General features: G+C 39.3%; 4 protein-coding genes across 5 annotated transcripts; 3 read left to right on the forward strand and 1 right to left on the reverse strand.

The window, feature by feature from the left end:
* The first annotated feature begins 11727 nt into the window (after window positions 1-11727).
* UPK3A (uroplakin 3A) lies at window positions 11728-18605 on the forward strand. The gene is made up of 6 exons (XM_059817169.1): window positions 11728-11782; window positions 12614-12769; window positions 15457-15736; window positions 16963-17045; window positions 17526-17658; window positions 18518-18605. Exons 1-6 carry the CDS (start codon window positions 11728-11730, stop codon window positions 18603-18605), a joined length of 795 nt encoding a protein of 264 aa, XP_059673152.1.
* Window positions 18606-51190: 32585 nt separating this feature from the next.
* Window positions 51191-66441, forward strand: FAM118A (family with sequence similarity 118 member A). Of its 2 annotated transcripts, none has more exons than XM_059816296.1 (8): window positions 51191-51216; window positions 54366-54421; window positions 55658-55910; window positions 57176-57397; window positions 58032-58160; window positions 58908-59193; window positions 62561-62593; window positions 63855-66441. In XM_059816296.1, exons 2-8 carry the CDS (start codon window positions 54375-54377, stop codon window positions 63953-63955), a joined length of 1071 nt encoding a protein of 356 aa, XP_059672279.1. In that variant the 5' UTR covers window positions 51191-51216; window positions 54366-54374; the 3' UTR covers window positions 63956-66441. The 2 variants fall into 2 exon arrangements, with proteins under 2 accessions (XP_059672279.1, XP_059672281.1); XM_059816298.1 differs by lacking the exon at window positions 51191-51216 and adding an exon at window positions 51841-51849.
* Window positions 66442-67967: 1526 nt separating this feature from the next.
* SMC1B (structural maintenance of chromosomes 1B) lies at window positions 67968-104879 on the reverse strand. Its single transcript, XM_009817065.2, has 25 exons — window positions 104771-104879; window positions 103084-103272; window positions 102428-102540; window positions 101086-101289; window positions 100467-100705; window positions 99764-100022; window positions 98156-98296; window positions 95806-95888; window positions 94548-94755; window positions 91506-91691; window positions 89212-89391; window positions 88045-88191; window positions 87313-87450; window positions 86708-86824; window positions 83481-83587; window positions 81666-81807; window positions 80097-80242; window positions 78700-78853; window positions 77184-77282; window positions 76123-76279; window positions 75209-75363; window positions 72512-72663; window positions 72198-72267; window positions 68353-68463; window positions 67968-68078 (listed from the first exon to the last, which is right to left on the reverse strand). Exons 1-25 carry the CDS (start codon window positions 104877-104879, stop codon window positions 67968-67970), a joined length of 3717 nt encoding a protein of 1238 aa, XP_009815367.2.
* Window positions 104880-105279: 400 nt separating this feature from the next.
* RIBC2 (RIB43A domain with coiled-coils 2) lies at window positions 105280-120491 on the forward strand. The gene is made up of 7 exons (XM_059816949.1): window positions 105280-105396; window positions 109528-109609; window positions 111143-111487; window positions 112093-112211; window positions 117424-117651; window positions 119202-119368; window positions 120342-120491. Exons 1-7 carry the CDS (start codon window positions 105280-105282, stop codon window positions 120421-120423), a joined length of 1140 nt encoding a protein of 379 aa, XP_059672932.1. The 3' UTR covers window positions 120424-120491.
* The last annotated feature ends 3372 nt before the right edge of the window (window positions 120492-123863 follow it).

Consider the following 123863-nt stretch of genomic DNA (forward strand, 5'->3'; position numbering starts at 1 on the left):
TATGTAATTCTAAATGCTTGTCCTTGGCCACGACTGCACTTGTAATTTGCTTTGCTGTGAGCTGGAGTATTTTCTGTAACTCAGTACTTCTGTGTGGATTACCGTTCTGACTTTCTCCTTTACCATCTTACCAGCTTGTAAGTTTGAAATGCTTCCTACAGCCGCACTGTTTTTATTCAACACCGCCTGAGATGTGTCGCGTTACCACAGCCTGGCTGAAGGCACAGCACTGCTTTAGCATTACCCGCTCTCTGCTCCCTGACAGTGGAAAGGGGCATGGGGGAATTGTAGTGCCAGCTACAGGCATGCTACTTAGGATGTCTTCGCTGCTCCTCTGCTTTCTACTTGTTGCTTCAGGAGCAGGTCCCTGTGTTTGGGATGCGTAAGGTAATTTGTTGACAAATAGGTAGAGAAAACCTGACTTGGTACGTGCTGGCTTTCTTTTCACATTGGTCATGGAGAGCTTTGTCTCTTTTTTGTTTCTGACATCATGGTGCTTTTTGCTTTGGTTCTCATCTTTGTGTTTTCAAAATCTTCATTCTACCACCTTCTCTCCCCCAGTTCTCTTCAGCAAGTTCTGCTCTGGTCTCTCCTCTCCTATTTAACAGTCCTTTTTAAAGAATTACTGACAGCATCAAGGAACACAAGGAACACCTGGCATATGCAGTTCATTCACTTTTTCACCCCTTTTCCAAGGAAAGGTTTGTGCATGCAGAGTTAATGCTTTATTTCAGGAAGGCTTTGCTTGCATTTCTTATATATGTGGTGCTACATATGCTGTGCTCTTGGATGGAAGGACGTTCATTTTCTGACAGTTATTAGTTTTCATGGAAGTCTATTATGCAGGCTGAGAAATCTGTCTCCCTCACATATGTGCTGTATCATGTCTTTCATCAAACCTTTCTCTTTAGAGGAAATACAGCTCTGCCTTCCCATTCCCTGTGTCTTCCCCTCTCATTGTTTGCAGAACACTTAAAAGAGACTATGATCAATTAAGAGGGATTACTGCTTGGAGGACACTACAGATATAACACTTGGTATAAATCTATGTAGCTCCCTTGCGTTCAGCTCATTTTGGCTTTGTAAGTGGTATTCACGTTTATGATGTTGGATTTATGGTGCTATCCTCCTGGATGATAGATGTGTATTACTATGTGGTAATACAGCTGGGATGGTGGTAACGACTTGTTATGAAACTAGATGGATTATATACTTTAAAATGTATTTTTGCTGCCCTGATCAGTGAGGTACTTTAGTATTTAATGTAGAAAGCCACGCATGATAACATTAGGCCTGTGTTACAAATGTTCTCCAAATTCTGGCATGTCCATGTCACTAGTCAGCTTTTAGCAGAGAAATTGCTTTGACAAAGCAGGACTATGGCTGTGTAATACAGCTGCAAATGCCTGAGCTGCTGGTTGGTTCTCATTAAATATCTACGTTGTGTCCCATACATCCATTGCATTTAGGAGAACTTACTCTAAAGAAGAGACTTTAGGCCTATGTGAGCTATAAATGCACTTACAGAAAGCTTGATGGAATAAAGATCTATAATAAGCAATCATCCTTGGGATGTGCAATTCTTTGTTAATAGGAGAATTGAGATTAATGGAAAGTAGAGCAAAAATGGGTAAATAACAGGAGCCAAAATGCAGCCCTCTAGTAGGTGAACAAATAAAAGGATTGCCATGTGAGATAAGCATCAGAAGATAAATTAAGCTTTGCCCAGTCGAGATCTGAGTACAAGTTTGGAGCTTTTCTTTGGGTTTTTTGTAGCTGCCTAAGTCTTGCCACTACTAGACAGGGCACTGAAATAGCAGAGCTATTGACTCGAAGTGGTCAGGTTGGATGAGTGCTAAGCTAAATGGAATCCTTTTTTAAGCTAGAAGAACTAGGAAATCCATTAACCTTGCTCAAACTTTTCACTTCAGGCTACCAGTGGGATCAATGTGTGATCCATATTTATAGATAGTTGCAAACGATCAAATTTCCCTATTTCAATGCTCTACTATTCACCGAATAATACACAATAATTGTCAGTGTAATGTGCTCTTGCACTGCTGCAGATGTGTAATGAAACATGACATGTTAAGTGGTTTAAATTAACTCATTTCACTCCACAATTGCAAAGGCCTGGGAGACCACATACATCCAGCTCACATGGCTCAGCTGACAAGCTGGAAGCTGGTAAATCACAGCAACCAACTGATTACCTGTGATTACCTCTACGCAGTCACCAGGTGACACATTCATCATACCAGTTGCTGTGAAAGAAGAAACTGGGTTTATTTCGTTCCCAGTTTTAAAAGTATTTAAGGCTGGAATAGCACATCGTTCCTTAATGTTTATCATGACATGGGATGCTGGACTTCTAGAATTACCTCTGCTCAAATTTAGTAATTCTACCAAACAGAAATGGCCTCTTGGAGCTATGCTTTTCTCTTGGATGTTTAACAACAAAGATAGGGGAAAATATCTTAAAAATGTAAGATGTAGAAGACAGCAATGAACCATTCTGGCCTTTCTGGTAGAACAAGAATTACAGCCAGACTGAAAGAGGGTGAAAAGCTCTTATGCATTTGACAAAATCTATTTAGTACCTTTTCATTCTCATTCTCAGGACTTTTGTACTAGGGACATGCTTTAGCAGGCACTGTGTATGAACGTTTGCCATTAATCCCAAACCCAGCATAACAAATGAAGAGCCGAAGTCATCTGCTTTCCTTCTTGTCTTTGCATGAGGGACAAGGATGACCAAAGATGAGTTCTCAAATAAAATTTTACATGCTCTATTCCTGATTTTGTGAATCAGGTAGTCTGCTCTGGTCTAGATTACAGCAGTTTTGGTCCACGTAGCTTCACATGGGCATTTTCTAATCTGACTTGTTTGATTATCCTGACTGCAGTATACTTAAAAATAAATTCACATCGTGCTGCATTGTAGCCTTCCTGACAAAGCATTTCTAAATCACTTGAATGAGTTTTAGAGAAAGCCTTTTCTTCTTAGTTAGTTGATTGTTTATACTGCTGATGGGCATCCCTTTGTACAGAGTCCAGTAACTCCAGTTTGTCCTGTCTTTCCACGTGCTTCTTCCTTTGGCTACCTTCTTGTTATAGGCCCCCTCCCATCAGGTATTTATATGCATTGATCAGGTCCCCCCTGAGCTTTCCCTTTTCAAGACTAAAAACCTGCAGCACTCTCAGCCTCTTCTCTTATGCCAGATGCTCCAATCCTTTAATTATCTTAGTTGCCCTTCCCTGAACTCATGCCAGTAGCTCCATCTCTCTCTCATAATGGGGAGCCCATGACTGGAAACAGCACTCCAGTTGTGGTCTCACCAGGGCTGAGCAGAGGGGAAGGATCACTTCCCTCGACCTGCTGGCTATGATCTTCAGGCAGCCCTGCGTGCTGTTGGCCACCTTTGCCACAAGGGCACATTGCTTGCTTGTGGTTAACTTTTGGTTCACCAGGAGCCCAGCTCCTCTTCTGCAAAGCTGCCTTTCAGCCAGCTGGCCCCATTGTGTACTGGTGTGTAAGGTTATTCCTTCCCAGGTGCAGGACTTTGCACTTCCCTTTGTGCAACTTCACGAGATTCCTGTTGGTCCCTTCTCCACCATGTCCAGGTGCCTTTGGATGGCAGCACAACCCTCTGGTGTATCAGCCACTCCTCTCATTTTTTTATCATCTGCAAACTTGCTGAGGGTGCACTCTGGTCTATCACCTACGTCGTTAATGAAGATGTTAGACAGTATTGATCCTAGTATTGACTCCTGGGGTACACCATTAGCGACTGGCCTCCACCTGGACTTCATGCTGCCGATCACAACTCTCTGAGCCCAGCCATTCAGTCCACCTTGCTGTCTGCTTATCTGCTCTGCTCTTCACCAGCTTGTCTATGAGGATGTGCATATCCATATATACATAGCTTAAACCTTGAGTTTCAGAGTATGAACTCTTGGTATGTGGCGATACTGAAACCAAATTGCTCAAGAATCAAGCCCTGTCGTGCAACAAAATGCTATGTGTATGAAAAAAATCAGTTGGGTCTCAGCTCCTGAGCAGGAATATCTGTTTAGACTGTGTTCATATGAAATTCACTCTTGGATGCCAAATGTATTTAAATTATTTCAGCAACTTGTACATATGGCAAGCTGTATAGCGAGGACTTTCTTTCCAGAGGTTCTGTGCACAAATGCTTGGAAACTGAAAGTGAGTTTGAGGGTTATATTCTATGTCTGCCCAAAATTGACCAGTGAATTGTATTACACAATTCTTCTTTTAAAGGCTAAAATAACCAATACACGGACATAGTTAATAAAGAATAATCTTTCCCCAGACACATATAGTCTGAATAGATGACACCAAAAGCTGAGAGTGGAATAATTTTTATTCCTATTTTACAAGAGTGGGCAGCTGAAAAACAGAGATTAAATAGGTTGCTTTCAGAGGGAGCCACTAACTATGCATAATCTTTTGGATCCTCATCCAAGGTCCTAATCACAAAACAACTCTTCCTTAAGGGAGTAATTAACAACTGAGAGCTGAGACAAGTGCACTGCAGTAGTAGGCAGGCTGGAGACAAGGATAAGATTGGAACTGAAGCTGCTTAGAAAACAGATTTCAACAAAATGTCTCTCACTGAGACCCACTACAAGTGCATTGACAGGAGAAAGAGAAGGTTTAAATAGCTTTATATAAGAAAGAACACGTTTCTGCCTACCAGGTTAAGTAAAAATACCTAATCATAAAGCCCCCTGAAATGAGCTTACAATGGAGTCAGCTCAGTCCATTAGATGCTGGACTAGGAGCCATGAGAGTTGAGACATGGGCCTTCTTTACTACTGTTACACACCAGTCAAGTTATTGCGCTTTACCACACATCATTTTCCCCATTTAGACACTGGTCACAGCAATGCTTACTTTTTTCATGTAATCTTGTTATGATAAATATAATTGGATGTGCTCATTCAGTTTTATCTCCCTTTACAGGACTCTAGGTTTAAATCTGTTGACTGCAAAGAAACTTACACCAGCATAGCTGAAATTCTAATAACGTTTTATCTATCGCATCCCTGTCCCAGCAGCTATTTATACTGAATCCTGCCTCTTATTATTAATTATTAATGATTATTAACTTATATTTGCCACTAATATCAGATGAAAACTTAGAACATCAGAAGCATATGAGTCCGGAGAAACATCATCTTCCTTTTCTTGTATTGTTTCTTGAGTGTTTTTTTTCACTTTTCAATGTAAAAAAAAGATATTCTGGGATGTATTTCTGCAAATGCCTTCTACAGCATCAGGTTGACTTTTCTTCCACCTTCAATCACTGACCAAAGGTATTTACTGCCAAGCATATCTACCATGCACATCACCTCAAAGAAGCTGTAGAAAAACACTGAAGCACCTCAGCCTATTGTAAACTGAAACTCATGTTAAACTACAAACCATACAAACACAGCTGGGTCAAGTGCTTCTCTCTCTTTCCTAGAGCGATTGTGAATCACAGTAGTTTACTACATCAGGATCCTTTTTCCCCCCCAATCTCTTGTTCTAGTCATATTCCAACTGTGTTTGTGCACGAGAACTTGCTGTATACCATGTTATCAAACCATGAGAATGCACTCCTTAAAAAAGCAATCTTTTGATGCTGTTCATTGACTTACAGAGATAACTCAATACAGGGCTGGCAGCATTCCTGCTTGACGTGTTCTCATGGCTTCTATTCAATTAAGAGTTGAACAAGAACTCACTACTCAGAAGCATACTATAGTCCTTGGAATACTGAAGAGGAACAGAGATGAAACCGAGCCATTCAAACTTTATCAGTAGGAACCTATATGCAAATTCTATAGAGGACTACATTGTCAAACAACAAACAAAATGAGTGTAAGTAACCAGAAACATGGATGTTGTTTAGAACATAAATTTTGACTAGCAGCAGATGGGCATTCAGTACCTACACTTACAGATTACTCCATCTTCCTGTATAGAGGATCCAGACTAAGCAACATCTGATTCACCTATCTCTTTTTAGGGGGTAGTTCTGGTTTGGGGTTTTTTGTCTGGCTGTTAACTTCAAACAGCATCTATCAGAATTTAGCGTAAAGTATTTCAGCTACAACATCAAGACTGTAGTCAAAAACAGCATACACTTTTTGTTCTTCTGGGAGCAATGAATTAGCTAGTGGGTTACAATTCAGTGAGTAAAGGAAGTCCTAACAGAAAGCTTTTTCCATTTTTAATTACAACATTATGGACCTAATTCATCATTTTGTTAGAAAACTTCTACCCTGGTCTGACTGCAGTGGAATTTGGCATACTGATCAGTACAGGAGCCTCGTTGTGTTGTACTTCACATTCATATAAAACCACAGCTATTGCACCAAAGTTCAGCTGAGTCTCAAGGGTATTAAACTGGCTTCTTAAAGTGATATTTCAGGACTCTAGATTTAGAGAGGTATTCCAAGCTCTAAAAAAATCTTTGTGAGGGAAGAGCCTACTTTTCAGCCATTACAGAGAGATCCTTCTCAATCCTCAAATATTAGTCAAGTTTCATGTCATTAAAATGCATTCTTGCTTGCAAACCCAGAAAGCTAAATTTTATTTACCCGGTAAAATTAAATTAAAAGGGCTCCATTATACAGCTAATCAAGAGCCACCTGAGGACAAAGGTGAGGGATTACACCCACCGCCTAGGGAGGCCTGCTTTCTCACACCAGCCAGGGAAAGGGTCATTGCGTTGACCCACGTCACCCCAACGCAGTCGAGTTACGTTTGCACAAAGCCAGTTAACAGAAACTGCAGCCTAGGGAATGCAGCCAGTTCACAGGCCAGGAAGATTAACTTCATCCCCTGTCATCTTTGCTTAGTTCTTCATCAAAACCCGTGTTACTTTGATCATAGATATAACACACAATTACCCAACCACTCTGAATTACCAAAGATACTTTCTCTTCTTCCTCTTCTACAGCATTGTGACTCCTCATTATAACAGATGTTTAGAACAAGCCCCTCAACCAACAGTGGAGTCACTGAAGTAGGAAAATATTATCATTTTGTAAGTGAAGAAATGTGGGACCAACCTACATTGACCTGCCTGACACAAATGATCCATTGCAAGGGGCAGCTCTGAGAAGGCTGCAGCAAATGGTGCTTGCTTTTATTAGGGACATCTACCCTATCACTTAAGGCCAGGACTTTCATAAAAATGAGTACTTCTTAGTGATTCTTAACAGTATGAGATGAAAGTTCAAGCAGATAACTGTAGATAGTAAGACATTTCCTCAGCAAAGAAAACAATAACTTCTGTGTAACAAAGAGGCCTTTCATTTTAACCCCTGGCTCCTCCAAGCTGCAGATGTTTCAGTGTTCTGCCATTGTTCAGGGTTTACTGCAGTGATAAGATCTTATATGTGATTTCTGAGGGGAATGCAAGAAGGACCGGTTCTTCTGTTCATAAAAAATTTACCTCAATGGAGCCATGCCAATTTATATTAGCCCTGATTTCTTAAGTAGAAAGTTATTTTCCTTTCCTGATGTTTCCATTGCTGACCTTTCAGGTTTGCACAAAATCAATTGTCACCAGATGATAAAATAAATTCCAAGTTCTCATCTTTCTAACTGAGCCTTCATGTTTCCTTATGGACACATGAAAGATTTCTAATTTAAGGAGATCAATGGTTCAGTGAGCCATGCAGCTCCTATCTGTGCACAGATGGGACCCCCACTCAGCACGTAAGTCTGTTCCTGTGCTGAATGTAGGATGGGGCTTATCTCCGTCACACTGGTCCCTTTTTAACAAAGTGGTTTGCAGAGCTCTTCCAGAGATTCATAATCTGTACATGCAAAGAGACTGTATTAGGAAAGGAGGAAGAGAGACCCTGAAAATAAATCCTGAGGCCATGCTAATAGGTGTGTTGGTTTTATGATCGGAAGTGAATGCCCCTTGTGGCAGCAACAAAGGACAGAAATACTTCTCTAGGAAGCCAAAGACATATCAAAGACATTTCAGAACTGCACAACCATACCGGGCATCCCTGTGGCCTTTGTGCAGCAGATCTTGTGAGACGTGAATCTCCTACTGCCTTGAAATATTCTGGGAAGACTTTGAGAGAGAGAAATGTCATAAGAGGTGTTTCACCTCCTGCTTCAGTGAGGAGTTTTATCCCTGGATAAATGGGAAATTTCTTGCTTCTATCTGTAGCCTTATGATATAAATACAGTGCAGTAGTGACTGAAAGTTATTTATCATTAAATGAAAGTTCCCATTGCCAGGATAGCTTGGATTTCCAGACACTGCCCATGACAATCTGTTACTAACACCAGTCCCCAGAACAAACAATTCTGAAGTCTGTAGTAGCTGACCAGTAACTTCTTCAAATAGATTTTTTGGTTTCAGTGCCACTCTCAAATGGACAGACGTTCTTATCATAACAGCAGTACGACAGCTGCTTCCCTTGCGGTTAACCTCTGCAGACCAGATGATGCAGAAGACCGAGCAGTAGATGTGGTTATAGTTCCTGCCAGATCATGTCTGAAGAAGAGTGACTGGACAGAAGGAAAAAATTTTCCATTGTTTCTCATTCCAACTTGTCCTTACTTTCACAATATTTTATAATGCTGCATCTCTGTACTTGCCCATTTTTTAACTGTGTCAGCTCTCCACCACTCTCTCAAACCTTGATCAACTGTTTTATCAACTTTTTTTTAACCATCTCGGCATTCTCTTCCAGATTTCCCATATTCATGAAATGCTTTTTAAAAATTAATTTACAAAAGTATTACTCTTCTCCTCTTTCATTCCTCAAGGTCTACACCCACCAGGTTATCTGCAGGAAATTACAAGCTAATAATAGCTATGCAGAAAACTAGTGAGTGTCTTCAAAATACTTTAAAACAGATTCTATGTTTTATTCGTCTTTCTCACCCTTTGGATTAGATTATCTCTTGACTGGTAGATGTCACCACCATGCTTTTTAATCTCTTTATTAAACACTGTAATGTCTCTACACGCAGCTGGGCTTGCAAGGGGCCCATAAATTTTATCCCATGCAGTGGACCGGAGAGATGGAGCACAGCAGTGTATGGAGGGTTATCTCTGCTACCACACAGCCAACAATGTAAAGAAGGTTAGGAGTTCAGATCCTGGAGGGTTCCATACATTTCATGGCCTTTTGGGACTTCAGGCCTCATCCTCCTCAATCCCTTATGGGCTTCACACAGCCCTGGAAAGCCAAGGCTACAGGCAAGTTTTGTTCTCATGAAGCCATCAATCCAAACTGACTCTGGAGGCTTCTATGAATTACTCCAGAATTGCCCAAAGGCAACACAGAGCAAGAAAATTGGCATTGTTGCTTAAATGAAGACATAGGATTTACATTGATTTCTTCTCTTGCGCTTCCTTCAGGGAACACTGTAATTATACTGAGGTTAAGTTTGTTCATGGTAACATCCTTTAAATTCAGACCAGCTACCCCGACTTCAGTGGAGTTAATATGGATTTACACAAGTATAAGCAAGGATGAGATCTGGTCCTAATTTAGGACACATCTGCCAGCACAGATGGAGCTGAAAGAGTTTACTGTCATGTTAATTTTCTACTTTTGTTTGAGATTCTTCTGAGGATGGAACAAACCCAACAATTTTAAAATCTTGCAACACAGGCAATGTTATCCTCCCTTATTGTGGCTGGTGAATTCCACCAGAGCACAAGATGGCCTTGTGCTCAAGTAAATAATGATGGCTTAAAAAAATAGCCTCATGAAAAATAATGGCTAAAATTTTCATCCTGTAACCACTTTGAAAGGTGATTAACTTTCTGTGATGAGCAGCTCTATTGACATACTTCTGGCTGTTGTAAAATTAATCGCCTGAGTAACAGTTTGCATTACTGTAGCCCAAGGAGCAATTTGCCACACTCTTCATCTAAGCAAGACTCCAAGAAGGTCATGCAGAATTTTGCATGAGTAATATGTGCTGAATTTGTTGTTTGATGGCTGTGAATCTAAAAAGAATAATTGCTACCTTTAAATCAAAAATTTTGTTGTGATTCTGGGCCTTAATCTGTTGATTTTTAAAACTGGTATTTTTTTCTGTTGTCTGTTTTGATGCTTTAAAAAGTGAATGAGGGAGCAGCGGTTTCTTATAAAACTTCGAAGAGTACTTTATAGTACATGCAAGTGGCTTGCATGCCATGAAGTAGAATATTTCTTTTTCTCTGTCATCCACTATGTTGTGGTGCCTATTTTTTTTTTTTAATTAGGCAAATAATGTGTCTATTTTCTGTCTTAAGGAAGAAAAAAGCCACTGCTGATTGCTCTGGAAGGGCTACCTGTCTAAAGAATTCAGGATCTGATTTTACAGCAATCACTATTTGGAGAAAGTATTGATTTTATGATGGAGAAAGAGATCTTGTTGTTGTTAAGCTCTGCTTTTATTGGGGAGTCAGGAACCTTACAGTTTTCGTGCCTTATTATATTGCTTTAAGGGATAAAAACACTCTTGAGCAGATCAGTACCAAGTTTGCACAACGCCCTAGTGTAAATGTTAAAAATCAGATTCCTAGGAATAAAAGACAGAAGGGTAAGATCTTTTCTGGCTTAATCTGATTTACCTGAGTATTTATGCCAGAACAGGCTTAGAGTGCATTGTAGAGTGAGAAGGAATAATACAACTCATTCTTATTCTGTAGCAGTGCAAATCTAGGGTAACTCCTGTACTCAATACTCTCCCTCAAAAGCAGTGTGAGAAAAAAGTCAAACCAAACACACTGAAGATGACGTGCAGAATTTTAAACAAAATGAGACACATATGGGGAGGAAATTGCTTTATAATCATTTGATTACATATTTCAAACAGATTTCTGGGGCCCATGGCATATCCATAAAGGAGATAGATTTGGTAATGTAACTGTAGTGATATTAGTATAAATCTGGAGTTGCTGCAGTGACATCATGTTAGCCCCATTAATTCTATAAGATCTTGCTGATACTTATTTTTTCCTTTCAGTCTCTTTTAAGTGGGTGATTAATAATTTTGTAATCTGAGCTGTTATGTAATACACCATTCATAATAGCAATTACTCATCAAGAATATTCTCAGCTGAACAATTTGGTACAACGGGTCAGATTCAGATTTCCCAGTGGTTTGCTCTTCATGTAGTTGCCCTGAATCACATTAGGGTTAACCAGAAGCAGAAGGCTTATGTTTTTCAGGATGTAACCCAGGAAACACAATTCAGAAGACAACTGTAACCTCTGTTAAGGCTGCCCAAATGTAGAGCTCTGAATCAGAATCATCCATGATGCAGACTGGATGCAGGGTTCAGATATTCAGTTCCAAATTTTCCCTATGTGAGAAATTTTAAGTTTTTAGACAGAAGAAGGTAAAGAACAAAGCCACCTACCAATGACACAGGTGGGGAAAAAAACTCTCTTTACACCCATAGCACTGCTGAGAACTACACTGGTACCTAATATCAGGTGGAAATCAAAGCTGCAACACCCTTCCTCAGCTGGGAGCAGATAATAGCTGGGGGATTGGTGACACCTGAGCAGGAGGGGCAATATGCATATAGGGAGGTGCTGAGGGAGTAGTGGAATCTTGTGGAAAGGAGCCAGTGTGGTTGACTTCAGGGAGGGAGTGGATGCGGGAGCTCTTTGGTGGGGGCTGCCTCACAGCATTGTTTTTCCTTTTGTGGCAGGTTTCTAGAGGGCTCAAGCATGTGTAGCCGTTGGGTTGTTTTAGCCTTTTGCTGCTTGGGACAGCTGTATGCGGGTAAGAAGCATCTATCTGCAGTCTCTTCTCCTTTTTTGTTGCTTCTCTCTTTGTATCTCTTCCCTTTCTGTTTCTCTTACATTTTTTTGTTTTGTCTTGTGTGCCAACTCTCTGCTCTAGGACCTGTGTTGGGAGGGGAGTTTAGGGCTTCAAACATGTATTCTGCTGGAAGATTGTGGAAGTGTCTCTACTGTAGCTAGGCTGGGAAGGAGGAGGAGCTGCTGAATCTCTCCCTTCATTTTTAGTTAATTTTCCCCAGGAGACTGGAGATGGGATGAGCTTGTGTGGGGAGGGGGGAAGTGTCTGACATCAACTTTATTCTAGTATCACTTGCTCTTTCCAGTGCCTCTCCCAGTTTTCCTTTCTGTAAGGTTTTACTAAATCTCTCACTCTGTATGTTAACAAGTCTGGTCTATAAAACCTTGTTAAGACTCCTTATTGATAAAGGATTCAAGAACTGACTGTACTACTTCTGGTGCTGACTCTGGATGGGGGAGGCTGTATGTGGGACCCTAAAGACAGAGATTCAAGTCTCCCCTATAATAAGGCTTTGCCTCTGTCCTTCTGAGGTGATCCATATGTTTGAGGAGCAACATCTCTTACCTCCCTCCCTAAATCCTTGGATTCTCCATTTTGCATTAAAGCAAAACCCCTAACACTCAAACTTTCCCAGGGCAGGTAGGCTGTTTCCTGCTCAGCTGCAGTTCACATCCCCCTTTTATGCTGTAGTGTTTGTTAGCGGTGCCAGATCAAAGTCAGAGTGCCCTTTTGAGTTGCAGGGGGAGAGGAGAAAGATTTTTCAGGCACTTTTTTGGTAACCTTCTCTTCTAGATCAAAGCTTGAAGCCTCAGATTGCATCCCCTCAGCTTGCTACAAACAATCCCACTCTCACTACAGTTGCTCTAGAAAAACCTTTCTGTATGTTTGACAGCTCACTGCGTCCAAATAAATCTTACGTCATCTACTTGTATGCAATGAAGGAATCAGGTGAGTATCCAGCATTACGCCTCTCTGGAAGATAACCATATGATGTGGCCGTTGCGTGTAATTCTTCACAATTTGATGGGAGTGGGTCTGAATGGGGGAAAAGAGAAAAATCTGTAGCTGTAAGCTATGTACAAGCTGAGCCTCTGGTCTCAGTTTTCTCCAGGGTAGTATTATAAAATAAATAGCTGTAGTATTTCAATGGGGCTGATTAACAATAGCAAGTGCTAGTACTGTGTTAGCTGACTTCCAGTAGGTGTGGAGCAGCACTATCAGCTACAAATGTTTGCCCAAATCTTGCTAATGAAACCAAGTGGACCACAGTTCGATACCTTATCTTTGTCTAAACACGAATGCCTTGTATAAAAGCCTGAATTCCCCTAAGTAAGTCTTCTGAGAGAAACTGGGTAACTGCTGCTGTTTGCTTCATAGTTAGGGTAGCCAGCCCATGCAAGGACTAAATTATTTTTTTTGGAGACAGAGGCAAGCCATGCTAGACTTGTGGTCAAAGATGCTTGACCCATGGGTTCATTCATAAAATGAATTTCATAACTGCTTGGCAATGAAACATTGCTGGCAGTGACCAAGAGCTGCCTTCTCTGTTCCCTGCTGCTCTGACAGACCGTTTTGAACGCCAGCTAGAGCAACTCCGTAAGCTGACAGAAATAAATGACTTCCTTATATCACTCCTTCTCCCCTGAAGGCTGTATGCAGCCTTCTTTTCTGAGTGGCGCATAGAAGAGATCTTGAGGGGGGCAGCAGAGAAATTGGCCAACAGACAAAATGGTCTAAAACTTCCACTGCTGATTGTTGCCACTTTGGACAAGGTGGAAGGAGGAGGCCTTGGACGGGTAGAAGCTGTAACCGGAGACACCATCCCATACAGCTAACATAGAAAATTGTGAATGCACAGCCTTCTGAGACACATCCCATTACTGAAGTGCACATCTTCGTATGTCTAAAACAGACTATATGTGCGTTATAATTATATAAAAGGCTACTGATACCTAGTTATACCTGCAAATATGGTATTTTGTGTTAGAACTTACATCAACGACCCCACCTTCTGCAGATTCTGTGGCAAAAGCTTCCTACACAGATGGGTGAACCTCTACAAAGGGGGTTATATACAGAGAAATCTCTTCTGCTGCTTTTAAGGCAAGCAAATGCAAACGTGTTACTTGGCAGACTGGGAGGAATTTTGTTTGGATTTGTCTCTGGTCTGCAGAGAAGCCCATTGGCTTACCCTTGGATGCCTTCTGGAGCCGGGAGAAGGAAAATTTGAGAACTTAATTTTCTTAACACTGTATGTTTAGCTCTGCTGGTAATGAAATGTGTCAGCATACTACAATGCTGAGGGTCTAGCAAATTTCTGAAGAAGTAATGTATTTAGCTCTATTCTTGTTAATGTCACTATCAGACTTGATCTGTTTAGTAAAGTTTTAAAAAAACAACCAAACAAAACCCAACAAACCCTCCCCAAACAAACCTGCTTAGGCATTGGCTCTTACTTGCTCACCAGAGCCAGGCTAAGAGTTATTGATGTCGAGAGTGGGAGAGCAGGAAGGCCTAGCTGTGAGAAATACTGTAATTTGGGGAAGCAGCCTAAGAATAGAGCAGGACTTAGCTAGTATTTGCTTTCATATTATTGGCTTCCATTGAAGAGAGGGGTGTTGGAGCTCAACTAACTTAAGCACTGACCCTTAAGTTGTATTTCTAACCTGTGCTAGAAACTTTTCCCTTTTAAAACAGGCTTAATTTTACATCAGATCATAGTTAAAAACTTCTCATGACCAAGCAGTTGCAAGAACTCTGCTCCAGGAGCACAGCAGAATGCTTCCAAACTGAAGTAGTTCCCAATGTACCGCAACTTTGGAAAAACTGGTGTTCCCTTGCTGCTGACAGCACTGAACAGGTGGAGGGGGCCCCCCAAAAAAATTTAACCTGCAGTTGCAGACCTTGGGAGCATCTCTTGGGACTTGTGCCTTGGCTTTGCAGCAGGAAATGTTTCGGAGCTGCAACTGAGCTTTCAAACTACGTTGTAAGGCTGGGCGCAGATTCACGCTTTGCTTGAAGCTGTGAGCACTTTCGGACTTTGAGGCATGCTGTCTCATGCCATAGTATCAAGAAGCAGTGACACACCTGGCTGGCCAGAAACGCAGATACTGCATCTGTTCATGCAGCCTCTACACATTGGTCTGCATACTGTGCAGTTCTGGGAGGTCCAGCTGCTGCGTGACCAGAGGTCTAAGGGTTTCTGCTCTGGGAGATGGGAGAGTTGTGACTCTGTAGGAACTCTGCCTTGGCCATAGCATCAAATCTGAAATGGCAGGATTTACTGGATGTATATTGGAGCTGTGTGTGGCATGGGGGAAGAGCAGCCTTTGCCACCCTCCCTACTCTATCAGATCCTTCTTGGAAAAGAGGAATTTTGGGAGGGTGGCTACTAAAAAGTACTACTCTGAGATATGCTGTGGATCATTCACAGTTTCTGAGGGACAAGTGTAAAAAGCTTCATCAACAGATAAGGAGGAAGGGGTAAGATCACTACACAGCCAAACTGGTAGCAGATTTTTGGTTTCTCTTTTGAGCGTTTTGGGGTAGAAGAGCAAGTTGCCAAGTAAATACAGGGTGAATGGAAAGGGCTGAACTAGTTCTAACAGCCTTGTTAAAAAGCATCTCTCCTGCAGCAAGTGCAATAAGCTCCCTGGTGTTCGACAACAGCAGCAAACCACTTGACAGCACCTTCCAACAAACAAGCGGAGGACAGCTTGGACCTTACAAGGCTGCCTTGTTCAATGTACCCAATTGTGCATCGCCTCCCAGACTTGCTGATGTAGGAGATATCAACAAAGTTTCTGATGTCCTGAAGCAATACCTCTTCAGAGTCGGGGATGATGGGACTTGTTTGTACGACCCAAACTTCCTAGCTGTCTGTAACCCACCTCTTGCACCAGCCACAACATACAGGTATAATTCTTATTTCTTACAAGGTGATTGCTGCTCTTAGAACACAATAGGAACCAACACTGAGTCTGTAATGTTCCTTTGTTAATGGTATGATGTGAATTACCAGTCCCTAACTGAAATGGTCTATTGCAAGGGTAGTTATGAAGATGGCTTGACTTCGGTCTAGCACCCTGCAGATGGTGCTTTGTGGTGCCTAGTAGTGGTAAGCTCTATCAGGTTAAATTCATGCATTGGTAGGAAAATTCATGTGTGAACTGCTAGATCTATACCTATGTTGGAGTAGGTAATCCAGTGACAGCATCTGATTAGAAACTGCTGGTAGAAAAGGATTTTGACTGGAAAATGATGTTGAGATTATTCACCATGTATTTTGTGTTAGATGATTCTGCCAAATTGCAGACATGGATCTGGCTCTGCTTGCTTTGTTTTGATGGGATTCTGGGGAGCCAAAGTTATCCTTGGTCTCCAGCTCCAGGAAGCCCTGATGTTAGTGGAGACTTCACAGTGAGGGCCAGGTGGCTTGCGGACTTGTCTGATCCCTGTTGTCTGGGGAAGCTGGCCATCTGGGGAATTTGGGCACCCTGACAGCTGCTACCTGAAATGCTTGTTTTGCTGTTGCCAGCTATTTAAAAGCCATAGTAAAAATGGCAGTCACATGGAGCTATATCTGCTGTGGAGACCTAATATGCTTCTGAAACAAAATACTACGGGCTCTTAGGTTTGTAAAAACTCAAAAACTGTCTTGTCTCTTCTTCAGGACGTTTCTGAAAACTCAAATTATCGTGGAATGGAAACTTAATTTCTTTGCCAAACCTGATGTTGGCCTGTCTCTTCAGTACTCTCCTCTAGCAGGGAAAGTGCCAAAGATCTCCATTGTTGGACAAAATCTTTGACTTCCATATGGAAATCAAAACCACTTGCTGCCCTAAATAATGAGGGTCTTCACAACAGGGAATAGCAAGCTGGGAAAACTGTTGTTTGAAAGCTATAATCTGCTAAGGCTCACAAGAACAAAGTGCAAACTGTGCATGCCATAGCACAGAATGCTTTTCCATGATTAATTCTATTTGTTCTTTATAAGGTCTCTGGAAATAGTCAGTTACCTTTGACTGTCTCCATCTAATGCTTTGGCAAAACCTGAAGTCCAACCAGCTAATCCAGTAACTTAAAAATGCTAGTAAGGAAGCCCAAATTTGAAATATCTAATTTAACGCTTTTCCCCACAGGTTTAAATACGTGTTGGTAGATAGCACTGAAGGTATTGTGAAAGACCAAACTCTCTGGTCTGATCCAATGAAAACCAGAAGAGGTGAGTCTGTGGCTTTGCTCAGGTCTTCTGAATAGCTGTGCTTGCCTTAGGACACTATTGCTCCTATGAGCAACACCTAGTCCTTTCCTAAAGTTTTAGCAATTTTGTCAGCCTTTCAGTGTTGGAGTACCAGACTCAAATATGGAATAATTCTCTACTTTTGTGTACTTCAAAAGAATTCTTTGAGTGAACATAAAGTTTGTACATGCAGTTTCAGATTTGATGCATGACATGGTATCTGGTGCTGTTGACATTTCTCAGTAATACAGATACTTGTCATGCTAGCTAACCTGCTGAGGAAACCTTATAAATTCTAAATGTTGACATTGAGCCTTAAACCTGTTTCCCATAAATCATCTAAGACTTTCAAGTATAGACGTAATCAATTTGCCTCTCCTAAATCACCAGATTTCTCTTATTTGGTGGGGGTGTTCATGGTCAAAAATAGATCATAGGAACATTCTTTCCATGCTTTTCTAGTTAAACTTCCCTTGAAAATTGATACCTGGCCTGGTCGAAGGAGTGGAGGCATGATTGTCATTACATCGATCCTAAGTGTTCTTGTGTTCCTTCTGCTTGCTGGCTTTCTTGCTTCTGTGTCCTCTGCTGTCATGTAAGTACTGCTACACCATCCAACTTCCAGTAAGAGTACCTAAACCTTCAGTCATCAGCATTTTTCCCTATGGCTCCAAGCCACTGTTGCTGGTCTTGTTTGAGATGACAGACTAGATGGTGTCCTCCAAATTTTGAAGCTGGTAATGGGAAAAGACTACTTTATCATAATCTTCCTTAAGATCAACAGCTCTTATAATTATTACACAGCCCTAAGCTTATTAGCTACCAGACTTTAGTAAGGAAAAAAACCAGTAAAGTTGCCCATACTTAAAGCCTGTATAGTCTTTCTTATGTATTGCAGCTTTCCATCTATTCGGGAGTTTGGAAACTGTCTTAAGGAGTGCAGGCATTTGTAATGATTACGTAATGTTCTAATTAATGCCTTGATTTTAATTTATTTGCCTCCTCCCCAGGAGAAATGTTACCCCTTCCCATTAATAAGTGAGGCTTTGCTGGAGCTGTATAACTCAAGAAGTCTATGCATGTTCCCTAGTATTCTATGCTCCCTGCTCTAGGAAATCAACGAGGCCTGATTGATTCTGAAACTGAACTTTTGGAGGAAATTAACTAAATTTTAGAAATGGTGGGTATCTGGGCTGCTAACACCCACTTCTTTCATCCACTTGAAAATGATGCAAGTGCTCTGTATTCAGTCAGCTCTGCCAGGCTCTCCTGGATTAAAGATGTGGGAAGCAAAAACTGCATTGCAAATGATTATTTTAAAAAATTTATGGCCTTCTATGGGCTTCTCTGATGTTAAATGATATAAGTAGCAATCAGCCTTTGCAAAACGCTGTGACAGTAGGCTCCACTCAGTCTCTATTGGAACTTAATAAAGCCTTTCACTTGCTCACCAGGGGATCGGAAAAGTCTTCCACAGAGACGAGGCAAATGTCTCAGACTATTCAACAAAACGAACCGAGACCACAGTTAAACTCTGAGTGAACAACCTGGTTCAAGTCAAGGGTGGAAATGCAACTGAATTGCTACTTGTGCTAGACCTATGGGACTGTCTCTCTACTCAATGCTAGTCCAAAACAAGCTACAGAATGCAAACAGACAACTGAAGATGAACGGCATAGATGAAATAAGGACAACTTTTTTGAAGTCTTGCATTATATCCTGTCTTGTCCTAATGAGATTTGATTTAGTTAATTGCCTTGTATAGCACATATCAAATGCCTGCATTGAAGAAAGAATCTTCACGAGAACCTTCAACTTCAGTGGTGTGATCAGAGGTTGTCTAGTACATACATATCATCTGGAGTAAGCATTACTGCACACCTCTCACCTACTTCTCACAATCAGATGAACATGATGTAGCCATTTGTGTTGTAACCTTTCTTTATAGTAACTGATAAGGAATAAAGAAAAACAAGCTGCTTTAGACAAAGATGTTCTTAGAGAAAACTAGGGATTAAAAGGTAGACAACAGGGAGTTACTGCTGCTTCCTCAGGATTTTAGTGACTATTTGTGTCCTTCCCTAGAAGAAAACAAAGTTTCAATTGCCCTGTATGTAGCAGAGAAATTCTGATCTCAAATTCTTAAATACCCTCAAACAATTTTGCAGGGATGAAAGCTAACAAAATTGCTTCAAAGAAGGTTTGTTCTTTCAGAGCTCTGTATAATTTGTTGGTGGGCTAGTGAAGGGGAGATACTGCTTTAGTGGGACACATGAGTATATTCACTGTTGTTAGGCTTAGCCTCATTCCTAACCTTTACCTTAGGCAGCTGCAAGCCAGTACTCGTCACATCTTAGTATCTAGACTGGTGGGATTTTTTTGAGCTAATTCTCTTCCTTCATTTCATGGTCTCAGTTGGTGACTAGAAATAAATCTTTGCCCCAGGTTTGAGTTATGTACTGCTTTTTTCCCTTGATGCCAACTTTCGTATACAGTTTTGTCTCTACAAAATACTTGAGGAAGATCCAACTTCAAAACGGTACCTTATACCTCTTGAGTATGTATAAATAACTGTCCTATTGTAGCAAGCACTTACTTGTAATAAGTACAGAGCTGCCACTTGTTATTACTGATGTCCTGGTTTATCAGTAAATTTGTCTCAGATTATAAATAAGGATTCTGTTTTGACATAGGTAGTTCACTATCACTGTCACGACTGGATGATCTTGCACTGATAATTATTTCAGGGAGTGGGACTTATTCTCTTCAGATTATGAAAATTAAAAAGTTTTGTGTAAAGTCAAACATTGTCAGGAGGGAGTGTTGAGACTGTAGCTTGGTGATTGCAAAATTTGCCACTTTAAGCTTCAGGACTTAGGCCCAAGAGATTTGTAGACAAGCTCTCGGTGTTTGGGTATTCTAACTACAGCATGTTAAAGCTTGCCTGCTCACTGTCTTGGTTTCAGCTACGCAAGGACTCGCAGGGAGAAGGGAGAAAGCACTTGTAAAGGAGAGATGAGTGCTGTGCCTTCTGACTAGAAATAGATGCTGAAGTACCTGGAAGGATATTTTCCTGGTATTGGCCATTGGTGCCTTCCCTGTAATTTTCTGCCATACAGCCTGCTCCAAACACCATTCTGAGGTGCTTTCTCATTCATGTATTGTGTACTACTTGGAAGCAATGGATATTTGAAGAAAAAGGGAGTATGAATTGTATTGTAGGTGTGCAATGCTGAACATTGGAGTACGTGAGAGATCCTTGGAGTGTTTCTCTCCTTTATAAAGCCAAAGTAGTACTTTATTGCTATAGAGGGCTATAACTCCTTGCTCTGGACCCAGTGGAAAAACAGGCTATCTAACAGTAGGCTCAGTAAAATTAATAAACCCAAATGAGCATCCTTTCAACTGCAGACAGTCAATATCTTATGTTGGATGCCTTATCAGTTAATTCTATTACTAGAATAAGTTCTCCTTAATTTTGTTTAAAGGAGTTGCTTGAGACTACGTTAGTATGTACAGCTAGCATTTAAAATATAGCACTAGAATAATTCAACCTGTTTTCTGCCAGTATGTATTAAGACATTCACATCAAGCAGTTTGTCTCTCACTCAACAGATAACTGATTTTAGTTTAATTAACTGATTTCAGGTTAATCTTGCTAATGGGCCTAGTTGAATAGCTTGCATTTCTTTTTGTGCTTCTCTTACATCTTTCATTTAAAAGATCTTCACTTTATTTCTTTATGGAAAAATTCAGAATGTATTATTTTTAGATTTCTTTTTTTTTCTCCACACAAATGAAGCAGAATTAATGGTCTCAGTTGTTCCTATATTGCCATGAATACAAGCCTTGGGTTTTTCCACTTTAACTTTCCAAAACTTCCCCAGCGTTCATAAAGTTTGTGTGAAAAAGAATTTTGCCTTTCACCGCCTTCAGATGTTAGGACATTTCTTTCTCAAAGAACATGGGAAGGAAGAGAAACTCTAATTTATTATGATTTTTATCAAAATTTCCTGTTGAAATATTTTGTTGAAAATGACAATGCAAACTATTTTTTCTATGCAACCCTGCTTTTAGACAGGGAGAACTATACTTGCAGCAGCTTTAGCTCTTCACAAGCTCTTGCATGCCAGTACCCATTCCTTATGCTGTGAACTGTATTTCAGGACTGTGCCCAGCCAAAACAACAGTTGTGATAAATACCAGAACAGGGTCACAACTACTTTTGCCTCTCCATATGGTATTTCCATTGATCTAAATACTGACTTCTTTCTGCTCTGCTTTTGACTCCTTACTGAAGAAAGGGTATGGAAATTCCTGTTTGGAGCCTATCAGAGGTATGTCCTGATTCTTAACCTGGTCATGCAGAAGAAATAGAAAGTATCAATGATTAACTGCATTTCTTTAGTACATAGACTTAAGGAATAGAAAGACTGGGGGGCACTGCTTAATTTTTGAAGGAATGGGTGTGCAAAAAGACTACATCAGACTTTCAGGAGTTGTTACCGACCTTGTCAGTATTTTTGTTCAGATATGCCTTTCACAGTCAGCCTGCCACACCAAAACAAGTAATATGTATGGATAAAACAAAGTTCCTGAGCCTTACATGTATTTACATTAAAAGCATCAACAGAAATAAGACAAAACTGAAAAGTGATATTTGCTAGGTGTTTTCTAGATATTGTACACCTATTCCTAGCTGTTGCTTTGGGCCTGAGTGATAGTTACCATTCCTTCAATGACCCTGCACAATGTATTGAAAATGCTGATTGCAAGTGCTGCTATGTGGTAGAAAATAAAGATAAAAATCGTATCTATGGAGAGAGTCCAGCAACCACTATAGAAGTCTTGCTTACATTTAAGACTTCAAGGTTTTGCTTAGGTTTTATCAATGTTACACGTGATGGTTGTGAACAAGTTGAACTTGAGATATCTTTTTCAAGAGAAGCTCCAAGAAGACTTCGACCCATGCCTGCTGTTCTGCACTGAGATGAATGTAACCCTAATAACATTAAGTTGCCAAGGGTATAGCTGGATACTCCATTTCTGATATCTTTTAGTTGGGTCCTGGTATTTCTCTGGGCAGAAAGCAATAAATAATACAAACTGTGCTGTGGAAAAACTAGTGCTGGGATGAGGTTATTGTACATTTTTTCACCTGTACTCTAGGTTAAGCTTCAAATGCCTGGTCTCCAGGACTGAAAAACAAATTGCATTCAATTCTTTTTGCATCACTCATTACAGTATGCTCTCAGCTGAGGCCCTGGCAGAAATGCTGCTTTAGGTCTGTTTAGCAGATGAACTGACCACACTAAGATTCAGTACAGTTGAACGCTGAAGCTGTCCACTAGCAGCTACATGAACCAACTTGTCTGTGGTGCTGCCTGAGCTTGGATGTGGAAGAAAAGTGGGGAAAAGAGTGGGAGCTAGACAAGATTTGTGTGGTTTGTTTGGTCCTGGGACTGTCTGTGGCTAAAACAAGGCTATGTGAGTGTTGAGTCGGCTAAAAGACTGCTTTCTGTGCCAACTGTAGTAACATTTGTGAGGCATTTATAAGTATATTGTTAAACTGTAGCATGTCAAATAAAAATAACTTTTTAATGGGGGATAAATGACCACAAAGATGGTAAAGACATGAATATGGAGAGCTGTTATGTTGCATTTCTTGAACATGGTGTGTTCATGAAGATGATGCCCTCTGCATCTTCAAACAAGTCTTTTCTACTCTATTTTCACCAGGACAAATGCATAATTAATCAGAATTAATACACTGGCAGGGTGAGGGAAGAGGTCATTTCCTTCAGAAGTATTTGTCATTTATTCAGTAAGCGATTCTGCTGATTATTTAATTGACTTGTCATTAGTAACATTAGAGACGTAAAAAAAAAAATCCCTTCTTAGATAAAGGAGAAAGCAGCTCATTTGGTTGTAACAGGTGAAGTTTTGGGGCAGACTACAGAAAATTAGTATTCTCAGAAGCTCCTGGTAAGAAACTCTGTATTATACTCTCAGTTGTATGAGAACTGGGCTGGGAACCTGGCAGATGCAATATTTAATACTCTTTTTCAGTTAAGTTGGGGCATATAACATTAGGTTGTTTGGATGCTGAAAGAACCATGGCCAGTTTACTGAATTAGCTTTGCTTTTGTTTAGCTTGGGCATAAATGCAGATCACTTGCTAGATATATTTGGAACAGGGGAATGAACCTGAGGAAAAGGATGCTAGTGAGACCCATACTGTAAAGCAGTCACAGTACTTTTTATTGATATTCGTGATAGCTCTGGTCAGCTGTGACCAGGAAATCCACCTCAAGATCAGGACCAAATTGCAAAAGGCATTTATCAATGCCTAATGGTACTAAGCATCAGTACAGTGCTGGATGCTCTTACTAATGAGCAAAGAACCTGACATTTCGTACTAGAAAGAGTTTACAGGCTTGTTCAGGAAAGAAAAACAATTGGAAAACTGAGCGCAAGTTTGCCTGTAGGAGGAAAACTCACTCTAGAAATTAGGTATTCAAAAATCAGTAGCATGGTATTTGAAGCAGTCTGAGCACTCAGGACCTCTTATTTCCTTATGGTTTTAACAACTAAATGTAAAAATCCCTCTGATTTTTTTTTTGTTTTTTTTAAGTGTATGGTACTTTCTCAGAAAAGTACCGACTTCCAAGTGTAGCTCTGCCACTCTGGTCACTGCACTGAGCCATCTTCACGGCTCTGACTGCTCTTTGCGTATATTTTCCTGCTTCTACTGCTTAGTCCATGCCTATGTCACTACAGCAAATATAGTAATGCATGCACAATGTTAAGGTCCATCACTCACTGGTGAACTCCCATTTTGGCCTGACCTACCCTCTGATACTTGGAAACAGGACTAAGATGGAAGACATTGGTCTCAGCAATATATACAACCTTATTACTAAATTTCTATTCTTTGAATTTATTTAAAGTGTTTCTATTCTTTTTCAAATTTTGGAAATTATTTGGGATTTCTGGCTGTAACTGCATACATAGCCTGTTGTTTCAGAGAGACTGTTGTGTATTTTTATTCTACTTAGATGCATGGGCCTATCTCTGGGAAAAAATCCAAGTGCTGTTGTGATATAAACTATAACAGTGTGCTACTGAACAACTGGCACTAGTTTTTCTACTTCGTTACAGTTTAGTTCTGTCTTTGTGAGGTCACAGTCTGATCAGAGAGCAAGACATCTCGCAACTACAGAGGAAAGTGTAACAGTATGGCACGAACACCCCCCAAATCTAAACCCTAATCAACTATAGAAATGAGGTCTTGGCCCTAAGTAAGCAGCTGTCTTCTCACTCCCCTCCCTTCCTGCACCTTGTCCTCTCTCACAACACCTGCCTGGGTAAGCTTGACGTTTAGCTGTCCTGAAGAAAAAAGCATGCTGGATATTACCTGACTGTGAAAAATAGTAACAGGCTGGCACTTCTTTCCTGTACAGCTCATGTACAGCTGAAGCTTTATGACTAAAAATTATAGTAATCACCTGGGTGCTTTTCTGGGAGACAAGTTTCAGTTTCAAGCCATTCCCATTTGAACAAGTGTGCATACACTACACATCCGCTCCTGTAATTAGTACCATTTTTTGCTTTCACTGACAAAAGTCTCAGCAGAATGACCAACTTTCAAATGGTTTTTAAACAGCATTTAAACCTTCTTTGGCTATGCTTGGTAAAATGCACTGGCCTCCATATATGATTTATTGCCGGTTCTGACCCTGGCAAAGTCAAGTATGATAACTTTCAATCCTAATATTGACAGTGCTCCTTGAAGAAATGCTCTGATGTTTTACATATTTGCCTGCAGGGGCTACGTGCCTATCTAAGCAAAATAACTAAATTGAAGGATGATCATGTCTCATGCATATGGCTGTCTCACTGAGTGATTCAGCTTTCACAGTAGGTGAGTCAATGTATAATGAGCTTTTGAAATTGTTTGGATTAAAAAATAATATTTTGGTGTATGCTGAATGCTAGGTAGAGTTTCCCCCCCTTCATAAATAACATAAATTCATGGATAGGTCTCTGAATGGTTACATTGAACCCATTCTGATTCCTTGCTCTATAAGGAAGTTTGCAGCAAGCACCTCTATACTAAGCCAGTTAAGATTTAATGACAGAAAAAGGATGGCAGTATCAACACACCAAAATCACACTTACTGTAAAGGTCCTTTGGGCTGACATCATAAGGGTGACTTTAAGCCATGCTCTCATGTCTTGAAGTTAAAATGCATGAACAAACTTGGCCAATGCCACAGGTGTTCCAGATGTTATGTCTACACAAACTTTTTTGCCTTCCTGTCAGATATGATGTGAACCATGCAATTAAAAATTGCTCTGAATCTGGGAGGATGAGAGTCTACCTGGACAAGGGGAACAAACAGAATAAAATGTAGCCATCTGGATCTGTCAAACAGACCAGTTGCTGGCTCACTGTGTTTATCCGCTCATGGATACTGAGTGAAGGCTTTGCATTAGAAAACAGTACCAAAAAACCTGCACAAACCAACTTTTCTTCCAGAGGCCCTTCAAAGGGTATTGTAGATTGGAGCACAGCCAGCACTGGGGTACAATGTGGTAGACATTCCTTGTTGGCACCATTGTAATGCATTAGAGAGCAGCTTCCCAGGCATGAAAGACCTATAGAGTGAAACTACAAAACACTTTCCAATGAAAGTCATCAAGCTTAAATTTGCTGTTGTGATGTTTATCAAATACCAAGTTTTATCCAAGCATTACCTTCCTCTGTGAGTTTTTTTGTCTTATATCATATCAGGTTGTAAATTCCTCAGGATAAAGACTGTCTTTTGGAAACATACTAGCACAATATACTGCTGTTTCCCATCTGGGCATACTGTGATGCATAACTGTGACAGTTGTTAATACTGTCCACAAGCGTTAATACTCCCAGATGAATTTGCCTTAGCAGAATGTAAGTATCTAGGAGTTATTTGGCGCACTAGTTTTATGCTCCCATCCTGTGATATAATGTTCTATTTGACTGCAAACAATAGCGTGTCATTTACCATCATCCACTTCCTCAACCTTTGGCACCAACATTTTCATCTGGTGCTTTGTCTGCACAGCTCTAGACCTAGCCAGGTTTTAGTAACGTTGATAAATAAATCTGGCATGTCTGATTTTTATTTTCTGGTTTTTTTCCATATAGCTGTATTGTAGAAATATATACTATTGCTTCCCATGCCTCAGTCAGTATTTGAAGGCTGAAGTTATTTGCTATCACTTCTTCCTCAAGCCTTCTAGCATACTTCAACATTCAAAGATGCCAGAAAATACGACTTATTTTCTCTAACAAAGTTGACTATATTATCTGCATTACTACTATAACCCAAAGCTGGATGTAAAGAATAATGTAGAATTCCCCCTAGAAACTTTAATATATCATATTTAGAAAAAAATCCTGAATGCTAGATGGATTTTGCAACACCTTTGGCTGACCCACTGATTGATAACTATCTTCGACAAATACAAAAAAATACAACCCTGATCAGAGGGTAATGTGTTGTTTTCTCATATCTAATTGATAAGGACCTCATTATATTAGTCTTCTTCCAATAACCCTGGTTCTTTCCAGGATAAGGTTCCCAATCCCTTCTTTATATAAATAGTGCACAATATTTGGAAAGAGAAAATGGATGTCACACTTCTAGCAGAATATTACAGTTCTTCCCTACAAACTGTACAAACTCAGCTCAAGTTTCCTCCAGTCCAAAAGTAGTAACCAGGGAACTGCAGAAACTTTTACCCGTATTTGTCTTGTCTTTTCTTTTCCATGATGCATTTCCTGGTGAGATTTTTGACTTGAGAATTTTGGATTGTCTTCTTGAAATGGGATGTGGCATCTTAAAAGCAAATGCTTTCTGTCGAATTGAATTTGTTTAATTTAGAAAAGAAATGCGATTCTGGCTTCTGCTACGACATGGATCTGTTATCTAAGTATCATTTACTGTGAATTATTGAACAAAAGTTTATTAATTTCTGAGCAAGTCAACCATCTTTAGCATTTAATATAAAATCTAAGGTTTCTGTTAAAGGTCTACACGTGATAAAAAGTATTGTCCTAAAAAGTATGTGCATTAGCATTTTTTCTTTCCCTTTTTTGTATCTTCCTCCTTTGCTTCTATTTAATGAATGCAAATCTGTCCCTCTCTCCCATCATGCCAACTCAACAGCCCCAGAACTACCTTTCAATTGATGGACAAGCTGGACTACGTCTCCCACTACGCCTTGGGATAGGAAGGGCTGTTCAGTTTAGACAATGTAATCCTTTTGTCATCTCAGCAGTAACGAATAACATTTGGGTTTTATACCATAAAATACACCAAATTACTATTTGTGTGTTTGGTAAAGAACATGTTGTAACTGAGTAACTGAAATCTAGAGGACGAGGAAATGGCAATGCTTAGTTTTATATTCCGTAGCAATTATTACCTACCTACTTCTGTGTGTATCTATAGCTGTATTGACAGCTGTATTAGAAACTATCATTTATTTCCATTGAAAATAATCATTTGTAAGAGACGTTGGCATGCATTATAGACTTCACATACAACCAAATACTAAGAAAATAAATCTGAAGTATTTCTACTCATGTCAAATTAACTAGCAAGCTGAAGAAGTTCTAGCATATATTTAAACAGTAACTTGTACAATCATTTTTATATTAATAATATCCAAGTAATTGAATTATTCTGGATACATCCAGCTATAAAGCATATTGATCTTTCAAAATGCATAATAATAGCGTACCCACTGAAGAACACAAAAGGACTGAGATGACATCATATGTTACTTCAAAGAAATCATAAAAAAATCTTGTACTTCCCCAATTAACGATGTTAATTTAGCCTGAATACAGGAACTTCTTTCTTCTGAGGTAGCTTGCAAGAGTAAGCTTGGGAAAAGATGTGCTGCCATATAGCAATTTCCCCCAGTCCAAGCAGAATTCAGCAGTAGAGATCTGAAGGTTTAAAAGAACTAGGTGTAGTTTTCCCATGATGAAAGAAGGCAAAAAGTAAAGTCATTTACAATGCCTAGTTCAATATCAACAGGTTCAAGACTAAAAGTGGGTACAGAGGTATATGGGTGTAGCATGTAGGTTTGCTATTTCTATTCACCTGAATTAATTCACCTGAATAGTTTTATTTGTGATTTTACTATGAGAGAGACAGAGATGGCATTATATTCTAGGAGTCTGATATTTTTGAGGGTAATGCTTTGTTTCCTCATTTATCTGCAAGCTAGTATTCATAAGCAGGACCCTGTGACATTCATTATTGCACTTAGTCATATGCTGCTTTATGGCTAAAATGAAGCACCAGCTGAATTCAGTTAGTCTCTCCACTGATTTTTTTTTTTTTTTTTTTTTAATAGCTCTTGCATCATTACTTTGGAGAATGATATATTTTTTTTCAAAACATTGTAAATTTTTTCTGGATGAAAGGAGTTATTTAAATACAATGGATTGTTATTTCCTCAATGGCATGAGTAAGTTTGGGATAGATTCTGTTCCACATTTGCCAGCATAATCCAAGCCAAATCCATTGAAGCCTGTCCATTTTCTCTGCATTTACACAAGCACAGCTTAGCAGCAGAATGTATTCACGATGTACGTATGTATGCAGCCCTTTCTCAGGAAACATCCCCACTGAGATTTGCCAAAGGTTTGAAAGATTATACGCAGTTGGAATCAGTTTCTCAATATACAATTCCTCCCACGTCTCCTCCCACCCCCTGGCATCAGCACAACTGGCCAGAGCCCAGCTAGAGTGCACAAGGACTAGTCCCATAGAAGAATATCACACTGCAGTCTTGCTGAAACGGTGGATCTGCTCTTGGCAGCCACAGGAGAACCCTAGGGTTTATCTCAAATTTGGCTCAGGGAGAGGAATTCTCAGCTTAAATGTCAGTAAAGATTCATACATTACTGATAGCATATGAGGTAATTAGAAGAGAATATGGTGGGGCTAATTCTACATGTTCTTGTATCACATTTAAACTGCAGTTTAATGAAGAGTTTGAGCCTGAACCTAGTTTTAACCATGTGAGTATTGGAAAAAGACTTTTCAATACACAGAATTCTAGCAAAAGATACTGTTTTAATCAGAAATGTGTTTTCACAAGGGAAAAAAAGAACCTGAAAAGTGTCAATGAACATCAAAACACTTTGTCCAAGTTGTTTGTGGGGGTTTTTTTGGGGGGGAGGCAGAAATAATTTCCTAACCAGCTGAAATAGAGATGTTATACTCATCTTTTACTAGATTTCTGTCCATCAGGCATTTGCGTGGAGGAGAATTTGCTGTGATGTTGTCTCTTATTTTCAGCATTGCCTTTCTGTCCACTTATGAACAAAATTACAGCAACAAGAATGGTTATTTCTTATGTTGGTCATATTCCCACCCACACATTTTCAGTTTATACCCAACCACCAAGGTAGCAGTAGCTGCTCTTGCAGATTCAATTGCTGCACCAAGTACTTCATGTTTGTCCTGTTTAGTTTTGGATTCACAGGTGGTTTTGGACTTACTGTAGCATTACCAATTAGAAACATGGGAAAGTATTGCCACCCTCACAAACACGTTTCTGATCTTCACTGAAAATCAAGGCAATGAAAGTGTCTTCCTCATCTATGACGTCTAGCAGATCGCCTCGATATGGAAAAGGTTAGTTCAATGTCTGTGTCCATCACACCTTGCTGCTTCCAAAATTTAAGAGTTAGTTATAATTTGACAGCTTTCTTGCATACAGCTTTCAGTCTACCATGAACTGAATGAAAACCATTTAGATCATTTCAGACATCAATGTCTTCCACTTATTTCCCAGTAGTATTCCCAGGCAAACTTTAACTAAGAACATGGCCATAACAGTCTACAGTCACCTTCAGTGTACCACTCTGAGGTATCTACTGCTGAAATCATCACTGTGTAGGAAGACTGGGTCATGCCAAAGGCAATGCTAATCGTTTACTGGTGCAACACCAGTTGTCCTCATGTTTAAGCCAGTCCTTTTTAGTGCATCTGTCACCAGTCACTTCACCCTGCATCCTGAGATCAGAATAGTCTGTCTATGTATGTCTGTTCTTTATTTTTATCCTTAAAATGCACAGTTAAACTAAGTTAACAGCCTGCAATCTTTAAAAAAAAAAAAGAAAAAAAAAGCAAAAGGAACAGATGGATGCTATCAGAGGAACAGTGACTGTATGTCTTAGCCTGTTGGAGCTGCAAGCAGATGACTAGATCACTGATTAGGCCCTGGCCTGAGGTGAAGCTCACTCAACAGGATGTGAGAAACTATTGAACATGACATGAGAAATTGCTGGATGTGACAGATAACGATGTGAGAAGCTGATGAAAGTCACAGATAGTGCTGTGAGGAATGGCTGGACTTCACATGTGGTTAAAGGGGGGGTTATATGAGAAACAGACAAACTTCATGGGCAACTGGAGAGCAGTACTGGGGACCTTTAGGGGAGCAGAACCTTGCGAGGTCATCTAAGGAATATCATAAGGCCAAGATAACCTAGGAAATCATATCAGAAATTACACATTTGGGTACATGTGCAGCAAAAGTGGGACCAGTAGTAAAAAGTAAGACTACTTATTTAGGAGGGGGCTGAGCTGGAGAAAGGGATGGGTAAGAAACACAAAAAGGTCAGTAAGGCACACAGATACTGTAACTGGGGCTGTCCAGAGCTCACAGGCAGCACTGTGTTTGATCACTGCAGCTTGGAGCAGGGCAGTAAACCAAACCTATTCTGACGTTGCCACACATGTTAAGCCTGCTTCCACAGTTAGGAGAGCTGCAGTGCCTCCCCTTGCTAGCAAGGAAACACCCAGGACAGACAGGTACTAGTTATCACTGTGTAGGAGCCCTTTCCAGGCCTGACAGCACCATCCTGACAGAGTCACTGTTCAGATTATGTTTTTCCCTATGTCTGGAGGGATATAACACATGACAGCTATCTTCAGCTGGCTTCCCTCCTTGTGCCAATGCTTACCCAGCCTCTGTTTGTGTCTTGGAGGGGGAAAAAAAAAAAAATGTATCCCAAGGGATGTTGCTTCCCCCTGTGCTTTGACACCCTCAATGTCTATACAAAAGATCTCTTCTGACAGCTGCTTTTTCCTGCCACACTTCACTACAGTTTATGTTAGGTCCTGAGCTAACACTTTCATAGTATAGCGTAAATATTTTGTTGTGTTCTTCCAATTGCACAGGTAACACTTTTGTTTCCTGCTATTCTTTGCAAGCTGTGATGGACATAAACAAAATCATATCTGTGCATAATCTCTCTACTGTACAAATATACTCTTGGGGAGAATCCCAGTTTCTTGTGTTGTAGCAGCTAGGGATCTTTTTTTTTTTTTTAAATGGCCATTGATGGAAATTATAAAGTGATGACTGTTAGAAGCTGTTAGGTGGGGCTCTTCCACAATCACATCCTTAAGTTGTCAAGTTTTAAATATATTGCATCAGCCAAGTGAAATAATAATATTGTTGTTTCATTTAACTTGTTTAGAAGATCTTGCCTATTAAAAAAATAACTCTTATGCTAGTACTGATGATAGGAAGGTACAAGGTTTTGTGGTAGATTGGTGTTATCTATTTGCCTACAACTGAAACATCTTTTCCTGATTGCATTCAATCCTCACGTAGAACTAGGAGATGTACTAGAGAATTACAGGAACAACTAGTCCACAGGCAGTAACTTTAAAAACAAACTACAGCAGAACTGGGAATAACAGCCAGTTCATTCTTAAAATCAAAGAGATATTTTCTTGCTCTACAGTCATAAATTGATATCTGAACACTTAATGCTCATGTATTATTACGTAACCAGGATATGCATTGTTTTTTATGTTGCACCATTTCAAGTAAGTCTAAATTCTATCTGGAATGTAATCCATCAGCTTCACAAACCTCTCACTTTTGCCAAATATCCCAAGTAACAGTTTCCAACTTAAAGCATGTGAGATTTACAGCCTAATTCCAAACACACTAAAGTCTACAGGAGTCTGTCTTATGATGGATGGCTTTAGACCAGACTCTTAAAGTGTCTTGCTGGTAGAGTGATGAAAAGCCTCCATTTAAATGGACAACCTAAAAATAGATTGAGTGAATATATTTAGGATAAACTCAGAAGCATAGGTACAGATTTAGGGTAAGTTTGAAAGTAAAACCAAACATTTTTTAACAGGATAAGGACTAGCGACAAATCTAACCCAAATTCTGTTTCCAAAACTTCTTCCTCTGAACAATGGTAAATTGAATCCTGTGCAGGGCCTTGATCTAGGTTTTTCAAATGACTGGTATCACATGGTCCTGCCCTTTTCAGTCTTCCTCTATCAAAGCAATATTTACTACTGTTTGGACTGGAGTGAAATAATATATAGAAAAAACATAATGTAGAGCTAATGAATAAACCAAACACAGTATGCTAATTTCATAGGACTCTACTAAAGTGTACTCTCTTTGGTCTTTCCCAAGGTTAAATTCTTTATTTTGGATGAAGGCGATACAGTAAGTGCTCACACAGACTGGCCAGTCTTTAGGATGATAATGTAATCTTTCAGCTGTGCTCATCAACTCTCTTCGTTTGCTCTCACCTTGCACTAAACCCACACACAGAGTACTGAAACCTATCTCTAAACAATAACGTTGCAAAATTTCTACCACTCTATTACACTTCACTTTGCGTAACTGTTTATATGTGTACTATATACAAATGGCAACATTTATTTTACAAGCCGAGTCAGATCCCTGGCTACATCCATACTGGTAAAATAAAACAGATCACAACCTTTCCTCTGGCCTTGAGGCCAGTGAAACAGCATGCCTCACTTCCACATGGCTAAACACTTCCCTCTCGAAACAGACGGGCCTTGTTCATACTGCTGTTGGGACTGATACCTGGGTAGTGCCGTCCCCCAGATTCTGTCTGGACATTGATTTTTTTGAGAGTGCTAGTTGTCGTAAGCCAAAACTCTGCCAGGAACTAGCCCGGCAGTAGACCAGTACGGACAACCACAGGGCAGAGGTCAGGTCCATAACTTGATCCTGCTTACCAGTAAGGTCACAGCTGGTGGTTATGACTGCACTGATATCCAGCATTGATTCCTGCCCACCCAAGCCGGTATGAGCTAAATGAACGTCTTGCAGCCTGCACCACAGCTCCTACTACAGCTTAGATCAAATGCAGAGGCCTTTTAGGAGTCACTTTCTCTTTTCTGGCTGCCTTTGTTCACAGGCAATAGCCTCTATATCCAAACTGTAAGGTCCAGCTACATCCTGCTCTACGTTGAGTTGAGACCAATACCTAACTACTCTTCCCATCTTTCATTCCTACAGGAAAAAAAACCCACCTTATGAAAGGGTTGCAGTGTGCCTTGCCAGTTCTCCGATCTGTGGGATGAGAAACCATGAGCGTGTCCTGAAAAACATGTGCTTCATGGCATAAATATAGCCAGAGAGAGAAAAGCTGAGGAACAACATAGACAGAAGGCAAGAGCTGGAGGACTTCACAGGCTCAAGAGGTGACCCGTGCCCAGGGAACTGCAGACCCAAGACAGTGAAGAGCAGGACTGGAGGGTGAGCACTGACAACAATATATAGAAACTCTGAATGGCTTCTGCATCTGGGCAAGGTTGCTCCAAGATGAGTCTCTTCAGTGAAGAGACTGAACTTCCAAGACACACACACATATATGTACGTATATATGTGGCAAACTTTTCTATCACAGTAGACTTCCCTTAGAAGTCTGTACTGTAATTGTTTTAGAGATCATAAAACTCTGTTTTGGTTCAATACTTTATTGATTTAACGGTTTTCCCCAGACATTTAAAAGCTTACCTGCGGGCAATATATTACATTGGCTTAATTATACAGACTTTAAAACTGACTTTGTTAATCCACTGCAATATCTTAATGAAAATAGTCTTATATCAACTTACATCTAATTTTACTACAATAACCCTGAGTCACAGAGTCACAGAATCATTAAGGTTGGAAAAAGACCTGTAAGATCATCAAGTCCCACCATCAATCCAACACCACCATGCCCACTAAACCATGTCCTGCAATGCCATGTCCACAAGTTCCTTGAACACCTCCAGTGAGGGTGACTCCACCACCTCCCTGAGCAGCCTGTTCCAATGCTTCACCACTCTCTCAGTAAAGAAATTTTTCCTAATATCCAGCCTGAACCTCCCCTGGCGCAACTTGAGGCCATTTCCTCTTGTCCTGTCGCTAGTCACTTGGGAGAAGAGACCAACACCCACCTCTCTGCAACCCCCTTTCAGGTAACTGTAGAGAGTGATAAGGTCTCCCCTCAGCCTCCTCTTCTCCAGACTGAACAACCCCAGTTCCCTCAGCCGCTCCTCATAAGACTTGTGCTCCAGACCCCTCACCAGCTTCGTTGCCCTTCTCTTGTCCTTCTTGGAGTGAGGGGACCAAAACTGAACACAGTTTTGAGGTGCGGCCTCACCAGCGCCGAGTACAGGGGCACGATCACCTCCCTGCTCCTGCTGGCCACACCATTTCTGATACAGGCCAGGATGCCGTTGGCCTTCTTGGCCACCTGGGCACACTGCTGGCTCATATTCAGATGGCTGTCAATCAACACCCCCAGGTCCTTTTCCGCCAGGCAGCTTTCCAGCCACTCGTCCCCAGGCCTGTAGCATTGCATGGGGTTGTTGTGACCCAAGTGCAGGACCCGGCACCTGGCCTTATTACCATACAATTGGCCTGGGCCCATCGATCCAGCCTGTCCAGATCCTTCTGCAGAGCCTTCCTACCCTCGAGCAGATCAACACTCCCGCCCAACTTGGTGTCATCTGCAAACTTACTGAGGGAGCACTCAATCCCCTCATCCAGATCATCGATAGATATATTAAACAAGACCGGCCCCAAAACTGAGCCCTGGAGGACTCCGCTTGAGTCCCTGCTGCATTGACTGAGTCCAACCTTACTAAACTTAATTTCTGTAGCTGACATAGCTCATCTGAAGACATACCTTCAGCTAAACTGTAATGAGTCTGCATGAGTATTTAAATGCATATAAAATCTTGTATTTAGATTTTTAAATACTGTTTATATTCTTACACTGAGATATAAAACAAAAAAAGCACCTTTGAAAATCTGCTGCACCTTCTTTAGTGTCCTGTAGCTTTAGGGCTTTGGGTTTTTTTGCTTTTAAGTGCTAAGTTTCACATTGGATGAGTCATTTGAAGGGCAAGTGGAAGAACATCAGTGAGTACCATTCTGCTTTTTGTTGTTACATGCTTCCTGTTGTTTGGCTTAATTGTAGCAACGTCTCATGAAATTAAAAAAAAAAGGCATAAAGCAGTCAAATTATTATTTCCTTCCCAATAGTAGGAACTGCAAATATAAAAGAACTGGTTTTGAAAATAATATGATGTGAAGAGTAGTATATCGTGGAGGTAGCATAAGGAAATAGTGGTGAAGATGTACAATTTATGAAGTGTGTGCAGTGACAAGAGTTTACCTCAATTCCTCATGGAAGAGAGGAGCCAAATCAAATCTCTAGGCCCAAGATGAAGAGTGATGATTACTTTGAACCTTTAATTAATGTCCTCTGGAGCATAATACAAAACTCACTGATAATTGAGATATTAATATGGGAGAAGGCACAACTTCTAATTTTTAAAGAAGTAAGATTTCTGACAGGGACAGGCTGGACTTTGCATCTCAACATATACATGTATGATGTGTATTAGCCAACTATGGGCATAAGATCCTGGGTATGTATCCTTTGACACTCTATTTCTAGCCTTGAGTCAGAGGTCACCTGCCTCGGATTCAGGTCTTATATTTCATATCAGTAGGACAATTCACGGTACGCTGTATTTCAGAGTAGCTGAACATCAGTTATTCTCCTGACTCAGCTCTGCAGGCTCCTTACTAATACTTGAGAGCTGCAGGCCTCAGCCCATCTTCAAATCCAGACTTACAGATATGCTGGAGATGACCTGAGGAGTTGCCTGTTTCTTATGCCAAATTACAGTATCATTTAATCTCCTAAACATTCTGTGACCATTACCACCTGAAATATTTTGGCCGAGGCTACTTAAGACTTCTCATGTAACTGATTAGTTTTCACCTAGAACAGTTTTTAGTGTTTGTAGATCTGACCTCAGTGATCAGAATTTATTTTGATCTTATAAAAATTGCACTTGCATCTAAAATGCTTCTGCTATGATGTCAAAGAGGAAAGATGCTAAATAATTTTTGCAAAACAAGGCAATGTTGAACAATGTTACAGTGATGCCTGAGTGAATAAAATAGCAATATAGCAAGCCCCTGCAAAATTTTGTAATAACTTTAATATAATCTATTGTCTATAATTAAGTAGAAAGTTATAGAAATCACCCTCAACTTCAATTGACCATTATCAATTGAATTCTCTTCGCAATGCAACCAATGAAAGGCCCACTGAATTCAATGGGACCTCACATGTTTAAGCACAAACAGACTATTCCTTTGCAGTTGATCCAAAGCCTATTGAATTCATACAGAAAACATTCTGTACACATGCAGTGGACTTAAAATTAATCTCTTTCTGATTTTTATCTTTCAGGAAATGAACTTTTCCAATACCTAAGAATTAGCTAAAGACAGTGACTGGTGATTACTCTCATAAAATAACAATGGTATATCAAAGTGCATGACAACCCACAATAGGAAATAAAAAAGAATGATGATAATAGAAATGTAGCTGTAGTCCTCAGATAACCCATACTGAGAAAAAGGACACTCTTCTAGCCTATGCCAGGGGAAACAAGAGCTCTGCAGCACTCCATGGAATGTGCTGACTGATTTAAAAGCAATAAATGCAACGCAAATTTAGCTTACACCTGAAATATGTTAATTATGACCTATTAGCAAAGTTGTCTTGTATCTGCTGATACCATTATTTACAATTTACTATTTCACTACTCTCAAATTCTCACTAGGCATTCACATTTTTAGCTGAAAAATGCACAATAATCTACTTTTTATAGTCTTGATAAATTATGGTGTTTGGACTTTCAAAAAACGTCAGTTGTTTTCCTACCTCTCTCACTCCAGTTTTACTTTTTTTCCCCTTATTCTGGCCATTGCTTTGAGTGTCAAATAAAAATGAGTGATGTTCATAAGCTAAAGATAAGCACAAACGCGTCCTGATTCAAATTGCAATAACACTGAATCTTGGTTGAAAGAAGACTATTCTTTAATAAAAAAAATAAAATTATTTCCTTGTAAAGGTGAATTATTAAAAAAGCCAAAGCCACGTCATAAAACATTTAATAAGAAATTTTTAGTACCTTCTATATGTTTTCCAAATTCAGCTAGATCTGCTCAATACTTAAGTTACACCTACATTAAAGTGGGCTATGATTTTTTTTTTTTAAATCCTATGAAAGTATATTTACAAGCAAAAGCCCTTGTGTGGACCTAACTGTATATTCGCACTGTGGGTGACCCCAGTCAGTACCCGAGGAAGCATACTTGTTATATGTGAGAGACTCAGAGTATTTAGGAAAACAGTGGTTGAAAAGCAGCTTTGACAAGCACCATGTCCCAGCTGGTAGCATCTGCCATAGCAGAAAGCTTTGCAAAGGCATGGGTGAAGCAGAAGTCGGCTGTTATTACAAATCTTAGATGTAGATACATTTTTAAAACATAGTATAGAGATCACCTGAGCTCTCCTACAATGCAGTCAAACCACAGGTGATGGGTCAGTTTTAGCCACCTATGACAAGTCTTGATGCTGCCTTCCACTTGATAAGAAAACCTGAAGATTAACCCTGGAGTACCCAGATAACTTATTTCCTTGGTGGTGAGGGCAGGGAGGCCCATCCAAAGCCAAAGGTACAACTGACACTCACAGCACGGATCTGGAATCAGAGGAGTGGTGGTACCTACGGATGGCAAAGTTTTACTCGCACTCAGGTGCATAAATATGCATTTTAGAGTCTGCAGGGAGGAAGGTGCGCTCTCCGTTTCTGAGACTCACCCAACATTCAGGTGTGGGAGATCCCAGCGCAGCGCTTTGGGCAGGACCGACCCACGTAGGACCATGGTGTCTGCACCAACAGATGGAGCCAGCATGTTGCCTGCTGGGGCCCTCCTTTTTGTGCTGGGAGCCTGGGCCCCTGCCCCCAGGTAGTGTGACTGCTGCCACGAAGCAGAGATTTTGCAGTGCTGGTGCTGAATATAATAGGGCAGGAGCATCACGGTGGTTCTCACTCTGCTTAAAATCTAGGCCTGAGCTCCACTGTTCAATGGCTTAGTCATTTAAACCACCACAGTTAGAATATATGACTTTCCTGAAAAAACTGCGAAGCTGATGAAAAGAGAAGGCTTTCTCTCACAGAATGTAAACAGAAATAGGGCACAGCAAAAGAAAAACAATCTAAGGTAAGCTAACAAGATTATTATAGATAAGGAATGTATATGCAGTAACATAAAGAAAACTTTGTTTTTCCATGAGGGGGTCAAACACTGGAATAGATGCCCAGAGAACTTGTGGATTCTCTATCCTTGGACATATTCAAAACGTGACCAGACAAGACCATGAGCAATCTGACACAGTTCTGCTTTGAACAATGGACTAGATGATCTCCAGAGGTCACTTCCAACCTAAATTTTATGATATTAGACTGTTTACATGCTCATGTATATACATCTGGAACGAAGTGTGTATTGGTTTTGTAATACAGAAATAAACTATCCACAAATGCACAATTATACAGTTAAAAATAAATATGGTATGGATAGAGTACATAAGCTATACAGTAGAGTTGCCACACATATAAACTATAATACAAAGTGCATCCTCCAAACAATTATTACCACAACACATGATAGGTTTCACTTTTCTCTGAAGACCATCTGACAGATGTCCCAGCAGCAGGGCATTATGCCAAGCAATGCTTAAAATGTCCTAGAAGTCATAAAGCACTTTGCACAGAGTTAATCTCTAAAGGGAGTTACTTCTGCTTGTGTACACAATTACGGTTCCTAGGAACTAGTAAGATACACAAGGCATCAAGAGTTGAACTACTTCTGTATGTACTGTTGCCCTTATTTGCACTGTGCAACGTTTAAGAGAGCCTCTCTTGTAAAAAAAAGAACTCGTTGTGCTATCTGTTCTGCAAACAGAGAGCAAACCTGGCTCAGACTGTAGGGTGGCCTAGTGCTGCTTTGTTTGGTCCCACAGAATCTGTTCCAGACAACAGAGAAAAGCTCCAGATCCTATACCTGAAAAAGACTGATTTTTGCTAACTACTGTACTTCTATATACCAGGTTATTAGTATGGAATTAAATAACATAAATGGGACGCAGGATTCCCTTTATATTATTCAACACACTTCACCCCAGAATGAAAAAGATATTTGCTTGAAGGTAAGCATTTATATCATACCTTTTATTACTTCAAGCCCATATATTCCTTTTTTAATTCCCCCCCTTATCTGAAACCTGGGGTATTGCACATGCCTGGCACGTTCCCAATGTTATGCACCATTTTCTAAGAAATAGAATATTTATGTCATTATTTCCAAAGACTTATCTACACTCAGAACTGAATCATCTGTAGCCGAACCAGTGGATATTGTTTCAGTTACAATGCCCCGGGCACTCATCCCGCAAGTCCTGGATTTGTGCCTAGAGAAGCAGTGGGTTCTGGGAGAATTTTAAAACCACTTTTGAGCTCTTGGACAACAGACAAAGAAGTAAAATTTTAAAATGCATTTAGTTAGCATGATAAAACTCCAGGAGCCGTTTAAATTTTTTTTTACTGGTAGCGTTCCAGTTCGAATTGGTAAGTTGCATCCTGCATCAGCTTCATGCATTACCTGTACCAAGCTTGCTCATGTACAGGAGAAGCACGCATCTTTTCAATACACACTGCGTATTACTACTGATCATCTGAAAACAGGCTTCAGGTAAAATATCCCACTATTTCTTTCTGGCAGAAGTTTCTTCACAAGTAATCTGGAATGCTTACCATGTCTCTATTCTGTGGGCTATCTTTTTATAATAGCACTGATAATAACATATATGGTGAAGTTTTCCCATCACTTTCCGTTAAAGGACCCAGTCTTTAGCTACTTTATAATCTTCCCAACATCTAACCGTTCTGGCTGTTTTGCAATAGGCTAAAAAATACTCCAGAAAACGGACATAAACAATTCAGCACTTTCTAAGAGCAAGGCTAAGAAAAATCATTTGGTTTGTCCCTGTTTTTTTTCCCCTTGAGTGCCTGTAGCACTCCAGCGTTTTCTGCCAGGAGCTTGAAACTTCATGTGAGAGAGAAAGGGAGGGGACAAGGCGTAGCATATGTGCAGAGTAGGACTTGCCTCACCACCTTCTCCTCATAAAAGTAAACCATAACAAGCTAAACACATTTAAATAAATTTCTATGTGGAGAAGGCTAAGCAAGCCCACAGCAAGACCTAGCAGTCTCCCCTCCTGTCCTCCAACCTTGCTCTCACCTTTCAAGTGCCCCCTCTCCAAAACAGGGGAAGAAGCACCAGCTGGAGACACCAGAGGGGCAGCAATGGCTGCTGGTGGCAGGGGCAGTATGGCTGTCACCTATAGCGCTGGGCCCAACAAATCTGACAGCCTGGGGGGGGCTGAAGGCGAGGCGGCCCTGGCCTTGCTCTCCTCTATGGCCTCCATGCCTGGCTGCCACATACCCAGCTTCCGCTTGATAGTATCGGAGTCGGGGGTGGGGGGGGCGGCTCTTTTTCTGGTGTTTGGGATAAAATGGGGCTGAATATACAGCGATCTCTTGGAGAAGTGGGGGTGAAGCGGAGCTCCGGGGCCGCAGGGGAGGCTTGCGGGGCGGCAGGGACCCTGGTTCCCAGGCAGAAAGGGATGGCTGAGGCAAAATGGTGCTGCTGTGGCGGCGTGGGGGGAAGATGGCTCCACAGGACCACCGCCGCCCTGGCGGCAGGCTGGGTGTGGGTCCTGGTTCTCAGGCAGAGCGGGACAGAAACGGTGAGGGGACTAATCTCATAAAATGCAGTTTTCTCCATTAAGAAAAGAACGTTCACAGCTACTTACTGCACTCTAGCTTGCTGAGGCGGCTGAGCCCATCCTGCCAGGAGAAGGGTTGAGTTTTCCTGAGCACAGGCAGGAGAGCCACGCAGGCCCACCCGGGCCCCAAGAGGCAGCTACCAGCTGTGGCTGGCAGCCACCAGGCAAGGCAGGCAAGCTCCGGAGGGCCACATCTCCCAGGGCCCGGCTCTGGGACCAGGCCCGGGCAGTGCCCCTGGGGGCTGGCTGCTGTGGGGGGCAGCTGGGGGCTGCCGTGCCCACCCCTGCCTACAGCCGCCAGCTGGGAGCCAGCAGCTCCCACAGCTGAAAACACACCAGTAAACAGCTGAGCCCCACTGGGGCAAATGGTCTCTCCCAGTACCTGGGCCAGGAGCTTAAGGCCACCTTTATTTTTCAGCTTTATCACCTGCAGAAATAGGGTGCGTACCATCACGCCAGTTCCTCCAACAGCGCTTGAACCTGCTGAGCCCTTCCAGACAAATTTGAGTGAAGTGTGGTGATCTCAAAGATAATTACGATTCTACTTAATTAGCAGCCATGCAGAGGAGGTAAGTGCCCTGCTACAGGGAAGGCAGGCAGAAACTGTTGCCTCTCCCTTGGCAGCAGAAGCAGCGTGAATCTGGCAGGATTACTTCTAATCAGCGATTAAGAAGTAATTTATTGCAATTTATTTTCGTTTGGTGAATCAAAAAGGCTCTCCCCAGTGTTGCATTGCCCTGTGAGCTGCAGTAGCAGCTGCTTTTGTTTGCCGTTGCTCCCCACGCTCGGGACGAAGGCTTGCCGGTGGGTGGTTGCGTGGAAGGGTTTGGATGGGCCGTGAGGCGTTTCCCACAGGGCCTGCCTGATCCCCCCACTGAGGCCGCGGCGGCGGCGATGGCGGCAGCCTCGGTGGCCCAGGTGCAGTGCATGCTGCCTTGTTAGAGCGGGAGATTGTTCACGGCTGGGAAAGCCCGGCTCCTGCCTGCAGCAGGTGTCCGTGGGCCTTGTCCTCTTCCCCACCCTGAGTGGGCTTCGAGTGAGGCAGTGAGGGTGCCTCGCCTTGGGAGTACAGCTGGGAGGCTGCCCTTCCCCGCAATGGTTGCTCAAGGGCTGAGGTTACACTTAACAAGACTTCTGGGGGTGATCTTGTCTCAATGGATATGTGACTGCAGAGGAGGGAGGAAACCATTTGGTTAAAATGTCTCAAGGGGAAAAGTGCATAATGGGAGAAGAAGGCAGAGGTAAGGGCAATACAGCCTGACAAAACTGGGATCGATTGGTAAAACTATGCTGAAGGGAAGGACAGACAATAATTGTGAATGGGAGTTGTGGAGCAAACAGACCAGAACTAGGCAATGGGAAGAAAGGGAGGCTGGAACATGTTGTGCAGGGGAACTAAGATGGGAAGAAACCATGAACTGGGCAGAGGAAAAGAAGAAGGGATAGCCGGATCTAGTTGTCTGTACGTAAAACAGAAGGAGGGACTCTGTGACTGTGAGGGAAGCAGATGCCCGTGATGGGCAGTGAGCCTGGGGAAGAAACAAGTCTTGACAGGGAGCCAAGATGCTCAAGGAAAAGAGGGTTGTTTGGCACAAAGAGCCAGAAAAGGGACAAAGTAGGCCTGCACCTCATTGTGCAAAGAAAAGGACAAGAGCAGGGTAAGTGCTGAGGGATAAGGAAAGAGGAAACTAAACGTGACCTGGCAAAGAAACTATATTGAATGTACTGAGAATCAATGACTCTCTCTCAAAATGAGAGTATGGCTGGCTGGGTAAAGAAATCAAGATTGGAATAGGAAGAATGAGAAACCTAGAAGGAACTAGGGACAAAGGATCAACTTGGGATAGAGGCAGGACTCTCTAACAGACTAGCAGGAACAGAACGGTGGTGATGCTGCATGCATAAAATTGGAAATACAGAACATAAAATGCTTCTCTGCAAACCTGAACAGGAGCCCAGGGTTCTCGAATCTCACCATTCCCCTGCTGTTCCTGGTATCTGTGAAACCCACAGGGAAAGAGCTCCACCCAACACAAGTATCTGTGTATTTAGAGCATGTTAACTTTTCTTCTATTATCCGTTCCTTTCTTCACTTAGGTGACAAAGGTCCTTGAATTGCTTCTCAAGTCTTCAGTCCTAAAAACACAGAATGGAATTTCATCTGTTTGTCTTTCGCTAACCTTACACTCACAACAGTGCTAAAAGACCGCTATGGCTGCAAAGTCAAGTTAGTTAAGAGTGGAAATCTGTTATTATGGGTATTTCTGCAATATTAATTTAGCATTTTACTTAGACGTGTTATGGTACTTGAATTACACAGTCACAGATTGTTTCTTCCACGTGCTTCTGTCTCTGCAGATGAATCAGCTCTGTATGCTAGATAGCCCCACTGCTTTGGATCAAACAAAGAATGAAAAGAAAATTACAATCTCAAAGTTCAGGCAGTCTGTCCCTACTCAGGCGGTAGATTTAGTCTTTTCAGCTATCATAGAGTTCTTTTGCTAATCTGGACAAAACACCTCAACAAATTTTTTTAGTGTGATCAGTGGTACTTTTTTGTTTGTTATCTGAGTACAAAGTTTGAGGATCCAGATCTGATTTGCACAAATACTTAACGCTCCCAGCTACCGCTGTAGCCAATAGAAACCGTGCTTTGAATATTTAAGGTACTATAAAATACAAAGTAGTAGAACAAAAGAGATTCTAGCAATCTAAAAATAGGCAACCAAATTAATAAATATTATTTTACTTTAATTTCTACATGCATTTTTTCTCTCATTAGTCAAATAGAGATAATTTTTCCTCTTGAACTCACAGGAATTTTAAAAATAAATGACAAGACATTATATAAAAAGAGTATTTCATTGCAAATACCTAAGTAGCTTCATCTTCAGTGATGGTTTAGAGAACGTGCGCTATATTAAGCGCAAAGGTTGTACATTTGACAATAATGAGAAAACGTTTTGAAGCAAGCACCATCCATCCTATGTAATAAAAAGTGGAGAGGTAGGACGGAGGAAAGATGTATGCATTCATATAAAGTAGCATCATAACGCAAATCCATGGTGAAGCAAATCAGGGAAGAACAGGCAATGCTTCCTTTTCTGTTTCCTGGCTTCTTAGTGTTTGAGGTTGACCCTTACTGTAATGTTCTTTTAACACAGTTTTGCAAAGGATTTATTTAAATTTGCATATATTAACATACAAACCTTGCAGTAGGTTTCTCCAGGTTAGTCTGCAATTCTCTTCAGCCTGTAGATAAATCATTTATTCTGCTCACTTTCAATCCCTTAAATTACCCTTTTTATATTAATTATTAGTATATTTATGTAATGCTTTCATTCTGAAGTGTTTTAAGTCAGATAGTGACTGCTATGCCCACCAGTGCAACTCAGCTTCCTACTCTTTAATAATACAGCTAAAATACAGAACTGGACTTGTAAACCCAAGGGATTCCTTCTAAACCTATTCACTGTGTTCCTGTGTAAAATCATGGAACAGTATAAGCACGTGGACAGGAGGTATCCAATTAAAACTACCAGAGGAAGTTCAACAGAACTGAACTATTCAAACAGGGATTTGACTAAGTCACAAGTATTAACACTTACGTCATTTAAGTTTCTGTGTCATCAGAAGGATAATACAGTTTTTTTGTTGTTGCCTTCCTTGAATTTTATTTTACTACAGGCAAAAGAAAGATCTCACTAACCTACCTATGGGCACCAAATTCTACATATACTAACTGTTGCTGTGGATCCCCTTGCCCAAATACCAATTTCTGTAGCTCGTGCTATGTAACAGGATCACAGCCCACAATAGGATGGCTGCAGACTGAATCTGATCTTTCTGTGATTGTTAACAGCCTTGCATTACTACAACATACTCTGATGCCTTTCCAGGAAGTAATTCTGGGATGCCTGTCTTTGCAAATATTCTTTATAAATGTTAACCAGACAGGTATCTGTGGTGCGTATACCCTTAATGCTGTCCAGTCTAGTGATAGTACAGATCTTTTTTATTTCTACAGATCTTTTGTTGCAGAAAAATCAAAAGACTGGCTTTTTAGTTTGCTGAGAAGTTGAAGAGTGAAAAATAAAAGGCAATGGGTTTTTGTACTAAAGCTCTTGAAAAGCTCTAATCACAGTGCTGGTTCACTTCAAGACACCAAATCAAATCTTAGCCTTTTATGTAGGAGTAATAGAACGCCATTGCACAGGATTTCTTCTGGCTCTGCCATCTCATGGTGTGCAGTGCAAGTATTTGCTCTAGCTAGCAGGTGAGGAGATACCACGTGAAAACAAACAATGAGCCTGAACGAGATTGAAATCTTGGGAAGTTCCTGTTACTCAAACCTTTTAACTATCTTATCTTTCCATAACAAACAGGACTAACAGCTCGGTGAAACTACCTGGAGGTATCTGGATTTTCTCACAAGGAAATTTTTCAGCCTGGAACACACTGAATAGGTAAATTAGTTTTGATATTTTTTATTATTTTTTATTATTTTTTTTCATCTCTACTGCTAAGAGTCACTGTAAGGGATGTAGCAGGAGAAGGCAGCCATTTATTAGAAAGCTGACTTTCAAAAAGTTACCCACAAACTAACTAGCATTTGCTATAATCAGGAATGCATTAGTAGAATAAACCTAATTCTACTTTTATTGTTTCTTATTAAGAATGAGGAATTCCAGAGAAAGCCATATTGCAATACGAGTCAATATTGGAGTTGATAATTTGCACAATAAATCCAGTAAAACTGGAGATTATGGAGCTTTTTATGCTTCATCTAGCTAAAGAGACTCAGAGCCAGTTAACAAAATAACAGACTGAAAATTTCTTACAGAAATTTCCTGTTGTAGTATATCCTAGTAAAACCTTAAAACTCAAAAGTAACCTTACAGCTTTTTTTCTTCTGTAGAATGCAGGAGCTTCATATTACAACTTTTCAAGCATTTATGGGTTACATAGTATTCAAGTAGTTAAGGCTGTGGCCTGAAGACATTGTTATGATAATCCTGCCTGAATGTCTTCTTTCTGTAATGTAGTATCTATGAGTTTCTGCATGAAGGGTCAGATTCTCAGATGAAAAAATAAAAGGTAAGTGTCCAAATATCCCTGGGCCGGGATCTGTAATCCTTATTGGAACGATAGCTTACATTATAGCAAAACATTTTGTTATAACATGCATTAAATGAGATTTGTAACTGAGATCTCACACCAAAAACTATATATGATACATAATATGGTTCTCATCTGTTGATGATGTTAATCCAAGCAAGTGTAATGTAAATGTGGTATAATGCTTCATTTTGCTTTAGGTATACTACAGGGTGTAAGGCATGGCAGCTGGCTGGATACAAAGAACTTTGCTTCTTAAGTAAGATTTCATTTGGCTTCATCTCTGGACTGGCAGCTTCTGCTGTAGACTTGATCCTGACTTCACAGGAATTACAAATAATAGATAACCTCAGCTATACCGCAAATTAGAAGTTAGGCACAACTATATAAGCTACAGGAGAGATCGTATTACCAACCACCTCAAAGCAAAAGTTTGTTTACTAGAAAATACATGAGATCTGGGCAGTCAACAGCATTATTATGCAAACAGTTCCGCAGTGATCAGCCAGCCAGTCTGACTGGCCACCACTGCGCAAGGTCACAGGGTTCCTCTCCTCAGGGCTCCTTTTTGCTGCAGTTCAAGACAAGTCCAACACCTTAACCTATGCTTCTCCACTGCACTTCTGCACTGCATACTGGACCCATGTGCTGGTCGCCTTTATAGCTCTCTGCTTGCTGGTCTGTTGAGTGTGTTTTTAAGCTTCTTAAATATATGCCTAGGTACAAGAAGTAGCCATTGGACCACAAAAGCCCAGCCAAGCAGAGAAAAACCCCTTATTACTTAGTGCCACATCTGACATGTTCTAACAGAGTGGAGTAACACCTCTACTTTTGTCCCTATTTTATATATATTTTATTTCTGCAAATATTTTGGCAAACATTTTCAACATCTGATATTTGACAACCAAGAAAGACCTTTATGCCAGTTCACTGACAAGTTCTTAAAATAATATTCCCAAGGTTCATTTCTCTGACTTAGGTTTTTTAACAGCAGCAACTTATTCAAGCAAAATTTGAGTATTTGCAACTTCCTGTCTGGCTTTCTCTCTGCCCATCCTTTACAGTAACATGCTTGATTTAAATCCATTCCTTCCAGTCTCTATAATGTTTTATTTCCGTTTACCTTTTTTCTCCTTTTTTTTTCTTTGGTACTGTCTTCTCTTTGGTTTTGTTTGTGCTCCTTTTTTCCATTACAGTTCTGCCTCTCCTTCGAAATGGCTTTTCTCCCTTTCACACTGCTTCACGCATTGTTGCTGTTCAGAACAGATAAGGACCTTGTGACAGAGGTCCTTTCGTTTTTTTGTCAGAAAGGTGCAAAAGACAACCTGTTTAATCGAAGGACATTCCAGTCAGTTACACTCCTTAGTTTTTCAAAGCAAACTCATATATTCAGACTTCGTTATAAACAGCTCAAACTACATTCAAGGTCAGAAAGACTGCAGCTAACAGAGCAAATTTCCCCCATCATTAACCCTTTTTAATATGTATTTTTTCCACATACGACTATACTGAAAGGATTACATTCTTACTGATGCTAATGTTACTGGACTCTAGAAAATGGATTTTAATTATAGGAATTTGTTTATTATTATTAATTCAATAATTATTCATTTAATAATTGTTAATTATTGGATTAATTTATTATTGGGGAAAAAGAAAAGCCATGGTAAATGGACTGAAGAGGTTATGTTTAATCCTAAAAGGGAGCATACTATAAAATTATATTCTGGCATTTTGTCCTGCATTCAGTGTAGAGTCAAGTCTGTTATTAAAGCCTTTTACTATTAAAGCTTATACTGTTATTCAAAAGAGACCTCAAAAAAATTTCCTCAGAAGCTGTAGCTTATCATCTCTTCCCTGTCTCAGTGAAAGCATAGGAAAGCAGCAGCAAACTGTACGCACTGAAGAATACTGGCTGCGATTCAGACCGTGTGAGAGAGGTGGGTGCAAGATAATGCAGAATGTGTGTGTAGTTACGCTCCGTTCAGTAAAAGTGGACTGTGGGGAGACCTTGTTGGTATCTGTCACTGAAGACGTGCTTGTTGCTTGGCAGCTTTAAAAATACGCTCTAGTGTACACCTGCAGTTACATATAGAATTATTTTACAGATCACGTCACTCGGCAGGGCTTATACACAGACAGTGCTGGAAGTAAAAATTAAAAGGTTTTCTTTGAAAATTAATCTCTATATTCAATCATAGGTAAACTCTAAGTGAACTGACACTGGCTTTTGAAAACATACTTTGAATTTCTGATAGTATCTTTCTTCAAAGCATTTTATAAACTATTCTGTTCACAAAGACGACAAACTAGTAAAATCCAGTCAGCTCCGAGGTAGAAAAAAGTAATCACCTATCAGGGAGTAACTAGCAGGTCCATTGTGCATGTAGAAGGAATTTTATCTCAATCAACAGGGGCAAATTGGCTTCCTGCTATGAAAAAAATTAAGACACGAGTTAGTTGGTGTCTTAAAGATACTTTTCAGCAAGCTCAATAAACTTTCATTATGAGTTTTACTTGTTTTCTTTCAAGCCAGCAGGTTCTGGCATAACGTAAACTAGGATTTACTTTATCATAACTTACTAAACAGCAAGAAGTCAAAAGTAAATCAACATTACATCTCAGTGCATAAAAACACAGCTGAATAATCAGACGCATTGCCTCTTCCAGCCAAAACCAACCAGCTGCATTCCTTACCCTGATTACATCACTTCGAGTAATATTTCCAAAGTCTGCAAGAAAGCCCAAAATAAGCAACTGAATTAACGTGTTGTTTAGTACACTTGGATAAACGTATGAATTTACTATAATATGAGAGGTAAATCTTAGGTTGGATCAAGTGGTAAGCTTCTGTAGTTATTTTACTTAAAATATGTGGTTTACCTCGCAGAGTTTCTCGATTGTAGCAACAGTACTTGCCTTTCTTTGCTGCTTCTTGAAAGAAACTCCTTCCTATTTCAGGGCTTACAGGTTTCACCACACTTCAGCATCCTCTTCTCACTGTGACTTTTGCTACTGAACTTTACGCCTGTTTTCTTGTAATGGTGTTTGCTTGTCTCTTGACATACATTTCGAATAATAACAAGGAAATATAACAGAAAATAATACATTGTTACCTCTTGTTGTAGATTTGGAGAAGTATGCTACACCTCCTTTTGACTGTATTTTATATAGTTACTTTTGTACCATATTTGATTGGAAAGTATTGATATTCTTTGTCCTTAGTGACTTTCCTAACCCCTTGCAAGGGAATCCAGAACTTACGTAATTCATTGTTGTTGTGAGTACTGTAGGGATTTTAAAAGAATAGTTATTGTAGTCTAAGGATATAAAAGGAGCAAGCCTTACAGGAAAAGGTAATAACATTTATCAGATAAATTGATTCAGACTGAAAAATGGAAAAGCTTTCAAGGGCCTTTCTTCACAAATATTTCCTCTCATACTACTTTTTTAATTAATGTGAAACAAAGAAGAAGATTAGGTATTGTAAATCTACAGGATGGGTCTGACCTTGAGTCTCAAGCTCAGGAAAATATTTAGCAAGTCTTTGTGACTCCTATCTACAGCTGACAAAATATTCTAAGATATTCAGCAAATTATTTAGGAATACATTCCAACATTATTACAACGCAGTGTCAAATGGCATTCCAGGCTGGATTTCCCACATAGTTACTGGGGTTTAGGAGGCAGAATATCACCTGGTTCCTTTAAAACACAAGATCTTTGACCTTCAGGGTTACTGAACCCTAAATATCAGCATGTTAAAATACCTTGCTGACTGACTGGCAGTAGCGAAGGGTGAAAGGCCAAGAGCTGGAAGCATTGCAAAGCTTCTCTAACTCAACCAAACTTCAGTTTTCAGGTGAGACTGTAGTTACATTCTTTCTTCTCCCCTCCTGTACTCTCTGATCCTATTCTCCATCTTCCTTATCACTATGAATATGATTCTCCAAATGTTTGTTAAGCCTTTCTAAGGACACAGCCATACAGTAATATAAAGAAATGACAAAGTGAGAAGTGATGTCTAGCTAATATTACACGGACAGTTCACAAGGACACGGTGTTCTTATGTAAACTGAAAGTTAGTGAAGTCAGTGCGGTAAACACAACTATTCTTGCCAAAAGTAACACCAGATACGGAGTAAAACCAGTGGGTTTATGCTTCATCTGCAAAACTGGCCATCCTTACCAAAATTCTTCCTAAAACTACACTAGAATATCAATACAACACTGACATTTAACAAACGAAAGAGAATGTTCAAATCTGTCATATAGGCATGCAAAACCTGTGAATCCTGATTGTACCCCAAGCCAACAGAAGTGGCTGACCAGAGAAAGAAAACGTGTTAAGACCTATGTTTGGGAAGCTCATGCCAGTAAGTACTTCCAAGTCTTCAAAAGTCTGTAAAATGGTACCATGAGTTGATTTGAAAACTCCAGTTAAATTAAAGTCGGAGAATGATGCATTTTCAACACAGTTTTGCAACTGGAATTTGGGGGTACAGTTCCGCAGTAGTATCCTTAGGCACAATTAGCAGTCTTTTACTCATCTGGCTGCCTCGTTCTCATGCAGAGCCGACTCCTCTCCGGAGGTTGTCTCGGCGTTGGAAAGGGGCACTGCTGTTAGAAAATACAGTGGAACCAAGCTAAATATCAAATGCTTTAATAAACCATGGTGAAGGAACTTTGAGTTTTTAGACTCTGGCTTTTAAGAGATTAAAAACTAAAAAAAAAAAAAAAGAAAAAAAAGTAATTTGAAGAGGAGGAGAGTTTTGGCTATTGGCTTTCCAATGTGACTAGCTGAAGCAAGCTAGCTGCATGCGAGTGACAGGCTGCTTTGCTATCGCTGCAGATAACACATGCCGCCTGCTGTGAAGACATCACAGTATTACGCCTAATTATGCCTCGGTCAACACGGACAGTCAAGCCCAGCCTTCAGTCGAGCCACGGGAGGTAACTCTGCGGTGCCTTTTTGCTGTTCTGTGGTTGCTGGTTTGCTTTCTCGTCACCCTAACCCTCTAACACTTCTACCATCTGTACGTCTTCATAGCACTAACCCCATTAATCTTCAAGTTTAGCAGTTCCTTTTCTTCTGTAGCTGATAATCGATTCCTCTGTTTGACGCGGACTCGTAGACTGCTGGTTGGTATTTTTGCCTGCGAAGAGTTTCAGGCATTTTTAGGGGTGCGCGAACGTGACCCATCTCCACTTTCCGGAGCAAGCAAGGCGCAGGAGCGCGCTCCGGCTCGCCCCGGGCCGCAGAGCTGTTCAACCCCGCTGCCGCTGGGCCGCATTTCTCGAAGCGGATTTTAACGCGGCGGCGGTGCCCCGCGGGGCTGGCCGCACGGCATCAGCCGGCCGCCACCCGCCCGGGCCGGGGGTGGGTCCCGCCGGCACCGGCCGGGAACCGTCCTCGGGCGGACTCTTGCTCCTGCGGCGGCTGTTTCCCCGCCGGCGGGGAAAGCTTTGGGGAGGGGACGGCCCCGCCGGGCAGGGCGGCGGGCGCCGCGGGGGGCGCCTGGTGCCTCTGGCCCCGCCCCGGCGGAGCGCGGCGGGGGCGCGGCAGAGCGAGGCCGCTCCCATGAGGTAAGGGCGCCGGAGCCCGGCCCCGTGCCGGCGGGGCGGGGGGCTGCGGCGGGGGGGTACCGCTGTCACCGCTCGGGGCCGCGTCGCCGCCCCCTCCCGAGCCATCTCCCCCAGGGCGACAAGGCCCGGCGGGGCGGGGGGATGGCGGCCGCAGGGCTCGGCGCGGCAGGTTGGCCGGGGGGGTTGCGCGCTGCTGAGCCGAGCCGAGCCGAGCCGCCGCCCCGGCTGCCGTTAGGCACGGCCGTCCGGGCTGCCGTTCCGGAGCCGCGGCTCTCGGGCAGGTCGGGCGGCAGCGGGGCCTCCGGCGCAGGCCGGGCCGGGGGAGGCCGGCGCCGGCAGCGTTGCCGGGGGAGCGGCTCCTCTTCACTGGCAGGTGAGGGAGGAGGAGTGCCGCCGCCCCGCGGGCGGGGGGTGCCGGCCGGCTCTCGGCGTGCCCGCTCGCTGCGCCGAGTAACGCCGGTTCAGTGACCGGGGGGAGACGGGGGATTTAACTCGGCAAAACTACCGTCCGGCCCAGCCCGGTGCTCTTGGGTTTATTCCGGAGAGAAGCAGCGGGCAGGTGGGGTGGGGAGGGGAAAGGGGCTTCCCTGCGCCCGGTGCTTCCTTTGTGTTGAACGTTTTAGGCTGTTTCCATAACTGAAACTGCCTGGAAAAATCGTTTGGTGCGGTCAAACCGTCAACTTCAAGCTTCAGTCAGTGAATAGAGCTTTTATTTCATGGCTAGATCCTTAAATAAAACTTACTTTCTTGAGCAGGAGGAAAATGCGAAATTAGAATTTGTTCTGATGAACCCTCCCTGGGTTTGGAGTGAAGACCCAGCCCCCATTCAGCGCTCTCAGGCATACCCGGGTTACAGTGGGGCCCGGTTTCCAGGCTGCCAGCAGGAAAGGTTGTTGAAAAGCAGCTGTACACGCCTTTGGGTAGTCCAATGTGTCTTTTTAAAAGCAAACCAATGCTGAATGCTGGTGCCCAGGTCCTCTGTTTTTCTAGGTATTCTCATTGAAGAAGTGTTTATTGCACCTAATAAGAGAATATTCAAGACTAGTCACAATTCCTCAGTACTCAAAGGCATGGAGAAATTCGAACTGTATCATTTGCAGCCATTTAGCTGTTACGGGTTGGTGATAATTGCTGCTACTTACTTGCACAGCTTCTGCTTCCAGGAAGCAACTTTAAAGGATAAAGGGAAACAATGAGGTCTAAAATGTTAGTACTGACAGCATCCTGTGGGGAGATGCTTATTTTACTAATTCTGGTAAGTTACTAATGTAATTGTTAAAGGTTTCTTAGGGATTCTTTCCCCAATACTTGGCTGGATAGGGTTATAAAATAATACAACCTTTTCCAGAATAAGTAAGTTGCACTTCCTTCATGTGTTGTTTTTGCTTTCTGAACTCATAACTTTTCCATATATAAAGGAATCTTGTTCTCTAGATTTTGAAGTGTTTTGCTCTAGATAGGTTATTGTTCTGAATTTTGAATGTGCTAACATTCTTCAGATGATGTGTAGCATCTTGGTAAGATACCGTCAGTGAAGGAAGGGAGCATGGAGAAAATAAATACTACAACAAGAAAAGATTTTTCCCCTTGAAAAGACATCCTGGGTGCATTTGCAGAAGAGATCTGTGTGTCTTCCTCAGAAATCTTGATGTCCCTCTATCATAGGGTGGGGGTTGTTTGGTTTTGTTCTTTTCTTTGGGCTTTTTTTTGGGTCAAACGATTTCCAAAGGTAGGCCTCTTGCTTCCAAATTAGCTTCCAGCATGTGAACCTGAGAGCTGGCAAGTAGCCTTATGAGCCACAGGGTCTGGCAGAATGCTTATTTCAGGGATTAGGGTCTGCCGTCCGCAGTCTCCACAACCACAAACCAAGATGTGTTTCAAAGCCAAACAAGAAAATACATCCTTATAAAAACAAAAACCAAGAATTAATGTCATGGAACTTAGGGATTTCTAAGTGACGATATTGTAGCCAAATTCTCTTGCCAAGATGCAGTACTTCTTATGCTTTAGACATAAGACAATATAGATGATACAGAAATAAGCTTTTATTTAAAATACTTGCTGAGAAAAAAATCTGCCCTGTTGTATGGTCTGGTAGAGTAGCCAGGTGGCTAGCAGAGGGCCTCTCATGATCATTATGTGTTGCAGAAGTCTGGTTTCCACAAATTTGGTTGAATCAGCTGATTATTATGAAAAAAAATAAATTCAAGAAATGCAGTCATTTACCTGAAATGAATTAACATTTTAGTAGGTATGATAAATTTTGCCTTGAATTTAGACACAACTATTTTTCAGCTGCATGAATAGCCGTATCTCCGTTAGCTTCAAAATGTCAATCGACTGAGCTTAAATGGCACTGTGGTAGGTTTACACGCTCATAGTTTGTCGGCTTCCTTAACTGGGATGTGACATACAGAGAATAAATAGAAAATGCTAACAGTAATACATCTGGGTTTAATTTTGGCCCTTTTTAAGGTAGAAGCATTAAGAATTATTTTACTTTTTGTTTTACTTAGGGCTCAGAGATGGACTCATCAGAACGATCAACAATCAGAAGTGAGCAGAAATCCAGGTAACTTGTGTTGCAAAGGTTATACAAAACTGTCTCTTAATGAAAATCTGGAAACACAGCGCAAATACATTACTGAAAATTGGATACGAGAACAACATCATGCTTGAAAACTTGAAATTATCCCAGAAACTAGTTTCTCTGCTGACTGAGTGCTTCGTGCTCAGTTAAGCTGAGGAATTGTGAGGAATAAGTAATATACTTGCCGAGAGGAAACAGTTTGTGCTGAATGTAGCAGGAAGGCTTGGGGATTATCAGCAGCGTACTCTTTGTAGGCATTAACTAGCAGCCTTATCTACATGTTTCTTAATTGCTTTGCCTGAGGCCATTTCAAGTTAAACATTATAGTTTTAGCTAGATAGTTTCAGACGATTGTGAAATAAGAGGTGTTAAACATCCATGTTACCAGATTAACAGGAATTAAAAATCTGTAAAGGTAGTTTTGAAAGACAAGGGAATTCTACTGGTCTGTCTTACTGAAATCCTTGATTGCGTACAGTGATTTCACTGTACGGTTTAAATGCATTTTCACTTCTTTGCAAAGTAATCATGAAAGTGAGACTTTCTCGACAGTTTCTTGTGCTGGCTTGCGCGAGTACTGATGTAGAACCAAATACACCTTTGAGAGTAATCCGTGGTCAGTAACATCTGAATAGTGAGCTGGACGAACCCTTGATCTGAACAACCATGACTGCTCTTATGTTCATGTTTCCTGAAGTGAGAATAAATGAGAATAAAAGATACTGCTTTTTCCCAGAAAAACAAAAATCTCTTTCTTTGAAATATTGTGACTTGTCCCTTTGAAATACTTCTACTTACTTTCTATCACACATGTGTTAAGTAAATCATTGGACAGTCCTTTGACTACTTTTTTCAAAATTTCATTTGAAATGGTGTTTGGCTAGCCCAGTGGACTGAAAATTGGCAATTGTCAATTTGGATCTCAAAGACATTAGTGATTTGAAGTTGTTGCCATATTTTGGCTTAAATTAATTATGCATACTTACTTGTCTAAAATGATAGAAAGACTTAAAGTACATTGTTGGTTTGGGGAAGGCTGTGAACTGCTGCCAATACCGTTCTTCTGCATAGAAATGGAGACCTCGGTTCCTTTTGGGTGGTTAGTATTTTGCACAAGCATTTATAGTTCATATGGACTTCCTGAGTCAGTCATGAGATCTTCACACAAGTTAGAAAATGCACTGTAAAGAATGAAGATTTTTGTTTTCTGTTTTAAAGAAAATTCTTAAAAAGTCTAATAAGAAAGCAGCCTCGGGACCTTCTTCTTGTAATTGGAACTGGGGTAAGTGCTGCGGTAGCACCAGGAATCCCAGCGCTGTGCTCCTGGAGAAGCTGCATTGAGGCTGTAATTGAAGCAGCTGAGCAGCTGGAGGTGCTTCATCCGGGAGATGTTGCTGAATTTCGTAAAAAAGTAATCAAAGATAGAGACCTGCTTGTGGTTGCACATGATCTCATCAGGAAAATGTCACCGGTGAGTATGTTTATAACTTGTATTGATTTCTATAATTATTATAGATTTCTGTTATCAACAAAGATTCTTTTCAGCTTTCTAAAACTTGAAACTTTTCTGGTAAAAATTGAAATTTTTATGTTAATCATTAGCACACTGCACATTTTGGAGAGGCTACAAAATCCTTGGTTTTTAATGTAAGTAAGCTTTCATCATAATTAATGCAGACAAGAATCCTGACTATTAAATATTTGCTATAATGTTTCTTGGAACTGAAAAAGGAATTTATAGCTCTGCTGGCTAAAACTAGAGGTACCCTGAAAATACAGGTAGACCTTGACCCTACTGATAACCTTAGGTCACACGGACTTAATCACCGCTGCAGCTCACTGAAGACAGTCCGTACATGCCCAGTTTCTCAGCCGTTCATCTTGGGTTCTAGAGATTTTCAGATTGTGTTAATAGGTTTGCCAAGTCTCCTAGTTGAAATAACTAGGGTGACATACGTACTGCTAAGTTGTAGGATGTGTTGAGCGTTTTGCAACATGTGGTGAGCTGCTTCTCTACAGGCGAAGTGTAGTAATAACCACCTCTCACTTTTGGGAAGGAGTCCGCACGTATGGTTAGGCTTTGTAGCAGATTTAATGATTAATACATTTTTCTCAACCAGGAAGCAAAAAACCCAAGAAACCCCCCACCTTTGATAGTATATCCCAGACTCTGAATCCAGGGAATGATAATTTTAGTACACTAACTGATTTTCAAAGCAGTAAAAGCACACTGAGAAAGGTGAGGTTTCCATGTAGTTAGGCCAGTAACTATATTGGGCTTATAAACAGACATTCATTCTATGTGTAATACAATTTATGGAATAGGAAGCCTGTGTATTTTATAGAACTGTTACACATTCCTGTCAGTCTCAGCAGATACTCTGGGCAAATGCTGCCTACGCAGGAAAGCGTACCTTCGTGTTTGTTTAGAAGTGACGAGTGAGGATTTAACTGTAGCAAAATAGTTTTGTTTTATTGTACCTGTATTACAAGCTTCCTCGAGAAAACCAGACTATTATTTTGAGCTATATTATGTGGAGGCAAGAGCACCTGAATAATTTGAGATTGTTTTTGATGGTTTTGTACATTCAGACCTTTATGCTTTATATACTATGTAAGGCCTCTTTTAAAGAAATGCTTTGGCATTAAGTAGGCAAATGATGTGGGTTTTCTGTTGGAGGCAATTCTAATGGTGCACGTGGTCCTTATGAAGTGTTCATCTCTTTCTTTCTTCAGCGTACTGGGGATACGAAGCCCAACTTCTTCCAGGATTGCTTAATGGAGGTGTTTGATAATTTAGAACAACACATTCAGAATCCTGTTGTTCTGCAGTCGATCCTGAGACTCATGGAGAGAGGCACAATGGTTCTGACTACAAACTATGATAATTTACTTGAAATATTTGGTCAGCAACAGGGTAAACCTATGGAATCTTTAGACTTGAAAGATAAGGATAAGGTATGATGAGAGCAGTAAAATTTTTAGACTTCTTATAAGAGAAGGCAGCTTGTAAGCTTGATTGAAAGATGTTTTCCTGTTTAAAGACTGTCAAGGCTAAGACTTCTTAATTGGTAAAGCATGTCTGTAAGCTAACAGCAGATGCACGTTTATGTGCTGTATCTTTTTATTCTGAATAATCTAGTAACAGTTACCAAACAGCATTTCAGTGACACACTTATTACCCAATTCCCCCCCCCCCCCCCCGCCACTCCCTGGAAAAAAACCACGAACTTACTTAACTTACGTGAAGTAATTGTTACAATCACAAATATGATTTCACCTAGCTGGTAGTTAATTTGCTGTTCATATCTCTTCTGTCAGCATTGCTGGAAGTTCCTTCTTGGTTGAATGCTTGTTTAGTCCAAAAAGCCAGGGATATCTTCAGTATCAGCGATCAGCTCTTTATTATAATTTAAAGCAAGCAGTGTAATTAGTAATTAAAATTATCTCTTGCTGCAGAAAAGTGTAGAAGTAGTTATTTCTGCTTTAAGTGGTTTTATAACTTAGGACAGCTGTATATTTTTGCAGAATCTTAGTTATTATAGTATACTATAGTATAACAAAAGAACGTAATTTGCATGATTTGCTTTAGGTTCTTCAGTGGGCAAGAGGTCATGTAAAATACGGAGTTCTTCATATTCATGGCTTGTATACAGATCCCTGTGGAATGGTGCTAGATCCCTCGGGATATAAAGATGTTACTCAAGATCCTGAAGTCATGGTTTGTGCGATCTTTACAATTTTTACTAAGTTTTGACAAACTATTTTATTGTAATCGCTGCATACACATTACCTAAGGCTAGGGTTTTTTCAGATCGTATAGATTAAATAACTGGGGCCCAGAAAAGTGGCAGTATTATTCAGAAAGCCAGCTATGTTTCTAGGGCAGTGTATGCTCTTGCATACTGCTTCTTTGTAAATCACAATCAAAACCCTCAGCTATATGTCATAGTTTTAGAGTTCTTTGTATTTATCTCATGAAAGAAAATTAGCCCCAAAATACTAGACACCAGCACAAGGATTCATCACCATCTGATTGCTTGGATTCATTTTTTAGGGGCTTGAGCTGTTCCCAGCTCTGGATCTTGGACTCAGTGTCATATCCTAGGTATTTTGAGAAGTCAAACATTTGTTCAAGAATATTAATTTTCCTTATTTACAGATTGGCCTAACGGGAGCCTAATATTCTGTCATCACAATTCTTTCAATTTTAAATTCCCTTACTGGAAATATTTCAATGTGTACTTAATTTTGCATGGTAACTCTGATTTTGAATATAAAATTTTTTGTAGAAACAGTGCTTACACAATGTCAGTTTGCCCTGATCCTAAAACAAATGCTTAATTCAGTTCAACTGTGATGCCTGCTCTGCTTCTCCTTTTAAGTCTGACATATTTTAAAAGTTCTTACCTTGGCTTTTTGACTACTGAAGTAAATGAAGCTCTTGTGTGTATGTATTTCTTAACAGGAAGTTCTTCAAAATTTGTATCGAACCAAGTCTTTTTTGTTTTTGGGCTGTGGAGAGACTCTGCGTGATCAGATATTCCAAGCTCTTTTTCTTTATACTGTAAAGAATAAAGTGGATTTAGAACATTATATGTTGGTGCTTAAAGAAAATGAAGACCACTTTTTTAAGCTCCAGGCGGATATGCTGCTGCACGGAATAAAAGTAGTGTCCTATGGGGACTGCTTTAAACAATTCCCAGAGTATGTACAAGATCTGACTGCTCAAATCTGCAAGCAGAGAAGTCCAGGTAATGCATCTTCTTTAATAAGAAGAGTTTGAGTAGGTACATAGCAGGATGCCGTGTCTGAACAATCAGCAGTTGCTCTGAGGTGTTGACCTTGTGCGTGGCTAGTGGTAGGCCTGTGCAGCATCTTTGCCTATGAATGGCATGCAGAGTTGGAACACGTGACAAAATTGTAACCGCATTTCTTTCTGTAAGGTCTGTGGATTCTTGCAAATTTAATTTGTAATTCTGAATTTGTCTCTTTGTTAGCATTTGGTTAAGATGTTTACTTTGTGTTTTATTTTGGCATGAATGATTCCAGTATATTGAGTATTGCATTATATGAAATACGACATGTCAGTAAAAGGAGACTAAAAGAATTGAAGGAATTAACTGGTGGGATAAGCTGGATCAGCCACAATATCTGATTAAGCATAGAATGGGAAATTTAAACAGTACACCCAAGGCTTAACACAGTTAGGGCAAATGGGGAGAAAACCTGAGTGTGAGGAAAATGTTTTGTGACAACAAAATAGAAGAGGCTGTGGAATAATACTCCAGTGACAGTGAATGGCATTCTGTAGAAGGCGTTTAAAATGGGAAATAACTCGATACCTTTGCTGAAGGTAACAGTCGTGCATGGACAGGGAGCTAAATTTTACTAACTAGGCCCATTCACTTACTTCCCCCCTCTGCTCCTTTCCATCCTGTTGTCTCTCAACTCATAACATTCCTTAGCTGCAACAATGAAGAGCCTTTAATACAAAACCAGGGAAAAACAACTGTATGCTCAAGGAAAGAGATTTCCTTCATGTTTTCCAAACAAGGGCAGTTCTACTATGGCTTATCCAGAGAACTGAGGAAAACAACTAGAGTAAATGACCTTGGGAAGAATACTGTTTCACAGCTTTCTTATTTATCGTGTCAGGGAAACTGTTTTGTCTAAAATTACTCCCAAGTGGTGCATAGCAGGAACCTTCCCCTTGCCCTCCCTAGAAAATTGCAGGTGTATGCCCAAATTATGTAATGGTTTTTGTAACTGGATGAATATTACATTTAGACTGAATTGGATTTTTCTTTCCATGAAGGCTAGAAAAAATACTGAGCACAGCATCTAGGTGTCAGGAAGTTTGTCTGCAGTGTAGACACCTCAAAGTAAGTTGGGCTGTAATTTCAGACACTGAACTAGCCTCAGCCTGCTAGTTTGTTTGCTGACATACTGCTGTTGATCGATGTGAGGGACATACTTTCCCTAGGCTGAGCAGGGTCTAGAGCCTGTTGAGTCTGGAGCATCCCATTTATTGCAAAGCAGCCATTGATGGAAATGACTGCTAAATGCAAATGACTGCAAAATCAGACTATAATGCTCCCCTTTTCATTCAGTGGAATTACTGATTGGCATAATACTTGCAAGAGGGAACTTACTTGGACTTCAAAATCTTGTTGATCTCATTTACAAGTCAAGATCCCAAACAAAACTGTTTTCAAATGTGCCTAACTGCTCTTTACCAGACTGTCAGGTTTTTTTTTTCATGCTTATTTTCAAACTCTCTTTTAAAAAATAGCAGAAGGAGGTTGTCAAAAAGGTTATATGAAAGAAATGAGAAATGCAGGCCCTGATCCTGATGGGGGGACTTTAGCCACCCAGACATCTGCTGGAAAAGCAGCACAGCGAACTGCAAGCAGTCCAGGAAACTGCTGGAGTGCATTGGGGACACCTTCCTAGGACAGGTGATGGAGAGCCCGACCAGAGAAGAGGCACTGCTGGACCTGCTGCTCGCTATTGGAGAGGTCAAGATTGGAGGTAGCCTGGGCTGCAGCAATCATGCCCTGGTAGAATTCTAAATCTACCGATGAAGCAGATGAAGTTGCTAAGCTGCTGTCCATCATATTTGAAAAGTCATGGCAGACTGGGGAAGTTCCCACTGACTGGAAAAGGGGAAACATAACGCCAATTTTTAAAAAGGGAGAAAGGGAAGACCTGGGGAACTACAGGCCAGTCAGTCTCACCTGCGTGCTCAGCAAGACCATGGAGCAGATCCTCCTGGAAACTATGCTGAGGCACATGGAAAATAAGGTGATTGGTGACAGCCAACATGGCTTCATGAAGGGCAAATTGTGCCTGACAAATTTGGTGGCCGCCTGTGACAGGGTTACAGCATTGGTGGATAAGGGAAGAGCGACTGACGTCACCTACCTGGACTTGTGCAAAGCGGTGATAACTGTCCTGCATGACATCCTTGTCTATAAAATGGAGAGACATGGATTTGACGGGTGGATCACTCGATGGATAAGGAATTGGCTGGATGGTCTTACTCAAAGAGTTGTGGTCAATGGCTTGATGTCTGGTTAGAGACCAGTGATAAGCAGTGTTCCTCAGGGGTCCCCTTTGACAGGGACATGGACAGTGGGCTTGAGTGCACCTTCAGCAAGTTTGTGGATGACACCAAGCTGAGTGGTGTGGTTGACGCGCTGGAGGGAAGGGATGCTGTCCAGAGGGACCCTGACAGACTTGAGAGGTGGGCCCATGCGAACCTCATGAAGTTCAACAAGGCCACGTGCAAGGTCCCACACCTGGGTTGGGGCAATCCCAAACATGGATATGGGCTGGGCGATGATAAGTGGATTGAGAGCAGTGCTGCGGAGGACTTGGGGGTACTGGTGGATGAAAAACTGAACACAAGCTGGCAATGTGCACTAGCAGCCCAGAAAACCAACCGTATCCTGGGCTGCATCAAAAGAAGGTTGAGGGAGGCGATTCTCCCCCTCTACTCCGCTCTTGTGAGACCTCACCTGGAGTATTGCATCCAGCTCTGGGGCCCCCAACATATGGATGACCTGTTGGAGCGAGTCCAGAGGAGGGCCGTGAAGATGCTCAGAAGGCTGGAGCACCTTCCCAAGGAGGACAGGCTGAGATAGTTGGGTTGTTTAGCCTGGAGAAGAGATGGCTCTGGGGAGACCTTATAGTGGCCTTCCGGTACTTAAAGGGGGCCACCAGGAAAGATGGGGAGGGACTCTTCAGCAGGGAGTGTAGTGATAGGAGGCGGGGTAATGGTTTTAAACTGAAGGAGGGTAGATTTAGATTAGGTACTTGGAAGAAATTCTTCACCATGAGGGTGGTGAGGCACTGGAAGAGGCTGCCCAGAGAAGCTGTGGATGCCCCATCATTGGAAGTGTTCAAGGCCGGGTTGGACGGGGCTTTGAGCAACCTGGTCTAGTGGAAGGTGTCCCTGCCCATGGCAGGGGGGTTGGGACTAGGATGATCTTTAAAAGGTCTCTTCCAACACAACCGTTCCATGATTCTAAATAAAACCTTGCCGTTTTGGGATATTGCATAGAAGTGTAAAAACTTTTTGGATGCTAACTTGTTCTGTTGTTGTCTCTTCTTTAGATGCTGATCGAGTGGACAGCACAACACTGTTGGGTAAGTAATGGTCTTATTTTCACAGAAAGTTCCGTAATTTATCAGAGAGATAAAAATAAGTCTCTTATTTACAAAGTAATTTAATTTATTATTGTGCAGCGCTCTGATTTAGCTCTGAAAGTCTGCTTAACAGATTCCCTTTTTACCCTCTTATTTTCTTTCTTATCTTTAGCAGGTAATTGCTGGCTTTCAGCTGTCAATAAAATGACGAGTGATAAAATGGAAAAGCTCCAGAAAATGTATATAAAAAAATTACTAATGCTGATCAGAGTAATCTAAGATAATATTAACATCCATGAGGCTTTGGCTTAAATTTCCAAACACACGTTTGGCTATTTTGAATGCCTTCCTTAAGAAGGTATAGAAGAGTGAATCTCGAGCTTAAAGGTGTAGTACTGAAGGTGAATTTTTAGCGACGCATTGTTCAGGTATCTTTGTGATACTTCTGTGAACAACCAGAGCAATAATACATTCCAATTTATGGTATAAAATAGCAAAACTTCCCTTTGAAACAACACTTCAACTTAAAAAGATTACACTTCTAAGATATTTGTGCTGCTGCTGCAAATACTATCAAAATTGTATAAAAGTATAACACCATTATTGCCTATAAGGGTCTTTGGCATTGCAGGAGATTTAAACCCCCACACTTTCTCACAATCAAGAAGTACACAAGGTCCAAGATACTTGTGGGCAGGTGTGGAGTCAGAGATGACTTTTGTAATTCCAACTAGATTTTAAGCTTATCTGTGTTTCAGATGAGTTCCTAAATCTGTTTTTCAGTAAAGTATAATTAGGCATCAGTGGAGAAGAAACCAAAAACCTGAGCACAATTTATTCCAGTTCCACTTCACATAAAGGTCCTTTACTAATTTATTAGTACCCTCCTTACATGTAATTTTAGCACCCATTTACTTGTATTTTGGAATACACAGCAAGTGAAAAAAAAAAATTATTCCTTTACACAGATTTGTATAATACAAATAGTATTTTCTTCAAAAGGCAGCTGTATAATTAGCTACTTCCTTTTTTAGATGTTAGTACCAGAGCTCAGTGCTGGGGAGGAGCTCGACATCACTGAACTGGTGCAGACTTACTTTCAGTAGGGTTAGTATTAAAATTCAGAATCCAAATACAAGAACCTCAGTGGACCAGTATTGTGTTTATCTTAATATTTGGTGCTTGTAATAAAAAGTGTACAAAGCACACTTATGTAGCAACATTAAAATATTTCTTTTTTTTCCCCCCTCTCCCTTCACAGGAACTTCATGCGTGGACTGTGCTAAAAGGAAGTTAGAAGAAAATAGCACTGACTCTCCGAAGAAAATCAAGCAGTCAGATAATGGTATACCCACTATTTAATGAAAAAAAAAAAAAAAAACAAAAACCAAACCAACCAAAACCCAACCCAGAAGCTTTTTAACAGTAGGTGTTTTACATCTGCTGCACAGGAAGTTTTGAGCTGAGAATTTCCATGGTTTTAAGTGGAAAAAAACTTGTGCATCGTAGCCTTTTCTCTTCTAGAGCTGTAAATGTGTAATGTATGTAAAGCTTGAGAGTCATACTAGTCACTCTCTAGGCACTTCCACACTACTAAAACTGCATCTGCAGGGTCATTTAGAAGCAGGTGCCTGGGCTTCAAGCCAGCTGGACCAAGCTCAAGCCACAACAGAGGTAATGTTTGAATCTGTCAAAAATGGCTTTGGGCATACCTGTGACTGTCTCTTAGTTGCCTTTAAAATGAAGGGTTTTCTAGCCTTTTCTCAAAAGCTGAACTGAGTTAGGCTGCTGGAGGCTGAACTCTTCAGGGCTCTGTCAGCACAAGGCTGCTTGCAAGCTTCAGATTCAGATCCCTAAGCTGTTTGGAACGGGAAGTGTTGTTTCATGTTTATAGAACCCCCATCATGATAACCTGCCTATTTTACATGTTTAGCATGAGCATTTGTTTTTGTCAGTCTGTTAAGGCACGAGATCACATGGGGAGACAAGGATATAGTAGTAATGTATCAGCAAGGACATACCATATGTACATGGGGGCTTACTGACCTATTTGCAGTGCAGTGGAATTAAAACCAGTTAGTATCTAATTAGGCATCTGTAGACAATTTCTAATATATAAGTAAGTTTGACTTCAGTTGAACTACTGAAATGATTAAGGTTAGGCACTGAGTTCTTTTTTTTTCTGAGGTGCTGTTACTTCAGCTACCACTTCACTGTCTCAGCACTGAACTGACACAACTATGGGCCCAGTTGCTAACACTGGTAATCTTCTGAAATTTTCTAGTCAGCTGCCTCTTACCTCAGTGTCTGCAGGAGAGCATGTTCAGGGCCATTCTTTGTTCTGATACCAGCACATTTGTATCTGGCAGTCCTGGAGGGTTGCTTCACTCAGGTTTCTCTGCTTATGTTCCCTGTGGATTTGATCTGTTAGGCCTTCTGAGATCCCATCATGCTATAATGAGGTTTTACAGGGAGTGGAAGTAATGGGTCTGTCAGATGACCTTTCTGTCTGAATTGTACTATGTCAACTCTTTACTCCCATGTCGCAAGAGCAATTTCTGCTTGTTCTCTAGAATGTATGTGCGCAAAATGAAAAGCTTTAAAGTGAGGTGCATGCTGCTGCTTTCTAGACTGGTAACTACTGAGATGGGTAGAGTTTTTGTAGTGTGGAAGTCTTTGTCCCTGTTCTGAAGTAGGTAAAGATCTGAAGATATTTTGCCTAGAAAAGCAATCTTAAACAATGGATGCACACTGACTCTTTGTTTCTTCTACCCCAGAAGGAAACACCCAGTTGTCTTTCATGATTGACAGTCTGGAAACCAGTTGGGGTTTAGTATCCCATGTAATTGCTAAGGACCTCAAGCATCAGTTCTCAAGGTTTCAGCTGTTTTTTAAAAGGCAAAAGCAAAACCAGCCTGAATATAGACCACACTCATCCTCTCCCTTTGAGAGATCGTATTTATGCATAAATCACTTTTGAAAAGTAAGTCAGTCAGTCTTTTAGCATCGTGTATAGCATTATCTGTAAGACTCCAACCTCTAAAACTTGCTTCTCTAGTCAGTATGAATTGGCTGTTTTGAAAAGTGATCATCATGCTATTTTGGATGCTGATGTATCATCAGCTTAGGATACTTAAATTGTTGCTCCAAGCTGCAGCAAAATTAATCAGATGAGCTATTTATGACCCTAATTACTGCAATTATTTAAGCCCAACCCTAAAGTCATGTAACTCCTTATCTTGTGCCTGAAGTCAGAGCCATGTTAGGAAATTGCATCCCCTCCCTTCGGCAAGGATCAGCTTACACGTAGCATTGGTGATTCTTCCATTTTGTAGACACTGCTGAACTGCAACTTGTACAACAGCCTCCCCTGACTCAAGTGCCATTTATTTGTATCCTGAAAAGCAGATGTAATTCCTAACATATATCCACCATAAGAAGGTAAAATTGCCTAGTTTTGGTTTCCCCTGCCCCCAGAGAATACATTTTAATCATCATCTTAGCGATGGGATTGCCTTGCAGCTACCTCAGTGTTTAAAATACAGTCAAAAGGGACAGAACCTGAAACGTGTCTGTTCTAGTTATCTGTTAAATGAGAATAACTTGTTTAAGGCCCTGCTCAGATTATTACCTGAGTACTGTGAAAGAACTAACCATAGAAATGGGCATGGTAAATTATGTTTGCCAATTCTACCATAGATGGTTCTTTTTCTACTTAATTCGTAATTTCTTTTTAAAATGGGAGTAAGATATTTACTGAAAACAAACGTGTTGACCATTTATTATCCTCTTTTGCTTAAGCTGTGTAATGAAGTGATGGCATACACTCTTTTAATAAAATATTTAAAGCCAAACAGACCATTCTTATGTAGTAGCTAAAATGTGTAGCTTTCACCATTCTTCAGACTGCTCAATTCCTTACTGTATTTTTCTCTTTTCTACCATTCCTAGCAAATGGTTAAAAATACACAAACTAAACCAAAACTTCTGTATTTGCAATACACAGACTGATGTGGGTCAGAGATCTTTGAAAATCAGTAGAGGCTGTGTTACAGAAAAGAGTTTTCTTGGTTACGATTTTCAGTAACAGCTGCTCTTCTATTCATCCTTCATGCTACTGCAAGTATTTCCACATCTGTCAGTGGATTCTGCATTAAGGGACTGATGCTAACTCATGACGGACTGACTTACACTCAGAGTAAATAATTTTATTTAATAAAGTGTGGCAGCAACATATTTGATAAACATCTGTCTACAGTATAAGTGGACACATTTATGTTGTTGAAATAACCCCATCAGAGCACATTACCTACTGCTTGCAGTAACCACACACATCCAGAAGTCATCAGCTGGGGGCAACAAGCATGGCATTAGCAACACATTGCAAGGCAGACGTGTATAAGCAGTGTGGCAGACAAACTGAAGCCAGCGTATGAACATGAGAAGATAATAATTATTATGAACAACCATAAACCAATTAAAGCTCTTCAGCATACACCAACGTGAAACATAAGCCAGATGAAGTGATTTAAGCTCTCTCAAACCATTCTGTAATCAGCTTCATTAACTTCACTTCTTAGATGAAGCATGGCCATCAAAATAAACTTGGCTTTACTGGGACAGCTACGTAATAGCAACCTCAACTGCAAACCAATACACTTTTCTAAGGCTGCTACCTGTATGGCACCTGACTCACACCTGTTATATTCTTTCCACTTTTGTGTGGGGTAGAATACCTCAAAGGTGAAACTTCTCTAAGTTATCTCACACCTACAGAGATATATCATGAGATTTTGTAAAGTTAACTAGTATTTTCATAAGGTTGCAGTAGAAGACTGAAGTCTTACTGGGTGTCACAAAGGTCACATAAGATAATGGGCAGATTCCAGTATCTTCTTGTTTTAAAAAACAGGCAATGATCCTATCTGAAGGCAAACAGATAGAGCCACAACACGAAAGCAGGAGATTGTAAAGGTCTGGACCAGTGGTAGCGTGCATCTAAACAGTGCACTGGAGAAAAGGCTAAACACACTGGTTCTCGTAAGAAAAGCAAGAGGCTTATTCTTTGTAATAGTGTGCTTACGTGACCCTGTAATCCTTCATCTTATGGCAAAAAAAACCCCCAAAACATTTGAAGAGAAAGCTTTGCCTACCAGAATGTACACATTTTTATAACAACCTGTAGCTATCTCTTACTTGTTAACAAAACTGTATCAATGTGTAACAGTTCATTCCTTATTTTAGAAAACTGCTTCGTTTGAAAGATAAGCATTTCTCCACAACCTCTAATGGCCACATTCAAACTCAGATTTGTAACAGTCAGCTGGAAACCCAGTTCTTGCTGTTGTCACCTGGCCCTGAAATCATCCGCGCTTTATTGTGAAACAGAACCATGTTTGTGGTTCTCTGTTCTGTCCTGGTCAGCCATGTCTGGGTACTCGGTAAGATCCAAAGTCAGTACTCGACTGAACATAATGTCATCACGCTGAGAAGAGGAAGGATCATACAATTTAAAACACTTCCGTTATTTGAAATACGCATTTCACAAATGACTGTGAGATACAGTAGTGAGCTTGAGTTACCAAAATTAAGTTTTCATCAAGCCAGTACCTGCACTCATTTCTGAACATAAAGTAGTTGAAATCCAGCAACACAATTATGTACGTGATTCACTGTAGTAACACTTAAGGTGTAAATCAGTACTTCAACAAAACCCAGCACATATTATTTAATAAAATTTGGTAATAATTAATTGTTACCTCTGGACACACTCCAATCAATGCGTCTGCTTTGGAATAAAACTCTTCCTTTAGAGAAATAACTATCATTTGAAACTGTTCATGTGCCTGTTCTCTAATGAAACTTGACACCTTTGGAAAGAAGCCAAATATTTCAATAAGTCAGTTCCAGCAGACTTAAACCATGCTATAATTAGGGAATGATAAGGAAAGAACTGAACTATGTTAGCCACAGAATTCAGTTACGAAATAACCAGGATAAAATGAGAAATAAAACGGTCTTAAGACAGATACTTTGCATGTTCTTAAGACAACCCTTCAGATTTGCTGCTTTTTGAAAACGCCTAAGAAAATAATCATTCACTCCAATGAACAAAGTCATAGAAAAAGGCCAGTGCCAATGAAAAATATTTTAACTTAATTAACTACAAAGGAAGGTGGAAAATCCTGAATAAGGGAAAAGTGTGAAAAGGTTGTTACTGGCTGTATACTAAGATCTTAAATATGTATTAGTTCGCTGCAGACAGCAACATTTTTTTTCAATGATCTGCAAAATAAAATTACAAATATTAAGTTACGAATTGGTGACTGAATAAGGCAGTATCCCACAATATAAATTAAATGCTGAATAAAGAAAAACCACTACATTTTTAATTAGACTTTTTTCTGCACAGTTATAGCTACATGATATGGAAGTATGTTTTTTTTAATTGAAGAACTGCCTTTAGTGAGTTATATAATGCGCATTCATTTTACAGTATAATTACAAGTAAATTACTGGAGATCTGCTTTCGTAAATCCTTAAACTGAAACAATGGAAAGATGACTACTTATTTCTAAGCATAAAAACTGGATACCAGTGAGTACTAGCAACATATAATTTTCCATATAGCATTTTTGCTCACTTGCAGTATTTAATTCCTCTGTCTGAAGGTTTCGGTGCTTTCCAGTAACAACTGCATCTTACAGATAAGAAAAGAGATACGAAAGACCCTGGGAGCAGGGAAACATTCCATGGATTATACTTGCAGATCACTGCAATTTTGCTTTTGCTCATTCTGCAATTTAAGACACTTTTCACAAATGCTTAAAGAATAATCTAACTCTACTTTTAAGAATACCTAGATAGATGTTGAAGCCAATTAAAGGAATTTTCTAGGAAACCACTATTTTGTCACCCTCTTCCTGCATTACATGGGCAGCTGCTCTCCAAGTATATCAGACATCACAGCCAGTATCACAAGTTGCCTGCTTCATGTTGCTTATGTGAAAAGAGCCGCCTTTTAATAATCCTGCCCCAACCTCTCCACGCTGCATCTCGTTACGGGAGCAGGCGGCAGGAAAAGGATGGCAGAAGGGCAGCAAACCAAAGGGGACATTCTGGACAGAGGCTACGCAACCGGCATGCCCCAGCCGTACGGGAGACAGGCATCTCTAGCCATGAAGGTTACAGGACAGGTAGCAGCCCAATTCAACTTCCAAGCAGGAAGCTCAGCCTAACTTTTCAGTCAGATCAGATGGGCCCCAAGGACTCAACTAAAGGCTTAATGCAGGCTACTAAGGCAATTTCAGGGTTAACACTAATGTGTAACATAATCCAAGTGTAATAGCTCTTTGGCCATAAAGTGGTATTTATGGATATTATTTTTATAAATATACATTAGAACTTTCAATGCTTAAACTTTCTGCATTAGTGTTCTTTATTTTCTTGACATCATTGTTGCTGATACGTCAAATGAAATTATGATACTTTCAAACTGTAAAAATACCCCCAACTGTAGTTTATAAGCCTAGGAAGCGTTCGGCTAGCATCTGTTAATATGACCATCTTTTGTGGATTACAAATGTGATTTTTATCTGAAGAAAAGTAAACCAGATTTGAAATATGTTTGAATTGAGAAACCTGGCTGCATAAAAGAAAAATCAGCTATTCTTTGTTTATAGTGTTCTAAAGAATGGTGCTTAGCACATTCTTAGGTATAAAGTGGACATCTCTTCTGCCAGATGTGTCAGAACGAGCCTACTCAGAAAGGCAAACTGCAGCAAAATGCCTCATTACTGTGTCTGTCTCTTCAGCTGTATTAATGCAACTTTCCATATAGATTGCAAATGATGCTAACATCATGAACTTCATGGAATGTGTACGTAACTGGCGACCGGTGCATCTGTAACTGCAACAGAACTTAAGTGGATAAACTAAAGTCATCCAGGTAATGACCTGCAATTTTGTTAGACACAATCTGGGACCCCTGCCCAGCTCCAGACAGAACCATAGAGAATTTTACTTTCATATCTGAAAGACCACCTCAGAAGACTGCAGAGATAGAAAGTACTAATCACCTAATACACTGCAGCTTTGATGAAAGGCAAAAATGTGAAATTTAGCATTTGTAATAGCAGACAAGACAGACAGTAAAGGAAAACTTGGAGGCAGCCTGTGTAACTCCAAGTCACCAGCCATGACACATTTGACTCCAGAATTAAGAATGACATCCAGAAAACACAATACTGGTATTTAACCAGAATACGTCATCTTCAACTGTTACGTCAACTCATAGTGGTCCCCAGTGAAAGGCTAGTAACCAGAAAAGTATCCTGTTAAAAAGCTTAGATCACAGAGGTGTTTTGTGATCACTTGATGTGTAATCTTGTTTCTAATCATGTCATTGAGAGCCAAACCCTAAAGCTTGCTTAGTCATTTTCATGACAGTCCCATTACATCTAATGTGGTGTTGCTGAAACACACTAGACAGAGATAAAACAAACTCAGGGCATATCTGCTTGGAAGTAGTGGATGATGGGTATCCCTCATGGACTTGTATCCCAAGGAACGTTTAAGGAACTTGGGTTCAGGAAAACACTTCTCACAACGTTATGCAGAGCCAGCAGTCTCCGAGAAGGAATTCTATCTGGCAGGCACAAGTAGTGGAGCTTCCCCAGCTGTCTGTTACAGAGCTACCCTCTGAGCAAACCCCATTAGGAAAGGAAGAAAGAAAAAAAAAAAAAAAAAGATAAAAAAGTTTGGTGTTTATAAAACTGCTTCTGTTTGTTAGGCTCTACAAAGACTGACATCACTATCAATGCAAGCAGAAATATAGCTTGATCTTACTTTATGTGGAAAGGAATGTTTCTGTAGAAAAAAATCCAGGCACATGCGGAGATCTTTTTGATTCCTTTCCTACATAGTATCTCCTTGTATTGAGTCTCCTCCTCACAGAGGCTGACATCTACAGCTGGCAGTCCTTACTGTTTGTATTCTATCATAAGTTTGTGTTACGGTGAATAGTTATTAGCAAAAAAGGAAAGAGAAATTGAGAGGAGGACAGGAAGCTATTTTAATCAAGCAAGAATTCATGTAGCTAAAATGATGGGAGTGATAGCCCTCAATTGGTGTTAATGTAAAAATATTTAGTAGCCTGATTATATAAAACAAGTACACCAGTGATAGAATGAGTTGATTTTCAACATGCAGATACACTCCTTTCTCCTTTTTAGAGGTAAGGGAACTCAAAGGCCTTAAAAATTCCAACCAAACAAACCCAACCAGCAATTCACAAGTGACCTTCATGTCTGACTGTACCACACGTGGTCATGCGGCATACTTTCACACTCCTGACCTATTTTTCTCAACTTCACAGACTGCGGACTGATTAAAACACACTTAGATTTATGAATTTAAACCTAGCCCTAGTCTAACGTCTCACACAACCATTATTTCAGCCCTAAACCCAGTATATTTTAAAACAGGTTAAGATAGTGTCATCAATCTCTTTATCCCAACAACCTGTAATGAAAAGTAGCCATTCTTCTACAAAAAATAGCATTATATTGTCAATAAAAGGATAAGGTGAAAGGGACCAACTTACTTTATCAATGTTTGTGTTATCCAGGGCAGCATCTATCTCATCTAAAATAAAAAAAGGTGGTGGCCGAAAACTGTAGAAGACAAGACAGTATTTTGCATTTAGATGCAAAAATGTTAACAAACATGCTAATTACTTTAGAGATTCACTTACTCTATCATAAAATTTTGATAGGAAGTAATGACAGGTAGAGAATAAGGACTTTAGTAACCTTTGAATACTCTATTAGCAGATTTTTTTAACATGTTTGTAAGTGTAACACTATCTTCCTGCCACTTAGCCACATACTTGGATAATAACCATAATATTTCTTTTACCTGTGTATAGCAAACACAAGAGCCAGGGCTGCCACAGATTTTTCACCTCCTGACAAACTGTCCATTGGCATAAAGCGTTTTCCTGGAGCCACGCAGTTAAAGCCAATGCCTTCCAGATAAGGCTCCTCAGGATTTTCAGGACTAAGGAATGCCTGGAAACACATACATTTCAATATTAATGAATTATAATAATAATATAAATTTATAAAATTATTAAGATGGATATTTTTTAGGTTTAAATACTGACTGAGCTAGCATTGAAACTGGTAAGTTAGCTTCATTTGTAGGAAACACCTGTTCATCTACGCTGAAGAGCAGCACTATAAAACTTCCCAGTGAATACGCCTTTGTTAATGAATCATGAGTTAGGAGGCTAATTAACAAAACCATTTGGAAATGGCTCCACAGACTTGTTATTTACAAACTTTCAACTACTAAATAAACTTGACTTTATCACCTTTTATGTAATTGCTTTTATTTTTTATCAATTATTAAAATTTTAGACTTCAAAAGCAGTTTTCTTTTTTGTTTAGAAGTAAATATACTTCCAAAACTACACATTTTTGTGCAAGGTTAGTTTTACAAAATCTAGCTTTGAGCTGGAGAAAGATTTTAATATAGGTAGTCTTTCTCTACACTTTATATCCTGGTTCCCACATCCAAAAATCAAAAGTATTACTTTAAAGAACTGGCCATTCTACCAAACCCTTAAAAAGGTATGATAGATAAGCTAATTGCTACATGGTTTATTTTTCCCATTAAATAGAACAGACAATAAAATAATAGAGTCTTTTCCCCTCTGCACAAGTGGATACAGATAAAAAAAAAATTTCCATAGTTAACACTCATTTCAAATGGCTCCTCTCAGATCATAGATACAGTGAAAAAAAACCAAACCAAAACACTACATGTACTTCCAATTTAAAATAATTTCTGTGGTAAACAGTCCTGGAAGTAAGCTATTGCGCTTGCTGTATCTTTGTTTTGTTGGAGGTATGCGTATTTTCCTCTTTTTCTCTGCTGAGAGAATGCCTGTCATTATTATTACCATATTCTTCAGGCTGTAAACATGTCAGATCTCTTGCAGTGCAACTCCCAGTCCTATACCATTGCATGGATCTGTGCAAGAGGAAGTCTTCAGGTGTATGGACACTGTTAACAAAAATCATCTTGTAGCTTACTAGGGTACATATATTCCATGCTCATGAAGACATAAAAAGGAATGGCATTTCTCTCTCCACAGAAGGAAGATGGAAGAGAACTGGTGGCGAACCCAGCAGTAAATCTGTGTACGTACAATTCCTTCGGCTGTAGTTTCTTTTAAAGTACATCTAACACACAATGTGCCGATGAAATAAATTTTACTGAGCAATATATTTAATGCATGAATGTTCTGAGCCCAGAATCTCTGGAAGTTAAACTAACTCCACCTATCAAAGCTTCTCTTTTTTTGACTGGATAGTAAAGCATTATTAATAAATGCTACTAATAAAATAATATTAAAATATAAAATTTAATATTAATAAATTTTTGTGTTAACAATTGTTAAGGTTGCTTAAAAAGCATCTGTTCAAGCTGCAACCTAGGCCACCTCCTCTGATGGCAAAACTCAGAGCTTACCCTTTCCTTAGCTAATCACAGCAATCACTTCTTGTCCAATGCAATTAGACCAGCTTCCCTCAGCTGCTATGTCAGTATCTAGTAGGCAGTTTTAGCTTCCCAGCTAGTCACAGGATAATCTCGACCAGGTTACCACTATGGCTCAAATCAAGGCACAGCATCACACACCTCAGAAAGAAAGCACTCAACTCATTATTTTTGGCAACGCATCTGGAAAATACTGGTTGTTTCAGAGTGATGCAAAGTCAAGACCTGCCTGATGTTTAGTCTAGGGGAGAAGGCATGTGCCCAGTAATCATGAAGAAAGAAATGCTTTATTATCCTGTCCAACCTAGAAGCAGAAATGATATATTTAGAGATATTTAAGTGTTCATTGAATATCAGATTCTGAGGGAAAACACAAAATCTGAAGTTTAATACAGACAAGAGTTCAAGCTTGAGCCCTTTAAACATTCAACCATCTACAGAATTTGATGTAACCGAAGCATTTGGGAGTTTCCACTTTATTTTTGGCATTAATACTGGAACACTAGCAAAGATTAATACAATTGCAACACAATTGTTCTACAGGTTTCCTAAAAGTTGCAAACATATTAAGTCTTATCTTTTTAAAATATTTATTTAAGTGGGGTAAAAAGGAGCTTCTAAACCTCATACAAAACACTGGCACTGAAACAGTGATATATGATTTTTAGTTTCATCTATACTAATGATTAAATGTTTTAAACTACTGATTATTGGTATCACTAGATCTGTAAACCAATGTTATTTTTAAATGAAGTACTCAAATATATTTCACATTTGTGCCATGGTAATTTACAAGTCTGCTACAACTGAGTAGTTCCTGATTTTGTTAACACTTTAGATCACATTTCTCTGTGTAATGTCAAACACGCTTTGGTATATTACCTATTCCTCCTGTGTCCCTAAAATTCTTAAGTCTTTATTATTTGTGTGATTTTCTTCTTCAGGACTGGAACTGTCTTTGGAAACTGAAAGTGTTAGTAAGTTCTCTTATTCTAGATAACAAAGCATTAAGTAGGCCTTTTAAGCCAAGCATGTAAGAACATGACACACCTGAGCACTACTGTTTCTGCAAAGTTTCTTGTAGATCTGATCAATAGCTATGGAGGCATGCTCAAAGCACCGGCTAAAAAGCTCGTATCTCCTTTTTTTCACCTGTTCAAATTCTTGCTTGCATATTCTGGCCTCCTTTCTGCTGGTCTCAAAAGCTATGAGAAAAATTACTGAAATTACTCCATAATAAGCCTCTAAGCAAATACACAGAACAAATAGATATTGTGTATCATAACAAGCATCACGGAAAATATTTATTGCAGAAAAAGGTTCTCATGCACATACAAGGAGCATACCAATATTATGAGTCTCCTTCCAGATTTCAAATGGAGGCCCCAAAACCTGACAAGTTGGGATGTATTCATCGTCTACTCTATGCCACATTTATCTGGAGCAACAAACAAAATTATTCTCCTAATTCCTTCTCTAAGGTGGGTAGCCTTAAGCACTGCCAGCATTTACCTGTTACAGCTTCAGAACTCCTTGGTTTTCTTAATATGTTAATGTCTGCAATGCTCTTTGAGGATACCAATAATTTTGCAGTAATGCTCATGTCTGAGTTCTGGACAACATATGTATGTTCCTTCAATTATTTAAGAAAAATTTAAAGAATTTAATGATTAAAGTCGGTAATTTTTAGAAAATAAAATACTTCATGATGTAGTTTGGCCAACAAAGTACCTTCCCAATAATTCAATCTGTATTTCAATAAACTACTGCAGAGTAAAGTATATGTCAGTAAATTGTTTACATATGGTTAGAAAAACAACTGAGGATAAACACTTGAGCACAAAAACTACCTTAATATCTGAAAGCAGCAAAGCCAGCAGGACCAACCCCAGAAAGAGGAATTTCAATTAGGGTGAAAACTCTCACAGTCACAAAAGTGATTAATGTGAAAGACTCAGTGTTACCATTTATTGATTCCTGGAACTTGTCCCGAGCTATCTGTAATTTCTCTACTGCTCTCAGGTTTGGAGCAGCTGTCTTCATTAAAGTAGTTTCTTTAGATTTTATTTCCTGCTGCATCTGGTTCAGATGATCTTCTATATCTTCATCAGACTCTAGGTCCTAAAAGAAAGAAATAAAAATACTTTATTACAATAAAATTTGCTTTTAGGGCAAGACATTTCAACATATATGGCAAGCACTCATGGTTTCTGGAAGAAGTACCCCACTCATCAAATAGCTTTAACTGGCAACAAAACAAAAAACTCCGCTTGGAGTCTTAGTTCTCAGAATAAATCTACTAGGTCCTAAGCATTGTTCCACAAGACCTTTAAAAACAGACAACAAACTCCCTTCAGCCTAGACGTCTGCGTTAAAATACAACACAGGAGGAGGATTAGCTGGCTTCATTCACTACTTGATTTGTGAAGAAAACCTTTGAAGACAGGTTCTCAATGAATTCTTAGAGACAAGTTCCAGTGATGACAGATTCATCCCTTGTTTTGTACCTAGCCTCTGACATTTAATTATTTTCTTTATGATTAAAAAGGAAAAGAAAATTACAAAAAACTGCTGAGAAAACATGACCCAATGGACTGTTACAGAGGGAAGTATGGTAAGTCTCAGTCTCTGAAAATACTACAGAGAGAAGGGGGTACAAACTCCCTGGCAGCCAGTCATTGGTTTCTAGAATTTTCAAATATAACCCATAGTGTTGGAACTTAAAGGCAGAAGGTAAAGGAGGAAAGAAAAATCAGATTTATATTTACAATTTCTCCATTCTATTTTTATGGTTTAGGTAAGCTTTAAATTAAATTTAGTTTTATGGGAAGTTGACCTATCCAGAAATCCCATACATTAGTGCCATGTATGACTGCAAAACCAAAACACACACACATGCACTTGACAGCATTTTTAGTAAGCTTCATTTAAAGGCTAGGGTGAAGAATGAATAATTTCAACAAATAAAATATTTTAAATAAAGATAAAAAACTCAATCTCTAATATTTCAAACAAAAAAGATTACCTTCAGGTCTTCTGCTAGGCTGCTGTAGTCTATCTGAATTGCCTCTTCCCTTTCATAGATACTTGAGGTAGTCTGAGTGCCTTCTGTTTCAGTTCCTAGCTATAAATACGAAGGACATCCCAGTTCAGGAAAATGACAGTTAACTTCTAAACTGTTGAAACAATACATTAAAAGGATATAAAATGAGGAGACAGTGGTAACATGGTATGAAAAACTTATTCCACAGCTCCTCCCCTAGCCAGAAATGGAGCTAACAGTTAATTGAGTCTAATTAAAAAATGCACCTTTCAAATGACGATGAAAACATCTGCTAAGTTCAGTTTGAAGCTAAGATGAAAGCAGCGGTAATGTATTTAGAACAATGGGCATACTGTAAATCTCCTGATTGGAAAGATATATGCTCCACTGATAATTCAACCCCCTTTCACGGAAAGGCTCTGAAGTGTGTAAGTCGAGGCATTTCTTTCACTCAGCTGGCCTCAGAAGAAATGAGTAGCTTCAATTCTGTACGTCATCAGCAGGGTATCCCTGGACACTGTAAGCCTGGATTTTAAACAGCTACTTCCCCTTGAATGAAACATGAGCTGCGTGTCGTTATCAGTCCCTTTCCCACCCAGATTCTGTCTCAGAACCAAATCTTACTAGTCTTCTCAGTGATATTAATTAGGAATCTAAGTTGCTATTCCTACTGCCCACCTCCTTGGTTTCATCTCTTCCTTGTTCTTAAACAGCGAGAGCTGAGCTGCCTACATACTCTGATCATTAACAGTTCACGCCCTTTCCCTTCAAAGGCCGCCTACCTCACTGCCTTCTGTCTTCTGACCCACTCATTCATCCCTATCCTCCAGCAAAAGTACTCTTCTAAGGAACGGGTTCAACAAGACTACTCCTAAATCCACCAACTTGTTTAACAAGTCATTCAAAACCCATCACACTTTTCTTTTTAACAGTGGAGAAAGTTTAATTTCTCCTCACAAAAGGTATGCTGGAAAAAGAGGGAAGACTGAGAAAAATAATGAGCGTCAATCCTCTGACAGCAGGAGCATTTCGATTTTAGCCTATCCCTGATTTCTGTGAATATATGTATCTACTGAAGACAAAAGGATTACTTTAGACAGCATTTTGTATTATGGATGATTAACCAAATGTTATCTCAATCCATGTACATGCCATATTTATTTACATTTCTGAATTGACCCCTGTGTGTCCTCTTACACATGCGTATCTAGAATACTCTTTCATACCAATTTTCTTGTACCGTAGCAATTTTACATATTTCACAGGAGTACATTTCAAGCACAAGCAAAAATACTTGCAAACAATATTTCTGTCTACAAAAGTAAACAAAAATCCTTCTCTTGAATGGATGAGGCCTGATCACGTGAAACCAATGTATTTATTTTAACATTACTATGTAAGACAAACAGTCCTGTAAAGAAGAAATAAGTATCTTTAAATTCAAGACCGAATAATTGCTCCTCCGTGATTATCTACCTTCTGTAAACATTTTAAGTACCTCTACTTCACTGATGTCATCCAGTGATCCAGACAGGAGCTTTATTTTCAAGTCCTGCACCTTGCATTCAAGAAGCATATTATGTCGTCTTAATCTTTTCTCTTCCAGAGCAGTTTCTATAGCTGTAGCTTCCTTTTGCAATTTTGTAGCTTCCCTACGTACACAAAAGGCACGAAACAAAGAGCAGAAGCATCGCTGCCAGTAACATCCACAGCCATGCAGCATGAAAACAAGATACCAAGCACAAAGAGGGTTTTTTCCTTTACAACCCCCAGCAAACATAAAAGGACAATGGTACTTAACTACTTCTATCCCTTTCATTCTCCCAAATTACTCAAGAGGGAGCTGGGAACCATACGCTATTGTAGCACGCACGCTAACACTCTGCTATTCTGTATTAACTCTTAACTCTATCACAAGGTAAATGCTAGTAGCACAGACATAGTTTCTGTATACTGCCAAGTTCCCACTATAGCACATTCAAATATCCATCTTTCCTAACTACAACTAAACTCTGTTCTGTTCAGCTCTGCTGAACATATATGGAGATTTGTTCTTTTTAAAATTTAATCAAGTATCTTTTATCATTACTTTACTTGAAATACACCTTGATTCTTTGCAACAAGTTCCTTTGATAGCATCAAGTTGCTAAATAAGGCAGAGACATAACAGTCTCATATTTGTTGAAATTACACACTATAAAATGAATTACTAGGCATACAATCTATGAGTTTATATAAAATTCTGTAAGTTTACCTAGCCATACTGTAACAGCATGTCAGTTCTTTTTAAACATAAAGACGACTCCTGATTAAGAGACATCAAACGCATCAATAATAAGCAAGCATAAGAAAACTCAAGTATAAACTGTCCCCAAAGCAGTTGATTTAAAAGAATAGTAAAGACAAAATAGTGACCTAAAATTAGTTTAAGGTATCCAACACTTGAAAGGCCTGGAGAAAATGAGAACACTGAAATCAGAAAAAAAACACTCCCATTAATTGAACTGACAGTACAACTCAAAACAAAACTATGAAACTACCAGCAAACTTAATACGCCCCCCAATCAAGTTGTAAGCTAATATATACTTATCAGAAGTCACTATATATTCGTCAGAAATCACGAGACCTATCACTAGGTAGATAATGCGATAATTTTACTCTATATGGTTTATGGGATGGCTCTCATGAAATAATCTTGTTCACGTTACTTTTGGGAACCACATACCAAATTAGAAACACTTTTTAACTAATGCATACTGTAAATGCAAATTACCATGTCTCTAATGAATCTTTCACAAGAAAACAGAACAAGAGAAATTCAAGTATCTGATCACTAAAACTCTTCTAAATATTATCACATTAATAATTTTCCCAGGAGTACAATTAGTAATTACCTATTAAGAGTTAACAACGTCTTTCTGAACTCTTCAACTTCATTTTGGGTTTTTATAACCTCAGATTTATGAGCACTTAATCTATCCTTAAGATGTTGCTGCTCCTCCACAGTTTCATTCACTTTTTTTAGAAGCTTTTCCTCATCCTGCATAGAAATATTTACATTTTTAACCTTTCAAAAATCTTGATATGGAACCTTTATTATACAGAAAGAAAGAGTTTAAAGTTTAAACCTGTTACAATACATTCAAATGTGTTATAGCTCAAAATCTGAAAGGCACCGGGAAAACAGCCCATCTTATACACAGGAAGATCCAGGTGTTTCGTATACGTAGGCACAGCCAGCTCCAGATTTGTGACTGTACCAGACTAAACTATAAAGCCACCAAACAAGGCAGGGATCCTAGGACGCCTATGATCTGTAGGCTACTCCATTTTCCTCAGTTAGTTCCTTAGCCCTGCAAAAATGATCCCATCTGCTGTACATCTACAACATATTTAGCAAGACCTAAGTTAACCTGAAATCCTTTGAAAAGTATTGTTCATTACAGATAAATCCTGAGGCAATCCGCAGAGAACAAAGGATCTGTGGAGGTACTCTATAAGAGTCTTCCCCTATATAATGCATACCACTAAATTGCTAGAAATTAGGTGCTAGACTATAGCAAACCTAACGCCACAGGCACAAAGACACGGCCCTTAAGAGACTAGTATTATAGCAACCTTATCAAGACTTACGCTGTTGCAGTATCCAAACAAAGTACCTTCAGAATTTAGTACAAACAATCCTTCTCTAGGACAAAAATATCTGAATTTGCTCAGTCATATTTCAGAAGAATTAGGCACACAGGCATGAAGTTAGACATGTTTTTGTGCGTGACTGAGTAAGGGCCTATTGTTTTTCCTCAGTATCAGAAATACATGCCTTCAAATGATGCATATGGGATTTTTTTTCCCCCACTTTGGGGCAGTTTTACATTTCATTTTTATTTTTATTCAAAGTACTATTACACATCTTTTCTTCTTCACTTTCCAGTGCACCACAAACACAGTTTATTTAACAAGCAACATTAACACAACAAAAAATTACTTATGAATAAAGAGCACTATGAAGGAGGAATCCATACGTATTACTTCAACTAAAACTCTAAATTAGTTTAGTTTTCATAGAATTATTTTAAGTCTATTAGTGGCTGTGAAGCACCTTTAAGATGCAAAGCACCAGAGTTGTTTACTATTACTCATAAAATCTTCTAAAGAATCTCAGCCACATGCTACTAGTTTTACCTGCAGTCATAGGCTGCCTTTTCCCATAAACTAAACACAATATGGCACTGTACATACAGTAATACCAAATGTAATTTTTAGTAAGATTACTTTTAATAATTAATAGGACAGGTTATTGCAATGTTAAAATGACAATATGCAACTGCATTTTTCTTAACACTTACAGTCAACATTGAATTAAGCCCTAGAATTACTCAATAGCATCAGCTACACTTACTCAAAATTGTAATTCAATGCATTCTCTCCTCTCAATGAGAGAAAGAGAAAGAGACACATTTTACCTTCTGTAGCCCGATAATCTCAGCTTCATCTTTATGAATGGTCTCCCTCAACTTGCTGATTGTGTTTGTTAATTTTTTTAGATGATCACGATTGTATTCCAGCTGAATGCTTAGTCGTGTCTTCTGATTTTCAAACTCCAGTCTAGTCAAAGTACAGTATTTCAAAACAACACTTACAAAGCAGGCTAGTAACTGTGATTTAAAAGTTATTACAAGATACATTTTCACTTTGGCTATTTAGATAGCATTTTTGTATCTTCTACATGAACACAAAAATTTGCATCATCGATTCCACTACACCACATCCTGTGGATATACTGGAAGTTACAAAAATACAGTGATAATAGCTCAAGAAATACAATATAAAGATACAGTATGGCTACATTCAATATGAAAAGTAACACTAAAAGTTCAAGTATCTCAGTTTGAATTATGTACCTGTAAATGATCCAGGTATGAGCTGGGCAAAAGCTACACTGATGCTGGGTATTTAGCCAATGCCCATACTCCCTGCTCAGCCTCCAAAAGCCTCCTAGCCAGCTGGCTGAATATTATAAGGAACCTATCTCAGTTGGGAGATGGCAATTAAGAAGCATGAGACCAGAGCTTTTTAAGCCATATTCAGCCTTGCTTATCATCTCTCAGCTGAAACCTGTAGTTGTTTATAGGGGTACAATGGCAGGAACTTCTACACGTGCTGCTGTGAGAAAGGATTAAAGTAAAACTAAGTGGCTGTTTACAGAAAGTTCTCTCAGCTGTTACTGTCTGCCTCTGAGCTTTATGCTTGCCAAATGATTTACTACTAGTGCCACATCTGTTGTTCAGGCAAAAGGGCTGGCACAACACCAGCTACGTGCTCTTTAGACCTGGGCAAGAAGGCACCATAGCACAGGCTTACAGGACTAATGATGGCAAGTTAGGGCACAAGCAAGGCCAAGGCTGTATGTGCAGTGCAGCATAAGGCCATTCAAAAAGATCCTCTTTTTATTGTTCTACATTACTAACTTCTTGCACTTCACCAGACTTCAGTTCTTGCAAACATAAATAAACATCGCTTCAGCCAGCAGGTGCTTTAACCACAACTGAATGCACTGCACTACTACCTCACTGCAGCCCTAGCCAAAAACATGCATTTGGACCAGTTTCTAAAAACCAGTCAGAGAGTCTCTTAGCAGCTGAAAAGAAAATGGAGTTCAGTGCTACCCATTAAACTAGTCATGTAGAAAAGGTGTGGTTTCCATAAATAATGTCAGGAAATGCACTAACTATCATCTGCCTGAAAATGTCTGTAGTACAAGCAGACAGTTCATTTTAACATTCTCACTCTTTAAGATATAAATTTGCAATCCTGTGACAGGTGCCTGTTTGAGAGGGATACCAGTTGACGTTGCCTGTGAGAAAATTAAGATCCTGTTTTCCTTAATAGTATGTTCCTATACCAAATCACTGCACCTTACACCCAGTTCTCCTTTAAGATTTCTGATACATCAGTGAGCCTTCATGTCATCCTCAATTTGTGATAGAGCCATTTTTCAATGTGGCTTTTAGAAAACTATTCTTTGCTTTATTTTTCTACACTAGTGCTACAAAAGTAGTAAATTTTAACTTTCAAGTTTGTAGCAAAATGTCACTGACTATAATTGTTCAATAAACCCAAACCATAGCACTGCAACTGCTAACTAATCTTTGCAGGGATAATATAACCTTTTACAGTCTTCTAGGTTTTTGTGGTATTTCCTGTGATGCATTTACTCGTTTATCAGTGTGCCCAATCTAATACAAACCACTTCTTTACATTTCAATTACAAATAGCACCTTCTCTTATCAATCTCCTCTTGTTGTCTCACACGTTCTTGTTCATACACACGAATGTTTTCTATACCAATTTCTTCACAGAACTCCTGGAAAACAGCATCTTCAGCCTTTGAATAAACAGAAATGGAGCCAAAAGATGTTTATATTGTTTGGCACTCACAGAAGCAAAACGTTTAGACAATCACTTCATGCTATGGGCTGAATTTTCAAGGTACTTTAAGAAACAGCAAATTGAACTACTGAGAAGTAATCTGTACTTGACATTTTCAAATAACACTTTCAGTACAAATGCCAGATACAAGGCATAAGATCTGCAAAAGGCAACTCTTATCTAAGCTGTTATTGACAGCACCTGGTCATTCCAAAGACAATTAAAGTCACGGCAGTGTAACCAGCTTCCCTGGTTCTGTCTATGATTCCCAGTCAAGAAGAGTGAAGAAGAGAAAGCTGAATGATACACAAGACACTAATCAGATACACCAGGCTTCTTGGTGTAGCTCAGTTCTTAATTTTAATCCCTTCAAGCGATCCATAAATATTAATTGCTATGTTCCACTTATAGCAAAGCCACAGAAAAAAAACTGCCACAGAATCTCTCATTTCCTAATTATATAGTATATACTAAGAAAAGCTTCAGCCAAAAGCAGTCCCACAATTTTAATGAAAATTTTAAGCAAGGAAATAGGTATGGTGCATATGGCAGGACTGAACAAAGAAATAGCAACAGCCTACAGTATTTAAAAGGAAACCCAATGGAATGAACAGTATTTGTTTATATTGTTTCGGTACGCAGGCTTGTTTAACCAGATATCAAATACTACATCCAACCAAGTTATACTATTCAAGGAACACTATTCTTCAGAAACTGATGACCAGCCCCCATTTGTTGTGGGGTTGGTTTTTTTTTTCCCCCCAAACAAGCAAAAGAAAAGTTCCCTGAATCTGTAATTCTTACGGCCTAAACATCAATGATTTTCTCAGTGTTTGCAGATGACACACATACACTCCCTCATGCCCATACCACAAGTAAGACAGAGAACATGCAGCAGTTTTGACTTCTTTTTACATGCAGAATTCCAGTCATAGATTAATCCAAGAAAGATTGATGAAAATGGGTCAGAGGCCAGGAACTAAGTTACACACGTACTATATATCCCAAGTAACTCCAGACAGCGGTGAGGAATCTCTCTCTAAGAATCTACATTGACACAAGCATCTAGGTGCAGGGCTGTGAATTTTCCAGATAAAACTGCAGCACAACTTTTCCATAGTTTGCACCAGACTCCTTTTTTTGGCAAGAGTAGAAACAAGGTAGTTTCCAGAGAGAAGTACAGATGAGGTGCTTATGTTACAGAGACGCCAGAGTCATTGTCTACTCTAGTAGAACACAGTATGAAACCCCTCTTGGTACCAGATTAGGCTTTAGTACTATACACTTCACTGAATGCCTTCAGTCTCTTCACAATAACCATGCTTTTGAATTTGTCAGCTGTCTGTACAAACTGTTCTGGGGACCATCTGAAGATTAAAGAATGACAGGAAAAATGAGGTATGAGATGGCAGAACAGTCCACACAAAAAACAGTTGGGAGACCTAACTGTTGGATCATGTATCATAGAGAACTTTTCCTGTTGCTGATAAAAAGCAGAAAGGATCAGGTTCAAATGACAAAAGCTGTTTAGTACCATAACAGATAATTAATTTGGGCAGGTAGGGATAGCACAAGGTCCCTAAGCTCTGCATCAGCCACCCCTCAAAAAAGAGGGAGAGCAAAGAAGACTCAGTTATATCATAAGCTAGCTCCATCTTCCATCAGCTGGACTCCAAACGAATGTAGGCATACTACAGTCTTCAAAATAAAACGCCGAAACAAACACCAAAACCACAACACCCAAAAAAACCCCAAACCACCCCCTCCCCCCAAAAAACACCAACCCACCCACCCACCCAAAGACCCAAAACAGTGGAATGAGGAATTTGCTGACAATCATCATGCACACCTCAACCATTCTCCCAGGATAATCAGAGTGCACAGAAAATAAAGCACAGATATTGGCTACTTCCCAAGAAGAGAAAGGCATCTTAACACTATGCTGCTCTTTATCTACTTTTCTAGTACACAGTGGTGTAACAGGTCATCACCTAGACATGACACCTGTAGAATTCAGAACAAAGCACTCTAGCAGTGATGCGAACTGTTCTCAGCTCTACAAAACTAATACAGAGCTCTCTTCCTAATGGCATAAGCATGCCTGATCTATTCTGCCTGTGGGTTGCAGAAGTGGTGCATCTTCTCTTCTCCTGATGAAAAGATACTGATAGAGCATTTCCATGTAGATACTGAATGGGTCCTGCTATGACTGCAATGAGAATGATTTTCAGAACGATAGTCACCCATGCAGAGACTGTCTACCTAGCGAGTGCACTAATTACTGAGAGATCTGCACATCTTATGAGTGCATGTGGAGTTCAGTGTACGTACATGCTGTCACAGATCCACATTGGCCAAGAAGACTTTGTGCCAAAAGAAAGTTACAGTCTAGTCATGCAGTCACACTGCAAAATTATCTCTCTGCAAAAATGAAAGATCCTGTAACTACAGTTCCTTACAAAGAACTTGGACATTAGAGTCTGAGAAAGAATAAGCTGAGATTTATCAAATTATACTCTCAGGCCATGAAAGACCTAGAACATTTTTCTGGGATTTGATCCTCAGTGAAAGTTTGCACTGAGAGCTCTAAAGCGGTGAATTTCGATGGATTGTCCCTGCTCAATACCACAGGAGAGTAAATCATATTTATTAGCAGAGGAGGAAAAGGTGGGGGAAAACCAACCCATCTTCTTCAAACTTAAAAATTTTCTCCTATGTCCAATGAAATTATAGTGTATATATTAAGCAAAGCATCACCTAATATCAAGAAGTAGATGGATTTGGTTGGTTGGGTTTGTGTTTGGCACATAAAAGTCACAGTATTTTGGTTTTAAAGGAAATTGATTTGCAAAGCTATGATACATATATACTAACATCCAAGTGCATTTCTGTTCACAGTTACCTTGGTAAGAAAGGTAGAGAACGTGGGAAGACTGCTGGAGGAATTTATAACCCTTGTCAACAAAGTGGTTTACAAAGTTAAAAGTTGTCCAAGTTCTAAAAGTCAGCAGGAACAGAAAAAAAGTTTCTGTAGTGTAACAGCATAAGCTGTCATGATTGTGACAGAAGGCGTTACCTCATTAATTTTTTTCTGAAATTCTTCTATTTTTTCTTTTCTTTGTGCTACTCCTTCATTCAACATATCATGCTGAGACTCAATATTTACCAGTTCACTTTCCAGTTTTGATTTTTCCTAGATGGAAAGAAAGGAAAAAGATGGTAATTTCTCTTAATAGGACGGTCAACTTTCTAGAAATTAAAGACAGTTCTGTTCCAGATTAACTGTATTTTTCTGATTAAAAACAGTAAATATTTTCTTCTCAAATGCAACTTACCCACTATTATTGCCAATTTGCATACAATGATTAGTTTTAGTAAGTAGAAAAACAAATTACAAGTATCATTTAAAGTGCATTTTGACTTACAGACTTCCGAAAGTTACTGATAAACCAAGCTTACCAGAAATTCAAATTTAAAACCTAAAATAGAAAAAGCCTCATGTAAATGACTTTGTAATCTTGTTTTTTATATTTTATTAATTCCTCAGTTGTAACTGCTGTAGGTGATACTTAAACTGAATTAAAAAACTACGTAAGGAAGTAGTATTTGCTTCACTGGTAATTACAGCTTAGGTAAAAAAATACAATTAAACATGAAAATTATAAAGGTTTAGTACTATACCGTGTAGAGATTAGCAAGATGCTTCTTTTTAATAAGCTCTAATTCACTCTGTGAATATTTAAGTCGTGTTTGAATTCCGTGGCATTGAGCACGTAACTGCTTCAAGTCAGTCTCCTTACGTTTGATCTTCATTAAGTCCTAGAAAAATATTACAATGGGAGAAGAGAAAAAGCATGTTAAACAAAAGGTGACTGATTTGGAAATTACTCATTTGTCAGATTCATGCACTACATAAAGCTAGCCTCACTGACTTAGGCCCCATTCAAGGTAAATGATGATAGCATTGGTTCTATTTAATAGTAATTTTTAAGAGATTTATTTCTCAAAAGAAAGCATATGCTTGCAAATTCCTGAATTCCTACTCTCTCTCTCCTCCAAAATAGCTAGAGGTACAACAAATTGTTTTACGCTACCAGGTTTTGGTCCACGCAAATATTTTCATGTTGACAGAATGTATCATCTTTTTTACTAAGTGTCTTCAGGTACTTTGAACCACAGCTCTTTTTCCTTGAAGGAACTTGTATCAATAGTGTTGTCCTGATTTCCCACCTCTGTGATATGTGAATCAACACACCAGCCAGAGGATAAACAGCTACTATGTCCTGTCTGCATCTTTTAGAAATCTTGAAAAACATCCCTTTAGAATACCCTCTTCCCATAACTGAATTAAATTAGATAACAACTTTTACTCCTTTATGCCTTTTGCAGTTAAGTGCTTTTTAAGAGACTTACCTTTAACTCATTAATCAAGCTATCTCTTCTTTCTTTCATTTTATTAATTTCTTTATCCTCCCAACATCTAGCTTTAAATCTTAAATCACTTGATCCTCCAGAAATCACTCCAGATTTCAAAAATAAAGTTCCATCAAGAGCCACTGTCTGGAAGAAAAAAAAATAAAATTAGAAACAAATAAATCTGAACACAAAGCAGCCAAAATAGCCCATGAACTAGTGCACCAAGATATGGCAGTTAAACAAGCAACAACCACATTTTAATTGGACTCCAATTTTTTTTCCTGTTCCAAACCTGCTAACATGAGATACATGAAGACACAAAAAAGCCTGTTGTTTCTTGGCAGTAGTCACATTTTGGTATTATTACAACTGATCAGAAAAGGAAATGAAATGGTTTAATTTCCTAAATACAAGGAAATTATTATGAGACATTTGTGTATACACTGGCAGCTTAGAAGGTTATGTCTGGCTCAGTAGAGCAAACCAAGCCATGCGATAATGGAGTGAAGGAAAACATCTTGTTTGTAAATGGAAAGTGTGAATGTTAGTCAAGAACTTGGGTGTTTTTGTGACTTAACTGGTTTCCAAGTAAACATGATTCCACACTCACCTTCAACTTAAAGCTGTTTTAATCAAGATTTTAAAAGATTTACTAAGTGCATAAAAGGGCTCTATAGACTGTGACAGCAGTAGATATGAAGAACTGCAGAAGAGACAGAGAAGCTTCCAATCCTCAACACAGTCTACATCTGCAACTAAGAGATTCTCTCAGACATTTTGACGACTTTTTGAAAGCATTTCTTCATAGAAAAGCTAGCAAGATAAAGTTTGTATTTTTGTATCAGATAGTTTTAAGAATGGGATTACCCCTCCTTCCTCCTCCTCCATTTCATCAAGAGGACCATACCAAGAAACATATTTGGACACTAACGATCCTCTAATTTGCCTCCTTTTCCCAGGAAATCACTTAAACATACTACCATACAGAGGAAAATATAACCACGTGAAATATCTGGGGGTTTATTTGTGTAGGAAGAGACTAGACAGCGTAGTACCATTCTGTGTTTTTCTGCAGTATTTTGCGGGATGTTTATAGAAGAATTATTTAAATGGCATCAAATACATAACTGCAATGAAAAACACATGCAACAAAATTCAGCTTACTTTCAACCTCACTGGTCCATCAAATGCTATTTGTTTTGCTTCTTTAACTGTTTCACAGATCAAGCCATTTCCACTCACAAACTGAATCACTTTTTTCAGTGGAGCAAATGGAGTTTGTACAACATCCACCATCATTTTAGCTCCTTTTATCTCTCTTAACTTTTCATTGATTGGTTTAACCTGTAAAGCAAACAAGCGGTGTTTAGAATCCATGTTGTAATAGCAAAGCACGTCCAAATCTGAGTGGTCTGGGGACAGGACATACAAATCAACAGAATGGGGGTCTCAGTCGCTATAAGGCTACAAACAGATCAGGTTTTCATATTCTGTGTATACTACAGTCCTTACATCTGTGTAACCTATTTCACTGTGCGTGAAATGCAAGTACACTAATGCATGTAGCATGGGGAATAAACAAGATAAGTTAAAGATCTGTCTGCAGTTGCAGGGCTACAATCTTCTTGGGATCAGGGAGACATGGTGGGATAGCTCCCACAACTGGTGTGTTGCAATGGAGGGACAGAGGCTCTTTAGGAAGGACAGGCTGAGAAGACAAGGAAGTAAAGTTGCCTTATATGTGACAGAACAGCTGGAATGCATGGAGCTCTCCCTGGGGAAGGATGACGAGCCAACCGAGAGCTCATGGGCAAGGACTGAAGAATGAACTGGTTAACAGTAGCATTGTAGTGGGTGTCTGCTACAGGGCACTTGACCAGAAGAACAAGTGGATGAGGCCTTCTACAGACAGCTAAAAGCAGTGTCACATTCACAGGCCCTGATCCTCATGGGGAACTTGAACGACCCTGGTATCTGCTACAGGAACAACACAGCAGGGCATATGCAATCCAGGTGGTTCCTGGAAAGCATCGATGATAACTTCCTCATCCAAGTGACAGAGAAGCCAATGAGGAGCGGTGCTAGACCTTGTACCCCCCAACAAGGAGAGGCTTGCTGGGAATGGGAAGGTCATAGGCAGCCTCCAGCTGCAGTGAGCACAAGATAGGAGAGTTCAGGATCCTGAAAGGAGGGAGCAGGGCAAAAAGCAAGCTCACAACCCTAGATTTCAGGAGAACAGATTTTGGTCTCTTCAAACATCTGCTTGATAGAGTCCCATGGGATAAGGCCCTAGAGCAAAGAGGGGCCCAAGAATGCTGGTTAGAATTCAAGGATCACCTCCTCCAGCCTTAAGAGTCATCATCCCAATGAGCAGGAAAGTCAGGCTAAATGCCAGGAGGCCTACATGGATAAACAAGGAGCTCCTGGCAAAACTCAAATACAAAAAGCAAGCATACAGAAGGTGGAAGCAGGGACAGGTAACCTGGGAGGAATAGAGAGGCACTGTCCAAGCATGCAGATATAGAGTTAGGAAAGCCAAAGCCCAACTGGAATTGAATCTGGCAAGGGATGTCAGAGAAATGGGTTCTGTAAGTACATAGGCAACAAAAGGAAGACTAGGGAAAACGTGGGCCTGCTGCCGAATGAGGCAGGGGACCTGGTGACACAGGATACGGAAGAGACTGAGGTACCAAATTCCTTCTTCGCCTCAGTCTTTCCTAGCAAGACTGGCCTCCAGGAAACCCAGCTTCCAGAGACCAGGGGGAAAGTCTGGAACAAGGAAGACATACCCTTGATGGAAGGGGATCCAGTCAGGGAATGCTTAAGCAAACTGGACATACATAAACACATAGGCCCTGATATGATGCAACCACCCGTGCTGAAGGAGCTGGCTGATGTCATTGCAAGGCCACTCTCAATAATCTTTGAATGATCCTGGCAACTGAAGTGCCTAAGAAAAACAAGTGTCACTCCTATGTTCAAAAAGGGGCAAGAAAGAGGACCCAGGGAACTACAGGACAGTCAACCACACCTTGATCCCTGGGAAGGTAATGGAGCAACTAATCCTAGAAACCATTTCCAGGCTGAAAACTGGCTGAACAGACAGGCCTACAGGGTGGTGACTGGTGGCAGAAAGTCCCGTTGGAGGCCTGTAACTAGCCATGCCAATACTAGGACCAATCCTGTTTAACAATCTTCATTAATTATCTGGATGATGGGGCTGAGTTTGCTGATGACGCAAAACTGGGAGAAATGGGTGACATGCCAGATGGTCGTGCTGCCATCCGGAGGGACCTCAGCAGGCTGGAGAAATGTGCCAACAAGAACCTCATGAAGTTCACCTCCTAAGTGCTTTGCCTTAACGCTTAAGCCTATTTTAGTTATGCTTAAACGAGCCAATATCAAGATTTACAAGTGTATTAACTTGCTGATGACAGCAAAAAGAAAAATGTACTTACATCAAGGTAATCCAAAGCAAGAAAAGTTTCAGGTTCAGCTCGTTCTTGTTTTAGGAACCGAATGCAATCTCTTGCTGTTTTTTCAGTGGCAACAACAATAGCAGTCATGTATCTGCTGAATACCTTGGTAACAGCAAGCTGGTATTTTTTATGAATAGGATGACACAGGTCGAGCAGTCTTCCAAACTGAAGACAAAAATATAGAGAAATATTAATATGTTACTTTAGATATAATATTTCTGCATACAATATACTGAAATAGTAACAGGAAAATGCGTTCCATATCTACCAGCTGCACTCTCTTACAATGGCTATACATCAGAAAAAACAGAAATTGTGGCAGTCATCAATCCAAATTGCAAAGTATGCCTTCAAAATCTGAAGGGATTAATTTTTTCCCTGAGGTTACAGTTACATATCTCAATGTTTTACTCACAATCTCTAGGATACACTAGTAGAACAGAATGACAATAGCAAAGTTAGGCATCTTTTTTGGAGAGAAAGTGTCTAACACACAGCAAGATCTCTGAATGACAAGGTCTTAAATACATAGAACTGTTAAATAGAATGTGGTAGCAAGAGAGGCGCTATTCCAGCTTCAACCCCAAAAGAGAAGTATCTGCTTACTTTAGTAGCATGAAAAGAATAAAAACTGCTTTTCTTCTACTGCATAGTCCGAATAATCAAGCCTGTTTTGCCATATATTGAAATAACACCTCCACAGAGGAAAAACCTGATCAGTTCTTTGCTGTACATGCTCCCTAAAGATCTACTCCGTTTCTGTAATTGTAGGTACAGTTGGGCTTTCCCTGAACAGTTAAAGCTACTAATGCACATTCTGAACATTATAACCTGTAAATTTATGCAAGAACAATTTTTCTGCCTGTTGACATATAGCTACTGGTCTCCTCTTGCGTATCGACAGTTTTATCCTTTTCAAATTTAAACAAATGACAACAGGAAGACAACTGGTAAGAGTTGTATGTGATAGGTCAACCACAGTATTATCTCATGAATGATATAATTGAGATAATTTCCAGTAGATCAAATCACAGCCTACTATGATCTACTTTTCTACCCTTCTCTTGACAAATGTTTTCCCTTTTCTGAAAAACAGTGGAAGCAAAGGTAACACCCAACACCACAGAAGTTTTTATTTAGTTTCCTGGGCTTCTCAAACAGTGTCATCTACTTGGGTGTTTCTATCTGCAACTCAAGACACATGATGTTTCAGACATGCAAAACTACACAGAGGATCCATATACTTTCAGACACAGGCATTTAAGTCCAGATGGAATGCCAGATTTCTGTCGAAACAAATATTGACAACCCAACTGAATCTGTGACAGTAGCAATCTTGCCAATTAAAACTACCAACATAGGAATGCTGTTTTGAAAATCAAATTGTAAAAACTGTAATCAGCTGCAAAATTCACTTTGTTGATGAGACAAATCCATTAAAATGCACACATCACTCGTACAGTGGGAATCACATTGCTGCATGGCTATTCCTGTACCTGGAATGCTCACCAGCCATTACAAGAATGTTTTAACAGAAGAACAGAAGCTTTAAAATGGATGTAAGAACTAAACATTTAGAAGCAGTATGCCATTTTTTGCCTATGAAATCCAGAAGACTGATATCAAGATTTTCTCCAGTTCCGCCTAAGTACTTAGGGGACTACTAGAACATGAAATATGTCACAACCCTCCCATACTGAGGCTGTAATTTGGACTGTGTTCAGTACTCTGGAATTAGTACACCAGAGTGTAAGGAGCAGCTCAGAAGCAACTCTGTTGCCTCGTATGCTGGTGTTGGAAAAACTCTTGCAGCAACAAGGGTAACTGAAGCAGATATCATTAAGGCTTTCTGTAATGGGATAGTTTATGTAACCAATTCAGCTTATCTAGTTTGTATTTGTCAGAAGCCATCGCATCTGTAAGTACTATTAAGTTTGCAGCTCCTGAAGGAAAAGGACAGAGGCCATCCTGAACACCAGCTCTCCCCTAAGCCAGCAAGGTATCACCAGTCTGATCCAGTTCTTTTCAAATAGGGATACAATGCAAAGAGCAAGCAAAAAGAGATAACACCAAACATCTTTTTGATTTTTTGGCACATCTTGTTAACATGGATGAAAAAAATCTGGAGAACAGCTGAAAAGCAAATTTCTTAATCTCTCGAGAAAACAACAGGATCAGACACTTGCCAGATTCTGAGGAGGTTCTGCAAAAGATGAAGAAGCAAAAAACAACTGAAAACACTTTACGTTCTCATCGCAGCACTCGGAAACAGAGATATGTCACCTTCTAAACATTAAAGAAAAAAAAAAAAGACGCCCAGCTTGTACATCTCAACTGACTAGGTATATCAAAAAGGATTGATTATACTAAGACATACTCAGAGACCAACTATTCAATTGATTAGATTTATTAAAAAGTTCTTATTTGGAATGGCTTCCAGCATTGGAGTAAATATTTTAAGTGTCAATAAAAAGGTGTAACTATGCCTCATAAAACTATCAATATCTGCTGACAATTCTGAATCAGTACACAAAACACTTAATGGCCTTACTGAAGAGTAATTTAAGTAAAGTATGGTAAATGATAAGCAAAGACAGACCATTTGGCAACATAAAAATCTCATGCACCTAAGCAAAATTGTCCTTTGGAAGAAGTATTCTTTCAGGAATAAATGGTCTCACAGCTAAACTTACTCACTTTGAGTAAGTCAAAAATATGTTTGAGGACAGAAGAAAACAAAACCAAAAAGTAGAAGTAAATAAACACCACAAAAATCACACAAAAGATCAAAATTATTCTTTGACGTAAGCAGTAATCTATTTCTGGGAACTGTGAAAAATAACAACAGTATATGATGCTATTCTTTCAGTAATACTATTTCACCAAGTATACTCAAGCAAGCATAAAGTTTAAAATAATATTCAAGACAACCCAATTTACTCTAGTTGCTTACTCAGCCTAAAGCAGAACTCTTAAATCTTAGTTCTAAAACAAGGCATTTAAATGAGGCCATTCAATTACCACAGAATCCGGGTATAGTCTTTTGAGACTTTCCAAGATCTCTGCTTTCATTTGCTGACGCCTTCCTTCATGGTAATCAATTTTGGCATTCTGCAGTTCACCAACTATTTTGTTCAATTCTTCATTCACTTCAGCCATTCGTATCGCTGAATTTTCAATTTCCTTAGTTAGCGCTTCCTCTTGCTGTTTTTTCTCTGCTAACGACTCACTTTGAACAGAAAGAAAAAGAGCAAAACAATTTACTACTTAATTTATACAAGCTTTTAGCTTATAAAATTAAAGTCATTCTATGGTCACAGACTATGAAAATCAAAGATTTTAAGTATCTATAAGAAGCTACTTCTTACGCCAAGTTGCATTCTATAGTTAAGCTATTTTAAGGTTTCAAAATTGAGTTCAAGTGAGAGTTTTTGCCTGCGTAACACGCAACCACACTGTTTCATCCTCCATCAAGAAAAGGTCTGATATTGTACAACTAAGAAGGACTGAGAATTCTCGTGCAAAATTACGACTCACTTTACATACTTACCAAAGTCACTAAGGCTCTACCACACTCTGCGACACTACTTAATTAAAATAATTTTGCATCACACCAATCACAGCAGGTCTGCTGCTCCCTGTCCATGGCAGAACTTTGTTCAGTAAACAGACAGCATAAAGCCAAAGCACACACTACAAATGCATAGGAAAAGATAGGTTGGGGAAAAAAAAAAAAAAAAAAAAAAAATCTCTGGGGATCACCTACTCCGACCTCCTGCATAAAACACGGGCTAATGTCAAAGTTAGTTCAGGTTGCTCAATGAAGGGCTTATATACCTTATTTCACAATGAGTAATAATCAGATAGAAGACAAGACCCAGGAAGCAAGAACTGAGCTGTGCTCCTAACAAACAATGTAAGTATTAATGCTTAAGTATTAAGCAGCATAAGTAGATGCAGCATAAGTACAGAACTGCCCTGTTCTCTCGCTCAGTGTTTGTACACTAATAGCCCCATATCCTACCCATAATGACACAATTTGCACACCTACAAGAAATTAGAAGCAATTATAAAACTGGTTTCAAACAAAATATGGATGAATCATACTTCCTACCATATTTTGACAGCTAAAATAACTGAAATATTAATTAGAATTAGTAAGAATTCTAATTCTTATTAAAATTTGAAAGAATAGAAAAGAATTAGAAACCTGTTATGCTAATTTGAAAAATATGTAATACACAACAAATCCAGTTAGCTTTTAATTTTTTAAACATACGTGCACATCTTGGCATATTCTTCCAACTTCTCTATTCGTTTTTTATGCTCTTCTATCTGTTCCACAGTGTGTTTTATGTTTTCCTATAGAATCACAAATAGAACGCGTTAACAACAAACCAGAGGAAAACAACAGTTTTATAGCAAGATACAAAGCTTTTACTTCAGAACAAGTACTGAGACAGATCTTTTCTTCCTTGTTGTTATTTCATGCTGAAGTAATACCATCTCTTTTTCAATAGTAGATGCCAAATTGCACCACGAATAATAAAGGAAAATTATTTTATCAAGGCCATGACTGGATTTTTCGTGTTCGGCTACAGTTCAGAGAAAGCCTCTTCAGCACAAAGAATCATGACACCATCAAATAAAACAACTTTAAACATAGCGTTAGTGAATTGCAGGTGTTAAAAAAAGGTGCTTTTCTTGGCCCAAGATTAACAGCTTTTTCCTAAGAAGGGCACATGAAGAAGTTGACATAGATGTTCCAAACTGACACAAAATCATTGCACTAAAAAACAAACCAACAGTGAAACAAGTATTTTCAGTTATTCAAATTGAATAAAAATTATATCAGCTAAAGGAAATGAAAGGGAAAAAAAGTTGTTACCTACACATTTTATTATGCCTTAATTTAACTTCTGACATCCTTGTGACCTTTTGAATAGCTCTAGGGATGAAGAGTCCACAACCTCTTTGTGCATCCGCTTCAATGTTTGACTATCCTCAAGATGAAATAGCTTACCTAATAGCTATTCGGAATTTCCCGTGTTCTAAGTTGCGCCTGTTGTCTCCCATCCTTTCACTGTGCACCTCTAGAATGAGTGTGGCTCTATCTTATTCATACCCTCCGATTAAGTAACTGCAGACAGCAGTAAGGTCTCCCCTTCACCTCTCCTTCTGCAGGCAAAACAGACCCAGCTCTGTCCACCTTTCCTCATAAGCCAAGTTCTCCAGCCCCAGGCATCTTGGTAGCTCTCTGCTGGACTCACTGCAGGATGCCATGATCTTTTATTTTACTGGGGAGCCCAGAACTGGACAAAGCATGCTAGATGTGGTCACATAGATGCCGAATTGTGAGGAGTGATCAACAATGTCAGTAGTACAGATAAGTAATGCCAGCTCTGAATGGTCAGACATGCATTTTATGAACTCTCAGGTATCCCTTATTTCCTTCTCAACAGCACAATGGGATTTGCAGAGTTTTAGAAGCACAAGCAATAGAATTTATTTCACTTCTAGATACTAACTAGGTTTTCCTGGTAACTAGTACTTCAGAGAGAAAAAGCGGTATTGTATGAATACTTGTACATCCATTTGCTCTTAACTTGGATATCATGGCAAGGATGACTTTACATCCTCACAGATATACAGTAAAAGGCAGACTCTTCCATACAAGCAAGTACAAGAACGAGGTGTTAGGAATTCTAGAACTGGTAAAGTCTCATTGAATGCATTTTTAAGGTTTCTGAACATAAGGAGTCTCCTCCAAACCTTGACTCCATAACTAAATGGTGAAGAAACACATGTTGCCTCTAACTTCTTTGTAGGTGACAAAACTGCAAGGTTAGTGTAGTTTGGGGAAAAAAAAAAGAAAAAAAAAAAGAGGCAAAAAAACCTAAACACCCAATAGGGCAAGGTTTCCAGCAAAAGACAGATCGTCAGCTGAGCTTCTGTCCTTTCTACTTCTATCAGAAGCATCACGCGAAGTTGAACAATGACTTGGGGAATAATTTTTCTAAAAGAGAACATCAGGCATGGTGACCGACTCATAAGTGAAAAATGTAGGTATTTTATTGCTACACGTTTGGATTTGCAATGATAAAAGAAATCAGAAACAAATGACAGCAATGATCTGTATTCACACCGAACACCGTGTCTTTGAAGTGCAATGGAAGAGTGGACACTAAGGAGATTTTTCCAACTACAATACACACAACTGACCTTAAAACACTTCAGCAAAAAGGTAGCCGTGATCAAAATAAACCTTTAAAGGGTGTGAGTATCATACAGATATACAACAGCGGTAGAACATCTCAAAAAGAAAAACTACACTTACAAAACTGATTACAGTTAAGCATGTGTTCCGAGTAACTAAAATATTAGAGCCAAAGCTTTCAAAACCAAATCCTCAGTGTGGGCCCATACAACCATTCTCTGAACAAATTTAGAAGCCATTTTGCTAAACCTGTTGCAATATGAAAACTGAACTAACACTTGCAATGTATTTCCTTTGCTGAAGATCTGTTTACGTCAAAGCATTTAACACATTTATATAGACATTTATACCAGAGGGAGGGTTAGAGAAACATTTTTCTCCTTAAAACATAGTTCTAGCTTGATACAAATACCTCAACTTCTTTCTTCTTCCTCCGATTAAGTTTCAGCCTTTCTTGATCTGCTTTTTCCTCCCAACGAAGTTTTCCTAGCTGCTGGGTTAGTGTAGCTACTTTCTTTCTTGCTATTTCCTTCAGCTCTTTATAGCGCTCCAACTGGACAAATAACATGAAAAAACATTCACTCCACTGAAAGTGGGAAGACTCATGTTGCTACAGCCTCAATTAATAATTACCTACTTCATCATAATTAAGATTATGAAAACCACCCAATTCTCCAGAAGACCTTTCTGGCTACTAACTGCATTATAAGTTGTTATATTTTATTAGAGAAATATTCAGCCCAAAGCTTAAACTTAATAGTTCTTGCCTATGGTCTTGTTTTAGATTTCTAATTACTTTTATTTTTCAGGAAAGTTTATAAAGTTTACAGTACTTCATAGTCAATCTTAAGGTTAACACTAAGTTTTTGCACAGCCCAAAATCAGTGCAAGTTTTGGTATTTATAATTAAAGCATTCTCATGTTATCACTTTTTTTTTTTTAAGGTGAACCTATAAAACAACATTTTAAACAATCCTTCAAAGCTATGACGAACTGACCAAATGCCTCTAAAGTGCAGAGTAGGAAGATTCACAAGCTAAAAGAACAACCCTGCAGGTTCTCCATTAACTGATCAGAAACTACTTTAAGGAAGAGACAATGGAGAAAAGAAGCTAGCACTTAGTTTTAAAAGTGTTTCTGGCCACACGGTTGCAAAGATATCTTCTTCAAATGTGAATTTACTGTAAAGTGATGCAGTCCTTTCATTCTAGAACAACTTAAAACAGCTCACAAGTGAGCTACCTCAGTTTTACATTCTGACCCACAGTAGATGGCACGTATACTAACAAGTCTTGTTTGCATTTTTGTCGTCGTCTTGTTTTTTCCCCTAATTGAAGATGTATTTCTGTACCTCAGCTGACAAGCCATTTCTCAAAAATTACCTTCTCTCCCTGATACCCTACTGAATGTTTTCAGTATCCTACTGTCCCACAACGTACCATGTGGACTTCCCAAGAACAAGCGGGGAAAAAAACCCCACCAAACCAGAGAGAACAACCTAGCCATGGACAATTACATGTCGTTATAATCCTAATCCACAGATGACAGTCCCTATATACAACCCTTCTGAAGTTTCCATCAAACTCTTCTCAACTCCTTGTTCACTGAAAATTCACCGCTTCCTCTAATAAGGTATCTTCTCACATTGCTTACAAGATGCATTTCATACCCTAGGAGAGATGCTTACCATTTCCAATCTCACAATGGTAAATTTCTAAGTCTCTACGCAATTTAGGTTTACTTCCTAGAAGTGTTCCACATTTGGAACTTCTGTGAGATCTGACTTTTCCCCCATCCCAAAAAAGAGACAGCCCACTCCCCCAAAAGGCTGTATCATAATTTCTCTTCATCTGATGAAACCGTCTCTAAATAAGTCATAATTTTGTTTTTGTTTGAGCTCAACAGCAAAAAGACCATTACAAATTACAGGTTATCGGTGAAACAATGGTTTGTTTCTTTGTTATCAGTGGGGATTTTTGGACTTCACTAGTAAACAGTACTTTTTGGCCTCCCGATTCACCTGACTTTCTTCCAGCTCAATCTCTGCTGCTCTCTGTAGTATCTCCTCTTCAGTTTTCTTTTCAAATGCTCTCCGTGCCTTTTCAATATCATTCAATTCTACCTCTAGTTCTTTTATGTTCTGCTTTTCCTTATCACAGGATTTCTCCTTGTCCCTTAGAGATTTTTTAGACACTTCTACTTTCTTGATTTGGTAGGAAGTGTTTTCCTTTGCTTTTATGTAGAGGGATCTCTGCTGAATCAGTGATGCTTCCAAAGTCCTAAAAACAAAACAAAACCAGAACAAACAAACACCCCAACCAACCAATAACCACAAAACCACACACACAAAAAAAGAACAACTCCCTCCCAACCACACGTGCAAACAAATAATCAGTTGGCAACTGCAAGGTTACATACCCACAGCTGTTTTTTTTTTTTTTTTTTTCAATACCCACTGAAAATAGAAATTCAAGGAGTGAAGCATAACCTAAAAAATTTAATAGCAAACAAGTATTTATGTAACGAAATTACTGACAACGTGGGCATAGTGGTGGAGGTGAAATCAATGTCTAGATACTACTTTAGTAAACTGCTACAAACTGACTTCTATAGTGTTGGGATATCACCCAACTGCTTTAACAGGAAATGCACGCCTACCAAGCAATTCCCAGTGCAGACTATGCTTTGACTCAACTATCAGACTATCCGATTGGAAAACATACTTAATTTCTCTTTCCGTGTGCTGTTGGTCTCTGTTTAGTTCACCAAGCACTTTCTTCTTGGCTCTAAATGCATCCTCTGCTGTAGAAAGTGAATCTTTCTTGATACGAGCCTCCATATTCTTTTCATCCAAACTTTTTTTCACAAAGTCAATGTTTTTTTCGTTGTGATAAAGCCTGAAAAGCTGCAGCTGTATCCTTTCTTCATCTAGTTCCTTGAGAAGCATCTGATAATGCTCTGCCTACCAACATTAAAATTTTATTTTATTTATAAAAAGCATTTTTTATCACTAGCAGTCTGATTTCAAGTCCAAAGTGATGTAAAAGATGATGTACCAGTAGCTGTAATTCCAGTAATGTGCACTAATCATAAAACTCAGACATGTAAGTCAACACAAATTAATTATGCTGGCAAATCTACAGTTTCATTTATTTAGATTTTATTATATGTATTCCTCTATCCTTTTAAATTATACTAAGTTATATATTATACAATACTAAAAAAACACTAGATGAAAAACAACCGAAGTTTGGTTTTTTTTTTTTTTTAAACTGTGTTTAAGTTCATAAAAGATGCAAAATCTGAGATCTTAATATGCAAAAAGGAATAATTTTGAGTTACCTCCTCTTTTTCTATCTTTGCTTGTTTACGTTCTGCTGCAACACTTTTTTTCTTGTTATAATTAAACTGTGCATCCTCTTCTGCTTGCTGCATTTTTTTCTTTTTTCGTTCATAGTCTTCAGCATATTCCCATGAATTACTGATTTTTTCAAAAAGTTGCGTTCTCTCCTTCGGCTTCTTCATTGCAATTGATTCTACTGTTCCCTAAAACAAAATTGCAAAGAAATGCAGCAATGTCAGTCATTATGTTGTCTAATGATGAATTTCTTCTCTAAGATCACATAGTACAGATTTATCTCCTGATATATTTATGGTTAACAGAATTGGATGGAAATACTTTTAGATTCAAATCCAATGAAAAGTTTAATAACCAAAGGAATACCACCTAGCCACCTCACCTAATTAAACGGCATCACTAAAAATTTTACAGTGTCAGATACTATCTACAAAAAACACCTTTGAACTAAATCTACCTGAAATCAGTAAGCAGAATGACAAAACTAAACGTTCTTAGCCTCTTTAAAGGAACTGAAACTATTTTCAATGAAAAATAAACTAACACCCCTCCCCAGCCGAAATCAATGCACCAGAAGATTACATAACTCCCAAAGGTAATGGGCACACACTTTTTGTCCATGCCTTAGCTGCTCAAATCTTCACTGATCTGAAGGAATTACCATTTTCAGTAAAGTGTAGGAAATAGGTTTTGTGATTTTGTTCTACCTATAAAGTGGGTAAATGCCCTCATCATAGAAACTATTATCACAATAAGAATCCATATATAGGGTTTCTATAAGAGGGAAAAATCAGTTCTTCCTTGGGAATTTTCCTCAGCAACTGTAAGGAAGACAATCCTGTGAAATATATTCCTCATAAGTATATGGCATTTCTGACCTATATTGTTAAATACTTGTGAACTAATAACCCAGTACGATTTTCAGTCTCTCAATCTTAACAAAAAATCCCATACATTTTCATGCATCTTGACTAGTAGGAGTATTTTAAGACAAAATTATCTTTTCCTATTTAAAACACTCCTAGAATTTAATACACTAAACATTTATAAACAGAGACCTACATTTTCTTATATACTCTGAATAACACAAGTACTCAATTTCTTCCAGGTTAGCTTCTTTCTTACTAGTGCACTCACGTACACACAGAACCCATTATTTCCATTTTGCAGTCGTGTAATTGTTGGCTGAGGTCAGGAAGAAGTGTATTAGCTTGAAATCACCTAATGGTGCCCTCTTTTCTGTCAAATAGGTAACTGTGTACTCATACGAAATAATCTCAGCAGCTTTTATTTTCCTTATGAAGAAATAATACCCTAAATGCTCACCTGAAAAATAAAACAATTCCTGGCTTTCACAAGTACGCCTAGTTTTTCAAGTTCAGATATGTAGGTAGATCGGCTGACAGATTTATCATTGAAAAGAAATTCAGAACAACTACCTAAAGGAGGAAAGAAAAAAAAAATTACCATAGAATGGCTAAAACACAAATTCATAGGAAAAGAACAAAACTAGTGGAACAATTTAACTGAGCAATTTCTTCAAAGAAGAAAATACATTTCAATTATTCCCTTAGTCACTTCAGTAGTTTCATTTTTCTGTATGAAAATTCTACTTGCATACTTCCAAAAGGTATTGACAGATGCTTAAGTGCTCATGCCTGCAAGGTGTCAGACCCCATTTTCCAGCGCCTACACCACCTGCATATTCTAAGTGAAAATCTACAGATCAAAGTATGATGCAAAGAACATATATTAATCACTTGTTTAATTTTTAACTTTGTCTCAGTATGTTTTTCCAGTTATAACACTTGTCTATCAAAATGCTACTGAAGGTCTATAAGAACTATTGTAATACTCATGGGCTTAATCCACCCAAATATGAAAGAATATTAGGCACCTGAAATTCAAAGCTGAATATTCCTGATCTCAATTTTTTATACATCAGACAACAGAAAGTACATGCAACAGAATCTACTACCTACCACGGATAACTCTTGAAAATGTTTTTTCTTCCCCATCTTCTTCGCAATACACTATCTTCACACTAGCTGTAGAAGAAACTGGTTTTCCAACATGTGCTCCATGAATAAGTTCTCTAACACTTTTAACTCGCAAATTAGATGTCTTTTCACACATCACAAAACTAACAGCATCCATTATGTTAGATTTTCCTTAAAAAAATAAAAATTAAAAAAATTGCTTTGACATGGCAGAAATGAAAGGCATTTGATTAACTAAAAACACATACATAAATGCATGTCTTTATTCTATTTCTAATTCTGTACTTAATTGAGGAAAAAATATTTTATATAATAAGTAAGTTTCTAAGATGTAATACACTGGCGCAGATAATAAGCCCGTCTGTAGTAAAAATAATCACAAAACTGATACGTTGTTTTTTCGGCCTTGTTCAACAAATTTTTCTTACACAGGCATCTCTAGAGGTCATTACTTAAACTGAGCAAGCAACATCATAATCCTTACTTGGTAGTTTACTTTATAGAATGCAGTCAGTGAGGTTTGCTGCATAAGCACGCCAAAACTTTTCCACTAGAACTCCAGTGTTCTAAAGAACACAAATACTTTCCTAGATCCATTCACCACAGCAATAAAATTCTCTGATCATACTCTTTAGACAAAAATTCTCTTAATTGAATCCTCTTTTTGCTTTTCCCCTTTTGTCTTGAGCATTTCTGTTGACAGCTTAATTATTTTCTGCCTTCAACCTTGCTAGTTTGGCAATATTTTGACTTATTCTCCAAAATATTAGAAAAGGAGGGCTACTAGGAAAGATAGATAAATAAAAGAATCAATTCAGAGATTACACAGTATTCACAAATTTTCTCCCTGGATTCATCTATAAAATGTATTCAGATTTAACTGGAAGAGTACCTGGAAAAAGTATCCATAATTTTGAGACTTTCCAATACAGAACAGTGGGGATGGAATGATAACGAATATGGTAATAATGCTAAACAATAGTTATTTACATTCACAGATCTCACTTCAATTAGATAAGCGAAGGAACAACAGGATCTAAAAATCTAAATCATGAACTAAATCATTAACAGACTGGGGAAACTAAGATCAAATGCTAAGTCCAGCCTTGTGGGTCTTTGTTAGGACAGCCCTCACCTCCTATCATATTGTTCTCTGGCAAACAGAAGGCAAAATCCCATTTGTTGAATGGAACTTTCAGAAGAAGTCAATCAAATTTTAAGAAGTTACAGCACCCACAGCATAACAATGTGGAGTCACATCTACAAATGAAGGGAAATTCCTTCAACCACCCCATCTCTCTCCTGTGCTGGAAAAAATCTATACTTTCAGTTAAAAGAAGAATGGCAGATCAGGAGCCTCCAAAACTTTGCTTGTGCTGCCACCCCCTCAGGTGCATATGAAGAGACTTTAAGCAGGCTCCTAAGAGTCTTCCCCTCTGCAAAGCCCTGCATCTCTACTCCTCAATCGGCGAACTATCACCACCCTCGCCCCTCCAGTGCAGCTGCGCTGGCCCTATTCCCGGGCCTGGGCCTGCACCTGCATTGCTGTTTCCTCCCCATCAGGCCTGTGGTGTTCACAGGAAAGAGCTGGCAAAGACCCCAAAACAAACCTCAATCCTAATAGCTACAGGGGAGAACCAGCCGCCCACCCCGGCCCCCAGCCTGCTACCTGATCCATTGGGCCCGATGATGCAGTTGAACTTCATGAAGGGGCCGATAACCTGGTGCCCCCGCCATGACTTGAAGTCCTTCATCACCAGCAGCTTCAGGTAACCCATCCCTGCAGCAGTGGGTAGGAGGAGCTGAGGCCGTTAGCTCGTTAACTTTCCACTCCTCCCGCCCAAGATTTAAATAATCAACGAGTATATTTCACTAGTTTGTCCTCCGGGGGAGGGAAAACCCCCTCCACCTGCGCTGGGCCCCCTCCCCCGGCCTCTCCCCTCAGCAGGCAGCGCCACCGACAGCGCGCCCTCAACGCCCCCTCAACGCCCGCCCGCCTCGTGCTGGCAGCCGCGCGGCCTCGCCACCTTGGGCGGCAATGGCGCACGCGCGCCGAGGGGGCATGGCAAACAGGGAAGGGGCGGGGCTCCCGTTTCCATCGCGACCCCGTGTGTTGTTCTCTTGGCGGGTAGCTGCTGCGGTCGCGCTTCGCTCCTGACCGTCGCCCCGTTGCGCGCTATGAGCAGGCTGGGGCTGCAGCGAGACCTGCAGGAGGCTGCCTCCCTGGAGCGGCGGCGGCAGCGGGAGCTGCAGCGGCAGAGCCGCATCTTCAACGCGCGAGTCCGGACCATAGGGGTGAGGGCGCGGCCGAAGCCCCCGCCCGGGCCGCGGCGCAGCGGGGGGGGATGGCGCCGCCCTGCCCTGCCCCGATGTCTCCTGAGGAGACCGGTGTAAAGCGGACGCGACCCCTAGGGCAGAGCGGGGGGGGCAGCCTGGGCGGGCGGGGGCGGGGAGGCCGCCCGCGGGGGAGGGCGGGAGGCGGCCGCCCCAACGGCTGCGGGGGGCGCGCGCCCCCTCAGCGCCGCGTAGGTGTCTGCCAGCGCGCGTGGTTCCAGGTAGGCAGGGGAACGGGGAGAAGGGGCCCTGTTGCCTCTTTTGGAGGGCTGAGGCTCTTTACAAAAGTTGCTGGTGAAAACGAGTTCGCTAGGTACCGTCCACAGTTATTTTTGGCAGCTGGTGCTGGGGGTGTGTGTGAGAGAGTGCGAGGGGGCACTTGTGTCTCGCTGCTGTAGGGTTCAAGGGCAAGATTTCTTTTTTCCTTAACAGGAAAGAGAGATCAAGCCCTGTGTTTTAGTATCTGTGTGGGAGTTAACTTAATGTAGTATGTTTGGCTTCGGGGTAAGCCAGGAGCCTGCAGAGTCAGCTCACGCAATGTGGTGTAAGCAAGTAAGTGTTTTTTACCTTTCTGCTGCACTGATACTTCCTTCATCTGATTCTCACTAGAAGCTAGAATCGGTGCTGTGAGAGATTTATTGCTGAAAGGGATCCTGCAGTCGGTTCCTATTTTATATCAGGCAAAATATGACAGATCCATCAGGCCATGTTTATGTACGTGGAATTAATTGTTTTTCCTGGAGTGGATGTCAGAATGTGAACACCCTTCAGTCTGTGAAGATCTGTGGGGATGATAGCTTCAGTCTGGTGCATTTTGTCTATAGTCATCTATGCAGTTTGCACCCTGAATGTCAGGAAATGATGTTGTATTTTATACCTATTCAACTTTTGGATACAGTAGTTCATTTGATCTTCCTGTAATGTGTCCAAAGGCCTGTGTTAAGACTCCATGTGTGTGCATGGAGGGAGAGTGCTGTGAGGTGAAGCAAGTTTAAATTTTGCTTGCAAAGTATTTTGAGTACTTGATGCTGAGGCATATATTGTCTAAGTGCTGTAGCATTAACTAGCATAGAACCAAATTTAGAATTAGTGAAAATAAGTCCAGTCTGTTGACTTCATTGGACTGGTAGAATTGCAACAGATGTCAGTTTGATCCGTTTTGTCTCAGGTACTGAAACACGTCTCATATGTCAGTGTATGGATATCTTCACCTTATCTCTGACAGTGCCTTGGATTTATTCTTGTGGCTCTTATGGAAGAGTCATTTCAGTTGCACTGCAAAGTAGCAGTTCCCACTTAACAAACAGGATGGGTTGCCTACCTGATACAGCAAGATACAGCAACCTGACGCATGTGGTAGCCAGCAATATAACCTTTTTTAACAGATGCAGGATGGGTATAGTAAGAGAGTTCAACTTTCTTCATCAGGAAACACTTAATTTCTCTTCAAATTGGCTTTTCTTAAAAATTAAATGTAAAATACAAATTCTCAGCAAATGAAAATCAGCGTATCTCTCTGTACTTTATTGAGCAATCCTGAAGTACACCATCTGAAGGTCTTTCTCAAATACTTTTGCGGAACTGACTATCAGACAGGTTTTGATAGATCTGTTTCCATGAGCCAAACACCTAAAATGAAGGAGAGCCCATTGGAGGAATTTTGTAAATATTTGGATTAACATCATTCAATGTACCTTATTCACTGGCTGAACAATGACTGCTGACAGCAGGAGCTATTCTTATGCTTTGAAGTTAGGCAAAGTCCAGAGCATGAAGAGTCAACCTATCTACACAGAGGTATACTATATCAGTATTTCTGATGTGGTTTTAGAGTCTTTGCTTTCTCTCTCTCACCAGTTTAGCTGAGCAGGTGTCTCTGACAAAATTAAAAAATCGAGGTGATATTTGACACCACAAATCCTTAAGCAGGGACTGAGTAGTTTAAAAATATGGAGATAATATACTGACTGGAAAGCAGATGGGAACCCAGATGTAAATTTTTTTTCTTGATTATTACTAGTTTTATTATTACTTTGACTTCTGTATCTGTTTCCTCATCTGAGTAATGGACAAGTAAGATACTGCTCTCTTCACTTACAGATTTAAGAATTTTTCCTCAGTAAACAGTAATTTCCCAAAAGAGTTTAGATAAGTAGTCCAAATGAAAAATTACTTACCATTTATATATGAACTATTTTACATAAATACAAGGAGATTAGAAATTAGCTGCTTCAAACGGTTTGTATAAGGGATTTGTTGTTTTAATGCTTAAAAGTTACACCTGCAGCTTTACGTGACTAGGAATGGTTGTTTTAGGGATGTATTCTTGTTAAGTGAAAGCTGTTCAAATGGGAGAGAACTGATGGCGTAACTGAATTTGCACAAACAAGTCAATACATTGATTTACCTGTATTATTGCCAGAAACTACTAATGAAGTTGTATTGACTTTCCTTTAACAGTGTTTCCTCCAGTTACACTGAAAGCTTGGTTTCCCAAATGAGACCTCTAAATGAGTTGATATTTAATGCCCATGACACAATTGTTTTTGGACAATGATACCCTGTAGAATTCTTTATGGTTTCACCCTTGCTTACAGATTTACCTCTTTGCCTGATTGGTATAGTCAGTAGTCCTTTACAGCATTAACAATGTGTATTTTCAGCCGTGATCTGTTTAGGTCTTTCTGTCTTGATCTGAATAGTTTTTAGGCAAGACTATCAAAATTGTTTACCAGATTCTTGAAGAATTGTGATTGAGGTGCTGGAGCGTGTCCAGAGAAGGGTGATGAAGCTGGTGAGGGGTCTGGAACACAAGTCTTATGAGGAGCGGCTGAGGGAGCTGGGGTTGTTTAGCCTGGAGAAGAGGAGGCTGAGGGGAGACCTCATCGCTCTCTACAACTACCTGAAAGGGGGTTGCAGAGAGGTGGGTGTTGGTCTCTTCTCCCAAGTGACAAGTGATAGGACAAGAGAAAATGGCCTCAAGTTGTGCCAGGGGAGGTTCAGGCTAGATATTAGGAAAAAGTTCTTTACTGAAAGAGTAGTGAAACATTGGAATAGGCTGCCCAGGGAGGTGGTAGAGTCACCCTCCCTGGAGGTATTCAAGGAGCGTGTGGATGTGGCATTGTGGGATGTGGCTTGATGGGCATGGTGCTGTGTGGTGTTGGGTGGGTTGGTTTTTGGTGGTTTGGTTTTTTTGTTTTTTTTTTTAGGTTGGACTTGATGATCTTACAGGTCTTTTCCAACCTTAGTGATTCTGTGGTTTTTGACAAATCTTTTAAAGACATTAAGTGACTTGACCATTATAAAAAAAAAAAGGAAGAAGAAATAAAATCTAGGTTTCTGCCTATTAATTTGCCACCTTCTGTCAAAAAATATGGGACCTGATTCTTTTGCCTGAAATGCAGGTGGCTGCAACCATTTGATGATATGATCTAGGGTATTATGCCTTACTCAGCTACCACTCTCCAGGGATGTCAATATCTTGTACCATATCTGTCAGCTCATTGCAGGTGTCTGCATGTATTTCAAATGGCACCCAATATTGCATTTTGGCAACTGCATGAATCCCACTCTCTATCAGATAAGAATGGAAAATTTCTTTCCATCCCCGGTTATTTCTTCAATGTACTTTTAGTGAACCATCTCTTTTTTTTTTTTTTTTTCTTTCCCCCAAACATGAACTATTGCAACTTCCTGTCATCTTGACTGTCAAAATACTTACCTGCTTTATAAATGAAAGCAGAAAAATAAGAAAAACTAAGTAAAAGTGCCAGCTATAATGGGGAAAACATATTCTGTGTAATGTGGCTTAAAATGTTTATATTTATAGCTCTATATATCATGTAAATGTGGTATTTTGTTCTGATTTGGTGCAAGACTATACCTATCATTATTAAAATCAAGCAAACAATATTGCTGTTTCTGAATTTTCTTTTTATGTTGCCTACATTAAATTGTGATGTGTATGTACTCTGTTGGTAGTGGTTTTATATCATTCTTGTACAACTGTGAATGAATGTAGCTTGACAATGCCTGTTTTTAGTTGTTCAAGCATAGTATCACTTAAAGAACTGCGCTTTTTAATTTTAATAGGTTGATAAAGATGCATTGGATACCCAGGTCAAGGATAGGAAAATTCAAGAAGCAGCTGAAAAAGCACGAAATGAAGAACTTGGTATATTCATAGATACTCTGATATTTCTGTGAGGGGTTAAATGTAATTTACCATCTGTTTCCTGCTTTCTTTTTCCATTTAAGTATTTCAAACTGCCATATTTATTCCTAAATGGAGCCTATCTCCTTGAATCTTGCTATATATCTATATAAATCGATCAATCAAGATAAATATGTATGTGCAATTGTAGGCTTTTCTCTAAATTCAGACATGCAATCTGAATGTGTAATGTGTAATTCTATTTTCGTTCATACATTTGCATTGGTACAGTATGTGTTTTCCTCTGAAGATTTATATTGACATGATGAAACTGGTATATGTTTCCTAATTGGCTGGAATCTTCAGTGTTTTCTTTCAGTAAATGTTGAGAAATAGCATTGTTTAAAGACCTGAAGATACGGGAGCATTTTAAAAAACCTGAATTACTTAATATTGTTCTTTTCAGAATAGTAGTGGTAAATTTGTTTGATTGCTTTCTTGTGGAGTAAGCCCATGTTCTGTCTGGCCATTCTTCAGTAGAATATATAGATTCTATAGAATCTGCTATAGACTGTTACTGCTAGAAGCATGAGTCATGTACAACAGGGCTGTAAGTAGGAGCCATTGGTGAGTCAGAACACATAGCCACACAAATATTTCAGCCGTGTCCCCTGACCTCAAAACCCTTTGTGGCCCTGTGTTTGGAATGCTTTCCTGTGGTATCATGTGAAAAGGTCCCACAGACTGAGCTGTCTCTGGGTTTCAAGAAGAGCTAGAATGGAGCTGCCAACTTCCATGCTGTGCTTCTATGGCTGCTTGTAATTTTCCTGGCAGAATACCTGTCAGACTCTGAGTCCTAGGAAACTGCCAGAAGCAATGTGTAGTCTGGCAGCAGAGGAAATGATCTTTTCTTGTGAATGATATTAAAATGGCTGGAATGGCTAGTTTTGGATGGAGTTTGTTGTTGTTATTTGGTTTTCTTTAAAACTAAATCAATTATAGCATTTTGATTAAATGGGCAAGAGCTATTAAGCTCTTCAAAAACTGTTAGTGCTAGCCAGTTATTTTAGTGCTATGGTTAGAAAAATCATTGGAACTATGAAACAAATATCTATATTCCTTCCATTGGGAGCCCAATTTTTATTTGTTTCTTAAGAAGCAACTTAATGTATTTCAGTTGTAACAGTAAACTAAAAGTAAATGGGAAGAATTAGTACACAGTACATTTCATGTGTTACTGCAAGTTTTAATCAAATGAAACTTCATAGTTCTAGAAGTATTTATTATTGTCTTTGTTTCACATGCATATATTTCATTGTGACATTAATAAGAGAATTGATACCTAAAAAACTGGAAGTATTTTGTAAGTGAATATTACCTATATTAGTGTTTGCTGGGCTGGTACTCATAGATCAAATACTCTTTCCTAAGGTATAAAAGTTTGAAGGACTTATATTTATTCCTTTTCAAAATGTTATTTTCCATCTTACATGTGCACTTCGTGACATGGGCACTTCTAAGAGTTGTGTTTTCATTGTGTTCATTTTTCTCCAGCTAATGAAATGAAGGAAAATGACAAGATCATGTGTATGTTAGAAGAAGGACAGAAAAATGATATCAGAAACATAAATAAGGCTATCAGTGAATTTCAGAAGAATTTTCAGAAGCCAGAAACAAGACGTGAATTTGACCTGTCTGATCCACAAGCTCTAAAGAAGGATAGACCTGCTCGACTTTCAGACGATGATCCTCGATGTACTATATCTGGCTTGCAGAAGTTTATGGGTGAAGACTTAAACTATGATCAAAGGATGAAATTTCAAAAGGAGCAGTTAAGAGAGTGGTCTCTTCAGCAACAGAGAGACTGGAAGAATCAATTAGCTGATCAAAAATTTGCAGGTAACAAAAGAAGATGACAAGGTTTTAATCTGCTTTTTGTGAAATTCTGGTGTTTTGACAAAACTATGGTATAGCCTATTGTGTCAGATTCTAACATAGCAGTATTTTAGTATATTCAATATTCAGCTTTTAGAAATACTGCAGCATTTTTTTTACTTTGCAAGCTCTAATGTATTCAGTATCTCACTTAAGAAATCTGTATTTAATAACATGCAATGATTGTAATATTACCTAGGTTTCATTTCTGTTTTATACCTCAAATGAAGTATCAGAGCATTCTGAAAAACCATCTGTTTTGCATGCTACATGGTATGTTTACTTTATCGGACCAAATTGTCCATTCTTTACTGTTCTAGAGCAGACAAAATAATACTGATTTTTATTTTTTAGCTTGTCATGAAACATTTTTTCTGCACTACTTAACATACTTTTTCATTTGAAATTTGTCTAACTGTTAAGACAAGATGGGTTACATAATAAACTGATTGCATGAGTCATCTTAAATTCCAAAATGGAGAGCTTTGGTGGTAGGATTTGGAAATAATTATGTAATTCAGCTTACATGTCCGTGAATATTGACTAAATTTCATTTTAATCTAATTTAGATGATCTGTATGACAAGAATAGGATTGAACTTGACCAAAAGACTATGGAGCAACAACGAAAAGAAGAAGAAAACAGGCGTGCTCTTTGTGCAGCTACTAAAGATTTCAATAGAACCCAGGTAAATTAATGTTGGGTTTGTTTGTTTTTTTTAAAAAAGTGGAGACAAGGAAGGAAAATAAGATGAGCAAAAGTATAATGAGTAATGATGTTTTCACACAGCTTTCTTAGCTAACTTCCAAGGTTGTTTCGGTAATGGGAAGATAGAATTTATTTGCTTTATCCTGTGCAGGGATCTAGTTACCCTCTGTCAAAATTCTCCCTACTGGTTCTCAGCTTGCTGACTAGAGGGCAGCCACAACTCCCCAGTCTCTCAGGGACTTTTAGTCTGTAAACTGGGGTACAGCAAACACCTCTCACGCTTCCTTCAGGTTTTATGTCAGTCGTGGGATAACCTTAGCTGTGTCTTCCTGCTTTTCTTTTTGCTTCTGTGGAAACATTACTACCAGTAGCTTTTTGTCTTTATTGCTTATGTTAATTCCCCACGACCACTGTTTTTGGCACTTTGGCTGCTTCCCTGGTATTTGTGTACATGTCTCTCGGTTGTTTACTCAGCATGCTTTGGAATATATTGAAACGTGATGTGAATGTTTCTCTATCTATCTTAGTACTGTTATCTGTCATAGTCCAGTTCTTTATCTTACTGCACAGATTTTTTTTCCATTCAGCTTAAACATACAGCTCAAAGGGCTACATGGAGGCTATTAGTTTGGTTAAACTATATTTGGTGTGAATTAGCTTTAAATTTATCTAGTCACATGAAAATAAGCCACATTTAAATTACCTACATCAAGTGTGGTGTCTTTTAGTTTAAGTATGTAAGCGTGCAAGTCTTTGTAAGTGTTGCTCAAGCCCTTCAGGGCACATTTGGCATATAATTTTGTTTATAGATAGCCCGAGGTAATTGAAAAGGCTTTTACTGCCTGAAGTCATGGCTACTGAACAGTATTTTGTATGAATAGCCACAGAAGTACCCAAAGTGGCTGGTGCACTTAGGGTAGCAGTAGTACCCCAAATAATTGTTGTCATACCAATTGATTCCACATAAAAATTTATGAATTTGTGGCAGGGTTTGGGGATGGGGTGGAAGGGTTGTGTGTGGTATGGTCTTTAAAGTTTGGGCATATACATTCTACTTGACTTGTGTGCATATTAAGCATATGAAAGAAGACTTGCTTTTTGTTTTTTCTAACATAAGGGCATGATAATGGAGGTAGGGATAACAGTCTCCTCTTAGTTCTTACTGTCCCTTGCTATGTTGTATAGATTGGAGTTACAGCTTGTAGCTCTCTTTATTTCTTTCTGAGGTAGGTAGTTAAGTTTACTTTGCGGCTTGCCCCCTGACCACAACACTGTTTTCAGCGTTTCCATTTTTTTTTTCTGAGTGGTTGAGAAAAGCTCTTCTTTTTCCCTGAAATTATGTGCTGGCACAGTTCCTGGTTTTCTTTATTAAACGTGCAAGCCAGAGGCTTCAGGTTGCCAGGCCTTTTAGTGATGTCCTTAAAAGAAAGCTATGTTATAGAGGGATTTTCTATACATCTTTTTCCCAAGAGACAAAACCAAGGCATTCAGCCTGAGAATGAACTTCACAGAAGAAATCGCTGTATCTGACCTCAAATGTATTGAACAGGAGTCTCCAGCAGTTTCAGCATTCTGACTAACCGGTTTGAAGACCTTAACCTCTTGACAGCGCAGTCTCATACTGCGTTTTGCTCTACACATATCTGCTCTACCTGTCAGTGACTGGCAAAACTGTGGAGTGTTTTTTCACCTGAAATTAAATACTTGAGTGCCTAAACATAGAAGAAGAATGTGATTACAGAGGATCTTTAACTTAATGACCTCATATTTATAGACTTGTTAACAATCTTGTAGACCTTATGTCCTTAGAATTTATTCCTGGGCATACCACAACAGCTTGATAGTTTTCCTGATAATGTTGTTATCATGGACATTTGATGGCATAATTCTGGTTCCTTATTCACTCAACATTGTGCCGATACTAACACATTCAGAGCCAGCATCCACTTCAGAGAAATAGTTTTTCAGGCTTTGAGTAAATTTACATTAACTGTAAATTTACATTAACTGTAAATTTACATTAACTGTGGAGTGTTTTTTCACCTGAAATTAAATATTTGAGTGCCTAAACATAGAAGAAGAATGGTAACTTTTTATCATTCTTCGAAGTGTGCTGTGCAAATATCTTTTATCATTTACATCCTATTCTTGATATTCAATGTCTAGAATCATCAATATTTCAAGACTTTTACCACATTTTCAGGCATGAGGAAACATAGTGCACATACTGGTTTTTAACAGACCTTGCTAAGCAGAAGTTCCTAGCTTGAATGTGCTGGATGTGCAGTTCTCATCTATGATGAGATAAGTATCTATATAATACAGACAAAGGAATTGAATTTAATACACGGATTAAGAATATTTCTTCCATAAGTTCCTAAGACCCTGGATAGGCCACTCTGGCCATCTGTGAGCTTTGTGACTTAGTGATAAGGACTTCAGAAGCTGTGCATTCCTTTAGTCCTGTGTTGGCAGCAGTTAGTTCCTCACACACGCAAGACTTGGAGGAATTCTAAGCATGTCAAGTCCTGGCCTCGTAATGCTTATGTGTATTTCTTCTTTTGCTTTATGACTTGAATTAACAGCGAAAAGAAGCATTTAATAGTAGGGACGATATATAATGTTGGATCACAAATCAAAATAAATGAAGGGGCATGTATTTGCGCATCTGGGTTTTTTTTTTTTTTCCCCATGCTATACCCATGAATTTTGTTTTATTAGGGATTTGATTTGATGGGTTAAATCTGATGCATTTTCCGACTTCAAAATCTTTGTTTTGCAGCGTCATTAATCATTGCATAGTAGTGCTACACACACGGCTACGCATAGATCTGGGAGTTTCCTCCAGTAAGTTTCCCAGGCAGCTCAGAAATTTTACGCTCTCGCCCTTACTGAGAAGGTTAGGGTTACAAGGTCTAAGTGGCTTTTTAGCTCTGTTGCTAGATCACAGTGGAGTGACATTATTAAAGTGATCTAAATAAAAATTACGCTTTTTAAGCTTCAAGGCCAGTAATTATGTGAAGTCCATCCAAAATTACTTTCTGTTAAATATGATTTACTCTGGAACATTTTCAGCACTAAAAATAATTGCTCGACTCAGAGTATTAATAAGCTAAATGTATAAACCCAGATAGTCTGGTTCAGTGTCCCAAAAATATCAGATGACTGAAAATCTTTGGGTATTTTGTTTTATTTTTTTTCTTGGAAATCGTAATGTCGTAGGTCCTCTCCAGTTGTTATTGACTCTTCTGGAGAAAAAAATAACTTTAGGGAAACACCTTTTGAATTAAAAAAAATTGCTTTAAAGTTCTGGTAAAAATTGTACTCACTGACTTCAGTGAGATGAAAAAGTGGTCTTTAGTTTCCAATGTATTATTCCATGTTATGATGGCAGAGCCAGTAATTACTAAATCTGAAGTTGATGTTTTGCAAGTTGAAATTTGATTTGCTTGAGTTTTACTATTTGTCTACAAGTAGACATTTCTTTTCTTGCTCTAGAGTAGAGTGTATGTTCTTATTAAATGGCTGGAAAGTATTTTTAAATACGAGGTTTTCTGCATCATCTAAGTCGAATAGTGGCTTAGCTAATTTATAATTCTAAAAAAATTAATTTATTTTTTATTAGTTTGTTTGCACATCAAATACTTTTGTTATTTTAAGGGAAACGACGAGGCTGTTTTCAGCCATGGAATTTATTAATCTAGGATATAGTACTTAGTATTATTTGTTATTTCTTCTTCTGTCTAGTCCCTGACAGGTTGTTGTGCATGTTTGCTTGGAGCAAATAGAAGTCACTGTCTGACAGTCCCCAGGCCTGATGCTTGAGAGAACTGCTGTCATGCAAACTGAAAGTCCATAAATATAAATGTAGAGATAAACCCAGGTTAGCAGTCTCACTGTGCTTGCTGAGTTAAGATTCTTCTCCATAACATTTGCAAAGTAACAGATTCCCACACATGTGTCTAGATAGTTCTGTCATTCTCAGTTGTTTATATCTTCTAGTTACTCTGCCTACTAATTTTCAACTTCACCTTATATGCCACAGAGGATTATTTTACCTGCTATGACTTTCTTGATGCATAACCTTTCATTTTTCATTTGTCCTCATCCACTTTCTAAAAGTGTGTGTGCCAACCAGTGAATTACTAATCGGCAAGGAAAGTACAGAGCTGTTCTACTTAACTCGTAAAGTGAGTGTTCTCGAGCCAGTGATTTTTGAACAGAGCATGAGACAATTTTGGACAAACTGGAGAGATAAGTATCTACTGACCCATTGCAGTCAAGATATATGCGTAAAGCTACATATGCAAGAGTCAGGTCTGGCAACCTATGCTCTTTGTGCCCTAGCAAGAAGGAGATTACCTATCTTCTGTCCAGATGGAAGCCGGCACTGTGCATTGTTCCAGATGGTTTAGTTTACGCATTACAGAAGAACGAGACAGGATTAGAAATGGATGATGCATGGCATTATCATTCTACTTTGAATTAGTTTACTTAGTCTAATTCTTCTTTGGAAGGTGATTACTTTAAAGTAAAATCATCATATTTTCTTTCTAGAGTTTTGTAAGGGGAAAATCTCCTCTGAATAGGAGACTATATAGTGGACGTTAGGAACAGTGATTTCCATAGGAAATGCAGATTATGATTTCTAATACTACAGGTATATTCACATGCTATGATTCAAGTTTGCCTTTTGTATCAGCAAAGGGAACAGATTCAAGGCTGCATCTTCAGGCTTAACATAGACATCTCCTGTCTGTTTGTTTGTTTTGAGTGCTTATGCATGCTCTCCATGTGGATTTAATATGTAATATATATTAAGGCTAGTGATCCAAGATTGTAAATTTTTATTGTAAATTTCTTCCATATTGTGTCTGGCCTCCAAACATCAACAGGTATTTGCTTGTGGATAAATGTGAAATTATTTTATTTAATTCTGGCTTTTCTTGTAAAACAAAATTTTTTTCCCCAAATTACTTGTTGTATGTGATATGACAACATTAAAGAAATGTATACTAATAGATTCTCGATCTTAGCCAATAGGACCATGATCATAGTATTTGTATGTGATGCTGTTGACAACTGAATGCAAGTTGGAAAGAAATCTGTTATGATGTGCTAACTTTGTTGCATCCCTTAGTTAATATTTTCTCTTGGAAAAACTATCAGTTCTCTTCTTTCACTGAGTTTAGGCTGCTGAACTAGCTGAGAGAAAGAAGTTGGAAAAGTATCAAAGAATAAAAGATGACATGGATGAAATTTCCAACCTCCTTCAAGGAGACTTACTTTCCGAAAACCCTGAACAAGCAGTCAGTTCCTTTGGTAGACATCGTGTGATCACAGATCGATGGAAGGGAATGAATCAGGATCAGCTGATGGCAATCCGTTACTCTCAACAGCAACAAGTTCTAGAGAAACTGGTATTGAAGCTTACGAGCATATTCTGTATTCCTGCTTGTAATAATATTATAGACAATGCTTGTGTAAGAAAATATTATTGTTTGCCCTGCACATCCCCTTATAACACTGTGTTTTCCATTGATCTGAATTTTACCCAAACTTTAATTAATCAAAATGAACACAGTGTCTCTGAAGCAGCTGGGAAATGTCATGGAGCAACAGGAGTGCCCTGGACCCCTGGAATTGGGCTGGGAGGAAGGTTGCTGTGGAGTCCAGGGCCAAGGGGCCTGGGGGGATCTTGGGGCACGGTCCATGGTGGCCCAGCTGAGGAGCAAGGTCCTGCATAGCCTGAGACCCAGGTTTCATGGTGCAGTTTAGGACTTGAGGCTGCACGAGCTGCCTGCAAGGGATGAGCTGGAGTGGGCTGCTCCATAGGGGAAGAAGAGCCAGGAGCTGAGGGTGAAAGCAGGGCAGGCCGGAGCAGTGTTCTCATGTTCAAGGGTACTCTAGCAAGACAAATAGAGCAGGTGCAGTGATCCTTCTCATGCATATTTCATAGTCTTAAAAGTTCATGAATGCAACAGAATTTCCTTTCTGCCATCCCACACAACTGTGAGCTATGCTCTGGGATAGAATTACAATAGAAAAACTAAACATTGCTAACAACTGGTGCTCTAAAGGTGTATGGAAGCAGGCAGTCAAAATGAAGAAATCTACCCTTCCTGTGCAGTCACGAGTGTACAGGCCTAGGTATTGTGAAGTAGGAAGCTACTTACATAATTCAGTGTAGAGGCTGAATTTGTAACAGCTAATGAGTAGCTGTTGAATTTTATTTTTTAATCCCTACAATACCATATGTTACACTATGCTGTTATTTAAAGCTGAACATAGAGTTGTCATTTTCCTGGCTGTCCTATGACCCTAAAGTGAACCCATTCAAGTAGTTAAGCTGGCAGAAAATGAGCCCCACCAGGAAAAGAGATTTGCAGGCCTGGTTTCTTGAATCAGTTCAATGTGATGTCAGACAAGAAGTGAGGAAGTGATAGTATGAGAGAGGCAGAGGAAAAACAGTTTGGGTCTACTCATCTGGTGTTGGTGGCTCAGTTATTACACTGAGTACGTGTATTATAAGCAATACTGATGTCTACTAACTTCTGACCTCAAGAAGTTACAACTCTTGCTTATGAGAACTTAAAAAAAAAAACCAAAACCAAAACCCTGTCTTGCTCTGGGTGTTTAGAGAGAGCTAATATATCGGAGAGAAATAGTAATCTACTGATTAACTTACTTCTGCCAGGCAGCAGATCCTAATTTTCTTGCCTTGTGCAGAGGTAGGAGTCTGTCTTGGTCCCTGGAAAAGGATCGCTTTCTCATTTGCAGTATCTTCTGCCTAATGCATGGGCTCCGACCTAGTTTGGAAGTGCTCAATTTTTCTCCCTATTTCAAATGCTACCCCTAGTGTTCAGTAAAAGCAAGCAAGTTTGTTGGGATGAATTTACCAATCAGACTTCATATATACTGTTTCAACCTCGAACAAAGAGAAAATGAAGCATTTTTTTCACTCCTGTAGAGACTAAAAGAGGAAGAACGCCGAAGAGATGCTGAATGGGACAGGCAAACTATACAGGCTGCAAAAGCGCAGTTGCTTTTAGAGCGGCATCAACAGCGACTGAATCGGGAACGCCGCCGAGCTTTAGATAACATAAACGCAGAGCTATCTCAGGAGCAGAAATCAAAGTAAGTACTGAAAGACTTTTCTTCTTTTTAAGTAAAACTCTTTACCATTAACACAATAGCTTGGCTTTCAAAGAGCTTTTTACTTGTATTGTTTGTTCCTTTTTTAATACAGTTGTTACAACTTTTAAAAAAATCCACAATTCAGCTTAAGTGTGTTTTTCAGTACCATTTAAACAATCTTCAAAGAGCAGATTATAATTGTTACTGACTTACATGTATGAATTAGGAGCTGGAATTCTTAAAATGTTCTGCTGACAACAGATGGTTTATATAGATAGCAAAATAGAGAATAAATACAATTAACTATGCAGAAAATTATATTATCAGGTGTAAACCAGTGCATGTTTCTTTAATTTACCTTAGTTTTCTGAAACAAAAAAGGATGGGTATCAGTAGAACTGCCAGTTTCTGATAGCTCACAGTTAAGCTAATGGCACAAATGGAGCTTTTCCACTATGTACGTATGACAAAACTAGATGATTCTTTAGCTAACCACTGGACATGTCTTGGTGGACAGGTCTTGCATCTGCTCTAATGGGAAAAGAAGAGGATACTATGTGAAGGGAAGGAAAATAATCAGGAGATTCGTTGTTCTATTCTTCCAGTCTCTTTTTTCTCTTGTTTTCTGTTTTTTTTGCATCATACATGCGTACATACATTTTGCAAAAGAATTTCCAGTACCTGATGCTTTCCTGTTATGAAAGCAAAAATTCGGAATTGTATTAATTTAGTTTTTCACTGTGAGATTTTTGGAAGGTTCTTTTAGGATTGGAAAAAAAAAAAGTTTGTTATATTGAGATGTGGCATACATTCTGGAGGAAGAAATCTAGTTATATTAAATTCCATTTCTAATAATTCTGATTTTTATGAGCATTTATGAGTGCTTATACATTACATCATCTTTAGGTTTCTCAGGTTACTTCTATATTATAATGAGAAAACATTTACTAACTTTTTTTTTATTGATTGCTAGGAACATTCATCTTAAAGAAGAGGCATACTCAAATTTTCCAACAGGCCAGTATTACGCACAGTTTAATACAACCAGCCGATGACATTCTGGATAAATCAACCTGAAACATACAGAAGTATGTAGACATATTAAAATTTTTAATTAAGCAATCCAATATTTTGTTATTTTTATCTGTTCCCTACCCTGTTCAAACAGTGCATTCAAACTAAAGGATGGTCTGCTAGGCCACATCTGCTCTAAGAGGAGGAAAACATTGTAATAATTTTTAAACTTGATTGTTTTTTCTAAAAAGTACTAGTAGATTCAGTAGTAGGTTGTTTGACTATTGTGTCTCAGGCTTAACTATGGTATTTACATTATCCATGCGTTTAGAAATCAATTTCTGGAAAGGTATCACAATTTAAAATATAACGCTACTTTATGCAACTTGGTCAGAGCAGAATGCTGCCTGACATAGATCACAAGTGATACACACTTAGCAGATTGTATGGAAGGGAAAAAAAAGACCTAGACAGAAAGTTTTGGTTTTGTTTGTAGTTTGGTTTTGCTTGTTGTTTTTTTTTTTGTGTTGGTTTTAAAAAGCAAAAAAAGCAGCCAGACACAAAAGCAAGCAAAGAGAAAGAAATGGACCAGTTCATCAGAAACACTGCTTTTATTTCCTGAATAGCAGGAACAAGAAGAGAAGATTTCAATAGTTACCGAGGTGATTATAGCATTGAGGCGTGACACAGAAATGGATTGTGTGCTATAGTAAATGGGGAAAAGTATGGGGGAAAGTATTCCTACATACACCGTCACTCATTAAAAATAACAGGGAAAATTTAAGGGCAGTGTGCCTCTAAAGGAGAGTGTAGGGAGAGTTTACAGATGTGATGGAAGAGGGGGGGAAAAGCAGACATGCACCAAACAAAACCGAGAAAAATCTCAGCTTGTGCAGGGTAATTCAAGGACACAGTTTGCTTCCTGTCTTTATGGTTACAGAATTGACTTAGCAACGGAATAGTCAGTCAATGACATTTGAAAAATGGGCAAGTGAAACACATGGGAAGAAAATACGGAGAAGCAATGTAAGAAACTAACTGCACAAGAGAAATGGATGATGGAGATAACCAGAAAATGAAATCCACAAGGGAAAGAGATGACATAGAGAGGACTCAAAAAAGTGTTAGAAGACTTAATGATCTAAAACAGAAGAAAGAATGAAAGAGAGATGAGATATTCAGCTAAACATCCAAGACCTCTAAGATTGTGAACCCTTAATAAAAATAGGCCATTTATGAGACTAGATCTTGAAATAAGTATGTGTAGCTTGCCAGAATCTGGGATGTAAACCTGGGGTAAAAATACCCTGATGATATAGGCATGGAGTCCGCTGATTGTTCTTTGTATCAGGGTAAGTGATAACTTCTGAATTCTGGTGATTGAAGATGACCACACCAAGCTAAGTAGGAAAGATGTTTAAAGAAACTGAGGCTGAGGTAAACTCTAATGAGTTATTCTCACCTTTGTGAAAATAATGAAGAATGCATGGTTTTCAAGATAGCTACTATTAGGAGGATTTTGAGATGTTTGAAGGAAGCATTCTTTGAAAGGAGACTGTTCAAACAGGTCTGTTTGCATTCCTTGAAAGGGGACTCTTTTCAAACAGGTCTGTTTGCTCAGCTGAAATAGTGGCCCTGTGGGATCAGGCTGATACGGCTACTTACCGTTTTTAACCAGGTAATAACAACAGGAGTTTGGAAAAGGCCATCATGTTAATCCCTCTAGATGGAAAGAAAGAAGAAAATTAAGTAAGGAGAATACAAAAACACGTAAAGAAGCATCTTGGGATAGGGTGACCCAGAGCAAAAAGATACGTCCCAGTTTTAGTACATTAATACAACTGGAACTAGTTGCAGTATGGATAGAAACTAGGTAGAAAAGCAGTGTGGCTGGAATACAGAAACTGAAGAATGTGCTATTCAGAAAAGTTGGAAGATAAAGCTGAGAGGGGATCACGCTTGCACCGCTAATGACGAGCCTGACTACAAAGAAGTAAGAAGGGATGGTATTCAAGATGTTCTAATGTGCTAGCATTTGGAGATCCATTTATTTGTCAGACTGGGATTCACATGTGGCTGGATGTCTTTGTAGTATTACCAAATACTGTATTAAATTGACAATCTCAGGAGTGCAGGTACTTGTCTTGGAATAGAAAGGCCATCAAATGGGCTGGGAGAATAAAACAATAGGCTATCTATAGTAGCTTTCATTTAACTAAAGTTGGTTTTGAACTGCGTTGAATAGCTCAGGCTCTGACTTTTTTTTAACTAAAGTTTTAGTTACCTGACAGAAAAATGAATAAAGAAAGTGTTGAAAAGTTCATGAAGTTGTGTTCATTTGTCCAACTCGTGTGAGTAGGTGTTTACAAACTTTACAACAGCTGTACAGTTTAACTAAAATATGCTGGACCTAGTCAGATGATGTTTGAGCTTAAGGAGGGTCTATATGATTAAAGCCTGTTTGTATTTACCTGCTCACTTGCTTGAAAACATTTTATATGAAGTTACAAAAAGCATAGGTTTCTCAATTATACTATGAATAATCCTTTAGATAGAAATTCAGCAAGAATACTCTGACAATTCAATAATTGGGTAGGATTGGGTATCACTGAATTCCCTGGAGAACTTTCAGCATTATCAATCATATTTGCAAGAACAACCATGCTGCATTCTACCTGTTGTTTCAGAATACAAAAGCTGAAATTTATCTTAGATGTTAAAAAAGAAACACAACCAAGTTGTAGAGAACATGCTTAATGCGAAGTGAAAAAGGTCTGATTAATTGTTGTTGATATTTTATACCAACTTACTTTATTTTGCACTGAAACAAGCCATGTTTTCAGTAGGCATATCTCAACTGAGTAGGTGATAATAAGGGGCTGAGGTGCAGGAACTTCTCAAACCTGTATGGCTCTGTTACAAACGAGATGTGGACTGGTATCTTCAGTTTTTGAAATATCACTCTCAACTTTTACTGCTGAGTATTGAAATAAGTAGACGAGATGTATTAAAACAGCATTAACTGCTTGTAGGTGCTGTTTGAAAATGTTTGTTTGTTTCCATAACTGAGGTAATCTTTTCTTTGTGATATTTGTAGAGATTTCTAATAAATACGGCAGAGAAAAAGATGGTATCTTCCGTACTAGGATATGGACAGCTAATTGGAATATGTACAAATCAGAACTGTTGGAAGTACAGGGCTAGCAACTATCTCTTTATTAAAAAAATTATATATATTTTCCATTTTTCAAAAAAAACTGTGAATACTGCAGAAGAAGTTCCTAACACTGATCAGTTCCTATTACTGTCCTTACAATTAGCCTAATTAAATAGATGCAGGTACTACAAAACTGTCCACCTGTTAAGTGGTCTGCAAGAAACATCACTGAGGTAATTTGAGCAAGATGTACATGCTAGGATCTGATTTCAGGGAAGAAAATGATGATCAGTACTGATCATGTTTAAATTTGTGTTTTAAATT

This window comes from Gavia stellata, chromosome 4, assembly GCF_030936135.1.
Source record: "Gavia stellata isolate bGavSte3 chromosome 4, bGavSte3.hap2, whole genome shotgun sequence".
Taxonomy (NCBI): Eukaryota; Metazoa; Chordata; class Aves; order Gaviiformes; family Gaviidae; genus Gavia; species Gavia stellata.

Coding starts and splice junctions, on each gene's coding strand:
- UPK3A (XM_059817169.1), top strand. CDS start 11,728: ATGTGTAGCCGTTGGGTTGTTTTAGCCTTTTGCTGCTTGGGACAGCTG. Junction 11,783..12,613: donor CTTGGGACAGCTGTATGCGG/GTAAGAAGCATC, acceptor CTTCTCTTCTAG/ATCAAAGCTTGAAGCCTCAG. Junction 12,770..15,456: donor GTATGCAATGAAGGAATCAG/GTGAGTATCCAG, acceptor TCTCTCCTGCAG/CAAGTGCAATAAGCTCCCTG.
- FAM118A (XM_059816296.1), top strand. CDS start 54,375: ATGGACTCATCAGAACGATCAACAATCAGAAGTGAGCAGAAATCCAG. Junction 55,911..57,175: donor TCATCAGGAAAATGTCACCG/GTGAGTATGTTT, acceptor TTCTTTCTTCAG/CGTACTGGGGATACGAAGCC. Junction 58,161..58,907: donor CTCAAGATCCTGAAGTCATG/GTTTGTGCGATC, acceptor ATTTCTTAACAG/GAAGTTCTTCAAAATTTGTA.
- SMC1B (XM_009817065.2), bottom strand. CDS start 104,879: ATGGGTTACCTGAAGCTGCTGGTGATGAAGGACTTCAAGTCATGGCGG. Junction 94,756..95,805: donor GAATATGCCAAGATGTGCAC/GTATGTTTAAAA, acceptor TTCTGTTCAAAG/TGAGTCGTTAGCAGAGAAAA. Junction 77,283..78,699: donor ATGACATCAGTGAAGTAGAG/GTACTTAAAATG, acceptor TCGTATTTATAG/CTAGGAACTGAAACAGAAGG.
- RIBC2 (XM_059816949.1), top strand. CDS start 105,280: ATGAGCAGGCTGGGGCTGCAGCGAGACCTGCAGGAGGCTGCCTCCCTG. Junction 112,212..117,423: donor AAGATTTCAATAGAACCCAG/GTAAATTAATGT, acceptor CACTGAGTTTAG/GCTGCTGAACTAGCTGAGAG. Junction 117,652..119,201: donor AACAAGTTCTAGAGAAACTG/GTATTGAAGCTT, acceptor TCACTCCTGTAG/AGACTAAAAGAGGAAGAACG.